General features: G+C 41.9%; 9 protein-coding genes and 2 long non-coding RNA genes across 22 annotated transcripts in view; 3 read left to right on the plus strand and 8 right to left on the minus strand.

The window, feature by feature from the left end:
• Positions 1-901: 901 nt before the first annotated feature.
• LOC139611897 (metal transporter CNNM4) lies at positions 902-22,348 on the minus strand. 3 transcript variants are annotated; one of them, XR_011686376.1, is made up of 9 exons: positions 20,822-22,348; positions 16,948-17,091; positions 16,051-16,185; positions 15,516-15,685; positions 12,882-12,978; positions 10,383-10,472; positions 8,071-8,246; positions 6,200-7,512; positions 902-6,154 (listed from the first exon to the last, which is right to left on the minus strand). XR_011686376.1 is itself a non-coding variant. In XM_071466923.1 (8 exons), exons 1-8 carry the CDS (start codon positions 22,290-22,292, stop codon positions 6,964-6,966), a joined length of 2,832 nt encoding a protein of 943 aa, XP_071323024.1. In that variant the 5' UTR covers positions 22,293-22,348; the 3' UTR covers positions 902-6,963. The 3 variants fall into 3 exon arrangements, 2 of the variants coding, with proteins under 2 accessions (XP_071323024.1, XP_071323025.1); XM_071466923.1 differs by having other exon boundaries at positions 902-7,512; XM_071466924.1 differs by lacking the exon at positions 10,383-10,472 and having other exon boundaries at positions 902-7,512; positions 20,822-22,307.
• Positions 22,349-23,987: 1,639 nt separating this feature from the next.
• Positions 23,988-35,493, minus strand: sec14l7 (SEC14-like lipid binding 7). The gene is made up of 12 exons (XM_071466927.1): positions 35,352-35,493; positions 33,779-33,854; positions 29,443-29,486; positions 28,839-28,901; positions 28,014-28,202; positions 27,067-27,162; positions 26,916-26,976; positions 26,749-26,832; positions 25,920-26,026; positions 25,614-25,753; positions 25,324-25,493; positions 23,988-25,026 (listed from the first exon to the last, which is right to left on the minus strand). Exons 1-12 carry the CDS (start codon positions 35,403-35,405, stop codon positions 24,896-24,898), a joined length of 1,215 nt encoding a protein of 404 aa, XP_071323028.1. The 5' UTR covers positions 35,406-35,493; the 3' UTR covers positions 23,988-24,895.
• Positions 35,494-41,590: 6,097 nt separating this feature from the next.
• Positions 41,591-61,452, minus strand: zfyve16 (zinc finger, FYVE domain containing 16). Its single transcript, XM_071465336.1, has 18 exons — positions 60,767-61,452; positions 56,374-56,482; positions 53,757-55,834; positions 52,773-52,869; positions 48,491-48,667; positions 48,253-48,392; positions 47,795-48,011; positions 47,395-47,517; positions 47,144-47,299; positions 46,835-47,059; positions 45,998-46,080; positions 45,071-45,175; positions 44,772-44,922; positions 44,546-44,626; positions 44,254-44,416; positions 43,551-43,656; positions 42,797-42,973; positions 41,591-42,705 (listed from the first exon to the last, which is right to left on the minus strand). The coding sequence occupies exons 2-18, from the start codon at positions 56,441-56,443 to the stop codon at positions 42,547-42,549; spliced, it is 4,308 nt and encodes a 1,435-aa protein (XP_071321437.1). The 5' UTR covers positions 56,444-56,482; positions 60,767-61,452; the 3' UTR covers positions 41,591-42,546.
• On the minus strand, positions 49,979-52,762 carry LOC139611067 (uncharacterized). The gene is made up of 2 exons (XR_011686245.1): positions 51,867-52,762; positions 49,979-51,654 (listed from the first exon to the last, which is right to left on the minus strand). It is a non-coding gene; the product is annotated as an uncharacterized lncRNA (long non-coding RNA).
• Positions 61,453-62,340: 888 nt separating the features above from the next.
• Positions 62,341-68,025, plus strand: ube2l3a (ubiquitin-conjugating enzyme E2L 3a). The gene is made up of 4 exons (XM_071465355.1): positions 62,341-62,497; positions 65,095-65,190; positions 65,611-65,797; positions 66,942-68,025. The coding sequence occupies exons 1-4, from the start codon at positions 62,471-62,473 to the stop codon at positions 67,094-67,096; spliced, it is 465 nt and encodes a 154-aa protein (XP_071321456.1). The 5' UTR covers positions 62,341-62,470; the 3' UTR covers positions 67,097-68,025.
• A 1,210-nt stretch (positions 68,026-69,235) lies between these two features.
• On the minus strand, positions 69,236-77,415 carry ckmt2a (creatine kinase, mitochondrial 2a (sarcomeric)). Of its 3 annotated transcripts, none has more exons than XM_071465354.1 (10): positions 77,379-77,415; positions 74,426-74,617; positions 73,734-73,932; positions 73,547-73,642; positions 73,232-73,453; positions 71,988-72,073; positions 70,943-71,066; positions 70,449-70,583; positions 70,081-70,206; positions 69,236-69,621 (listed from the first exon to the last, which is right to left on the minus strand). In XM_071465354.1, the coding sequence occupies exons 2-10, from the start codon at positions 74,572-74,574 to the stop codon at positions 69,505-69,507; spliced, it is 1,254 nt and encodes a 417-aa protein (XP_071321455.1). In that variant the 5' UTR covers positions 74,575-74,617; positions 77,379-77,415; the 3' UTR covers positions 69,236-69,504. The 3 variants fall into 3 exon arrangements, with proteins under 3 accessions (XP_071321455.1, XP_071321454.1, XP_071321453.1); XM_071465353.1 differs by lacking the exon at positions 71,988-72,073 and adding an exon at positions 71,457-71,542 and having other exon boundaries at positions 77,379-77,394; XM_071465352.1 differs by lacking the exons at positions 71,988-72,073; positions 77,379-77,415 and adding exons at positions 71,457-71,542; positions 75,567-76,381.
• LOC139611066 (uncharacterized) lies at positions 76,624-84,797 on the plus strand. The gene is made up of 5 exons (XR_011686244.1): positions 76,624-76,976; positions 81,843-81,938; positions 82,663-82,832; positions 84,458-84,568; positions 84,664-84,797. It is a non-coding gene; the product is annotated as an uncharacterized lncRNA (long non-coding RNA).
• Positions 78,408-121,571, minus strand: rasgrf2a (Ras protein-specific guanine nucleotide-releasing factor 2a). Of its 3 annotated transcripts, none has more exons than XM_071465340.1 (29): positions 121,326-121,571; positions 97,897-98,003; positions 96,708-96,855; positions 96,306-96,395; positions 95,962-96,215; positions 95,804-95,883; positions 95,119-95,312; positions 94,257-94,366; positions 94,044-94,162; positions 93,782-93,945; positions 92,561-92,627; positions 92,317-92,453; positions 92,135-92,217; positions 91,177-91,425; positions 90,899-90,991; positions 90,299-90,807; positions 88,514-88,639; positions 88,340-88,429; positions 88,117-88,223; positions 85,479-85,591; positions 84,637-84,697; positions 84,494-84,523; positions 84,179-84,282; positions 83,491-83,575; positions 83,151-83,348; positions 82,992-83,071; positions 82,761-82,878; positions 81,468-81,536; positions 78,408-81,361 (listed from the first exon to the last, which is right to left on the minus strand). In XM_071465340.1, the coding sequence occupies exons 3-29, from the start codon at positions 96,819-96,821 to the stop codon at positions 81,266-81,268; spliced, it is 3,540 nt and encodes a 1,179-aa protein (XP_071321441.1). In that variant the 5' UTR covers positions 96,822-96,855; positions 97,897-98,003; positions 121,326-121,571; the 3' UTR covers positions 78,408-81,265. The 3 variants fall into 3 exon arrangements, with proteins under 3 accessions (XP_071321441.1, XP_071321439.1, XP_071321440.1); XM_071465338.1 differs by lacking the exon at positions 121,326-121,571 and adding an exon at positions 111,628-112,292; XM_071465339.1 differs by lacking the exons at positions 84,494-84,523; positions 121,326-121,571 and adding an exon at positions 111,628-112,291.
• ankrd34ba (ankyrin repeat domain 34Ba) lies at positions 115,767-125,606 on the plus strand. Its single transcript, XM_071465348.1, has 2 exons — positions 115,767-119,799; positions 122,294-125,606. The coding sequence occupies exon 2, from the start codon at positions 122,342-122,344 to the stop codon at positions 123,956-123,958; it is 1,617 nt and encodes a 538-aa protein (XP_071321449.1). The 5' UTR covers positions 115,767-119,799; positions 122,294-122,341; the 3' UTR covers positions 123,959-125,606.
• Positions 125,517-132,415, minus strand: oclna (occludin a). Of its 2 annotated transcripts, none has more exons than XM_071465349.1 (9): positions 132,330-132,415; positions 131,581-131,668; positions 130,229-130,892; positions 129,933-130,100; positions 127,869-127,999; positions 126,847-127,032; positions 126,476-126,647; positions 126,268-126,309; positions 125,517-126,172 (listed from the first exon to the last, which is right to left on the minus strand). In XM_071465349.1, exons 2-9 carry the CDS (start codon positions 131,628-131,630, stop codon positions 126,074-126,076), a joined length of 1,512 nt encoding a protein of 503 aa, XP_071321450.1. In that variant the 5' UTR covers positions 131,631-131,668; positions 132,330-132,415; the 3' UTR covers positions 125,517-126,073. The 2 variants fall into 2 exon arrangements, with proteins under 2 accessions (XP_071321450.1, XP_071321451.1); XM_071465350.1 differs by having other exon boundaries at positions 132,229-132,356.
• A 1,330-nt stretch (positions 132,416-133,745) lies between these two features.
• Positions 133,746-141,568, minus strand: part of marveld2a (MARVEL domain containing 2a) — a 12,323-nt gene continuing 4,500 nt past the window's right edge. For all 5 annotated transcript variants that reach the window (XM_071465343.1, XM_071465344.1, XM_071465346.1 and 2 more), the window contains exons 3-9: positions 140,325-141,287; positions 138,897-139,117; positions 137,906-137,941; positions 137,611-137,768; positions 136,450-136,621; positions 135,816-135,866; positions 133,746-135,259 (exon numbers count right to left, since the gene is read on the minus strand). In XM_071465343.1, the coding sequence (XP_071321444.1) occupies positions 135,140-135,259; positions 135,816-135,866; positions 136,450-136,621; positions 137,611-137,768; positions 137,906-137,941; positions 138,897-139,117; positions 140,325-141,270 (1,704 nt within the window). In that variant the 5' untranslated portion in view covers positions 141,271-141,287 and the 3' untranslated portion in view covers positions 133,746-135,139. The remainder of the gene's footprint in view (positions 135,260-135,815; positions 135,867-136,449; positions 136,622-137,610; positions 137,769-137,905; positions 137,942-138,896; positions 139,118-140,324; positions 141,288-141,568) is intronic.

The raw sequence follows: 141,568 nt of genomic DNA on the forward strand, positions 1-141,568 counted from the left end.
AACCAGTATGAACTGATTACAGAGACAAGTGACTCTTTCAATGTGGGCATGTGATTACTGTCTTAAGACAGACTTGAAAAAATGTGACACTATCTTTTAAATTGAGCTTCAGCACAATGCAGCATGAAGTCATCAAACCAATCTATGGTGTGTATTCCCTGTTGTGTCTGCTTATAATAACAATAATAATAATAATAATAATAATAGTTTTCATTTGTGCAGTCTGTGAAGGAGAAGTGCTGCATTGGTACTGACAGAGATATAATAACCAGCTTCCTTTTGATAACAGAATTTGAGGATCCACCCACATGTCCTGTAAACATTTCTCACATCAGTGAATGTGAAACGAGTCAAGTTTCTGCAGCTGAATCAAAGAGACAGATTTTCTATAGAGAAATATATCTCAGGTTTATTAACCTCATAGATTTCTTCAAATGCCTTACAGGAGTTATATAAAATAGTATGTACACATTGCTTTAAGTTACACAGTCCATGTTTGGAGGTGCTCCTCCGTCTCTGCTCAACCACAGCAATAAAAGAACAAAAAACTTAAGTCAAACATATTGCAACAGTGTCTGAATATTAAAACCTGCCAAACAGGTATTCCACATCTGTATACACCCTGGAGAAATGAGTTTAGGAATCCTGCCTGGATTAGCAGTATTATTGTAGTGGTTACCCATCAGTATTTTTATATTTTTGTTCCTTTTATCACCTCAAATCTGCACGGCAGCTCTTAAAACCTGTAAAAAACTGATTCAATGTCTCTCATGTGCAAAGAAATCCTAACCTAAATATAGTTAAAGTGGATGATAATAGATGCAATGCACCGTTCTCCACATGCATGAAACCTCAGTTCACTTGTGAATGATACACAGTGTGGAAAAGTCACCGGCTTGAGAAACTCTGCAGCAGAAAATATTTAACCTTCGTACAGGTCTAATCATCACACCGCTGCCGGGCTAAAAACAACACGACAGGAACTGCTGATAAGCCCAGCTCCCCTGCTCCAGACCAAAAAAAAAAAAAAGGTCGAGCAATAAAAACGGCTTAGCAGATCTGTCCGGCAGTCAAAGGATTGAAGGAATTTCAATACTTTTGAGCGGCGGGAGTGGAGTCAAGATTAGGGCAGGATGAAAAATGAGATGAGGAAAAAGGAGTGAAAAGTGAGGAGGAAGCGTGGGAGGAGAGAAGAAAAAGGGGGGAGATACAGGATGGCAGAGGATGACAGGAAAGGGGAAGGATGGGAAGGATTTCAGTTCACTTCTAATGGGAAAAAGCTCCAGGAGATAGAGGAGGAGTAAATTAATCTTTGAGGTCAACTGTGTGCAGTGTTTATTGCTATGCGATGCCTTCCTAGTAAAACAATGGAAATCAAACTTAAAATAACACCATCTCTCGTTATAAATAGAGCTATTTTCAACATCTCTTCATGTACAGAGTATTTACAGAAGTAAAACACAAACAGCAATCAGAGAACTGAACACAGTGTTTCTGGGTAAAGACACCCACTAAAAAGCTGCATCTTACAGCTGGAAGCCCGTTTCACAGAACCACACCTTCAGGTGCACGTCTATAACAAAACAACAACAAAAAAAAACCAACAATAAATACAATGCTTACAATAAATACAACATTACTAAGTATAGAACAATTGTTTTCACATTTCCCAGTTCACAAACTGCCAGCCAGTGGCTTCACTGGAAACCAATTGCTACGAGACCTATATGAACCAGCAGGCAGGTCTAAATTCTCTTCACACACAGGGTAAGGCTATGTCGACTGTGTATTTGCATTTAATGAGCAGGTTTTCACCTCCTGCTGAATAAATTCTATGGTTTTCACAGAGTGACGATCTTCTCCTTGGCCGGATTTACCTCTTCAGGGGGCCCCAGGGTAAAAAGGAGCTGCTGGGGCCCCAGTAACTCCCCACTCCTATGCTGGCTCCAGGTTTGCTCTGCAGTCAGTTCATAAAGCACAAATCAATTTAGCAATGTGCAACATGTGGACACAAAACGTAAATAATCAAGTATTAAAATCAGATTTTAACAGTGTTATACTCTTCAAGAAAAGACCTTCAGTTAAGAAAATAAACCTTTGTGCCCATAACAGTTGATTTTGGGCTTCAGTGGTGCATTTCCCCAATCTATATTTAAATAAATCAAATGACCACAAACCAGCAGACACAGTGAACCTGGGGCTTTGCTCAGTTGGTAATCCAGCCTTGATCACGTCACTCCAGAAATCACCCCACAAAAGAAAAAAAAAAGCTTTGGAATATTCATGTTTTCAGACTTTATGCTACATAACTCACAAGTTTAAAGTGTTTTCAAATCAGTGCTAGCTTATACAACAAGTTTTTCATTTGTATCTTTTCAAATAAATATCTTCCACTATATCATCGACAAAATAATTTATCTTTACAGTCACTTCAATCGTTTCAGGGTCACTGCATACATAGGAAAGAATAGGTAGATTACATGCTAGCAGCTTTAACATCTCAGCTCAGCTCAGCTCGTCAGCCGCAGGGAGCGAGAGCGAGGCGTGAGCCGCTCCAGTCTTCACATTAATCCCTTTATCTCTGCGTCGTCGGTCCAACCAAACGTCCTCCACCTGCTCGTCTGCTCTAAACACAGGCTGAACAGGTGCAGTGTCATTCACACACACATCAAAACGTCCTTCACATGGTGTAAAGTGTCATGTATGTGAATGAATCCCTGGTTTGGAATGTCGGACACGGACACACACAAACACAACGTATGGAAATGTTGTGGAAGATGTTGTCCAGTTACAGAAAACAACACACAGGTTTCTCAGGTTACAGTTAGACCGGGTTCACATCACTGTGAAGACACGATGTGGAATGTTTGTTGTCCATTAAATCTCAACAAGTCATTGTGCTGTAAGTTTTCCCGAGATGTTAACCTGATGTTCAAGTGTCAATCCTTAACCCCGGGCTGACGGTTAGCTCAAAGGTTAATAAATACATGTGTGAGACAGGTTGAAAGAATCATCTGACAGTTTGGGAAATGCTCTTACTTTATACCACTGTCATGTCTGTCCATCAACCAAGTGGATTCAAGATTAATTAACACAATATATCTTGTGTTTAAGAGTAAAATGACCAGTTATGTAAGTAATCTTAAAGCTCCACACAGTCTAAAGGTAGATGTCCATGTGTTTGTGATTATAAAGCAGGTCTAGGTTCTATATTAATACTGTGAAAGTATCAAAGCCTCAGTCCACAGAGAAATGCACACAGCCTGTATTCAGACACTGAGCCTTAAAACCAGCCGTCAGGACTTCTGGAACTTTGTGATGTCACAACAAAGCAGCAGCCCAAACTCCGCCCACTTGGACCATCAGAAGAGAGGCTCAGAGCCTTTAAAGAAATCACTGCTCCCCCCCGAGGAAATTTAGTTCAGTCAGTCATGTCAAATTATGACATTATAAGGAATTAAACTTACTTGAAACAGTTCAACACTTGGGTAAACACACTGTCTTACTTTCTTGCCTCTGACAGGTGAGGAGACTCATGTCAGTGCAGTAAATATGAAGCTAGAGTCAGGAGACAATTAGCTTAGCTTAGCATAAAGACTGGAAGCAACACCTCCACATCCTCTTTGTTTACTCTGTACATAAATGGAGTGAATATATGTGAGGACAAGTTGGCCAAGTTCTATCAGATAACTCTCCATAAAACAAACATATTTGGGTTTTTAAACCAAAACCATCAAACAAGCTTTACAGCTTTTGTTCACCTTAGATAGAAACAGGCTAGCTGTTTCCTACTGTCTCCAGTCTTTATGCTAAGCTAAGCTAACTGCCTGCTGGCTACAGCTTTGGTAGCATCAATCTCCTAATCTAACTCTCAACAAGAAAGTGAATAAAATGTGTATTTCCAAAAATGTCAAACGACTGCTCTGTTAGATAAAACTATAGCAGAAAATGGAACTGAACCAAGAACTGTGAAAAATCTAAAATCCTGGCTACAGGCAACGCAGTCCAGAGCCTCTGAGACAAGGGTTTGTGTGACAGTATGTTATCAGACTCTTTAATAACGTCGTCTTGTGCAGAGAACATGCAGAAATCCCCTCATTAAACTTGCACAGCAGATGGCGTGGAACTGAAAAGCCAGCCAACTGTGCTGTGAACATACTCGCTACTGAAAACTGAGCATGAAACTACTTGTTGCTCTGGGTTATTTGGTCTTCATGTCACTTGTCCTCTCTTCTGTCAACTCAAACCTGTAGCTTAGACAAACACGAACTCAGTGGAAACAAATAAAAAAAAGTCCAGTGTAATTTCCAACCAAGAGTTTTTGACATCAGCCACGACCTCTGTGCGTCGTTTAAAGCAACGACTTCAGATCCAGTTTGGCCATTTGTGTCTTAACGATGTGAAGCTTTGAGCAGGAGCCGGCGTCGCACCGAGCTCCATTCACAGTGAGGAATATTTAGTGGAGATGTTGAGCGGAATCTGTTCGTAATAAATAGTGTTTGTGCAGTAAGTGTCATCTGATATATGCAGCTTGTCCTTCAGCTCAATCTGCAGAGTTTTCAAGAACCAAATGAAGCAAAAATAAATATAATCACTAAAATATAAAACAACAAACTGAATGTCAAATACATATAAATTAATATTACGCAAAATAAATATTTTAATTTCATATCCCTCTTAATTAAATAATTTAAAACATATTATCTTGGACAGGAGGTAGGCCAGAAAGACATCCACCTTCACAGCACTAATAGTGACTTAAAGGACCATACCAGTGGTTTTGCAAGTTTTAGCCTCTGAGCTACAGAATTGTGTGTAATTTATGTTGCTGTTGACTATTTACATTGCAATCTGCAGAATCTTAGAATTTTGTTTTTCCAATGCTTTTAAGGCAGCCATTGATTTCCATTTATTCCCTCTGAGGAATGGGCAGACTCTTTATGGAGTGTGCCACTGGAATAAAGCTTAAATATTATCAGTTAATGAATTGATACATTTAAAAAGTTATTTATACTTAATTTATTGAATTTGCATTTCAATTGTATGTCGGTGAACTTAAAGTATTTATCTGATAATTAATCAAATCTATGATATTTTTCTGTCTCGAAATTGAAATTTCAAAATGTAAAAGAAAAATTAATTTTAAAAAAATCTTAAATGCAAAACTGTATTTAGGTTATTCTATTTACTTATTAGTCTTCCAATTGTATTTCATCTCGCAATTTGTGTCAATTTTCATTTAAAGATTTTTAAAACCTGAAAATTACATCTGAAATTAAATCCAATCCTGCAGCTGGGCTTCAGATTTTTTTTGTTTAAATTAAAGGGACACTGAGAAATTTCTTTAAGTTATAGTGATGATGTTTGAGTTGTGTTAATGTCCGTTTTCATTTCTTTTTGTACCATGAAAATTGTGCAGTTATACAGTTTAGACACTGCACAATTACACCACTCAAGCAAGTTTCAATATAGAAATGAGGGGACATTTAAAAAAACTACAGCTTGGTTTGCAAAAATATTCAAGAATGACTCGAAGCGTCCAGAATGTGTATAAAATGGGCGAAAACGTGCAAATTCACTGGTACGATTGTTTAACTTTCCCTTCAGACTGCAGAAGCTGTTCAATACTGTGAATCTGGTCCATTTGCTGGTAGTTGAATTGACTCACTGACTGCTCAGCACAGACATAGACAAAGGCAGGAGACACAGATCAGTTCTTCACGCCTGTCACGACTCACCTCAACGAACACACTCAAACAGGTGATCAACAACAAGACGTACCAAAAAAAAAAAAAACACACACTTGGTGAAAATGAAACCTTGACTCTTAACTTTGTAGATTTTTTTAGCTTTATCGTTTCACTCTTTGGAAAAGTAAAATGAAAATTAAGAGGCTACATAAAAAGAACTTCTCTAAACAGTAACCTGTGTCGCAGGGTTGAGAATAAAGCACTGATCTGGACACGCCAGGTGGGAATGTACATCTTCTGTTAATGTCTTACCGGAGATGACTTCAAAGGTCCGTTCACACAAATTACAAAAAGAAATAATAATAAAAATTCCCACAGTTTCAGCTGCAACAAATGATGCAGCTTTTGTGCTGCTCTGAGGTGACCGAAGCACTGATTCCGTACCATTAACAATTCAAGAGTCACTCAGTACAATACACAGTGATTTGAATCACAACATGAAGTGACACAAGAAGTGTTCAAATCACAAGTGGGACTATTGCTGCGTCCATGACAGAGATGTGAAAGATTCCCACGTCAACGACTAATCTCGAGAGTTTGCCGTGTGAGAACTAAAATTCTATGCAGACGATAAAACAACATATCTATTACATTTCAAGTCAACAGGAATCCATATTAGTTTGGTTTTCACTGCCAACTGTTTTAGAGCTATTATTATTTCCTCTTAAAAAAAACTGTCGTAAGGAAAATTATTTCTGTGAGGAAAATGTTTCTGTTTAGTTTATAAAATTAAAATTTTCAACACTGTGAAAACCACAAATTAAATTTCATTCACCTTTACTGTATTAAGAACGAGCAGAAAACTTGAAACGTAAAATCTGGTCAAATGAAACCAAAACGCAGTAAAAAATGTGTCTTTTTGTAATTTGGGTGAACTGATCCTTTGAAAACAGACAACACACACACACTCACACACACTCACATACACGCACAAACACACACACACGCAACCCTGTCTACATGTCTAACAATACTCACTAGTGTTCCCTGTTCCTCCACCCTCTTTGTTTCTATTCTAGATTTTTTTTTAGTGTTGGGGGGGCATGCAGGAGGGGTGAAGGAGGATCTGTTTACAAAACACACATCATGTGCTGATCCTCAGTTTCCCTCAGACGTCTACACAAAAGTTCAGGAGACAACGAGCAAACAGGAAGAAGAAATAGTGCCAGTGTGTGAGTGCAAAGGTAGTTTGGTTTCCCCACAGGGACTTCAGTTAGATGGTGCTTTCAGTGTGTGCGTGACTGATGGTGTGAACGTGTGGGTGGTGGTGTGCCTGGGTGTGGCTGGGCCGGCGGGGGCCCACGCAGTTCTGCTGCTCACTGAGCAGAGTGGTGGTCTCTCCCGGCCCGTTCTCGGGGCCGGCAGAGGGCGGGGACGGCTGGGACTTGGATGACAGAGTTGGGTGGGGGTTGAGGGTGCACGGTACCGTACTCATGGAGGACGGGGGGGTGTGGGAGAGGGAGGTGTGGTTGCTCGGAGGGGGAGTGGCTTGGGGCAGAGACTGGCTTGGCCTGCGGCTGGAGGAGGAGGAGGAGGTGGTGTGGGGCAGACTGGTGCGGCTGCTCGGCGGCGTCGGCTGAGCATTAGATGGCGGGCGCTTTGCAGGGGGCGTGGCCAGCGGCAATGGAGTGCGAGTCCCCGGTGGTGTCACGGGGGGCAAAGAGACAGACGTGTCCAGACGAGTGTGGCTGCCTTCTGGAGACTGCGGCGTGCTGTCCAGCCTGGACGCCAGGAGACCGTTCTGGTACTGAGCACGAGTGACCTGAGGGGCCGACACACCAACAATAAGACACACAGCAATGGAAAAGGCGGCGTGAGAGAACAGTGTTGTGTCTTTTTGTATTTGTGTTGTGGCTTTTTGCATTTGTGTTGTGATTTTGTGTTGTGACCAATGACCATGATTAAAACCACAGATATAAGAATTGATGGAAAGATTCGGGGTAATGTAAGTACACAACTGAACAATATACACAACATAGGTCTAGTTGTTTTTAGACATTTTAATGTGGGAAAATTATATATTATAACGTTAAATAAAAAGTATCTGGCACCACTGCTCATTAAATTAATGGCATGAAATTCTGAGAAAAAAATCTATGTGTGCTGGTTAGTAAATCAGTTAGATGAATAGACACTAAATTCAGATTTATCTGCACCTCAATAAACAGTATAAAAACAATACCTCATGTCCCAAAGAAAAAAAAAAAACAGTATTAAAAAAAAGGAATTTCATAATTAATATTTTGCATAAAATGACAGGAAATTGCACACAGCTGCTGTTCTTCATTAACTGACCTGGCATCAGTTAAAAGAGAGTTACCTTGACAAACTGCAGGTCCGTGAGAGCACGTACGCAGAAATCTGGTATGTACTGGAAGGGGGTGCCTGGGATCTGAGTGTTGCTCCCACTGACAGAGCCGCTCTCCGGAGCGCGCTCAGTGCAGCTCAGAGACGCCGAGCGGTTGAGGTTGCCCCCGTGTGACGGAGAACGGAACTCTGGGATTGACAGAGAGAGAGTGAGCAAGAGGGTGAGGATGAAAAAAAAAGCAATTGAGATCACACACACACACACACACACCCACACACCCACACACACACAAACACACACAAACACACACACACATTTAAACATTAACAAAAGCAGAAAACACATCAAGAAACAACAGAGAAAAATGATGTGAAAACAAGATGATGGTGTCAGAAAACAGGGAAAATGAAGTGAACCCACTGATGTCGACAGTGTGGAGGTGTAGGCGCGATGAACACACTGCAACACATCACACAAATACACATTAAATACACAAATACACATTAAACACATTGAAACACACGACTGAGTGATGGTGTGAAGAATGCGACAAACATGCCATGCGACGAGGCAAAGTGCATCGTTTGAGCATTTTATGGCTACAGCAGGACTGTCTGAGGTCAGAGGAGGAACCTCTCTCATTGGCTGGTTTTAGTGATGTCATGGAGGTGGTGACGTAGGGGCAGGAAGGCATCCCTGTAGTCTGTCTTGGAGGGTTGTGTTAGAGGAGGGAGACGCCAGTGATGATCAGAGAACGTCAGTTTAATGTCGGACAGAGGAGATCAAGTGGGAGGTACGGAAGAACATTAGTGCCAAAAAGAATAGTTTGACATTTTGAGAATTGTGTTTATTTGTCTTCTTGCTGAGAGTTAGATGAAAAGATTGATATTACCTTCATGTCTTAGCGGCTTTGCAAGCTACAGCCAGAAGTTAATTAGCTTAGCTTAGCATAAACCCTACAAATAGGGGAAACAAACACAACAAAACCCACCTACTAGCACTAATTAACACTTTTTGTAGGAATAAACTTTAAAGGTACTGGAAGGTGGATTTTGTTTTGTTTTTGTTTGACAGAAACAGGCTAGCTGTTTTCACTCTTTATGCTAAGCTAAGCTAAACTTAGCTTGGTATTTTCTGCACAGATATGAAAGTAGTTTTGTTTTTCTCACCCAACTCTCAGAAAGAAAGAAAGAAAACAAGCTTCTATCTCAAAATGACAAACTATTCCTTTAACCACAGGTCTGCGGTCAGATTACTCTGCTCCTCTTGTCGACATCACATCACAGGAGCCATGAATAATATCTGACCGTAGATCAGCGGTTAAAGAGGGGGAGGTGGTGACAGGGTTACAAATTAAGAGCATCAGGAGCCCCATCCAGCAAGACTGTCTGACTCTCCTCGCAGTGCTAAGGTAACACCTGCTGACTTCAGCAGTGACCACCTACCTGCAGGCCCGTCACACCTGTCTCCATCCTCACCTGTGAGGGGGAGCCTGGTAAACTGACCTGAGCCTCTGCAAAGACTATGTCAACTAAATATTAAATTCATTACAGACTAATCTATTGTAGTGATGATTAATCAGTTCGGAGCGTGGCTGAGGGCGGTGACTGCTTTGTTGTGACATCACAAAGTTCCAGAAGTCCTGACGGCTGGTTTTAAGGCTCAGTTTCTGAATACAGGCTGTGTGCATTTCTCTGTGGACTGAGGCTTTGATACTTTCACAGTATTAATATAGAACCTAGACCTGCTTTATAATCACAAACACATGGACATCTACCTTTAGACTGGATGGAGCTTTAAAAATCTTTTTTTAACTGTCACCTTGGACTGTGGGAAATTTTGTGGGTATTTTTTAAAACTTTCTGATGTTTTATGAACCATGTGATGAATGAACAGATTAGATAATGACAACAATTACTCATTTTTTATATCAACACTACATAGAAACAAGAAAATTACTTTTTCGGTTTTATTAACCCAAAATATTAAATTTTTCAAAGTAAGGCAACAAGTAATGATACCCGGCACTACAAACCATATAACTATCACACAGCCCCCAGCTATTACTTTAATTCTGAATGAGGTCAAAGGTGACGCAAAACAACCAGTGGCTGCTCAAAAAAGCAGAAAAAAGGGTAAAAGCCAAATTGATAATGAAAAATGTGAAATGTGTTTACTTCTTGCCATCTGTCTGTCTTTACTACGAGCCTGTACTTGCTGGATCAGGGCTCTGAAGATGATGAAAAAAAGGAAATGGAGAGATCGTATTAAAAGAGGAACCCCTCCCTCCCTCCCTCCCTCCTCTGGCCCATGCGAGTGTTTACCTGGGAAACGAGAGAACAGAGAAAACCTCTTAAGAGAGAGGCGTCGTGGAGGGGGGGACGCCACTGACGGGGAGAGAGGAGGGGTGACGGCTGAGAGAGAGGGGGGGGGAGGAAGGGGCAGAGAGAGAGAGGTGAGCTGGTTTATTTGTGTAAGATCACATCCCTGCTTGAGGTCCACCGCAGCGCTTCAGGTGGAGTCATTTTGAGGAGGTTTTTATTTCTACTCGGAGGACGCAGCAGCCGACTCCTCTGATCGTCTTCCTCGTTCAAAGAGTGAAAACTAATCTGCTCATTCGCTGCATTTGTGGCGTGTTTGCAGCGAAGCTCACTGAACGTTTCCACAGCTCTACGCCTGAATCAAAAAACAGTCCTGATAAAAGATGGAGAAGTGACTGATGGTCTGATGATATGCAACTCTGGCTCTACTGCCATCAGCTGATTCTGTGTGTCACTCTTTGTTTTTGGTGCCGCTGCTGTTTTACTGGCTCATTAACACCATGTCATTCTGCTTACATTAAAGGTCCCATATTTTAACTTCTCCTGTGTTTTATCTGAAGTGTTGATCTCCATCAGAAGATATATTTGTGGTTTTAAGAACCAAAAACCATCTCAGTGTAGTTTTACATCTCCTCTCTCAGGCTTCTCTCTGGAGCTCTAGTAACAACAGGTCAGTGGGTCAGAAACCAAATCCTGCAAGGTTGGATGGTGGGTCCAGGTGGGCGGGGCTTGGGGCATGGCTGAGGGCGGTGACTGCTTTGTTGTGACATCACAAAGTTCCAGAGGTCCTGACGGCTGGTTTTAAGGCTCAGTTTCTGAATACAGGCTGTGTGCATTTCTCTGTGGACTGAGGCTTTGATACTTTCACAGTATTAATATAGAACCTAGACCTGCTTTATAATCACAAACACAGAAATCTCACGTTCAGTGCTGTTCAACGGGCAGAGCAGTGGTGGAGGATGTACTAAGCACCAACACCACAGTGAAAAAGCCTGTGTTTCAGTCATGCATTAAAAATCTTACTGACGTAAAAGTACAAAGGTATTAGCATCAAAATATATTCAAAGTACCAAAAGTACTCTTTCCCCCATTTGGCAGTTTGTAGTAACTAAAGTAAAAGCTTCAGACGTTCAACTGTAAATAATTAAAAGCTGTTATAAGAGAAAACCTCTGGAAGAACCTGTCTGTAAAATGGTGATGAAACATACTGAAAATTATTATTATTATTATTATTGTTTTTGTTGGTTTGAAATGTGCACAAGGCTCATGAAGCCATTTGCATTAATACTGATATTATGTCAAATGTTAATTGTGAAATAAAAGCTTTTCCAAGTTAAAAAAAAAAAAGAATACCAAGAGTAAAAAAACAACTCATTCTGCAGAATAATGTTTGTAATATTACTGGATTATAAATATTGATCCATTCATGTGTGAAGGTGGGATTATTTAAATTTCTTTATATACTGCTGGGTATGTTGTGAAATTCCCCCGAGGGATTAATAAAGTTTTATTTTACCTTGACCTATAATAACACATCAGGATTTATTTGTTGATTAAAATTTAAACACCTCAGATAACATGTCTCTGAACATTTCTCTTCTGATTAGTGCCACATTGCTCAGGCCCATCAGGTATAATTTAGGAAATTATGAGGAAAGTTTCCAGGACTCGTTTTTTTTCTAACAGAGGAGGTTAAGTTAAAAATACAGGCTGGGAGTTTAGGATGAGACATGATCAAGTGTTTGACAGATCTGAAGCTGCACATGCACAGACACGGAGCTGCATAATGTGCACAAGAAGCACAGACACCAGTTTATCCAGCACAGAGAGAAAAACAGAACGAAGAAGAGGAAGAAGAAGAAGAGAAACTGAGGAGAAACATTTTATCAGCTGTTCTGACGCTGAGCCACCAGGAGGCGCCAGTGTTACGACTTCACCAACCAAACATGATGCTGCCTGAGCCCTGACACCGTGGCCTCCTCAGACAGGCTTACATCATCCAACACCTGCCACCTACAACACACACACACACACACACACACACACACACACACACACACACACACACACACACACACACACACACACCCTCCACCTGTCAGGTAAAAACCTGCATCACTGTGTGTTAACTCTGCACAATCACAGACGTGGAAACAGCCTCTTATGTAACTGTGTCTGTTTGTTGTCTTTTAACTGTCGTCACAGCTCCTGAAAACCACCAACACCGCCATCTTTACCCATCATGCAACAGAGGCCTGAGAACGGTGAGGTGGCTCTACTCTAATCAAACTGGAAGTCAGTCCTTTCAAAATAAAACACAGCAAGCGTCAATGTGTCTCATCTGATGAGTTGGTAGAAAAAACTGTGGAGGTGTTGCTAATTTTTTTGTATTATTTGTGTTATATATATATATATATATATATATATATATATATATATATATATATATATATATATATATATTGTGTCTGTGTGTGTGTGTGCGTGTGTGTACTGTCTTACCCAGTGATGGTGTACTTAGAGCCATGACTCCATAATAGGAGAACGGGCCGGTTTCAAACTTCATGTTTTCATTTCCAGCTTCCACCTCCACTCGGCCCTGAAACACACACACACACAAACATTTTGTTTCATTTTTATCTGACAGTGTAAATGACATTTGTGTGTGTGTGTCTCAGTCAGGAGGTTCTGCTGTGCAAAGTCGTCTCCTGTGACAGTAACACAAACACTTTGACATCCCATAAATATTACATTCTGCCAGGGGTCCAGTGTCTCTTCACCACTCACACACACACACACACACACACACACACACACACACACACTGGTGGAAGAGGAGCAGCTGTGCTCAGGTTGCGTCCTGAGTGTCTGCAGTCACCTTATCCACACCTCAGGTGTCAACAACAAAGTCTCCGTGTACTGACACACACATTCAAACACAACGATACACAAACATTTACACACACTGAGCCAAAAGAAACTGTGTGTCTGTGTGTGACACAACCCAATGTTTCTACTGTTTATTGCTTTATCTGTTCAGAATTGTTTGCTTTGCTGTATAAATAAAGGTTTGACTGAATTCATGTTTTTCATTTCATTTGATCAAATCTCATTTTTTATTGATGGATTCTTTTCTTTCAGCTGCATCTGTTTGAAAGAAAGAAATAAGAAATAAATAAAGCTGCGACACCTCGTGTACTGATACTGTACGTGTGTGTGTGTGTGTGTGTGTGTGCTGCCTCTTTGTCTCCTCTTCCTGGTGCAGAGGAGGGATTTACTGACTGACAGTGTCTCCTCTTCTCCTCCCTCCTACACTCCTCCTCTAACTCCTCTCCGCTCTTTATTTCTCACTCCATATGCTCGGCTGCTCGGCGCTCGCTGCTTCTCATCTGCTTTCCTCCTCCTCCGTCCTCCTTAACCCCTCAATCCCCTCGACTTATGTAAGAGGATGTATATTAGTGAAGGTCGAGCAGCGTGAGGAGCCGCCCCCTCCGACACCCCCCCGACCATCAGAGCCAGACTGACACAAAGACGACTAATTATAATCAGAGGTCTGGATCAGTCGTCTTATATCATAATAGATGTTTATTCACAGATAAACATTTGTCCAAGGACGTTTTACTCTGCAGCTTTTCTGCGGAACACTGGAGACAAACTCAAATTCAGATCCTTTACTTAAAGAGGGGAAACCACTGACTAACACCTCCACCCTCCAAATACTAATCACCTGTTTGTGCCAGATGTGAGGAAATTCCCTCCAGATGTTCCTGAGATTTCGCATTCACAATAAATGGGACAGACAGCGACCTTGACCTTTGACCTTTGACCACCAAATTCTCATCAGTTCATCCTCGAGCCTGAGTGAACGTTTGTATAAAATCTGAAGAAATTCCCTGGAGGCGTTCACGTCTTCTGTGGTCCTTCCTGCTTCCTCACCACTTCTCCTCGACCTCCATGGAAAACGTCACAAGGTCGAGGAAAGAGAAGAACCCGACTGCACTTTAACTTTATTTATAACCCATGGAGGATAAATCCTTCTTCCCTGACCACAAACTCAAAACAAACAGGACTGAAATGCTGAAATAAGAATAAGGGCATCTACAGCGGGGCGTCGTTTTAAATGCTGCTGCAACGAGGAATTGTGGGAGAATCAGACCAGCTCTTATCATGGCTGCCACTGAGAGACGTCCGGGTCGTTTCACTCAGTGAGGAAACTTTATCAGGAAATATTGTCAGCATTTGACCAACTGAGCCACAGTTTCTCTGAAAGTGACGTAAACTCAGAAAAAGAACGAAGGGATCCAGGTAAAATTAAGAGACGTCAACCCGACGCAAAACAAAGCACAACTGTGTTTTTCCATATCTTTGATGTGTCTATTTTATTTTATTGCAAAAGTAGTTTATTTGGATTTTTTTTGAAAATAATGAAAATTTAAGATTCTACCAAAGTGGCAGCGTCTGTTTTTTTCACATTTATAATCATCAGCAAACCTGGACTGTACGTCCACAGGCAGACGAAGAAGAAATTCACCTGAATATACCTGAGTATTCTGAAAATACATACCCTTAAAGATACACTCAATATGGGCAGATAATTAGAAATATAAACTATATCTATATATATGTGGTTAACAATCACCACAAAATGGAATTTACAGACAAATCAGTGTTGGTTTTTTGTTTTTTTATTTTTTAAACAAACTGTTTAATTACCTTAAGTGAGGCGAGTCTTAAGAGGCGGACGTGTTTAGCATGTACCGCCTCCAGACTGACGTGGTGACCTGGAATAAACCTGTTTGTCACCAGTTTAACAGGTCAACCTGTGTTATCCAATCTGACGTCATTATGACCCTTCGACAGCCGCTCTGCTCCGACGCGACAGTGAAGGAAACAGAGCAAAGAATCATCTCAGTTTATCTTAAAATATGATCAGATCTTCGTTATAGTGATGAACAAACACAGTTATTCTGAACTGAGAACAGACGCTATTGTGTTTGTCTTGTGGATCTGCAGAAAGCTGCGAGAGTCTCAGAGAGTCTCCATCAAACCAGCTTGTGCATGACTGTAACATCTCTCCTGTGTGTGTGTGTGTCTGTGTGTGTGTGTGTGTGTGTGTGTGTGTGAATGTGTGTTCACCTGCAGGATGAGGATGAAATAGTCGACAGGTTTACCCCTCTGGTACAGGAAGTGCTGCGGCGAGCGTTTGTCGTTTTCGTTGAACTTGATTTCCTGGATGACGTCCGGGTGTCTGAGGATCCTCAGTAAGACTTTCTCTGTGATCTGGAACGGGCTGAACAGGCTCACCTCTTCATGGGGGGTGGGGGGGGGGGCAGTCAGGAAAACACAGAGACCTCAGTTTGGTATTTTTAAATTTTTTAAGCTCTTTTTTTTCTGAACTGGATTTAAGGTCAAGTCTTAATCCAAACACAACTGATCTGACGTCTGCATCTTAGAGACGACTGAACCTCGGTACAAAATGATAAGCCCCCCCTCTCTTTTAGATATTGACTTAAAAACTTTATTTTAATGCAGTGGTCAGATACTGAGCTAAAACTACAGATCATAAAATAAAGAAAAATGCTCCATTGATGCAGATTGTTGTGTTCTATCTGGTGTAAATGAGATACGACACAGATCAGTTGAGATTAGCCGCTGCCCCCTCAGAGCTCACCTGTGGCCAGGAAACGATGAGCTGCCAACATGAGCTGAGGAGAGATCTTCACCTTACTGTCGCCCTCGTGCTTGAAGGCTGAGAAGTCCCGTTTGTTCTTGTTGGGATCCACCTTCTTCCTGTTTCTGTTGTCAGCTGCAGAAAGAAAGATGATCCACAACAACGTCTCAAGTCAAGATACAGTCCGGACCATGACCCCCCCCTCTAAAACCACAACCTGTCATTTTTAAACAAACAAGATACAACATGTTAGTTCATGAGCTCTAGAGGAGCAGACTCTGTTCCAGGCTAGCTGTTTCCACCTGTTTCTAGTCTTTATGCTAAGCTAAGCTAACTACCTGTAGCCTGCAGCTTCCTCATCTGAAAACTGGGGGGGTCTCAGACTTTGAAGACCCCCCCCAGTCTACAGGCCCCTCGACTTTGGAGCGACCAGATGAGGCAGAATCAGAGACGTCTTTTAAATCAATTCTTAAAACCAATTTTTATAGACCTGCTTTTATGTGATGTCGTCTTTTTATCGTCTCTTTATTGTCTTTTTATTGCTTTTATTTTGTGTGTGTGTGTGTGTGTGTGTGTGTGTGTGTGTGTGTGTTTGTTTTTCTTGCTTTTATATGACATCTACTCTAGTCGTCCTCATTTATATTGAAGTATATTGTTTGTCTCCCTCTTGAACTTCACCTTATCTCTGTCCTGCTTCTGTTTTTATGTCGTCTCCTGAGCCTCTTGTCTATCAAAGCTTTTGCTTCAATTGTTTTAAAGGTGCTATATGAATAAAGTTATTATTATTATTATTATTATTATTGTTAAACCACATCCGTGTTTTTACATTGTGTGTGTGTTTTGTGCTGATGCATCAGAATCTGTGTCACGGCCGACGACCTGCAGCCGCTGACTCACTGTAAAGATCAGATTCATCCAGGATCTCTGACTTGATGATCTCCTCGATGACGTCCTCCAAGGTGACCAATCCCAGCACCTCGTAGAAAGGATCCCCCTCCCCCTCGTTGTTCACTTTCTGGACGATGGCCAGGTGGGATTTACCTGGAGAGGAGAGAGAGAGAGAGAGAGAGAGAGAGAGAGAGAGAGAGAGAGAGAGAGAGAGAGAGAGAGAGAGAGAGAGAGAGAGAGAGAACCAACCAGCCATGAGTGCACCGCTGAGAGCGTACATCGAAATTTGATGATTTTATGCCCCACACGTTCTCTAGGCTGTGAAGAAATCAACTGCCAGGAAAGTAGGGCAGCATCAAACACGGGGGGGGTGAGTTTCACTGCAGCTGCTGCCTCCTAAACTTCAGCAGCTGCCCTTCAAACGCACTCATGAAAACATCCTTTCTTGTTTTTCTGTCTGGGAGGCGGTGTGGCGTCACGCTGCCGTTCGATCCATCAGTGGATTTATTGTTCCTGCTGGGAGGACAGCCTGAGGCCTTAATATAGCCCAGACTGCACTAAGAGCTTTGGAGGGAAGAGAGCGGGAGGAAATGCCAAAACCAGATAAAGAGGGGAGGATGGAGGGAGAGGAGGAAGAGAGCAAAGGGGGATGTGGCAGAGGAAAAGAGAGACAACAGATTAATCCACTCCTGGCTCCGCTCTGAGCTCCCCTCATTACAACACACATAAAACCTTTGGATGGTTCTCAGGCTGAGTGTGGACGTACACACACACACACACACACACACACCTGACATGATGTGCACACTGATGGCTGCCAGTGAGAAACACCACCAGGTCGACAGGAATTCAGGCCTGTGCACCGATGCTGCCCAGTCTACACGTGTGTTGTGTGTTGTGTTATATGTGCCTCAGTCTCCAAACATGTCCCAGTGAATCTGAGACCAACTCTCTGCTCAGGCTGATCTGAACGACTCGTGTCAGTAAATGAATCATTCTCCACAAATAAAAATAATAAACTTGATGAAAACCTGCAGTGAGACATGAAGCAGTGAGGCATCTAGTTCATATTAAAGCTCCATATTTTAACTTCTCCTGTGTTTTATCTGAACCATCTCAGTGTAGTTTTACATCTCCTCTCTCAGGCTTCTCTCTGGAGCTCTAGTAACAACAGGTCAGTCAGCCAATCAGAAGAGAGGATCTGAGCCTCTCTGATGTGATAGATTCAGTGCAACCTTCACTGTCCATAAACCAACCCAGAAAATCACAGCAAAAGCTCTTTACAGCTACAGAACCTGCCTGAGATTCTTTGCATCTTCAACTTTTCCTCAGTGTCACAGTCGTCCGGTGACAGTTGTCTGTACATCCACAGAAACATCACAAACAGGAGCCGATCATACACCATTCGGCATACTTTTACTTTACTTTTACTTTACTTTTACTTTACTTTTACTTTACTTTTACTTTAAACTGGGACGACTGTCATTGTTTGACCCAGAAAAACAAAGTAGCCAACAGCAACTGAATAAAGTTTTTGAATGATGTTGGTGAGAGTGAGGTTCTTTTAGTGTTGACATCAGGTGTTCTGCTATCAGAGTAACTGATGATGATGATGATGATGATGCTGCCTGATGCTGTCTGAGACTGTGTTCGACGTTAGCCTCCCTCCCCTCTGCCCACACGCCACAGGGAGGTCAGAGGTCACAGTCAGCGACCCTGCTGCAGGTTCAGATCAGAGCTGGAACGAGTCCTGCTCCAACAACCAGTGAGCTGATCAACAGGAAGTGAATCAGCTGCTGTTTTTATAATCAGTTCATGATTTTTCAACCTAAGATGCCAAAGATTTTCTGTTTCCAGCTTCTAAAATGTGAGTTTATGCTCTTCTCTGTCTCGTGTGACAGTGAACTGAATCTCTCTGGGCTCTTTTCATCACAGATAAATTCAACAGAGCTGTTTGAATCTGCTCATCTCTGCTCTTTTACTGCTCGACTGCATCTTAAAATAGCCTCACTGTCCTCATAATCAGCTTTAATTCACTGCAGGTGCGACGCTGTTACGATGATTATGTTATGACACCCGCTTTGTATTCAAGGTGTGGATATCAGCGCTGAGATTTCCGGCACTAATCCTGTGCACCTGAACGTGCAGAGTTTCATCCCATTACACGGCGGCTGATTTCCCTGACGCGTTCCTGCTCTGACTGAAGATGATCAGCAGCGAAATCCAGATTATATCCAACACTGATCTGTGGCTGATGAATGAAAACGCACATCGTGTTTCCTCCCGTCACATGTATGACACTCAAACACGACACAGACCTGAGCCCACCGTGAGGAGGGCGACGCTGGAGACGAGGCTGAAACTGGAACTAACCTTTTTAAACAAAAGCTTCTCAAATGTCAATGTTCTGGTTTTCTCTAAACTGAATATTTGTGTATTTTCATGTCTTTATTTTTTGATTGAGTGACAGGAAATGGGACAGAGAGAAGGGGAGTGACATGCAGCAAAGAGTCCGACCAGCCGGGGGTCGAACCGGGGGCCCGCCTGCTCAGAGAATGTACACCCGCGTGGTACGACGCCCTGCACACTCAGCTATCAGGTCGCCCCTGTGTGTGTGTTTTTGACTGTGGGTCAGACAGAATGAGGTTTGGCTGCAGCGCCGTCAGTCTGAGGGACTTCTGGTTCTGTCAGATACTCAAACAACAGGCGGCAGCTGCTGCGAGAGACTTGTGCAAAGAGCCAACGTCACTCATTAAACTCTCACCTTTAAACACAGATTTCTGTTCAGGCAAAGTGCAAAACACTAAATCACAGAATACAGAGTCCAGCTCATTACTAAAGCTGCAGAGTTCACAGGCTTTTCTCCTTATCTTAACATCATTTCCTGACAAGCAGCACAGAAACAGAGCCACAGATTTAAACTGTGAGATAGTGGCAAAAACAAAAAGTTGCCTCAGTTGCTTCTGAGTTTGGTGCCTTCAGTAAAAACAGATCTGTAGTAAACAGATCCACCTCTGCTCTCGGGTAGTTTGAGGGTGGTTGTGTTGTGTTGTATTTTTGGACTCTTCATCTTCATCTGTTGTTTTTTTTAATCATGAATTGTGTTATTATGTTTTTTTTTTAATGTGCATTCAGTTCTCTCTTGAAAATGAGATTCCTGCCTCAGTGGGACGCACCTGAATGAATAAATGTTAATAAAATACATAAATGACGATAAATCATCAGAAAACAGTCAAATGATGTCATTAAATGTCTCGTTTCATCCAAACAACAATTAAAAACCCAAAGATATTAAATTTACGATCATCATCTCTCTCATCTGAGAACACTGGTTGAATAATGACTTGATGACGCTGCAGGGTCATCTGCACAAGACAGGAGGAAGAAAAATATTTGACTCAATATGAAATTGTGAGGATGAATTATTTCTCTTTTTGTCCCCACGACACCTCCAGGGCGCCGCACGTTTTCAGATCAGGTGTGTTGAGGTTGAGGCCAGAGCCTCGGCCTCTGTCCAGGAAACGTGGCTGCGCTCTGCATCACTTCTGATTTGCTGCTCAGATGTGGGCTGGGATGTTCCACTCATCAATAGTGCTGATCAACACAGACAGAGCCTGCAGGCGGGGGGGGTGGGGGGGTGGGGGGGTGGGGGGGGGGGGCAGGGTGTGTGTGTGTGTGTGTGTGTGTGTGTGTGTGTGTGTGTGTGTGGAGGCAGTGATGGCTGCAGGTTTTCATTCCACAACAAACCAAACAGCAGCTGATTTCACTGCAGGAGAAACCAGCTGCTGAAGGGCTATGGTGATGATGATGAAGATGTTGATGATGCACACACACACACACACACACACACACACACACACACACACACACTCTGCTGACACACCTTTCTTGAACTCCTCCAGCATGGCGTCCAGCTTGGTGTCGTGGAACACGAAGTGCACCGGGTGGTTGTAGAACTTGGTGATGGTCTTCAGGGTGGTGCAGTCGTCCGGGTCCACGAACGCCAGGTCCTTCACGTACAGGATGTCCACGATGTTGGACCTCTCGTCGTCGTACACGGGGATACGAGTGTAGCCGCTCTCCATGATCTCCGACATGGTGTTGAAGTCCAGCACGGCGTCCGCCTGGATCATGAAGCAGTTCGCCAGGGGCGTCATCACATCCTCTACGGTTTTGGTGCGGAGCTCCAGGGCGCCCTGGATCATGTTGAGCTCCTCTTTGACCAGGTCGTTGTACGGCTCCGTCACCTTCAGCATCTCCACCAGCTTCTCCCTGTTGTACACGGTGCCGATCTCCTGGCCCAGCAGGACGTCCAGCAGCTTGCTGACGGGGAAGGACAGCGGGAAGGTGAGGAACATGAAGAGCTTGGTCACCGAGATGGTGTTGGCGCCCACGGCCAGCCCGTGGCGAGAGCACAGCGCCTGGGGGACGATCTCACCAAAGATGACGATCCCAATGGTGGAGGCGACCACTGCGCCCAAGCCCGATCCGATCAGGTCGTCCAGGAGGATGGTGAGGGTGGTGTTCACCAAGACGTTGCCCAGGAGAAGCGAGCAGAGCAGGTAGTTCCCTTTGCTGCGGATGGGCTCGATCTTGCGGGCGTACTTCTTCTCCTTGTCGGTGCCGCAGCTCTGGACGATGCGCAGCTCCATGGGGTCCAGCGCCATCAGGCCCAGGTTCAGGCCGCTGAACATCCCGGACAGCACCAGCAGGCAGGAGATGAGGATGGCCTGCAGCCACACGGGCAGCAGGGACTTCTTCTCCTCCACCACCAGCACCCTGCCATCACTGTCCCCCAGCAGCACCCACCGGCTGCCGTCCGCGCTCAGGGCGCACAGGGCGTACTCCTTGTGCGGCTCGCTCTTGCGCAGCGGCTTGATGTGCACGGTGAGCAGCCCCGACGTGCCGCGGCTGCTGACGTTCATGAAGGTCCCGACGTTGATGTCCTTCGTGAAATCGGCACAAGTCCTGTCCGGCGCGTCCGTCATGCCGCTGCCGCTCCTCGCCGCCGCCGCGTCCTCCGCCTCCTCCTCGTCCCCGCCGCCGCCGTCCGTGAGCTCCGTGAAGCGGATCTGCGTCCAGGCGCCCGAGTGGAGCTGCACCCCGTAGAACCGGAGCTGCACGGTGCTCTCCTCGGTCACCTGGATGACACCGTCGTCATTGGTGCTGGCGGGCTTGTCGCTCCTCTCCAGCCGCATGCCGAGCACCTGACTCCCGCAGCCGCCTCTGCCGCCGGTCCCCGCCGCCGCAGCCGCCGCCGCCGCCGCCGTCCCCGTGCGGCCGCCCACGGCGCTCCACAGGCAGATCACGACGGTGAGGACGCAGCCCTGCTGCCCGCTCCATTCTGCCGCCATGTTTGTTTCTCTGCTCGGCGACCTGGGAGTGACGTCATTTACTCATGTCCGAGCGGCCCCGCCCCCCCCGTCATCAGCGCCTACCGGACAGGGACAGGTAGAGCTAATAAACAAACACACACTCCCCCTTCCCTGCGCCCCGCCCCCTGCACCCCCCCCCCCCCCCCCCCCCCACAGGCCGTGATTACACGCTTTATTTCTGATGATGCTCCTACATGCCCCAAAATATGTTTTTACCCCTTTTACCCTCCACTCACTTACCCCCCCCCCACCACACACACACACATACACACACACACACACACACACTCACACACACACACACACACACACACACTCACACACACACACACACACACACACACACACACACACACACACACACACACACACACACCCCCCCCCCCCCCCCCTTGTTATTCTCCCTGACAGGCTCTGGGCAATGCGGCACACAGCGGAGGGATGCTGCCGCTGCCGCTGCCGCCGCCGCTGCCGCTGCCGCCGCCGCCGCCGCTGCCGCTGCCTCCGCCGCTGCCGCTGCTGCTGTCCAGCGGTTTCTCATCCTATTGTATCCGAAGTCAGCTGCTGTTATGTAAACGCACATGGCATCTGTGGACCCCCCCCCCCCCCACATCCTGCAGCATCCCTCTGGCACCGAGCCCGGTCCTGGATGCTGGATGCAGAGACACTCAGCGTTTTCTGCAGAGCCTCTCTGCAGCTGGGATCTGCTCTGTCTGTGTAATAATAATAATATTAATAATGATACAAACTATCTCTACTATAAATCTGAATCTATAAAAATGCATTTTACTATTAATTAAATCAGAGCTGTGTCACAAAGGAAAGACTTCATATCTTTTTAGTGTCTGACCATCATTTCTCTGTGTTAAAATCTTGATATTTTCCTGTTAACTCGACCTGTGAACTGTTTATTAACCATCTTTATTTATTATTAGGTCCTAATATTCAGTGACTGACGGTTATGTAATCCAGCCTGTGGCGCTGCCCTCTGTCCAGGCCTACAGCGCCACCTCCTGGTCAAACAGCTGAAAGTTGAAATCTGATAAAAATGACTGCAGTTTCCTCAGTGATGCAGTGGTGGAATATAACAGTTACTCATGTACTGCACATGTTTGAGGTACTTGTACTTTACTTGTCTATGTATTATTTTTTTACTCCGCCATGTTTCAGAGGAGAACCTGCAGCAGGACACAGGATCAATGATCTGATATCAGAAAATAATATTTAGTCCATTAACCGATTCAAAGAAAATAAATCATCAAACAGTTTAACGATATTTTCATTATCTAATTCACATTTTATGCAAAGTAAACTGAATATATCTGGGTGTTGACTGTTTGTCAGTAATTTAAACATCTATTTGTACTAATTTGACATTTTAGGACATTTTAAGGACCAAAGACGATAATAAATAGATTAACTCATAAGGAAATAATCATTATTTGCATCAATTATTTCATAAGTTGGACTTTGCAGCTGTTCATCCAGTCTCATGTACCTCAAATAGCAAATATGCTCCTATACAATATTTACGTAATATAGTTTTTTTTATTGCACTAAAATTATGTCTCATACATATAGTTTCTTTAATGTGTACAGTCAGTTTTTCTTCATGTGTACAGTTTGTCTTGCACTGGCTGTGAGTTCTTTTTGTGAGTGTTTATTGATGTAGACTCTGGGGACAAATAAAGTTTATTGAATTGAATGAATGTTTGACATTGTTGTGTAAGCACTGAGTGTGAAGCAATAAAAACAACAGTAATTGTTGTGTATATATGGTTACACAATTTCTGCCTTTATTACAAGTACTAAAAACTAAATGAACAAGTTTCCATAAATTAAAAAATAATTATTTAGTTTGACATTATTTTGTGTTTAGATACAGAAGCACATATCAGATTATTATCACATTATAGTACAACAGACTGTAATGAAGTCCAGGTCGCATGGTGTGAGCATCGCAGTCTGATACACAACCTCAGAGTAACTTTGCTCCTTTGGTTGCCTCACTGTGTGTGTGTTTGGGTGTGTGTGTGTGTGTTTTGTCCTTCTTAGTGTTTTAGCTTCTATAAAAGTCAAACACACAAACTTCAGTAAAGCAGCTGTGACGACAGCAGAACTCGAGCGTCTCCTGTATCAAACAGTAAAAGTGGATCTGGGCTGAAATACCCGTCAAAGTTATGACATGAGAGACACATTTCTTTCTCTGCCACAGTTAAAATAGAAATAAAAAAAAAATTCAAAATAAAGGTTGAGGACAGAGGAGAAATCAAAGTGATGCTCCACAGGTGCAACATCCGTCAGTGATGTCACTGATGGTGGGTGTGGTCTCTGGTGAAACCGTCCGTCAGAGAGGGCAGTGAAATGCTGCTTTTCATCTTCTTCTCTTGGAGTTCAGTTACTATTTAATCAAGTAATTGCTGATCAATAATCACAAACTAACACATTCTCAATGCACAGAGTGGGGGAAATGAGGCGTTAATGTTCCACTGCTCATTTTAATCCAGGCTTGATGCAGAAGCATTGATTTCACCGTCAGTAACAACAGGTAACAGGTAACAGGGACCAGGGTCGTGACTCCATCACTGCAGCCTCCTGTCTCCTCTGCTGCGCTGACTCTGCGTCTGTGCGTCTGCAGGAGGAAGAACCTCGAGTCTGTAGCTCACCCTCTTCGACTGAAAGATGCTGTAGCTGTTGTCGAAACACAGCACGTCTGCACAACATGAGGGACACAGTGACATATAATAATAATAACAATAATAACAATAATAACAATAATAATAATAACAACAACAATAATAATAATAATAACAACAACAATAATAATAATAACAACAATAATAATAATCTTTTTTTCAAAGAGAAGAGGCTGAAGAAGAAGAATCACTCTCGTGTCTGTATGAGCTCAGTATGAAGCTACAACCAGCAGATTCACAGGAAATGATGTAATCCAGTGAGGAGTGATCCTGTGACGACCCTGACGTACGTTAGCGTGTGGTTGGTTACTCACAGACTCCAGGCTCGGCGCAGGTGACACAGCTGTCTTCAGGGACCAGGTGAGCGTTGTAGCGTTGGCTGGGCAGGACCTGCAGCATGTCGGCCACCTTCTGACCGCCGTGCTCTTTGGTCCGTCTGAACACGCCGAACCCGATGTCTGCGCCATCGCTGGCAAACTGCCACCTGGGTAAGAAGGAGGGGTCAGAGTTCATCAGGCCAGATTATCACTCAGAAAACAGTCAGCCAATCAGAAGAGAGGCTCAGATCCTCTCTTCTGATTGGCTCTAAGATGCTGTCGTGTACCTCAGGAGGCTGCCGGGTGCAGTGACATCACAGTCCAGCTGGAAGACGGAGCCGCGGCTGATGGTCACACTGTTGTCGTACTCAACCTTCACCGAGTCCTGAACGTAGTACGACCTGGGCACCGTGCCGCCATACTTGATCTGCAACCACAGCAAAGCACCATCATCACCATCATCACCATCATCGTCATCATCGTCATCATCGTCATCGTCATCGTCATCATCATCATCATCATCATCATCATCATCATCATCATCATCATCATCATCATCATCGTCACCTAGGAGACAGCCTCTCTGCTCTCACCATGGTTCTGCAGCGAGGGTCTCCGTCAGGGTCGGTCAGCGTTCCTCCGTACACCACAGGAAGCTGCTCCGGGTCAATGTGCGCACGTAGCACTTCCTGCCAGTTACCTGCCGACAGAGACGTGTCCCGTTAGATCAGGTGAACAGTCACACAGGTGTTTTCACAGGTGAGCCCCGAGTCCTTTCTGACGCTGATCAGTTTCCTCTCTTCTTCTCCTCTCATTTCCTGTCCTTTCCTCTCCTCTCCCCTTACATCCTCTTTCCTCTTGGTTTATCGTCTCCTTTTCTTTCCTCTATTATTTCCTCCTCTCCTCTCTTCTTTTCCTTTCCCCCTTTTTCATCCTCTTCTTTCCACCTGTTCTGCCCTCTCTTTTAATTTCCTTTTCCTTGTTTCCTTTCTTTTCCTCTTGTCTTCCTTGTTTATTCCCCTACCCCCTCTTATTTCATTCAGTCCTGTCTTCCTTTCCCCCTTTTCCATCCTTTCCTCTCCACTCTTGTTTCCTCATCTATTTTTCTTCCCTTCCCTTCTTTGTTCCCTTCTCTTCTTATCCTCTCCTCCTCACTTCTCTTCTTTCTTCCTCCTTTCCTTCTCACTTCCTTGTTTCCTCCTCTTTCTTCCTCTTATTATTTTTCTTGTTTCCTCATATCCTCTTTCCTCCTCTCATTTCCTCCTTTCTCCCCATGTTTCCTCCTCTCACTTATTTCCTCCTGTCATCTCCTTACAGGAAGTAAATGTTAGCATGCTAACATTAGCATTTAGCTCCCAGCCTCCCAGATCTGCTAGCATGACTCTTTGCTCCTGTCTGAGTTAAAAAGAGAAGTTGTCTTACTTCCTAAGACGATGATCTTGCGCCGCGTCTCCTCACACAGGAAGTGTTTGATTAGGTTGTAGGCCATAGGAAACATCCTGGGAGCTGCAGGAGACAAACACAACCAGGAAACAATTAAAGGAAACACAAACACCTGCAGACGAAGAGCTGCAGATCTGCTGAGGTACCTTTGATAAGAAACACCCTCTTCAGCCCCTCTGGGTAGTTCTCTTCAAACATGGTGAGGATCTGCAGGAGAGGAAGACAGCGATGAAGAGCTGCAGCAGTTTAATGTGAATCAGTGGAAACACAAAGCATCAGTGTGAGGAGGCGACAGACCTCTCCATACGCCTCAATGGCTGGTTTCCATACGTGCTTCAGTCCCAGTCCTTCACAGTCGTAGATCAGAGTGATGGATTCAATGTTCTTCCCCAACTGGGAGAGAGAGAGAGAGAAAGAGAGAGAGAGAGAGCAGAGAGGTGGACAAGTTCAAGAGGAGGAGGAGGAGAGGAGGAAACAAACAAGGAAAGGAGAGGAGGGGAAACCAGAAGAAATGAGAGAAGAAGACACAAAGAGAAGTGGAGAGGAGAGGAATCAAGAAGGGAAACAAGAGGAGAGAGGAGGAGAAGAAAAGAAAGGAGGAAACAAATGAAAGAAGAGAAGGAGACTAAGTAGGAAACAAGAGGAGAGGAGAGATCAAATAAGTGATAAAAACAAGAAATAAGAGGAGACAAGAAAAGGAGGAGACAATAAAGGAGGAGAGGAGAGGAAAGGAGAGGAGAGGAGAGGAGAGGAGAGGAGAGGAGAGGAGAGGAGAGGAGAGGAGAGGAGAGGAGAGGACAGGAGATAAAACAAGTGATAAAAGAAGAAATAAGAGGAAACAAGAAAAGGAGAGAGGGGGAGACAAGAAAGGAGGAGAGGAGAGGAAGAGAGGAGGAGAGGAGGAAACAAACAAGGAAAGGAGAGGAGGGGAAACCAGAAGAAATGAGAGAAAAAGACACAAAGAGATTAAAAGAGGGGACAGAACAAGTGGAAAGGAGAGGAATCAAGAAGGGAAACAAGAGGAGACAGGAGGAGATAGGAGGAGAAGAAAAGCAAGGAGGAAACAAATGAAAAAAGAGAAGGAGACTAAGTAGGAAACAAGAGGAGAGGAGAGATAAAACAAGTGATAACAACAAGAAAAGGAGAGAGGAGGAGACAAGAAAGGAGGAGACAAGGAGGAGAGGAAGAGGAGAGGGGAGGAGAGGAGACGAGGAGGAGAGGAAGAGGAGGAGGAGAACCCTGACCTTCTCAGACTGCCTCTGACACTCCCGCCGCAGCATCTCCGTGTGTCGGATCTTGGTCTTCAGGAAGTCCTGCTTGGTGGCCGACAGCAGCAGACCTTTAGGATCCAGGGGACCAATCACGTCGTACCAGATGGGACTTCCCTCTCTGTCGTAGCCGCACATCCCTCCGGACACGTACTTCTCGATCACCTGCCCAGAGTAAAGGTGAGACCAGCACCTGACATCAAACTGCTTATTTAACCCTTTAATTTAAAAACACTTTTCAAATTATGAGCCTTGACTAAGCAGTAGAGCTGTCCTTTCACAGTAAAAGTACCCTTTCATAAAATCATTCTTTATAGTCACACATCTTTTATTGTGGATTCTTTTTAATGCATAAAAATAAACAATATGACCTCAGGTAATGTTTCACCCTGTATTCATCTTCACTGTGTTAGTAGCTGCACTGTCACTGGAAACATCTTAGATCAGATTAAATTAGATTAAAGGACGTCTGAAAAATGGCACCGATTTATTAGAAATAACATCTTAGCTCCATGAAACAACCAAAGTGAAACAGAAAACTTAATCTTAACATTGTGTCATAATTAATTCATAATCATTTTTTAAAATCTTAAAATAAATTACATATTTAACTTTATTTTATTTATTTATATGTTGTTTTGTTTTTCCTTATTTTATTACTTTATTTTCTTCCTTAGTTTCAAAAGAAAGAAATAATAAGTTGAAAAGTCCAAAAAAAGCAACAAGATAAAAATCATATTTATTGTATTGTCACAACTCAAACAGCTTAGAGTTTTTAACGTGATATTAACTGTGACAAACCTCTGGAGGTTTCCAGTCCGAGATGATGGAGTCGACTCTCATCTGCTTCCTGAACTCCACATGCTGAGAGAGAGAGAGAGCGAGAGAGCAAGAGAGAGAGAGAGAGAGAGAGAGACAGAGAGAGAGAGAGAGAGAGAGAGAGAGAGAGGTTTGAAGATGTCATATCTGGAAAACAAAATTAGACATTTCTCCCAATTTTTTTTTCACATTCACATTTCACAAAGATAAATTGAATAATTGAAAATATAAACGGCAGATTAATCAATAATGACAATAATCAATCACTGCAGCCTCTTGTCTCCTGTACGGAAGCTTCTATATTCGTTTGTTTTTCCTTTCATTTGACATTTGACCAGTGTCCTCGAACGTGAACTGACACAGATTTAATGTAAATCATCACAAGTCGAAAATGTTGTGAAACGTTGGTTTAACCTTCAACAATATGACGTATAATTAGTTTCTTCATGTAAAATAAAATCTCAGTCTGAAAACTTGGAGTTAAAGTGACTCTGTGAAACAACAGTGGTGTAAAATGGAAAATTCACGGTGATTAAGTTGATCAGTCGTCACTCAGACAACAGGAAACAAGCTGAGCTCAACTCACCTTCCTGATCATGGCCTCAGCTTTCTGAACATTGAAGCTACGAGCTGGAAAAAGAAAAGATTATCAATTAATAACCTGTTAATTAAAACATGTCAGATGTTTATGAAGACAGAACATAAAGAACATTTCCTCTGCTAATTATTAATTAACCCTGATCACGTCTGATAACGTTCAACAGAAACTCTGACATAGTTGGTTCGTTTTCAGGAAACTGCCCAAGGTTAACGATCAGAGCTAATATTGAACGACAGAGTCCCCCATCGATCCAGCCTCCCTGACCTATGACCCCCTGCGTGAAGAGTCAACACACACACATTCTGCATCTGGAGGGGGGACGTCCTGTACTTTGGACTCACAACATTGTGCATTGACACCTGTAGCTGTGCTTTCCCTGCTCCCTCCTCCTAGCCCTGTCTCATCATCATCATCATCATCGTCATCATCATCATCATCACTGGACTGACTCAGCTCTGAGCCCATGATGCTACCTCCACATCTGGACCAACCCTGGAGGAGAAGAGCTGGGATCTATACAGATGTGGAGGTAGAAGGGCCAAACTCTGTGTTCTGGGCCAGAAGCTTCATTTTTCTGTGGCTGAAAAAAAAAAACAATGAAAAAAAAAAAAAGCCGTAACAGTAAAAACATTAAATAGTGATGAACCAGCTGCGACGCACCCGAAGTTAAAAGCATCGAACAGGTGCACCCCAGCCGGGTTCATCACTTTTTAATGTCCCCTGGAAACACTTCTGTTGTGTTGTGTTTTTGCAGCACATGTGTTGTCCAGTTTTTTCATGTTTCTTTCATGTTTTTCGAATTAGTTTGTTTTGTCTGTTTGCTTGTGTTGTGCAGATAAGTGATATTAGTTGTTAGTGTTTTTATCCTGTTTTGTTTTAATTTCATGCAAGAAACTTGTTTTTATTGGATTGTGTGTAAGTTGTTTGTGACAGAAAAGGATTCAAATCTAAATCTAATGAGAGACGCTGCGCTGACTTGACTCGGCTCAGGTTGGGTTTGACAGGTATCGACCTGCACATCATGTATTTTATCTCACATCATCTGTAGTTTTTAAACAATGGTGAAAAGTACGTCAACTTAAATCTCTGCAGCTTTACAGGAGTCTAATTGTCTGCAGCGTAAATCAAACATTTACTGACCGCTGAGGGGACGTGGCTCTAACCTGAGTAAACACCATATGTTTTCACGGCCACAAGGTTCAGAGGAATGAAGATTATAGGAGGGAAATTACTGATTAACCAAGAGACGGCTGGAAAATTCATCAATTATCTGATCAAACAGCCTTAAAATGAGATTATGTAACTTTTGAAAGGATGAAAAGCTGAATTCATAAGAAGTAAAACTTGTTAACCAGGTGTTTGACGACCTCCAGCTGACGTGGTGAATGTTTAAACTTCAGACAGAAAATCCTGCGTCACTGATATTCAGAGTCAGTTCATTGATTTTTGTGATTTTTGTGTGTTTTTGTGTTCATTGATTTTTTTGTGAATAAGGGAACTTTATTCTGTGTCCTCTTTACTGTGTATCTCTTTACTGCCCTTTGTATAAAAACACACGGTTTAGAGAAGCTGTTAAACCAAAGCGGGCAGAGCACATTCATATGGATTAACATTTCACTAGTCAGAAACCAAATAAAAAACAGGCTCTGAATAAAAAGAAGGACACAGCATCCAGGAGTGAGTGTGGAGCTGGATGTTATTAGTGAATTTATGCAGAATTTAGGGTGTTTACGGCTTTTCTCCTGTGAATTCAGTGTTTTTTAATTTATTTTTTTCCTCTTTGTGCTCACACAGTAGTAACTAACCCACCATGAACCTGTGGAGGTAGAAAACAAAGGCTCTGTGCAGAGGACGCACTGACTCGTGATGCATCATTAAAAAGATGCTGTGGTGATGAGATCTGTTCGACCTTCAGTATCAAACTTCTCCTCGGAGATAAATCACAGCAGATTCATCAGCTGGTGAGTTTGGACTCTAACTAAACACAGTTTCCTCTGTGAGTGTTTCAGCTTCACTCTCTGTCTAACAAACCATTAGCACCTCCTCTGTCAGTCCCGCTGGTTTTATGGAGACACGCCTCGCTCCCTTTACTGATGCTAATTATGAGCTGACACTTCCAGTATCACTGAAGCTGTGAAGAGTTAAAGTGAGGACAGGTGAGGTTTAGATAAAATGTCAGGTAAGAGCAGAGGCTGATGGAGCTGCAGGGGAGTTTGTATGACGACGTTTTAACGGCTGCTTTACGCAGACAGAGAAAAGTTCAGGCTCCTGAAGCGACAGGAGCTGATTTATAACCACAGACAGTTTCCACACTCAACCACACAAACGGTGGAACTGTTAAAACCTTTAAATCACATCAGGGAATTAACTTTTATACAGTTTGAACAGGTAGAAAATTCAACTTTTGGATGAAACTCTGACATTAACGCTGACATTAGCCTGAGTGTTGGAAAACAACAGAGTGTTTTCTGCCAATAAGAACAGAGCTGCAACAACTGGAGAAATAAAAGTATGAAGCATCTGTTTTCTTGAGCTCTTGAAAACTCTGAGAAATGTACCAGTGGTGGAAAGTATTTAAACAGTACTTAAGTAGGAGTTTGAGGTAATTGTACTTCTACTCTACCACATTTTAGAGGCAAATATTGTAGTTTTTCTTCCACATTTTATCTGATAGCCATTGTTATTTTTCATATTTGGATTTTAGACACTGTCAGTTGTTTCCAACCTATTTGACTTCAAAAGTCTCGGATCCACTTCCACATTAAAGAGGAAAATTATTCCAATAATCCAATATTTTATGGAGAAAAGTCCAAGAAACTATCTTTCACCTCTTTGTGCCTCTAAAGCTGCTCGTGTAAAACAAGCAAAATGAAATTAGTTGTTGGTTTAAACGGTTCAAACTGAGTGAAGCTGAGCAGACACGGACGCCGGCGTGACGGACTCTGACAGGTGTCGATACCAGAGCCTCCAGCTCAGGTATTTCCACTCAGTCAGTCGTCCAGTGAAACCGGCTGCAGCGTCCTGTAAAAACATGGGAACTGGTTTGTGTGCGACGATTCAGAGAGCGAGCGCCGCCTCAGGCATCTGAGCAGCAACGGCCAATACACAGCAGGTTTCTATTGGTCACGCACAGGAAGTGGAGGGAGAAGAGCTCTGACCCTTTACTGAGGTAAACACGCAGGATGTAAACATGTTCCTTTACAAATAAAAGTCCTGCTGTCTACTGAAATAAAAGATGTAGAGGAATTATAAATAAAATATACTTAAAGTATCAAAATAAAAGCCCCTGTCACTGACCATTAATGCTTCAGCAGCATTTTACTGTTGTAGCTGTTCCCAACCTATGGGTCGGGCCCCTCCAGAGGGTCACCAGATCAATCTGAAGGGTCATGTGATGATTCACGGGAGAGGAAAGAAAAAAAACAACATTCCTGTACATAAATTTGTTTTTAACTGTTGGTCGTTTCTCCAATTGGATAATTTTTCTTCTTTGAAATTTCTCCTTCAACATGAAAAGGGTCCCCAAAAAGACGCTGCTTTTCTGTCAGGGGCCACAGAAGAAGATGGGAGACACTGGTTTAATCTGTGTGGTATTTTATAGACTTTTCCTATTTTATTATCTTAATTTGAAAAGTAACTATAGCTGTTCAATGAATGTGATGGATAAAATGAAATGAAACTGTGTTGCAGTAGAAGTATGAAGCAGAATAAACCTTCAGGGTTTGAAACCACTGCTTTAACTCAACACTGTTGTGTTGTATGAGATTATCTCATGTTTTTTATGTTAAATCTTAATCTGGAAAAGTAACAATAACTGTTTATGTAAAGGAGTAAAAAAAATACTCTTTGTCCCTCTGAAAAGTACAAGAAACTCAAACCTTTAGTACCTGAGTAAAAGTACTTCGCTACCTCCCACCTGTGATATTGGAAAACTGATTTTAAATGTGTTGATCTAAAAGCCTCTGGTGCCTCCACAGTGTCATCATTTTTATCTTTTCTGTCTAACCTGTTTCTCTCTGGGGGGGTGGGGGAGGGGGCTGTTTCTACTGTGGATCAAAGAAGTCACCTTGTACCTGAACAGGTGAGTGAGGGTTGTTTTACCAGCATTGTGCTCACACTGAGAAAACACCAAATAATGAGTGTGTGTGTGTGTGTGTGTGTGTGTGTGTGTGTGTGTGTGTGTGTGTGTGTGTGTGTGTGTGTGTGAGTGTGTGTGTGTGTGTGTGTGTGAGTGTGTGTGTGTGTGCGTGTGTGTGTGTGAGTGTGTGTGCGTGTGTGTGTGTGAGTGTGTGTGTGTGTGTGTGTGTGTGTGGTCTCTCACCTCTGAGCCAGCGGAGGAGGTAGTGGTCGTGCTGTGCAGGCAGGTCGGGGAGGATGTCCTGGATTCTCCCCCGAAACTGGAGCAGGAGAATCACAAGGATCAGAAAGTTCATGTAAAGAAACTTTTTAAAGAAGCAGATGTTTTTTGTTGTTGTTGTTGTTATTTTTATTTTTTATTTTTTGCTGTTTCTGTTTTATTCTGCACATTAGCTTAGCTTAGCATAAAGACTGGAAACAGGGGGAAACAGCTAGCCTGGCTCTGTCCAAAGGGAACAAGTCCACCTAGCAGCTCCTCTAAAGCTCAGTAATTAACGTGTTGTTTATTTAATCTGTATGAAACTGAATAACTGACTGAAAAAACTGTACAAAAAAAAAAAATAAAAAAACAAACAGCTAGAAACAGCTAATTATCATTCTTACACTTAAAAGAGTTAATCAATGAGTTTTAGAGTGACCACTGTACACAGCCAGGCTAGCTGTTTCCTTCTGTTTATGCTAAGCTAAGCTAACTGTCAGACGTGAGTGGTATTGATTGTCTCATTGACGTTTCATTAACAGAGTGAAATAACGTATTTACCTAAATGTCGACTGTTCTCGTCAAAGTTTTGCCTTCACAGACCAAGTGACTGAATAATTCATGAAGACAATAACTGGAACATTAACTGATAATTAAAGTAATTGTGGCACATTCCACACAACAGATAATAACAAGGCCTAATATGTTGTTGTTACTGTGACCAACCATAAGTCTTTAAAAGTACAAACACAACAATCTCACATTCAAAATTAAAACTATTCACAAAATGTTCTTAAAGTATCACAAGTGCAAAATGACAAATTTCAGATTCTTAACTGATTCTCAACATTAGATGATCAATAAAACCACAGGAGCATTTTTTTGGAGCCAATTTTAACGACTTTTTACACAACTGCAAAGTTTTAATTCAAACAAATGAGTCAAATTTGATCAAATTCTCACATGTTTTGTATGAAAATGTTAAAATGAAAAGTATAAACTATAGTTACAGTAGTTGTACAGTGAATGTAGTGGAGTTAACAGTTTTAATTATTCTGGATTTTTCTCAGTATTGTATAAAAATATCGAGCTCTTTGGACATGACAAGGGGCCCCAGCTAGATACAGTAAGAAAAAAGTCTGGGAGCCACTCGTTTAATCTTTAATCTGTATTTTATAGTTTGTAGCTTATTATATAAATATAAATATAGTGGAGGAAAAAGTACAATAGAGTAGAAAGTGGCATAAAATGTAAAGGATATTAGTAAACTCAAATTAATCTTCAAACCTGTAATTCACTAAATGTATTTAATAAATGTATTTTCCACCACTGGAGATAAAAGCAAGAAAACTGAACTTTAAATAAAAACCATGTCACTATAAACACTCAACAGTCAGCTGAAGTTACCCCAGGGGCATCGTGAGGGTTACCACAACTAAAGCAACCAGTAGTCTTAGAGACCAGCACAACAAAGTCAATCTGCTCTCACACAGCACAACAACAGGCTCAGTCCAGAGACAGAATCACACTGGACTGATATTGATTATTAATTTCGTACCTCGGTTAAGATTTCTGCCTGTTTGGGGCTCAAGTCTCCGACTCGTCCGCTCATGTCTCAGCTGCTGTGATGCTCTGACAGAGGCTGCGTCTGCGAATGAGCTGCACCAGAGGGAAACAGAGGTAGAGTAGTAAACACCACGCCCCCTGCACACACACACACACACACACACACACACACACACACACACACACACACACAGGTGGACTTTCATCCTGTAGCTGAAGGCTCTTTATTACGACACAGACACTCTGTCACCCTGTGAATCGTGTGTCAAACAAAGCAGCAAAGATTTACTTATAAGAAGTGCACAGACACAAGCAGCCAGCCCGGCCCCTGTGGGCCCCTGTGGGCCCCTGTGGGCCCTGCACCCAGCCACTAAGCCCGTGAACTAGCCCCCAACTTAACCCCCCCTCACCCTGTATAGGCTCAAATTGGGATCAAAATGACTTTGAGCTTGTAAAGTAATGTTGACAAATAATTCCAACGTTTGCAGTTGTAAATCAACCTTTGTTAAGATGTAAATTAAATCTGCAGGAGAAATTCAAGTTTGTTAAAAAAGAAAACCTGTGAATCAAAGCTGAGCAAATGATCAGTGGTGAAGCTGAACAAAGACACTGAGTGAAGTAATGTGTGTTTCCAGATACAGAAAGTAAAACTCAACAGGCAACATTCCCAGTGTGACACTGATAAGTACACGTTTTGATTCTTGTAACTTCAGTGACTCACACTGTGTGCGAACCTTTGAGCATCACAGTTTTTCTTCTCTGTAATTAAACTCTCATTAGACTTTCTTAGAGGGTAATTTGTGACACAGTACAACAGAAGTGAAATCCATCATCATATTGTAGTTTTTAGAGTTGTGTAGTTTTGGTGAATAAAGTGATACAGCAGTTGTTACTGGGTCGTTCCTCATTATTAAATCATTATATCACAATAAGTTCCTCAACAACAAATCAGCTTCTATGTTTAAGATGAGTTAAAATAATCTGTTTAAAACACTTCACTAATGCATCAGACAATAACGTGGCTGTGATTATTTATATAAATGTGGCTTGAATATGATTAAAAGACTTGTTTGGAAACGTGCTGCATCTGATTTGTTGTTAAGGAACTCATTATGATATAATGAGGAAGTAATGAGGAAGTACTCAAACAACTCTGATTCACTTTACTGATCAAAGCTCTGCAACTGTGACAACAACCTCAACATGATGATGGGTTTCACTTCAGCTTACCAGACACTTCACTTTCAATGCGACACAAATTACACTCTAAGAAAATCTAATAAGAGTCTAACAGTGGGAGATAAAGATGCAGCGTCCTGGCAGCTTAGCCTGGTGTTTGCTGGGTGTAGAAACTGTCAGGAAAAGTGTTTGGAGACGAGATGATTTTGACTTTGAGTGCAGCCTTATTCGGCCCGGTGACCTCTTCTGGCTCAAAGTGTCGACTACACACGGGTATGGTGAGATATTATTGAGTTATATTTACAATCCAGCTTTTTCGTTGTTGGTCGTCAGAGGGTAAAGTGTGAAAACTAATGGAAGAGTTGACTTTCACTGAGCTCATGGAGCTCAGATGTAATTCCCTCATGACGCTGAAATTTAAACATCTTTTTCATATTTTCATTTAATCTCTTATCCAGACTGTGACAAATCCTGGACCTCACTAATTATCTAACCATGAAAAGATATATATCTAATATGGATCTTTAGAAAGCTTACAGCTAAGCTAACTCGCTAATTTGAAGATGCTGCTCAAAGTGACCCGGAAGTTTACATACTGGCTTATATGTTTGCGGAAGTGCTTCATAACGGTCCGTGCATATAACATGGATGTATTATAAGAAGGTCTTATAATACATCCATGGCATATAACGAATTCTCCTCAGAAGATTCTCATTATCTTTAGGACAGATTACCCACAACTACTCAAATCATTTCAGAGGTTGTAAATCAGTTAAATAAATCTTCACGAGAAATTTAAGTTTGTACATTTGCAAAAATTCTGTAAAAAAAAAAAAGTCACCTATCCTCTAATTGGACTCTGCGCTGTGATTGGACAGGCATTGTCCAACCAGATTCAGGTTTAAACAAAGGTCGAAATTTGTGCTTGTCTCTTCAGGGTCACACATTGTGTGGGAACTTTGAGCGCTGAGTTTGACATAGTTTTCTGCTCGGTATCCGTTGACAGACACTGTTGAGTTGGCTCCGCCGTCCACACTCGTTTATTTACCGCTCATCTTTTTTTTTTTTTTACAACTTCCTTCAAGCCTTCAGAATAAAAGTTCCATTACGGAAGTCGCCCAGAAATATCAAAAATAAAACACGAAAATGAAACAGTAACAAATATATTTGGTTGAGGTTATATTGCAGAACCTCATTAGATTCATTCAACAAAAATCACTTTTGAGGGCTTCAGTTACAACAAATATTCAGTTCGATCTATTCTGCGTTCACCTGAGGTAAGATTTAAAGAATTTTAAATGTATTACAATAAAAGATAAGATGCTAAGAGACAGGAGTCTGGTGGTTATTCTGATCCCAGCTCACAGAAGAGATTAAATTGTATGAGACCTCTCTGAATTGCTGCTATCATTTATAAATACAAAATCTACAATAATTTTATTGTTTATTTTTCAGTATTTTCCAGCATCGAGCAAACCATGTTTCTTTGTGAAAGCCAGATTCAAAATGGCTGAATTACTGTCTCCACTCTGTCATACAACTGTCAGTTGATTGATAACAAGATATTGAGACATATATGGACATCGCTTGGTGATCAATAAAGTCTTATTTTAATCTATAACAGCAAATCATTTACTTGTTGATTATGCTTTATTGTGAGGTAATCGAATAAATTTAAGATTTGTGCTGAAGTACAGAAAAATTATGTTTCTTTGTACTTTTTTTTAGAATAGAAAAGTAAAAATGTAGCTGAATTAAATCAATGGATGACGTGTATTTGTGGAATAGAAGGACTACAGACATTTTTCATAAAACTCATTTTATTCTTTAAATACACAAGCTCTTCAGAAACTGATCAGGACCCAGATACCAGGTTCACCAAAATAAAGCTGGTGCTTATGAATAAATAGATGATTTACACATAACAACACTTCAAAAACAATCATAAAGCATAAAAGTACGTCTCATTCTGACTTAGTGGAAAGTTTTTTTTAATCACCCTAGAAAGATAATAATAATAATTTACCTTCCAAAGTACGACTGCCCTGACAGAAAATGACGAGAAAAAAAAAAAAAAAAAAAAATCAACCCTTGGGAACTTTTTTTTTTTTTTTTTTTAACTTAATCATCCTGTTTCCAGCGCTCCAAAGTTCACATAGTGAAGACAAAGTGGTGTGTACTTTGTCAAGATCAATCAGCCCTCCAGAAACCATTTATGCAGGTTAGAGGTTATTTGCACAGCAGGTGAAACATGTTAACTCTCCCCTTCAAACAGGCCTCGGTCTTCACTCGGGTCCCTCAAAAAAAAACAAAAAAAAACTGTCCCACAACTGTTCAGATATTTCAGTCTGGAGGGAAGTGGTCAGGCAACCAGCACGGTCCTCCCTGCAGCCGCGGCGTTAACGCAACTACAACTCAAAACAGAAGTTAAGACGGTCGGTCTTCTGTTTACTAAACATATCTAATGTGGTGGCAGGTGAACTCGGCCGACCTAAAAACATCTACTCAACATTTACTGAGATGAAAATAAAACTCAGTCACAAACTGGAAAACATCAAACAAGATTACTTTTTTTTTCTTAAGACAAACCTACTGATGACACAGAACATTTAGCTTCTTAAGTCAGACCATCTGCACGACATCTCACTGCAATTAACAATTTGTTAAATGAGCCACTTAATGCCTAAATGTGGAGGTTTACGAGTCGGAAAAACAGCTGGGTGAGCAGCCACATTCACGTGTGTTATATGGAGAAAAGATGAAAATGACAAATCAGTCTGTGGATTATTTTAATGAGCAGTCTGAGCATTAAGATGTGAATGTTTTGGCTACTGAGGGTAAAAATAACTAGAGCTGCAGAGCAGGTCGAAGCTGACATCTGGTGTACAGCGGCTTTTATTTTGTTTTGAATCTTTTACATCTTTACCGACATATTCATCTCAACCTAAAGCACTTTATGTTGCATTTTAGGATTAAATATTTTCCACCTTATCACAAAACAATATATCAGATTAGTTTAAAAGTCTAGTGTTTTTTTCCCCCTCAGTGCTCAAGGAACTTGCTACACAAACTACGAAATGAACGTGGCCCACGTCCTATCAAAAATATTCCGTCTTTTTAAAACATTTATAACTTTCCAAAAAATTTATTTCAAAAATAACTCTTCAATATTTAAAAAGAAAAAGAAATCTTTGATACAATCTCCATGTATACAGTATCTTATATATAATGGGAAAAAGGCGACTGAGCGAGACGCTGGGACGAGACGTGAAAACGGAGACCTGACTTCAGATAATGGGGACAAAGCTACTTCAAACGGTGCATGCTAACCTGGTTGCATTTTCTTTTTTCTTTTTTTACAGTGATGGAAAACCTCTCTGCGCCTGTATATTCTGACTTTTACTGACCACAACACCCTCCGGTCACCACAGCACTTGTATGAGAGAGCTTTACATTTAGTGGATGAGATGAGAAGCTGGTGAAGAAAGAAGGGCCACCGACTTAAAAACCTCCACATGACAATTCCTGTGCGCCGTCTCCTGCTTTAAAGTGCCTTAAAGCTGCTGTGAATTCATCTAAAACATGAAACCAGTCTGAAGCTTTTCACTATTCCTGCTCCAACCAGGTCCTGACAATCGACACCACTCTCATGTCTGTGACCTCAGTGTGAGGCCACAACCAAGAGATGGTTAGCTTAGCTTAGCATTAAGACAGGAAACAAGAGGAAACTGATAGTCTGGCTCCAAAGGTGAAAAAATCCACCTAACAGCACCTTTAAAGCTCATTAATTAACACATCATAGCTTCATTTGTTTAGTTCAGTTTAGCTGGTACCTTTTTGTTACCTCTGGACAGAGCCAGGCTAACAGTTCCCCCCGTTTCCAGTCTTTATGCTAAGCTAAGCTAACCAGCCTCCTGCCTGTAGCTTCATTTTTACAGTACAAACAGGAGAGTAGCATCAATCCTCTCCTCTAACTCTTGGTAGCAAAGTACTTAATCATATTTCCCAAAATGTTCAATTAAAAAGCTGCATATTTATATCATTTCTAAATCTTTAAAGTTAAAAAAAAATGTGAGATGACTTGCAAAAAGCTTGAACAGCCAGAAAATGTGCAAAATCTGATCATTTAACAGAGACTGAAACCCTGAACAACACATGTAAAATCTCCTGAAGTAAAGAAAATCATTGGTATTTGAGTCTGAATACTGGTCAACACTGAAAGGACGCTGCTGCTCATTCAACAAGTAGGAACACAAAAGGTAATGAAGCTCTAGTTTTAAATTGATTCAAGTTTCATCCTGGACACGACAGGATCTGTCATCGGACCATCAGAATGACTGAAACTCTGAAACAAACCAGTCACATTCAGTTTTTAGCAAAATAACTTGTGGATGAAGTGGAAGCTCCAAATGGCTGAGAACCAACTTGTCGGTCACACTTAGTCTCTGGTGAGGAGCCGGTGGTAAACCCCAGAACCAGAACTACACCTGAACACAAAACCTGTTACTGACACACACTGGGCCTCATGCAGGAACCGCTCACATCAACAGATTTGTTCTGAAGCAGCATGTACGAGTAATGCACCCGTATATTCTGACTTTTACTGACCACAACACTCTAATTTTCTCCTAGTTACAATGGAAATGCACAGTTTTCATTAAGAATTATAAATATCTCGATGAATGAATGAATTTGAAGTCTAAATAAGTCACTGATACAAACTAAAATAAATTTCATGCTGAGTTATTAATTATTCTTTTGACCATATTACTGTCACGGCTGCCAATTTATTGACAGGTTTGACAACAAGGAGAGCGTCCTCTGTTCTGACACCTGACAGAATGAAATCACCTGATGTATAAACAGCCACATCACGTCCCACTGACCTCCTCCCAACTTAATCACAGACTGTTCTTTTAGCATCTAGCTTCATGTCAGAAGATTTCTGTCACAGACAACAGGTGACTGGCAGCTGTATCAGTATTTTCTAGTCGCTCTGGGTTTTCCAATATGGCTGCTGATTTCCTTACAGACTTAAAACCATGCAGTGGGAACTTCTTTCTTTTTACTGTTGGATGTTAATTTTGAGAATCAAACTTGCCCACAGGCCCCTCGTTCATCTGAATGAGAGTGGCAGGAAAATTCAACAGAAGAGATAAATCTGCCTAAAACTTTTCTGCATTGGTCAAATTCCTGGTAGAAGACTTTGTACTGTAGAAGAGTTAAAATGATTGCTGCCTGATGACTGTCCAGACTGTTCCAAACAGCTGTGCAAAGCTCGACATCTGATAAACCTTCTGACTTGAACACTCGTACGAGCAAACCTCAGTAGAAAAAAAATCTGAAGTTTAGGGTAAGAATAGAAAAAGGTTTTTGCATGAGGCCCATTGTTACCTGTGCAGCAGGTGAGCTCAGGTCACAGCATCTCGAGATGACAGGAGATGCACTTTGTTTTCATTCCTGTAATGCACATTATTTTAGAACGGACCAGCTACGCATGGAACAGTAGCACCTGATCGTATGAGTCACATCTCGAGTGCTGAATACTGCAGTCAGTAATTTCAACCAATAAGCTCATATTAAAATATAATAAATACATCCACATGAGAGACATTTCCATAGAGTGTCCTTGGGAAACATTCACTGAGGCGCTCCGAGCCGACGGGGGCCAGCGGGGAGCCTGGAAGGCAGAGCCGAGGAAAACGCTTTCAAGAGTTTGCTTGTATTTGGTCGTGTTGTCATGTTCCTTGTTTAGTGTTTGGCTTCTTGTATTAAAGCAACTTTGGTGAGCACGAAACGCACAAACATACGCCGGTTCCATATCAGTTCACATCTCTGACCTCAGAGTGGGAATGTTGTGCCAGCGGCGATGTGTCCTCCGTGCAAGTCCGACAGCGCACCGTTAGCTGTTGCATTAGCACGTCCTGCTGCGATCAACAGCTTCCCTCTCTGTGCTCAACCGCCATCTGTTAAGTAATACTTCGAGTGTGACGTGGTCTGCATGTGCGTTACATAGTGTGTGTGATGTAGAAGATGAACTCCATGTCCATGGCAGTCTGTGGTACACTGGCGCTACCTCCATGGATGACGGGGATCAGAGCGCTGTCCAGCTCGTTCATGTAGCGCTGAGGGAGGAGTCTGCCTCCAGAGCCAGCCTGGTACTCCACCTGAGAGCAAGCAAACAGATTCTCACACCTTATTTTAACAGAACAGAAGATACTTCAAACACTGTTCTGTGCTACAAACGTTGTTTTGTACCATATCAGCCTGTGTGGAGATGCGGAGAGTGATGCAGTTGATGCCACTGGAGGTGAGAACGACGAGGTGAGGAGTCAGAGCGCTGCAGGCGGCCAAAGCCATCTCCTTCTGAAACATGCTGCAGGACGACAGCACCGACGCGAGGCTGCAGTCAGGACTCTTCAGCTGATAGAACACCTGGGGGAGACATTCAGGTGAGGTCACACACCTGGGCCTCGTTCTTCATACCTGGATAACCCAGTCATCCAGATTATAATGTCCAATGATATTTTTTTGTTCTTCAAAGCTGGTTTAACTGTTGTCAGACAATTAGCTGGATCATGACCAACACATTTTTTAGTGCTGATATAATTATGATTTCAGATGACAGTATGCAGGTTGTTGAGGAATCATTATGATTTGTTATTTGATCATAATTTTATAGACATAAGTTACAATAAAATAAAAGTTTTTACACTAAAAAAGAACCAAACCAAATGTAGTTTGAGATAAATTCATATTCAACATTTTTATTTTACATTAAAATAGGAATTTGTCACCTGAACACTAAAATTTATTAAACTCAGACTACTACAGAATTCACTTACTTCATTAAAATCTGCTTTTCTCCCTCTACCAACCTGTGCAAAACCTGAGGTCCTCAGACAGAACCTGCTGTTTTTGGTATCATTTCAAAACCTCAGGCTGGAAACTTGACCCCTGCCTGGTGCACAGAGGGGGTGAGACAGGAGAGAAAACTGTAAATGAAATTCACCTCAGTGCATCTGATGGTGCGACCGTCTGACTCGAACTCTGCGTCCTGCTGCATCCTCACACTGCAGACTCCATCCAGTGGTCTCGCATCAACTCCACTAGCTTTGCTGCAGAGGAACAAAATGACATTACAGATAATGTAAATTCTCAAATTAAAAACTGGTATTCAAACAAGAGTCTGGGCCTGCTCAGGATTTATTTTATCTGTCCTATTATGTCCTAATTTATCAGCACAACCACAGAGTGATGTCACACTCTCAACTTTGCTGCTCCAAGTTTCTCTTTTCAACACAAATACTGTTTCCTTCACAAATTCTGATCACTTCTGCAGTTTTTTTTGCATCAATTTTAAGTTAGATTAAGTCAGTCAAACTGAACACTTCCTGCAAATGTTTCAAAATAAAATCCTAACAGACATACAGGTAAGGAAGAGATTATGCTCTTTGAGCCACAGGAAAGCTTTTAATGTGAAATCTATGTGCAGTGCCTTAAGGTTAAAAAAAAATAAAATAAAAACAATATTTCTGTTTGAGAAGAGAAAGCTGCTCCTGCTCTTTGACAAACTCAAGAAAATAAATTCTACCACTACAGACAATTACTGTGTGCCGTGATAGTTGTGAGTCAGCGGTGGACAGATTACACAACAGTGTGTAAACAGTTGTGTGTGTGTGTGTGTGTGTGTGTACTGAGTGCAGTGCCGTTACCCTGTGTTGACGGGTGAACTCCAGTCAACCCAGCGGACAGTGACGTTTTCTCGGAGCTCCCCTCCGTCGTTCCTGCCGCAGGGGATGTGGAAGTCTGTCTGCTCCCTCAGGGCGGAGCGCAGAGACTCCATGGTCTCTGGAGGGATTTGAATCATCAACCCGTCTGACACACAAAGACAAAGTCCCATTATTGTCCAACAACAGTCAAGTGTTGTACAACATGTATTAGACAGGTCATTATATACAAGCTTCTTTCACAGCTTTGATACAATGACATGAGACTCAGTGTTACCTTCGACAATGCTGGACTTAGCGATGAAGCCTGACGATGCCTTCAGTGCTCCATTGAAAACCACAAAACTGGCCCCGGTCACTGCAACACAACACAGACCAGTACAAGTTAACTATCTACGCAACATAAACAGGATCTCAACATTGATATTGTGCTAACTCGTCCCTTTTTTATTTTGATACAAACAGGAGACGGAGGAGTAAGCAGCATTTATAAAGACTCTCACCTGTGCGGGTCTTCCCAGGCATGCTGTTCGCCTGCGTCTGATAGTTTCCCTCCTCATTCTGGAAACACACCAGGTGAGAGTCGGCCTCCGAGCTGAAACTTGCTCCGATGCTGATGACGTGCTCATTGGACGCATTCACCACCTTCTGCATCTGTGGAACAGAGAAAACTCCACATTGTTGTGTCTGCCAGGGTCTTGTTTTATTTCTTCTGTAAAGACATGTTAAACTGAAGTCTTCTTTCTTGTCCCTGTTAGATGAGGATGGTGCTGATCGTCACATCCAGCCTTTTCTTACTTACCTCATTGAAGCTACTTTTGGGAATGTTGATGTAACTGTGGCCCATCTCCATGTGGATCCTCAGCCCCTCCACGACTGACAGACTGTACTGGTAGTTCCTCAGGTCCTGTGGGAAAAACAGTTCAGAGCCACTGAATCACATCTGAAAAGTAAAAATCCAACAGTTTTCATGTCTGCATGCAACAGCCAACAACGTGCATCTGCTGCTGTTACTGCTGGAACTCAAAACTGATCCTTGAAGCAATCACAGAATCCACAAAACCTCATCTGTGGAGCCAGCTGATCACTTTGACAGTCCTCTGTGCCATTTGGGAAATAACCTGATTTAAGGGAATGATTAACAGCAGACAGGACCACCTCAGTAACTTAATTTAAAAAATGTGGTGCCAAATGGATTAAGAACAGTTGTCCTCAGTGAGGTTTACATTCAAATGTTGTGCAAAATTTAACAGAATTAACACAAAACAACAACAAAAAAAGAACAGTTATGTTCTTTTCCATCTGTGAATATTAGGAATTGGGAGCATCGAGATAAACAGCTGCTGGAGCTGATTCTACAGTCGCTGCCATTAAACTACTACAGAAGAAGACGACACGAGAGGACGTCATTTAAAGAGCTGCAGACAGTAAAACTTAAAATAAATGGAAACATGATTTAAATCTGACATTTCTATTTGTTTCTGTTTGTGTTACTGTGAGGAAGGTTCCAGCCTCCTCATCATCACTCCACACACATCTGCTTTTTTCCTCAGTGAACGTTACATTCTTCTTCTATTTTATTAGTCACCGTTTTCATTGGACTTGGTCACATTTTGCTTCTATTGATGACTCTTCACTGACGTTTTTTATGTGCAAACAGGTGGATAGAAACACTACTACTGACAACAACAAAGGCGTCTACTGCATCTGGTTGTGTTGTCATACTTACAGCCAGTAAATTCATAATGGTGTGTCCTGTCTCTCGATACACAGAGTCCCGAAAACGGACACTGGTCAATGTAGTGGGATACACTGAGAAAGAGAGAAGATTTAGTAAGTTATCACTACATAAACCATAGAACACTGCATCAACCTGCAGCCTACAAACAACATAATGACTTATTTAAATACAATAATTTACAAGGTTTGCTTCAAAGACACAATCCATAAAACAGAAACAAGAAAAATACTTTTAGCATTGACAGATTACGTTTCTCTTAAAATCATTTTTAGACCTGCGACCTGCTCAATTTGGCGTCTTTAAAATGCTTTCATTTTTCCGACCAACAGTTCAAACCTAAAGATGATTCAGTTTATTATCACATAACATGATGTTTAGCATTTTAACCTGGAAAATTACTTAATCAATAACTGCTACTGTTCAATGCTACTGCTATCATTATTTTAACTTATTATTGTCACTGATCAGTTGTGATCAACTTCCTTCCTTTTTGCAAAATACTGTTGATGTTGTTGTTGAACTGTAGTTTTAATGTTTTGTTGTTAATACCTTTAAATGTACTGCATTGTAATATATAAAAGAATTGAAAATACTTTTATAAATATAAAGATTAGAAGTAGGAATATAAAGTTGTTGTCGTTAGTTTTTTCCATGTGATAGGAAAATCCAGTTCTGCTGTATAACATGTCCAACTATGTGCTTGTTCAAAATAAAGATGAAAACTGAAATTGACAAAGAACAATTTCTTAATCAACTCATCGTCTCAGCTTTAATAAGTTCAGACAAACAGTTGATACAGACATTAAACCACAGAGAGCTACACACCACTGTATTCAGCTCCAAGCCGAAGAAGCAGCCGCAGTGGAAAGACTTTGGCCCAGGGCACCTCCAGTTTCTGGATGAGGAGGCCAAACAGGAAGGACTGAGGAGGGAGAGTGAGGCCATCTAGAGGCTGACAGGTGGGAGAGAAGAAGAGCATCCCAGCGTGATCCTTACTTCCCAGGAAACTGCTGGTGAACGTCACGTTATCCAGCTCCTCCAAAAACTTCCCTGTAACAGAATAATGATTCTTTCATTAGTATAAAATTCTGCTATTGAGGGAAATAAATGGTCTGTATGGTACGTGCTGTTTACCTTTCTGGGCATCTTGGTAAATGGTGAGATAGAGAGTGAAGAGGTCTTTTGGAAGAGTTTTTTCCTCTGGCAAACACTCCAACAAAAACACCACCTCTCTCTGCCCCAGAGCCTGCAGACCATTAGAACCAAAGCACCAGCACTGCCGCCCGGAGTCTGATAGATAAAACAAACGCACAGTTCATCAGGGCTGGGTCTGTATGTTTAACACATCTGAAGAAAACCCAAGATCTGAGATATATTCTACTCACATGTCACCAGTTTGACGTTGATTAGCAGGTTTGCGTTCAGAACAAATGTCAGCGGTCGGGGTCCTCCTTCCTCTAATAAGTGCAGAATCTGGCAGGGGGCGGGACTTTCCTCAACCAAAACATCTGAACAGGAAAGAGCAGACAGGGTACATGTCCGGTTACATGTTTATATAGTGTTAGACTTAACTTTGTGCTGTGGCCTTTACTTTAATGTGACATTAAATTCAGACGGTGCTGAAAGCGTCAGAAATGTCACAGGTCTGTTGTTGTATTGTCTGGGATGCTTATTCAGACATGAGACCAACATGTTCAACGGTCAACACATTACAGAAAGAGATGCTTGTCTGAAAGTGGTGTTTAACCACTGAAATCATGCAAATACACTCGAGTAGACACACACCTCCTCCGTCATCCTCGCCGGTGGTGATGAGCAGGGGCGGGAGCTCATCCTCGTTGTCGGGCAGCAGACTGGGGACCCTCTTAACTGAGGAGCCGATTCCAGAGAGCAGGGCGTAATCCCAGGGTCCAGACACCGGAGGTCGAACCACCTCTGCAGCTCCACAAACTTCGGGGGTTGGGGAACCACCAACTCCAACCTCTGACCCTGCTGGGTCAGGCTGAAATGAGAGGGTCAGTCACTGTGCTACCATCCCTATTAAACTCCAATGGACAGAGTCACTTTTACTGCTCACAGTACTGAAATATTTATAATCTATAACCATATTATGGCCACTGTGACTCATCCCCACTAAGGTCTCTAGCTAGATATAAACAGTGGCTTAAACTCATGGATTTGATGTGTACTGGAGTCTACTGTTTCCCTGTAGCTTGGCTGAGTGGACAGTAAACACGTCTTACTGTTGTTTGGTCTGGAGTGACACCACTGAACTCCTGGGAGCTCCTGCGGCTCGTCACCGACAGCTTGGTTGTGTCTGCCACCTCTCCGTTGGGCAAGATGCCATCAGCGAACCACACGCGCTTCTGTTCGCGAGGACAACCTGACAACACACGGACAACGGCCTTTTCAAGGACACTGTGCAGGAAAACAAACTAAACAACAAAGTGCAGACTGTACAGTATGTAAGAGTGATCGTACTGTCGTTGTTTGGGTTTTTGAGAACGGACACAGGCACCATGACGGTGGGTGGAGGTGAGTTTAGCGTTCCGGCAGCACGAGCCTGCTGCAAAGGGGGGATGGTGCTGCAGTACTCAGATGGGACGTTGGGGTTTGGGCTGGGACCCGTAGGACTCATCATCCGCTCCAGGGCCTGGGCTACAAGGAGAGAGATGTCATTAGAGGTGTGTTCATTTTAATCTGACTCAGATATCAGTCGCAGTGGTGGTGCTCTCCACTTCACTGATTTTTAGCAGCCACGCTTGTGGAATGGGTCTCAGGATAATGTGAGCTGATCACTCAGAGGACATTCAAGGAGCTTAGATGATGAAGCCTAATGACTTTTACTCTAGTGCCAGCATGAGGTTGACATTTCTGTTTTAGTAAAATATCTCAATAACTATTGGAGAAATTGCCATAAAATTTGGTTCAGATATTCATCCACCAACTGGTCAATGTGTTCACTCATCATGTAAATTATCTCTACTGGTTGGACAGGCACAAAACTGTGTACAGACATTGATGGTTTCCAGATGATGTATCCTGCTGATCTCTATCCTCCGACTTCTCCTTTCCTGTCAGTTGAGGCTGACACTTGTGAGTTACCACAATATTTACTTCACACATTCATTCAGGATGAACTGTAACAGCTTTAGTCATCATCAAAATCAAAATTTGTTCAACACTTTGGTTTATGACTGAACAACTGCCAAATAAATAAAGTTTTAAAAAAGCTTAAAAAACTCAAATAATGACCAGCTCTGTAGTTACAGATGGGTTTCTGTAGTTTTGTTGCTCTGCCTCTCCTGCTGTTCTAAAACCATGTGCAGCAGCTCTAAGTTTAGACAGTCCAGTCTTACACTGTGCAACAGGTGGGGAGATAAACTCCCCACATCCTGCCGGATGTGTATGAAACACAGTAGTGTTTGCTGACATGTTAGCCGTAAACAACTTGAAAAATTGTTGTAGCAGCTGTTGTTTTAAAATCTATATCCTACCCTCTAGTGGTGAAATAAGCTTAATGCAGCATAGTAGTATGAGTGATACTACAGTACTGTTTTTATGTAGGCTACAGGCTTTACCCTCAAACAGAGAGCTCAGTTCTTTAGAGACCCAGGACAATTATTATATCTTATTCCTCAGACCTTCCTTCTATTGACTATTAAAATTATTTGTTTTTAAAAGTTCTCTGGTGTCAACTTTACAACATTGTTGAAAATCACAGTTCTTCTAACGCCTTCATGTTCGTAGGTATGAAGGTATGAAGAGTGTTTTTGGCATTAGAAATTAGACAATTATATTAGAAATTAGCACAGACAATGATAAAGATGTGTGTTTATGTTTCTGCTTTTTGATATTGGAGGGTTTTGATGACAGAAACTCTGAGTGCCGAAGGTGCGTCTGAGGCAGCTGATGATGAGGATTATATTGTAATATCAGCTCAGACAGAAACAAGCAGGAACATGAGTGTGACAATAACAGCTCAACAGTGCACACCGCTGTGTTACAATGAGAGCTGCAATTCACTGTCACAGATTTAGAAAAGAAGCAATTATCTCAGATCAAATCAGAGACAATTAACATTTTAATTAACGTCTGTGTAGAAGCTTGTTGAAAACTGACATTAGTGCAGATGAATGAAAGTTACTGCAAACAGAACAGACATGAGCGGTTACTTCCAGGAAAGCTGGTTACGACTGGAAGGCTTTTCCACTTGCATTCCCAGAAAATGCTGATGTGGCACACGTCTACATTATATTGATTAAGCATCATAGGCTTTTATTGATCTGGTGTGCACTGACAACAACCACAATGTGGCTTACAGAAGCACAGGAGCACAACCACATCAGGAGGAAAGAAGCCCACCGCAAAGACATTACAAGTATTCAGACCCTTGTTAATGGAAAAAAAGTCCCTTGTCAGTCACACAGCGTCACCATGAGAAGAGCTGTTTCACCTTGTTTTGCTAGGAAAGGATGACAAGGCACAAAAAGTCATCCAGGGCTTGAGGCAAATTACTTCAAGTACAAGTAAAAATACATTAGTGACCTCATTTTACATGTCACACTAACAGACACAAATACTCCTCTTTAAAATCGGTCAAAATGGTGAATCACATGTTCTGCATTGACTATAAACACTACAACAAACTAGCAAAACATTAGCAGTACACAATCGCAACACAATAACAACAGCCTACTTATCAGGAAGTCAATGCATCTTACCTCATCCTCATCATCCCCTCTGCTAAAACTCAACCAGTCCAAATCACCATGAGTCTGAGTCTGACTTTAGACACTCGCATCACGGCTCCTCGCTTATCTCCATGAGTCTATGTCTGTTGTTAGCCATGATAGCCTGTTAGCTCTAGGCTGGGGTGCGTACGGTGAGCCTCACATGCAGCTCACCATACTGATATGAGAGATGGAGAGCAAAGAGGAGAGAGGGAGGGAAGGAAAGGAGGAGGTGACGGAGAGGAGAGAAGGATCGCATCACGCTGCTCGAGCATCCGTCGGCCACTAAAAGTGGATCACCTCTTTCTTCTTAATTTAGACAGAGTGTGAGCATCACATGTCTACTGCGTTAGGCGGCTCCTGTATCACACACACAATCAAGGACAAATGCCAGTGTCCTGCTATAACTCTCCTCCCTCTCCTCCTGCCCTCTCCTTCCACCTCCCCCCTCCTGTCTCCCTCTCCGTGTCCATGCTGCAGTCTTTAACTATAAAAAGGTGCCTCTCATGCCTTTTGTCATCAAGGCAGAGACTTAAACTAAAGAAACAGAAACAAGACATCTGATTTTACATTATTTTAAACATAATGTTCTTGAAGTGAGAAGACAATTTTTTATATGAATGTTTAAATTTTTAATAATGTTCAGAGGGACATGAGAGTGAAAGCCCCTGAGCCATTTTGTACAGAACATTTTTTGTTTTACGCCTTAAATATTCATCAACTGCACGATGAAAATGTTAGTGTGAAGTTATGTTAAGTTTTAATGACAACTAGTGAATTAGTTTGATACTGAACTCACTGTGTTGTAGGTAAGTAAACAGCTGTTAATTCTAACATCAGCTATGTAGCAATAGCTAAACATACAAATAGCTACTTTAAGTTTTAATGGTGACTTGAAGGTTTTGTCTGTTCCTGAGAGGGAATGAAAAGCTCAAACTAATAGCATCCTGTTAAACTGAACCACCATACGGAAACAGTACAACCTAGACAAGTGTGAAATATTAAAGCTGCTATAACTATAATTTTTTGGCTACTTGGGAGAATTGAATCCACACTATAAACACAACATTGATATAGCATCAGCTTCTAAAGTTGTTACAACAAATGTATTAGCATTTGTTAACACTAATTTGGAGTCTCATTTGTATCCACCTTTTGTCCTCACAAACTGCTGTTTGGTGCTGGACTAGTGGTTTTAACAGAGCTGTTTTTGCAGGAAGCAGCTGCTGCTGCAAACAACGTTGACGAGAGCAGTGAAACTGAACCAAAACTGTAAAATTACAGACTGTGAAATCAAATAGTCGAGTGAAGTTTGGTGACAAATCTCTGTAGCTCAGTAAAATCAACACCTTTCACTTTACAGTTTAATTTGATCTGTTGATATGAAAATAGTGATTACTGCAGCTTTAAAATGTCATTATATAGATTAAGCGCATGTTCTCAATCAATTAGGTTCAACAAAAACGCTTTCAGTCATGTAACCCAAGGTTTTGTATATACACTGACAAGAACTTTATTTACTGATCTACCGGATCTTCCACCTCAAAAACTGTGTTTCTTCCTTCTGTTTACACACTAGTGATCCTCTATTAGTGAGCAAAACACTCCAGAAAAGGAGGAACATGCTGTGTGTTTACAATGGAGGCAAATCATTGAAATTCTGTGACTATTTTAATCCAAATATAAAAAATAATAATAAATCACAGCCTTCTAATGCCATGTGTCCCACAGAGATTTAGAAACTGAGCATACACAACAGAGTTGTCCCATTTCAGGGGTTTATCAATAGTATACAACTGATCAGAACTCAGAAAAAAGCTTTTTCTCTTGAAATGATCATCAACCATCAGGCAACCCCTGAATGACAACGCCCTTCTGTCAACAATCATACTGTGATTCACTGTGATTTTCCTTGTAAGATGCTGAGATCATATCTGGGTATCGATTAGGAACTAGTTTTTTCTCTTGTATATGAAGTGAAACTTCTGTGGCTGAACCAGATCTCCAGTCAGAGAGAACTAGGGCCTTACCTCGGTGTATGGTATCAAAGCAGATGACACACACGCGAGCCTCTTTCTCCAGGTACTTGAGCTTACACTTCCTGGTGCAGCACACAGCGCAGTAAACCTGCCACAGAGGAGAGAGGATGAAAGAGACATGGACAGTAAATCCTCATAACTAGGACCAAAGGTACAGGAATGCACGGTACATCTAAGCATGTTTATCTAGTTGTTTAAGTAGCAGCAGTCGTGCTGTGAACAATAACACATCCTTAACAGTCCCCTCTAATGCTGCTTTAATCACTGGCCTTTAAAGGACTTAGCGCTAGCTTTAGGACACATGGCTCAGTGGAGATCTATAGAGGAGCTGGAAAAAGAACTGCTGACTCACGCTCTTCGCTTCCATGGATCCACTATGCTATATTTGGTACTGGGAGGTAATCTGTTTTATTTAACCATCTCTGAAACACGAAGGTTCATGAGAACGTCCGCTTTAATTTCCTAATGGAAATCGTTTATTCAATCTCTTAAAGTAACAACATTAAGGCTCCTAAAAATTACTGCAAATGCTTCAGCCAGAAGATTAATCAATTGGTCAATTGACATGATTGATTAACAACTATTTTGATAACTGACTTGTTTCATTTCAGTCATTTTTTGAGCAACAAGGCCAAATCATCTTTATTTACAGCCTCTTAAATACGAGGATTTTCTGCTTTTCTTGCTTCTTTTCTTGAACAGAATATTTTGAGGTTTTAGACTATTGGTCCCGTCTCATGTATCGTAATGGGCATTATCACTGTTTTCAACATATTCAGATAACTAACATCTTCATTTTGTGTTAACAGTTCCCCTTGAAGCTTTGTTTCTGCTACTAGTATTTTAGAACAAGGATTAGTCAGTCAACTAGTGAGTTGATCAACACAAAATTAATTACCAATAACTCTGATAATCAAGCCAAAATGCCAGAAATATATCTGTTCCAGCTTCTCATGTCTAGGCTGTTTAACATACCTTCCCACACGCTCGACAGTGATGCCGCCTCTTGGTAAAGGTGAACCTCTGGTAGCAGTTCATACAGTTGGGGGCTTCAGAGTCTGGCACCCAGGCAGGCTGCCTGCTCCCCAGCTCCTCCGCTCCCTCTCTCTTCCAATTCACTGGCCTGGCACCATCTGTGGGTGACTCCCCAGGGTAAGGTGGGGGCTCTGAGAGTTCATCATACTCCACACTATAATCCTGGTGCTCCTGAGTGGCGTATATAGGGCTTGAATCCCTAATGTTGGAATGCTCCTCTGTAAGACTCTGGCTTATGGGTGAACTCTCTTCATCCTCTGCTGAACTTGGCCCTTTGGAAAAACCACTGACAGTCTGAGGCTGCTCCCCTTCTTCTTCTTCTTCTTCCCCTGCTGGTGGAGATCTTGCAGTTTGGCAGTGAAGCTGTTTAGGTCTTGCACCTCCATAGGAGGGCTGCTGATCAGGGCTACTGCTGTGCTGGGACTGGGGAGTGTTGCTGGTCAGAGAATGGCTTACACCAGAGGAGAGTTCTGGCTCATCTTGGCAAGGTCTGCAAGAGTCGTGTGATTGTTGTGGAGCACCAGGGTTGAAACTTCCCTCCACAGACACACACATTGTTCTGTCACTTTCTGGAGAAGCCAGACCCTCTAGCTCTTCCCGTCTACCTCGACCACAGCTTCTCAGTTCCTCTTCCACAAGCCTGTGCTCTATTTCCCCATTTGAGTCTGAGAGACTTTTAGGTTGAGTACAATCTCCAGAACTGCTGCAATAAGAGACACTTCTGCCTTGCTCTGCCTCTGTGTGAGCCTGCAGGAATGCATCTAACTCTTCATCAGTAACCAGCAGCTCAGCCTGGTCACTCTCAGGCAGATACTCAAAGCCAAACTCAGGAGGATCAACAGGGCTGGGTTCTGAGCGATCAGAGGAGGTGTGGTCCGCAGAAGGAACGGCAGAAGCAGGTTCAAGGGACACATGCTGCCCCTCTGGTGACAGCCTGCCCTCTGCGGCCTGCTGGGACACAGACACTGTCGGGTAAACAGGTTCCTTTGAACAGGACCCATCCTCCCTGGACTCCAGTGCTGACAGGGAGTCTGCCTCTGTGCTCTCAGACACATCTGCCTCATCACATTGTTCTGAAGCTTGTCCTGACTCATCTGTGCTCTTTGGTTTCACCAGAGCTCCACACATGGACACGGCTATGGGCAGGCATGATAAGCCCACCGGGTCACCAGCAGGAGACTCTGCCTCACCTTTATCTGAGGCTTCTCGTGACTCGTCCTCTTTATTCACTGAGGTGGCTGTTGTTGATTCTTTAATGCTCTCAGCAGGGAGGGTGTCCTCTGGTTCACAGAGGTCTAAAGAGTTATCCACCACTCGGTTTGTACAAGCCACCTCCTCACAGTCCCTCTCCTCTGTGTCAGCTGACTCAGCAGTCCTTGGTGATGGTGAATCATCTGTAGACTCACAGCCCCTCTCCACTGCTGCAGGCAGAATGACGTCCAGCAGACTGAGTGAGGCCGAGTATCCGCCACCCTGCTCAAGGGAATCAAGACTCAGCAGCTCGTCTTTCCCTGCAGAGGCTTGCTCCTCCTTAGTGCCCCCACTGCCATCACCTTGGCTTAGCCCCCCTTGCTCCTCCGTGACCACGGGGCCGTCAAAGTCCACAAGCAGGGTCTCCTCCTCCTGCATTTGCTTCTCCACCATGTCCAGCTCGCTGAAAGCATCGTGGCTGTTGGCCCTGACCAGGATGGCAGAGCTCGTGTCATTCACAAGGTCACACACTGGCTTCAGCGCTCGATCGGGGCAGGGGGGCGCAGAACTTTTAGCTGGCCCGCGATCCACCGAAGAGAGAAGGTCCACTCCGGTGAGAGGCTGACCTTTGACCTCTCTGTCATCGGTGCTGCGGTTGTGACTGCTGGAGCGGTCGGGACAGCTGGTGGCAGAACCATAATGAAGAGAGTTGAGGTCAGGGAGGCTCGGTGGGACGGTGGACGCCTCGGACGATAAACACTGAGAGCCCAGGGAGGAGAAGGGGTACACAGAGGGCTTCAGGAAAACGGACGTGGAATCAAGTTCCTCTGGAATCAAAAAAAGAACAAAATAAGTTAAGCTCAGATACACAAAGATCATAGAGATATCACACTATGCTTCCACTTTTAAGTAATTAACTACTACCGAACTACCAAATTTCTATTTCTTTTTCACAATGATTTAAACAACTTCACAAAAAATTAGAGAGGGAAAAAAAACAACACAAAACCAGCTTATGCATAAAAAGTGATGGATCAGACATTAATCCAATCTGACTGTGAATCATCTTGTTGAGCTGGAACAATTAGTGAATTTATGGTTGAGTAGTCGATTGATAAAACAAAACAAAACAAAACAAAACAAAAAAAAAATCAGACAACCATTTTGATAATAATTGTGTATGTCAATTTTTATATGTCAAGCATTTACCATTCCCAGATTCTCATAAATTATTTGATGGATATCTACAGATCCTGCTATCGAGTGTGTTGATTGTGGGGAAAATCAATTACATCGAGAAAATAATAAAAAGGTAAATCATTAATAAAAAATAATCACTGGCATTGGTTGCAGCCTGAGAACTTACCTGTATTGAGCTCAAAGTCATCAAGCAGTTTGTCTAGATCACATACAGCTGCCTTGAAGAAGCTGTCCATGCTGGGTTAAAGCAAAGGGCCTTTAATCCCCTTCAATTCCTACACAGAAAAAAAAAAAGATGCGTTGTAATCCTGCAAAAAGAAAGTATCATTGCAAACACCATAAGCTTACAGTCTCTTATCTTTGCTTTTTAAGGCGGTACTGTAAAAATTATCTTTAGGAGCAAGAATCTAGGTCACTTGTTGACACATTAACTCACTGTGACTTTCTTGTTTACTCACAAGCAGCAGAGCATAACAGCTTTAAGGGTTAATGCAAACAATAACACTAAGTCAAACATTACAAATTATAGCAACACTGAAGCAGCAAATACATGAATGTGACAACAACAAATCATTCAGATTTAGTTACTAAAGCAGGAGGTCGTGGCAGTGGTTTTGTTTTTTTACAGCAGAGCAAGGCACCAACCACACCTTAAAACTGTCTAAACATTTACTGTGTTGCGTTAGGAGTAGTTTGAAAATGACACAGAGGCTCCTAAGAGACTTAACATAACATCTTCTCCGGGTTTGATTTTAGGCCAGATATTAAAGTTCATCAAACCCTGTGTTTCTCCTACAAGTAAACAATGACGTCAGATCACGCATGGACATATTTTTGGGATGGTTGTAGGTACTTTTAGAGGATGTGATGTTTATGATGGAGCTGAAATAATTAGTCCACAGGAAAACAACCGGCAACTATTTTGGTAATCCATCAAAAAGTTTAGTAAAACATGCCAGACGTTCTCTGATTCCTACTTCTCAGGTGAGAGGGTCTGCTACCTTTCTTTGTTGTTTGTTGTAAATTGAATATCTTTGGTTTTGGTTGAATATAACAAAGACTTCGCCTTAGGCTCTGCAAAGCTGCAACAAGCATTTTTTCCACAAACTAAACATTTAATTGAAAATATAATTGTCAAATTAATTGATAATGAAAATAACTCTTAACAAACTTATCTTATGCAAAACAAAACTGTGCTTCAACAGTCAATGCTAATGTGGACATGTGGAGGCTTTCATGTCAACCAGCTGGAACTGTACAAGCCCAGAAAATGATAGTATCTACCTGATACGTAACCTTTTAGGCCAGGAAAATACTTTCAAACTACATCATGATACTGTGTTATGCTAGCTGATACAGACAGTATCTAGTGTCATGTAATAGACACTATACTGATATATCACCCTGCTCTTGACAGGAAAAAGAATCTAACTTTATAACTTTGCAAAACATCCTTCGGCATGCACAGAAGTCTACCATCAGAACAAGCCCTACTGCTTAATTTATATACATTAACAGACTATTCAGAAATTTAAAAGCTGACAAAACAATACAATTTGAAAAACACAAGCTCTCTGGTTTTAAATAAGAGTATATAACCTGCGCAGAGAAGGGACCATCACCATTTTCCTCACACAGACCAGTTTCACAGCAAACAAGCCGTGTTGCATCATGTGATTTTCTTCTATCACCACTCAACACATACATTAGTGATCAGTGTCAACACCAACTAATTCAGTTTTTCTGCTTGGTAGGAAAACGGCTCATATTTTGATTATTAACCTTTAACTTGGAAATTGTTTAATTCTGTATAATCTGCAGCACAAACTCAACTGAGTCTCTGTTTTCAAAAAGTTGAGGGTTTTTCCACTGAGGCTTGAACACTACCACCTGGGGGCAATGTCATGACTTTCCTTCTCCATGTTGCACAGGAGACACACTGTCCAATTTCAGATGGCCTGCAGCTGTTTGGCTGAGCCAGCTACAGAAAGCTCAGAACTACTGAGAATCAACTTTTACCAGAGGGAAATATTAATATCTATGTTATGTCACCTCATGACTGGGAGAACAATGTGATACGTAAGTCATGGATGTCCTAAACTCAACCTCTATGCAACAGCAAAAGGAAGAAGCCTGCATGAGCGACTCACAAAAAGGGAGAAGTGTGTATTGTGGGTCGCTGGCTGCAATAATGCACTGTGCCAACACAATAACAACACTCATATTGCTTCAAGTGTGTGGAAGTGTAGTCTGATAATTGCATCACTCCCATTAGGTTCAGCCTCAATCACTAGCAAACACAGGAGCCCCCCATCCTACAGTACTTTTGCATGATACTGATCATCCCACAATGAGACATGTTAAATCAAATTGTTTCCTCTAACTCTGTCGCCCTTCTTCACTCCTAAAGTTAAGCTCCATGGATCAAATAAACTGTCAACACCTTTACAAAAAATCTAAACCAGATTTATGGAGCAGGAAATCAGAAATCAGTTAATATTACTGAGAATGAAAACAGGTCAAATTCCAAGAAAGCAAATCTCAAGTATGGCTGAAAATAACTGAGGGCAAACATCAAATACTTTCTAAAAATGAAGTGCTTGAAAAAGGAAGAGAACAACACCCTCCTCTCCAAAAATGATCAGCAGTTTAATTTAAAACCTTTAAATGTGGATTCAACATCGTTTGAGTATTGCCATGGAAAGTATTTTGTAGTAACCTCAGGGACAAAATGGGATTATGTCAGATTACTTTTAAAGTGTCCAGCATTTTAATCAGATGCCTGATGGCACTCTTTGTTTTCCTGCAATCAATGTAATCAAAACAACTCGTACAAATGCTTGTTTCTTTTATCACTTTGTCCACTACATTACTGAGTAGGAATAGGAGGAAGTACTGTCGACTTCCAGGCAGACATCAGCTGATGTAGACCCCCACAAGAGTGATAACAAAGACAAAGCATATTGTAGTGACTCCACAACACAAAGGACACTAAAGGCAGCTAAAGACGCCTCCTTTTTCCACAAGTTAGTGTGTCAGTGATGTGTAAATTTAGCAAACAAATTCTTTCCTACTTCCCTCAGAAACCCTCTACTGTGTCAAACAATAACTGGTAACTATGTAGGCTAAATGTGGATGGGAATGAGGAAGTCAGTCACTTAAACATCACAGTAAAAATATGCACTTCCATGGATCAGGACTTACCAGTTGTTAATAACAGCCATCTGCCATTTCTGTTATATCTGGAATTAAGAGGTGTCTCTAACATCATCTATTATTTTTCTTTGAGCCCAACATTTTTATTTAATTTTCCCATTTTACTGATGAGTGCACAGATGAAACTGCCTTCACACAAAAGTCATAGACTGCATTAATGAAATCTGAAAAACAGTCTCTGGAAAAAGGCAAAATGTGTATCAAAATCTGTGCTTTAGGTCTGTGTAATACTGAAGAAACCAGTAATACTCCACATCAGTACCATTCTGCTGCAGATAATAGAGCAGAAAAAAACAAGAGTTACACAAAAACCACTGGCACAGCTGCCCTAGATTCACACCATGTAGCACTCAGCAGTTGTCTACCGCAGCTGAGGGTCTTCCTAAAATTACATCTTCGATTTTAATTATCCATCCCACAACCTATAGACAAAGCTCTTCTTAAGTTAAGATAGGGCCAACTCATCATGTAGTAGTAACATTTGAGGAAGACAGGGTCCATAACTATTTTGTCAGACAGGATGGAAACACAAGCACAATTTTGAGCATTCCCACCTTGTTTTTCTCTGACTTTAATAAACAAAACTACACTACTATAACCTGGGGTTCAGTGACAGGTAGGAGTATATATTTATAGGAGAGAGAAAGCTGTGAGGCCACTAAACTAACTGGAAAAAAGATTAAATATTGAGATGAGGTGTTGTGGTTCTAAGTTGACAGTTTTATCACTCGCCACATCTATCAAAATGTGTGAACTTATTTAAATATTATGAGGTCAGGTTATCGACAGTATGAACAGCCAGTGTAATCTGGTGTCTGTTTACCGCTGCAGTCTCAGGACCTGACAGGGCACAGATTTCACTGGCAACCGCACCAACGCAGAGCTGTGTATTAATCTGTGTCCATAACATTAACACATTTTTCCGTCATGGAAAGAGCGTTTTTACCTAACGTTCACATTACACAAAAATCCCCACATCACAAAAAGGGCAGCTTGGCGGATATTCTTGGGCATGAAGGTGAAGTGTTATCCACTCTGTGCCGTTTTAAAACCTTTACGAAATTAGCAAACAAGCTAACTAACCTGGATAGCCCGACGATAAGCTAATAATACACATGAAAGCGTTGACGTTAGCGAGCAACGTTAGCAGCTAACATTTCACCATAAGAAACACATTTAGCTCGACCAACTGTCAACAACACAGACCGCTGTTTGTCGCCGTGTATGAACGTAATAAACCTGTAGCAGGTGTAGCTAAAGTTAGCCTGTTAGTTATTATTAATCGCCGGCTAATGCAGCTAGCAGACTGTGGGTTAACCTGGTTTTCTTTCTGAATTCCTTACCAGCACCGTTTTACTCCATAGCTCCGACGTCGTCTTCAACAATAACGCCGGTCCACCGACAAACGTGGCCGGTACCGCGGACTCATTCTCGGAGAAGACCGTGAAAGTTGCCGGGGTAGCTGGCTGTCGGACTCGCTCCTCCGGAGACTCAGGCGGCCATCTTGAGCTGCGCCGTCGGGAGGTCGCAGGCTCTCACCGTCTGTCGCGTCGTTATTCTGCACAAACGCGGCAGTGAGTCGGGATTACAGGGTAGAAAAGTGACAGAAATTCACTCATTTTATGTTAAGTTTTACACACATTACACAGACATTTCTTCAAAGGTTTATGATATTATATGCATGACTTTTGAATTAGTTTTTTTAATGCTGCAAAGTTTGGCTGCAGATTACGTTTTGTAAGAAGTAAATAAAACCCTTTTTCAAATGTAAATGCACAAATTAAAAAAGTTAAAACAGTAATGGCATGTGTAAAAGTCAGTACTACTAAATCTTCTCATTTTGTGGCACCTCGGCCCAAAGAAGTGAGTTGGGAGCCACTGGACCAAACTATCTAACGGTGTATTAGAGTCAAAACTATCTCCACTTGGTCAGATATAATAATATATCAGTCACAGAGGACGTTTTTCTACAGAATAAGTGCCTTTTTACTTTTAATACTTGAAGTACCAGTACATTTTGCTCATAATACTTGTGATCTCTTACTTAAATTGGATTTTAGATAAATTTCTTTTGCTTGTGGAGTATTTTAACAGTAATGTAGTGGTACTTTTACTTAGATAAATGATAAATGATCTTGTACTTGTAATACTTGTGCACTTTTCTTAACCCCAGTACCTCTGTGTGTGAATGGTAGTCACACTCTTCTAAGGGCAAGAGCAAATTTACTTATTCAGTATAGCACAGTTCATACACTGCAGGCATTGTCATAGTGCTTTAGGTTTATTTAAAAGTAGAGTTTCAAAGAGCGACTCTGTGAGAAAATGTAAACATTTGTAGGAAATATGCTCGACAATAATGAGGAAGATAAATATATAAATAAGCAAATGTTTTAACATTAGAGGGCAGCAGAGGATCATGGGGTTTGAAGGCTGCTCTTCAAGGCACAGGTTCACACCAGTCTTCATTTATGGGTCATGGCTTCTCTCAGGTACAGTCATTAGTGTTTTCATTTAATGTGTGGCATTCAGATTTACATTCAGTTCTATAAATACAGCATAATTTAAATTAAACTATTATAATCAAGTTCTTTTATTTATTTGTATCAAGTTCTTCTTATTTATTTGTGTCATATGAGGGCACTCTAAGCTCTATTCTTATGTATATTCTTCATTGATTTAATGACATCAGTTCATTTCACAGAGTAGAAATTGCAGAAACATTTTTCTTTTTTCTGTTTTTATACTGTAAACCCACGCATGCATTTGCAACAGTAGGTTAAATGGTAAAGTCTTTACTTTCTAGGTAAACATCTGTATTCTGTGACTTTTTTTAAAATTAAATTTAAAGGACTTTCCACTGCTGGAGCAAACAAACCAGCTCCAAGCCTCGTCTCCCTGCAGTTCTGGGTCCGGCCGTGCGCCTCCGGCCCGCCAGGCGGCGGCACAGCGCCGGGGCGCGGCTGCCGGCCTTTCGAAAACAACATTAAAAGAAGACGAAGAGCAACGGAAAGAAACAGGAAGAAGAAGAAGACGAGATCGGTTCCACAATGACTTCGACCAGGAGACTAGGCAAGGTAAAAATATCCTAAATTATTCTATTTAGTCCACTTTGAGGCGGGTTGAACTACTTGTTTGAGCTCAGAGCGTGAAGCTGCAGACCCGCGGCCCCAGAGAAAACCTCCAAGTGTTTGTCGGTCGTGTGTCCGACAAAATGAAAGGATAATGACGTCCGACAGACGGTTACTGAGACTAACTAGTTGGTTAGTTTGAGCCGCCGGCGGAGCGTGATTCAGCACGAACACACTACGATCAAACACCACAACGAGTCGATCGACGTGTCTGTGTTTGAGACGGGAGCCGGTGACCGTGTGTTCACGGCTGGTTCACGGCTGGTTCACGGCTGGTTCGACGGGCTGTCACCGACTGAAGGCAGCAGCTGAGTCAGAAACATGGAGACTGGGGCTGGGGCGTGACGGTCGACCTCCGCTGGGCCATCCAGCATCCTTAAAAACAACTAATAAGGCAACGATTAGTCGATTAATCGGTCGGCAGAAGTTTAATTGGTAATCAAGCAAAAAAATGTAGCTTTAACCTAACATCAGGGGTGTGAACAATTATTATTATTTTTACCATTGATTCAGTTATCAGCAGATTAATTTTGCTGATTAGTTGTGTAATCGATGAAATGTGGTAAAATTGTGAAATAGACCTTTGTCTATTTTTTTTTAAGTGAAAGGAAGTAAATATAACGGTACATCCATTAAGACATTAAAACATGTTTTCAAATATTAATGCAGTGTCCGTTTTTATATGTTGAACTTTAAAAAAGTAAACAGAAAATGTGACATGAAAAAGTTTTGATACCCAAGTCTTGGTAACCCCCCACCCCCCCACCCCCCAGAAGCCTGTAAACACTTTGTGTAGCAGCTCAGACTCTTTCTGTTCTTGACTGACACATTTTCAGCCTCTTCACCTCAGGTTCTCAGATTTGTTTATATCTGTCCGGTTCACGCTGCAGGTTGATGATGATGCTCAGCTTCGGCTTGTTTTTCTTGGAGTAGTTCATGGTGGATTTTTTCGAGGTCTGCTTTGGATCGTGGTCCTGTTGTAGAAGCCTGCTGTGTTTCACTTTCACTTTTTTGAAGTTGCTGATATTTAATGGAGTCTGTTCTTCCCTTCTGGTAAAGCAGACAGGAGCTCACAAACTACAGCATCATGACTGATAAATAAAAAATGCGAAAAGTGCAACAGTCTGATTCATGGGGCAAGAATGTGAATAGTTTACTGCAGCATCATAGCTAATACATAACACAAGCCACTATTTGGTGAAATCCTTACAGCCTCTTCCCTTGTTTCATTTCTGTGACTGATTCCAGATAGCTTGACCTTTTCAAACCACAAAATGCTTGTTTTATGGAGAAAGTCACCTGCTATCAGCTCGTCTGATATGACGTCTGCTGTATGACAGTGTGTAATGACTTTCTGTGGCTGCTCAGCTCTACAGTCTCATACTTACAGTTTCACTTCGGCATAAATGGATTCAGTGTGTTAGGAATTCCCCCACATGAAACCAACAGTTAAGTATCTTATTACCACTTCCTGAATTCCCCTTACAGTCCGGTTTTCTTTACAGGTAAATTACAGTACAGTGAGGGGAAGTAGAACAGTTTGTACAGATTTACTCCTTCCTGACTGTAATTATTGGAAACTAGAACAAATTCTCTTGTTTCTCTGTAGTTCATACAAATGATCAGGGCAGGTTTTGTTTTTTGTTTTCTCTCCCAACCTTAGTCATCATGGATTCTGGGAAATTGTGACGGGAGGTAATGATTCATCAGTTAATGAAGGAAATAATCTGTATTTTAATGATAATAATCATTAGTTGCTGCCATGTAAGCATCACAGCAGAGCAACAATACAAGTTAGAGAATATTAACATCAGTAAAGACGTCACACAGGACGTCATTGTGCTGCTCCGTTAGAGGCACACAACACTCAACCTGCACAAACTGAACCATGTAACGCAAAGGTACCAACAACATGGTGGTGTTGATGTGAAAACTATAGGAGGAGGATGAACAGTGAAGCAGAGTGGATCTGACTCACTGTGGAGAGAGTGATGTAACTGTTTACCGTCTGATTGGATTCACTCCATCAGGGCCACGCTACACAGCTCCTCACCTGGCAGCGTTTATTCCCCCTGCTGCCTGTCTGAAGTATTAACATTATTACATGCAGTACACACAGTGGTCACTTCTTTAGGTACACCTGTACAGTCTGTTGCAACTCAGTGCAACAGCTCAGCCATGATATCGACCTGTGATGTTCAGCTTTAGTGTATTTATTATCGAGGTCATAGTTAAAGGTGGTTTTAAACATTATATTGAGGTATCTCTCTTTTTTTTTTATCCTTCTGATTTACACACACAAGAAGGGCTGAATATTAGGAACACCTGAATAAAATGAAATCCAGTACAACATCCCCACTGTGACCTCGACGCTAAAATGTAGAAAATAAGAACATTATAGGGACCATTACAGTAGATGTTATGGCAGAACAGGTGTACCCAATAAAGTGGCCACTGAGAGTGAGTCTCCATGAGGGAGCGAGGTCTCAGTGTTCTTATGATTTTATCCTGTTTTAAATGAAGTCTGTTATGTTTTCTTTCAGGAGCTTGATGACATCCGCAAATCTGGGATGAAGCATTTCCGCAACATTCAAGTGGATGAAGCAAATATCTTGACCTGGCAAGGCCTCATTGTTCCTGTGAGTGCTCCGCTTGGACTTGGTTAAAATCCAACAGAAATCATGATTTATTTCTTTTCTGCTACAGCATTAATTACACATCCTGTGTTCTCCTTTGAGTTATCAGAATCGATGGAAAATCAAATGCACATTTAAGACCCATTTTCAGGGTTTTAGTTTTAAAATGAGACGGCTTGAAATATTAAAATGTCAGAGAGACAGAGGGTGTTTTCACCTGACTCATGGATCTAATGTTAGAGCTGCTGTCAGTCAGACACAGAAACACACCTCTCCAGCTGCTGAGAGGAAGAGGATCATTTCTGTTATTTCCCCAGGCTGTTTTATTCCTTTTTAATAATAATAAAACACTGTTGATGAAAATGTCAGACATCAATAAAAAACTTTTTGTCTCCCCATCTACAAACTCTTATTTTCTCCAAGGATTGTGCTCCGTATGACAAAGGAGCATTTCGGATTGAGATCATCTTCCCCGCCGAGTACCCCTTCAAGCCCCCCAAGATCACCTTCAAGACAAAAATCTACCACCCCAACATTGACGAGAAGGGTCAGGTCTGCCTGCCCATCATCAGCGTGGAGAACTGGAAGCCAGCCACGAGGACCTGCCAAGGTGAGGCGGGGGAGGGGCAGGACTGTCGAGCACTGGCTCATTAATCTGGCCTTTTTTTTTTTTTTTCAGAATGCTAATTTTTACCCTGTAAGCTATACAGTATATTAGGGTTTTCCCTGAACTCCTCTCCTGATCAGTGACTGTCATGGTTCAATCACAGTTTAATAAACATAAAGACAGCAGACCTGTCGAGGATTTCTCTGTGCACGGAGCTGCAGAAGGACTCACACACAGTTTGGAGAGTGTTGTCATTTTTTAGCTTTTGCAAAACCAAAACTGCAGAAGCAAAAGTGAAAGGAATGGATGAAATGGCAAATATTAGCATGTCCAGCTAGCTAGCTAACTAATTACCTACTAATCAATAAGTCAACAGACGGAAAATTTAAAAACAACTATTTTAATCCTTTGAGTCATTTTTCAAACAAAAGTTTCTTTTTTTTCTCCATTTTATATCAATACAATCTGAACATCTGTGGGTTGTGGACTTGAAGACGTTACCTTGGTGAACATTTTCTGATAGTTTACAGACCAATTGATTAATCAAGAAAATAATTGGTAGATTTATTAAAGAACATAATAAGTGGTAGTAACCAGCATGACTTCAAAGGCCAAGTAGTGTTTCATATGACATCAGTGTTTGCTCTTTATCCCAGAGAGGGCATCACGTTTACCAAACACATCTGTTAGTCCTCATCCTAAAGGATTTTCTCCTGTAACATTAAAAGTGAAAATACATCAACCAGTATCTCAGCTAATCAGCCAAACTGGGTTTTCCACCACCACCACCAGAAACATCCACTGTCCACCACCTGCTCAGCAGCAAACAGCAGATGGACTCAGAGCAGCTGGTGAACACAGAGGAGCATTTAGCAGCTAAAGAGCTGGTGGAGAACAAACACGGGGCTAAAAGAGAGGGAATAGTGAAGTTAGATTAATCAGATGGACACAAACACCACAACACACGAACCATCATGTTGCTCTGTAACTGCTGGATGTGTAGAAATATGGTCCACAGCTTGTTTCTGCTGCCACCAAGGAGCCAAAACATTGTTATCGCAGTTTTAAAGGATGGTAAAAAAAAAAAAAAAGTTCCACAAATATGAAAATGGTGAATCACACACATTTTTTCTTCTCTCTCCTCCAGTGATTCAGTGTCTCATTTCTCTGGTGAATATCCCTCAGCCAGAGCACCCGCTCAGGGCAGACCTGGCAGAGGAATACACTAAAGACCGCGCAAAATTCATGAAGAACGCCGAAGAGTTTACAAAGAAACACAGTGAAAAGCGACCTGTGGACTGACGACACAACACTGACACTCACGGCTGTTGGCCTCCTTTCTGTTCCCTGTTCAAAGAGCTCACCCTGACTGTCTGTTCTTATCTCTAAACCACACAGAGATGCCCTGTTCTCGCATACCTGCATTGTTTTAGCACTCTCCAACCACTCCTGAATAGAGGCTTGTGTTTGTTTCACTTTGCCAAAAAAAAAGCAGGACTTTTTGGTGAATAGGCAGGCTCTGGCCTCTAGGTGTCACCTTATGGTTTGTCAATGACTTCTTTCTACTGATTTCTTTTTAGAAAAAAATAAGAAAATTGTCAGAGGTGGCATCCTGGAAAGAAAATTGTCAGAAATAATGAAAAGTGCTGTTCTGCTTACTTCAATGTTGAATGTTTTCTCAGATTAATCGTTAGCTTATGCAGACCTGTTTACAGATTTTTAAGCTTTGTTTTCAAAAGTTAAAAATTGCTCAGCATCTGATGCTGTTGTTTATATCTGTTGTCTCTTTATTTACCTTTTGTTTCTGTTTCCCCTCAGATGCACTGTACTCTGTGAAATCACTTGTCGCAGTACGTGAAAATTACATTTTCTTAATGATGCAGAACCACACACGTTAAAAGGAAATTTATGACAACGTTCATGTGTCCTTTGAAATGTCTTTGTATTTTGAGATGTTGTTAAAAAAAATCCCTTATAATTAAAATCCTTCCACCTCTGTTGGCCTCCCAGGAAAGTGCATACTGTCAGTGAGCATTATATTCATTTTTTTATGCAGATGGGACATTGGATGTTTTTGTTTTGTTGACCTAACTACTGGATGTCTGGATGTCAGACAGACTTCTGTGGCACTTAGCAATTTGTTTTGTTCTTAAATTTTGTGAATTTTTCTCTTGTTCACAGAGGAAATGAGACAAATCTTGGCTTTAAAATGATTAAAAACATACAGGGTTGCTCTTCGTCTGCTCTCTTATTTAATTTGACCCCTGCTGGCAATATTTTCATACTAAGAACAAGATACACAAGGCGCTGACGTGTTTTCAACTTGCAGTTAAACAGCTTCTCTCATCAATAAACACAATGACGGTCAATATTTCCTGATAGCTGACGAATCCTGGCACATCCAGTATAAAGGCAATAAATCCAACTGCAGGTGCAGGACAGAGGGTCACTCATGAATAAAGATTTGTGATGGATGCTTAATCAAACCTGTATCGTTGTTGTTTATTATCTTCTGTAGTCTTTGTATAACAAAAATACAAGAAAGAAAAAACCTGAATAAAACAGCAAATAAACATGAAAGCGGCTGCTTCCTTACAGAAAAGCTCAATGAGTGGTTTGATGAGTATGAAAATCACAGTCACCAGTTCAGCCGATCAATACAGGAGATTTTGGAGTGACGTCTTTTTAAGTTTCAGATAAATACTTCATTTATCCCCTCAGGGAAATTCACTAATATTTTATATATATATCCACTGTACCAATATAACAATATAATATAATAAATAAGAATAAACTAAATCAGAGTAAACTATTTTTTTCAGTACTGGGTACTTATAGCTAAGGATAAATAGTGTTAATAACCTTCTTATTCTTATTGTGTAATTAAAGTGTAAAAAGGAAAATCAGCCACATTACATTACAGCTGCATATCTTATTCTTACTGTGTAATTAAAAGACGTAAAATAATCATTAGGTTCCTCGTTAAACATTAAAGTTTAGCTATGTTTGATCCACCTACAGCTACAGATCATATTAATATGTGATTTTATTATGTTAGTTTCTATTTTCTTCTACATGTCAGAGTAACGTTTATTATTGAGTGAAACTACAACAGGTATTTTATAATACACAGTAAGATTAATGTGTCCTGTAAAATAACATGCGTTTGTCTCCCCTTTTTACTCTTTAATTACACAAGAAAAAGTTATGGAGACAAAAAGAATGTAGAAAAAAGTTTAAAATGCCAGTTTTTCTTCCACTGTACCTACATTTAAGCGCCAGTGGGAACCAGTAAGTATTCTACTGGTTCATACAGGGAGGCTGTACTGTAAATCCTGGGCTCTATTAAAGTGTTACCAACAACCATTTAACACAGGATCAGATGTAATTGATGTGAATGAAGGTTTTTGTGAGTCAGGGTGAAATAAAAGATAAAATATAAATGTTTAACACTGTCGGTTTTATTGAAGTCAGGGTTACAGTGAGGACCTTAACTTGAGGTAGAATTTCCCCCTAACAGCAGATCATGTCTAAGTTTAGGCTACCCTAAAGATTTGAAATCTTTGTGAAGGAGGTGTAAAGAAGCAGCCTCCTCTGTGGCAGTGGACGGACGTCGTTCTGAGGCTTCTCCACAGGCTCAGTTTGGGAGGCAGCGACCGAGCAGAGCGCTGACCTCCTGCCAGCACCCATGACATGACGAGTCCAGCTTTTTACTTCCTGAACTGAGCGATGGGAGCTGGGATCTTGATGTCCTGTCCTTTCTCCAGCCTCTTCTCACACTCAATCAGATAGTTGACCCCATCGACCACCAACTGCACCAGCTCCACCTAAAAACACACACACACAAACCAAAGCTTATTTCTGCAATATAACAGCGGCTCTGATTGGCTCTAACATTTAACATGAACAAATAAACAACAATCAGCAGGAACAAGACGAGACACTTCTTAAAGCTCCTGTGTTGATCTCCTTCAGAAGATATATCTGTGTTTTTAAGAACCAAAAACCATTTCAGTGTAGTTTTACATCTCCTCTCTCAGGCTTCTCTCTGGAGCTCTAGTAACAGCAGGTCAGTCAGCCAATCAGAAGAGAGGATCTGAGCCTACGGCTGGTTTTAAGGCTCAGTTTCTGAATACAGGCTGTGTGCATTTCTCTGTGGACTGAGGCTTGGATACTTTCACAGTATTAATATAGAACCTACACCTGCTTTATAAGCACAAACACATGGACATCTACCGTTATACTGTATGAGACCTTTAAAGGCAATACGATTGATTGATCGTCACCTCAGATTTGCCGAGACGGTCGTTGTTGGAAATGTCAAAGGTGTCTCCAGTAGCAGCTGTGTCCACTCCTCCTGTGCCTCTCTTCTGCAGCCGCAGGTTGTCGAGGATTTTGGAGAAACGTGGGTCCTGCAGAGTGTTTTCAGTCATTTGTAACAAGGTATAAAAACTACAGTGTAAAAAAACAAAACACAGTTTTCCACGAGCAGAAATGCAAAAGTTAATATTGATTTAAATTCATTACAGGATAGTTATTTGAACATTTTAGGCTTAATCATGATTCAAAGTTCATTCTTGATCTTGTACACCATAGTTGACAACACAAGGTTTGAATGTGTGTGTGTGTGTGTGTGTGTGTGTGTGTGTGTTACCTTGCTGAGTTTTGGCAGGCGGACATGGACGCCCGCCCTGAGGCCAGTGCCCAAGTTGGAGGGGCATGTGAGGATGTAGCCCAGATGCTTGTTCCACATGAACTCCCAGCCTCTCTCCTGGATCAGATGCTCCACCTACAGGAGATGAGGAGTTGAGCAGTCAGAGAAAATTCCCCCAGATCTTATTTTACACACCAGTGTAGCTTTAATCAGAGGACTGAGAATCTGCAGCCATGCTAGCAGTGGCTCGAGCTAAATGCTAATGTCAGCAAGATACTCTGTGGATGAATCAAAGCATTGACCGAGTGTAATTTTTGACCTGATGGTGGCGCTACATGAAAAGTGACTGTGAACGTCTGTACAGAATTTCATAGTGATCCATCCTACAGTTGTTGAGATATTTCAGCCTGGAGCAAAGCGGCGGCTCCACAGAGACGTTCTCCTCAGAACGACCTGTTTGTGTCACTCTCATTATCTCTCAGCCCCCACTCTACCTGTTTGAGTCCTCTGCAGAATCTCTCAAACACCCTCTTCATGTTGCCTCCCTTCTCCATGGAGATGACTCTGGTGTGGTCCTCCTCGTTCACCCAGATCAGGAAGGTCTTCTCATTGTTGTGCCTGAAGAGAAGCAGCTCCAGAGCTAAATAAAGAGCTCTCCAGGTAAAACACTTCACGCTTTCATTACTGGAGATGACTCAACAGCCACGAAGGACCTGGTCTCATACACACTTTGATAATGAATCTGTTCGTCTGTGTAGAATTCATTTGTGCAACAGTGCTATGAGGGACACATGCATTTGAAACAGACAACACACACACACAAACACACAAACACAAAAACACACTTCTTGTCGCCTGAAAGTATTTTTCCACCAACATGCATCAAAAGCAAAAACTGAATGCTTCTATTCACAGACGATATTTAAACATTAAATATGTGGATCAGCATGTGGAGGTTAGAGTCAGAGGTCACAGCGCAGACATGCAGCAGAGCTGAAGAGACCCTACCAGATGCCCCGGGCGTCTGGCCAGTCTCTGGCCATAAAGGCACATGTCAACAATGGAGAGACAGGCTTGTCAAACAAGAAGTGGTCCTGAGGGTGGGAGGGGTGCAGGGAGGCAGGGACAGGATGAAGAGAACAGAGGTGGGAGGGGGGGTTAAAGAGGAGCAGAAGGAATTGTCTATAATGTGGTGAAGAAATCAGTGGTGGAAAGTGACTACAGACGTTTGGCTGAGGTTAGAGTTGTGAGAAGCTCTGCTGGGATTCACCGGAGCTCCTGAAAGCTCTTTTTTTAATCGTGTTTAATGAGATAAGAGCCTGCAGGTTTGAAATTGTGACAGAGAAATTTTATAATGTGCCACTGCTGCTTTTCTGTATGTAAAGAATCTGAGTGCTTCTTCCACCACTGCAGGAAACTACAGCCTCCACCCAAATGTGAGGACTTCACAGATCAGGACTCTACAGCAGGAAAGGGTGTGGGTCAGACACGTTGGCTCTGAACTGCATTTCCTTTCTTCACTTGGGATTTCGGCCTTACCAGATCCCCCTGGAGTCAGGCCAGTCCCGGGCCATGAAGGCCGAGGTGAGTAATGGAGACACGGGCTTGTCAAACAGGAAGTGATCCTTATGTGGCGCAGCATGAAATGGTCAGAGCAGAGAGGTCAACGAAAGTGAACCTACATAGCTCTGGGACTGACAGGGACTTACACAACAACTGGACTGTGAGGACGTGTTCTGAAACTCACTGACCTAACATTTTTTATGTTTTAAGAAATGCACTCAGACAATTTAAAAAATGATGCAGCAGATGTAAGTTATCATGACCAAGAGAAAAAATTATTAACATTTATATAATGATTTTTAGTCCTTAGTGTGGGTCATGACTCCAAAACTGCTGGAGCTTCTCTACCTGGTAAACACCCCCATCTTTATACTCCTCACTCCAGTTTGTAATGCAGACTTTCTGTGTCACACACTTTGGGAAATGCAGTCATTTGCTTTCTCACAGAGAGTTTAATTTAGACTGGAAAAAGAGAAACAGCTAATTTGACTCCATAATCCACCCACCAACACCTCTAAAGTTCAGTCATTCACATTTTATGTTTCATTAATTTAATCAAAAAGCCAAAGTGTAAAAATGTCCAATCATGGTTTTATAGGGAAAGACTTCGGGCTGGGAGCACAAAAAAACAATTTACATCAAAGTCTCTGCATAAACAAACGAGATAAGACGTGTTAATTAATTAAGCTTTAGAGGTAGTAGTAGGTGCATTTTGTCACACTTGCACAGAGCTATGCTAACTGCTTCCTGCTGCTTCCAGACACAACGTCTGGAGACCTGTCTAGAGACTTGATTTAAAATCTCATTTTACTTTTTTTCTGGTGAAATACTGAATAATTTCATTTAATTTTCATCTCTTCAGGCTTGTTTGAGAAGGAAAAATGTTTCTTTGCTTGAACTTACATGGACTTCACATAAAGTCTACGTAACCTGTGATGAACAGTCAGACATAGACAACCTTCATCTCAAAGGATCACAAGCCAAAAAGGGTCGAGACCACTGATTAGAAATAAACCAAAAAGCTGCTCCATCAACTGAAATGTGCAGCAGGACGTTGGGTTAATACTGTTTGTAGCTGAGATCAGTGCAGTAAACCCAAAGGAAAATTTACGATTCCCTTAGTTAAGTTTTTCTTCACACCAGGGATGACAGGTCGAAGGTCACAGGAAGATGGGGAACACATTATTTCGTGTTCCTGTATGAGCCAAGATGAAACTCACGTCAATGAGCTGCTGCTGCTCCTTCTCTGTCATGTCTCCCAGGCTGTAATAACGTCCAGCCAGGTCTCCCTTCAGGCCGGCCAGGGCCGTCACAACCACCCGCTCCACCTCACGACGCTCGGCCCTCGAACAGGCCGGGGGGAGGCTCAGCCCGCGGATGCTGCGGCCGGTTCGGACACGGGACGAGAGAACGTAATTCTCATCAAACACGCCGTGGGTCAGCTGGCGAGAGGGACAGAAAAGATAGTTTTATAGGTGCAGGTACAGTGTGGATGGAGGGATGATGGAGGGATGGGGGCGTTATGGTGCTAACACCTTGGAGGCGTCCAGGTCAGTGGGGTGTGTCATGGTCCTGGGGTCGTAGCCGTTGTGCCTGTCCTTGATGACGGGGTCAAAGAGCTCAGCAAACACCTGCAGGGAACAGTAAAGAAAGTCAGGGGTGTGGGTTTGGTTTCAGAAGTGGGGGGTAACAATAACGTCTGTGACCTTTGACCTCTCTTACCTCATAGCTCTCCTCGTCACCAGCCACACAGCCCACCGTCTTGATGAAAGGGTGTCCGGGGTTGTCGACTCCGGTTTGGATGCACTGGTCCAGGGTCCAGTTGTTGGGGGTCAACTTGTCCCTCAGTTTGGCATAAATGGCTGGAGTCAGAGCCGTGGCCATGCAGTTGTTGTGTTTCCTCAGGTCAGGGAAGTCAGAGCTGCAGGAGAGGAAGTAGGCCGAAAGATTTGTTAAAGTTTCTGCACCCAGTCTCATAAAGCTGCTTGATTTAAGTCACAAAACTTAGGATTTGAGATTTGAATTGAGACTTGACTCCTTAAAAACTGGACTTGACTCAAAGCCAAACATTCAGCTGTAACGTTGGTCCAAGATTCAAGAGTTTTAAACCTTTCAAACCACAGAGATCAGTGCAGCTGTTCCAGAGTCCAGAGAGAGTGAGCCAAAGGTAAAGCAGCTGAAACCTGAGAGTGTGAGTGATACTGCAGGACGGGGCCAGCGCTCGCCTGTGACCTCCTCATACTCTCAGATATTCCCTCGCACCAGGCTGAAGCTACACTCACATTCACACTGACCCTCAGTGTGTGTTCACTGATGCTTTTTTGTGCGACGCTTTCACTTTTAAACACGAATGAGATCGTAAACACATCTTCGTCTTCCTCCACATCTGTGGTGTGCGTGTTACCCCGTCTCACCTGGGAGGATAAAGCTTCTTCTTCGCCTCAGCGACCAGGGAGCTGTTTTCGCTCAACAGGAAGCCGGTCGCCATCGTTCCCGCGCCCAAGCTGGCCAACATCACAGCCGTGTTGCGGCCAGAGATCAAACGTGTGAAGGAGCTCGCCATCTTTCTGCTCGTTGGGTAACTCTGTCGGTAGCAAATGAGCTGGCTGAAAAAAATCAACAGAGTGAACATATAGTTTTGTCAACTTGTGTTTGAAATATGATACAGTACAAGGTACAAAACACACTGGAGGATCGTTTCATTCATGCTTCACAATCCTCGGTCGTACCTGCAAAACTAAAGGCCAACCAGTCTCGTCCAATCATAGTCATGCAGGTGTACAGCACCGCCTTTGACTACTGTGGCCATGTCACACCAGCAATTAAAGCAGCAAATTTTCACAGCAAATTAAATTAATCTCATTGGAATCGTTCTGACTAGTAATTGATTGGAAATCTAGTAAAGTTTTCACATCACATTCAACTTTGATGAACTTTCACACGCAAGTTTGTGCCGTTGACAGATGTCAGGACAATGCCGACCTGTGACGGAGCAGAGCCAGCGTCCGGTTTTATTTAAACTCCTCTGTGAGTAAAAACTGCTGCACTGAGGAGGAAGCTTTAATGTTATGAGGCAGAATTCTGAATAAACTGTGTGAACCAGCTAGCTTTGCTAAATGATAGCTGTAGCAAGCTAGGAGAGCATTTCCCGCCTCTTCAATAACTCTACTGAAATGATGTACAGTACTGAGAAGAAAATGGTGGCTGGGGAAGATGCAGACAAAACAGATTTGTCTTAACACCAACACCAATTCTTCTTCACTGCTCTAAAACAGTGGCCTACACAGGAAGTGACGCTTCTGTCCTAGAGCCTCAAGGAAGAATTGATTTCAGATGCATAGTGTAACGTTAGCTGTTAGCGAAATGTCTGCAATTTGGCATCAAGTTACACTGGAAAGTCCCACCGGTAAAAAGGCAACATGTACAGTATGTAAGGCTTTAATTTCCAAGGGTGGCACTGGTGTCAGGACGACTACTGTAGGAAGCTTTATATTTATTTTCTTTAATTAGATAGTAAAAGACAGATTCTCTGGCATGTATCTGTTCATGTTTTACCTGAGCCATACGGCAATGACAGCAATCATATCACATCCATGCAGAGTTTGTGGTGGACAGATGGTAAAAAGATTTTTTTAGTGCAATGGTATCAGGTCAATGCTCCGTATCACAGGTTCACAAAAAGGTTTTGGAACATCCTGAGACATTTCTGCCGCAGCTCCTTCCACCACCCAACCTTCACATAGTTCCTGGTGTCACTGATTCACGTCGGAGGGGTTGGATAAGATCTTCCATCCTTGATGCTGCCCTGACTCTTTGAGAGCTTCCTTAAAACAGCAGCTTTTCCAACTAACTAATCTAAGTGTTCAGTCCCTTGGTACAAGTCTCAGTACAGTAACTCAGAGCTGCTGCTTTGACGACCCCCCACAGGTTTTTGTTCAATACAGTAACGAGATTAGGGGAGGCAGGGCCGTGGCAGATGCTCTTAGCCTCTTAGTGTTATCACAGTCTCCCACCCACAGAACAGTAGGTTTCATCCGACCACTCAGGCTTAAGTAATGAACAGTTCCCCAGAGAAGTCTGGCTTAAGCTCAGGGAGAAAGGAGCGGTGGGGCGTGCAGGTAGGAATCAGATTGCAGTTGCCACTTGAGACCATCAAAAGTGATTTAAAATGCAAATTTTAATACTTAAATTAATTTATTGTAAGTGGAACTGTTGTATGTGGAAGGTCATTTTCCGGCTCGTCCTTCACACAGAGCGGGTACAGACCATGCGACTGTGTCTTAATATAGAGGGAAGCTGCGAGGACATCATTACTCCTGTTAATCCTGGTCAGAGGTGAAACGTGGCCGATCAGTGCCCCCGCACCGCCCTGACTGAGGAGTAACACATTCACCCAGTTATCACATGATTTTTATCTACTACATTCACCCCACTGACTTTTTTCCATTCACTCAGTGGAGGGTAAAGACTGCAGACTCTTCAGGTCAGTGGTAGTATTATTTATAGATCACTGGAGGGCAGTTGCGCTGCCAGGATCCACTGCCAAGACCTGAGCCGTCTCTGGCTCACAACCCAGTGACATTCTGAACTGATCACAAGACCAGACCCTCATGAGGCCATGTCAGCTGGGCAGAGGGATGAAACGGGGACAGAGGTAGGTAAAGAACATGGAGCGGCAGAAATAGTGATGAAAAAAAATACATACAAGAGAATGATTTCTGGATAAAAAGCAGAAAGTTTAGATAAGACAAGAAACATCTTCCCTGGCTACATGGTGTAAAGCTTCTACTGCCAACTGGCGCCGTGGCTCACATGGTCTTGTGGTCAGGATTACACCAAAACCACGACAGACTCAGCCTCCCCTCCCCTGACCAGCGTGACCTTTTAACTCCGAGGGACTACGTGCAGGACGAAAGACCAGCTTCGTCCTCTCCAAAGGACACAGACGAATTAACACTGCCTCAGGTATTTAAAATAAAACAGTCAATGAAGAAAAAAAGTGATTTTCTTGTTAAAAGAGCTGCTTGAGGATATATTTGACTGCAATTCCGTCTTTTATTTCTCACTTCTCTTTAGGCCTTGTTGTACTTTGCTCAGCTACACATAAACTCATCATCACAGGCCTCTAGCTTTGACCCACAGCTCTGATTTTAAACAATTTGACTTTTGAAACATGCACTCACTGTTAAGATTAACTATAAATGTCAAAAGCATGGAAACAGATCAGATGAAATTGATCAATATAGCCTCCATCGTCTTTGATACATGCTCTAGAAATGGTTTTACAAACAACTTGAGATGAATTCATAGGTACTGGAGGCTAATGAAGGATTTCTGCAAGAGAAATAAGAAAAGAAGGTACAGTACCTGTGGAGAAGCTGCTCTGCTGAAGGTCTCTGGTTAAAGAGCTTTTCACTCTCCTCTCACAGGGAGCTCCACCCCCTCATGTGGGATTAGGAACTGGAGACCAATCATAAGTTCAGAAACACACCGTTATGAGCCAATAGAGGGCCATCGACATGAGCTACATCAGCACAGCCCGCTCATGTTGAGGCATGAGCCCGAAGGGTCCGATATCACTGACCAGTTTGACCTTGATATTTTCAACCGCAGCCACTAACACACACACACACACACACACACCTCCTCCTACTTCCCTGATTCTTACCGTCCTTGACCCTTTTCTCTCCAGCGTCCCTGAGAAAACTACACAACCAAACGCAGAAAACTTGACAAAACACAACTGAGTCACAAACAGAGTCAGTTTCCAGGGGGCATTTCGCCTGGTATGTGGCTCATGGAGTTGTCAACCCATTGATTGTATGATTCAGATATTATCACAGATATTTGCCAATCAACTAGCATTAGCCTTACTAGCCTCCATATTCATTGCTATAGCTCATCTTCCAAAATTCATAAATCAGCAATGAACTGAGCCTCAAACTTGTTAGTTTTCACTAAGTTTTTTGCGACACTTTGTAATTTAACTCAATTTTGTTCCGGGTTTCTCAATTTCCTTGTGTTATTTGAATTTGCTGTACAATTTTGTATTAAATTGTGTTTTTACCATTTGGTTGCACTTTCTGTGGCTGCGTTTTCTGTGTTTGGTTGCGTTATCTGTGTTAGTTGCATTTTCTGTGTTGATTGCGTTTTCTGTGTTGGTTGTGTTTTCTGTGTTGGTTGCATTTTCTATGTCAATTGCGTTTTCTATGTTTGGTTGCATTGTCTGTGGTTGGTTGCATCTTGTGCGTGTGGTTGCGTTTGCTGTCTTTAGTGGTGTTATTTTGGTTTTCTTGTATTTTTCTGTATTTAATGTTTGGTTGTGTTTTGATGTTTTCTCTGTTGGCAGCACACGTTGTCTTCAGCTTCCATTAACTGTTAACAACAACTTGAAAATGCATTATAATTTGTGTTTGCTTTTATTTTGAAGCCTGGAGTGTGTAAATATCTGTACATTACACAGAGAAATGATGGAAAAATACAACAGCAAACCTTGAATTTCAAATAATAAAGCAATGTAAGAAAGTAAGGGTCTTATACACTAATGCATTTAAGTATTAAAAGGTTCCTGACATGAGGTAGGGGCCAAAACAAATTTATAAACCTAATAAAACTCAGTATCAGTCACCAGGAAGAGTCATCTGGAGGATAGGGGGGGATCATGCTATAACCATGCTATAAACAAGTTTAGAGTCTACTGACTTTCTTTATAAATGAATAGTGCAAAGATATCACTATTGTACTAATACAGTCAACAATGTTTAAACGATTTAAAATATGATTAATGATCACATGGACAAGGAACTAATCATAATAATAACAACAGTAATACATGGAAAAGAAATTTGACTTGGTTTTGTAAGCGTGTAAGAAACTTTTTCGGCCAATTCTTTTTTTTTTTTAAGAGTGGACATGATGGCTTCTTAAAATCAGTAACTCTTTTTGTACAAAATGACAAATATTACAAAACTGTAAAGATGTGATGATTTGTAGCAGACATGCTTTTGATTGTCAAGATACGCAACAATATCTTATATTTGTGATAAGCGTGTTGTCGGAATGTTTGTAAGATTTTTGCTCTAACATGCAAATGCAATACAATAGAAACCGCAACAACATAAACCTCCTGCGTCAACAGATAAATAAAGATGTAAAAAAAGTTGAAGTGAAGCCGACACTTCCTGTAACTGTGAGCATCAACACCTACAAACAGACGAGTCAGTAAATATTAAGGTAGATTAAATATGTGAACTGCACCGTTTAGGAGTCCCAGCGTGTCGAAGGCTGGCTTACCAACTGGCCAACTCATCCGAGGACCAAAGATCCCCAAAAAAAACCCCAGGTTCAATGTGTGGCAGTTGTTTTGTGGTCATTTGAGTCATTGTCATTTTGTTAGGGAACAATGTAATAACTAAATGAGTCAAACTCAAGGGCTGGATGATGCTTCATTATCATTATGCATCATTATCTCTCCTGTTCTGAGCCATATTTTCACCTGGTGGCAACAACTGAAACTGCAGAAGATGCGCTGTGATTGGCTCAGAAAGATTTTTTAAAGTTTAGATTATTTCCACAGTAAAATAATGTATTGGCCCAAATACAAGATAATATTGTTGTCTGGAAATGAAAAAAATTGGTGGGTTGTGTTATATTCAATTATGTGTTCACAACATTTATACTATATATTGTATAAATAGTCTATATTGTCTTATTGTAGTCTTGTTGGTTTGCTTTCAGTCTTCAAGTATTTACAGTCAAGTCCAGTTGCTTGATTCAGCTTGTCACAGATACAAAGAGGAAATAAATTCATCAGCTCTGAAAACAAGCTCATAATGTCTCCCGACGTCTTCGCTGCAGGAATGAACCCGGGACAAAATCAAACAGCCAATAATTACAGCTGCCACAGATGAAGAACTAAAAAAATAAAAATAAAAACAAACAGATAAAAATACTGTCAGTCAGACAAGAGTCAGATGTATAATCAGGGCTGTCCTATATTTAGGCCAATGCGGTAATTTTTGTTGTATTGTCACAGCTGAGACAAGTATAAAGCCCAGTGTGAAGTATTTTAAAGCAGCAGTTTATGGTTTTTGGCCACCGGGGGGCAGCAGAAAACACTGTAAACACAACACTGACACAACATGTGAGTGGAAAACACAGAAAACACAGCAGTGTGTGTTTCCCCATAAATCATGTGCCACTCTGTCCCTCTCCTGATTAATGAGCACATGAATGACATGAATGCTGCAGCGATCATTGTTTTAATACTGACAGTGTTAGAGCGGTCACTCAGAGAACCATCAACCGACTCCTCGACATTTTTCAGCTGTTTGTTTTGGTTTTACAGCAGTAAAACGTCACTGTTTTGCTTCACTCAGTGCTCTTATCAAAGGCAGCTGACTTCAACATATAAAAGAGACCAGCTGGAGAACATAGTGGAACATTTAGCTACTAAAGACCCAGATAAATCTCTTAGGAGCTGTTGGAGACAAAAACAGAGTTAAATGATCAGTGAACATTTGATGTTCATCAGGTGAACACTAACACAGCTCCAGATAAATGATAATGTCGCTCTGTGTCTATTAAAACAGGCATCTTTATGCTAATGCCAACTTATATACCAACTTTATAATAGGTCAGTGTTGTGTTTACAGCTTGTTTTGCTGCCCCTCAGTTGCCAAAAAGCAGTTACTGCAGCTTTAATGTGCACGTTCTCTTTATACATCCTGTGCTCACGTGGTGCATCTTTGTAAATTAACAGGGCCTGTAATATTCCAGCATACAGATACTACACACAACGCACAACGACGGGGTGAGGAACGGGGGTTAACAGGGGCCCAGCGACTCATTTTTGTCCTTTAACAGGTTGTGATTGTACAAATAATACAAAACTCATCTGACAACGTCTATGTGCAAGACTACAGAGGCAGATTGTTTGGTATTTACAGTGTGATAGCAGCAACTGGTTACTTTCTAGTGTTAAGTAGCTAATGTGGTTGTTTCCACAGTCAGTTGTATGGCAAAGAGTTGTGTATGTTACAGTCCGTTCTGCTCACTAAATATATACATCAGATATTCATACAACAAGGCACATTTTCTCCTGAGTTTCCTAAACACAACAACTGTGGTGTTTTCATGTCACCACCCCTGCTTCACTAAGAATGACCCGCATGTTTCTTCATCTATTGTCTGCCTGTGTTTATACTGTAAATATATGTTAATGCATCATGTTTGTGTAAGAGATGAAGTTATCATTAGCCAGGTGGTACTCGGGGTTCAATCTTCAGCGACAGCTCGTAGAGTGTGTCTTCATCCATCACCAGTGTCTTATCCAGGAGGAACTGTGTCACCTGGGGGCAGGTACGATGGACAAGACTGTTAAATCTAATTACTTCAAACTGCACAAATAATTGAATCGTAAAGACAGGGGATTTAAAGGTGTTTGACCAGACACACCTTGGGCTGGTGCTCTATCCTGTAAGGTGCCTGCTGGAACTGACGAATCTCCCGGATGATGTGAGAAATCTGAGAAAGCAGAGGCAACGTAGGTTTACGACAAACCTGACGCCTGGTTAAAACTCACAGACTGGTCAAACCCCATGTAAAAACTGTTTCCATCAACTTACACAGATTGTTTTTAGTCTCTGACAGTCAGCAGAAACTGTACGACTCAGTAAACACACCAAACAACACACTGAACCACTGCTCAGTAACCTGTGGAGTTCAGGAGGTAGACGACCCCATAATTCTACACAGAACTCCATCAGTCACATGTTCTTGTACCAAAGCAAACGTGGATGACAACCTGCTGATTGCACTGTTTCTCTACAGAGACATTTCTGCTGAAAGGCCAAAAAAAAGATGGTGGGATCCTGGATGGAGCTGGAGGAACCTGGAGCTGAGTGAACTTCAGAAAACTTACTCCAGGTGAAACTGTTTATTATCTACCTGTATGTCTCCAAGTGACATCACTGGTCACCAATGTCAGGTGCAAATATAAAAAGATGTTTTAAAAAATCCTAATGAGATCAACTGGAGCTGAAGACCTTCCATGAGTCTTCACATATCTGTGTGATTTTACTGACCCAGACTGGAACAGACCTGGTCCAACTTGGTCCCATCAGCCATCAAACCCAAAATGTGTTCAAGTATCAGCTTCAAAGCCCTCGTGTGTGTCTACACGTTCAGCCCCAGCCCCCTCAGTTCCTGTCAGGCTCTTTGTTCTAACACATATTCAGTGACAATGAAAACTGTACCAAGTTGAGAGTCACAAATTTCAGACAGAGGCAGATAAAAGCAGCTTCCTGTTGACAACCTTTCATTTTTCCGTTGTTGCAGTCAGATTTGAACGCAGATCAACTATATCTTGCTAGCTGATTAAGATAACGCTATCGCTATTAAATTGATTGAAGACTCTGGCTGAATTTTTTATATTTCAGCTGACACATTTTAGAACAAAGATCCTGTAAAACTGCAGTGTAGATCTAGCTGATCCTATAAGTATCCTGGTGTCTTTCAGTCAGAGGACAGTGAGACGTTACTAACGACTGTAGTTTAGATTAAAGCAGATAAACACGCTGTTTAATCTATTCCTCACACTTTAATTACCCCTAAACTCTCTAAATAAACAGCGAGCGCCTCTTTTCTACAGCCCCATGGTCACCAGTTCAACATGAGCAGAAATCCAAAACTTGACGCTGAGCAAACAGTCAATTCGACCTCCTTAAGGATCACAGAGTGTGTCATTACCATCCTCATCTTGGAGAAGTTAACCAGACCCTCCTCAGTGAAGTTGGGTGTTCCTTCTTCAATGAAAGCCAGGTCAGTGAGGTACATGCCCAGGTACGGCACACATGGAGGGTTACAGCTACAAACACACACACACACACACACACACACAGGACAAAAATTAGATGGCCTCTAAAGACTGGATCAACACATTTATCCCTCTACTCTCCTCTGAGAATAAGCATTATTTACTTCTTCAGCGTCTCTCTGAGATTCTTGAACCTCCCCTCTGATGACACCGTCTTCTGCAGCCTGTCCATTAACGCCTTTGTCTAGAAAACAAACATTTTTACAAATTAGAAACACTTTTGTGGACGGGTTGAACTGTGCTCATAAAGGAGAGATCCCCACCTGTTTGCAGACTTTGGCCCAGGTCTTCTTCAGCCTGTAGATGGCACTGCGGTTGAGGGCGGAGGTGATCTCCAGCACTCCGTTGTAGTTGTTGAGGCAGCGACAGATGTCGGCCACAGCCAGCCACTTCTCTATGGAGCTGGCCCTGGAGCCCACGTCAGTGTGGGTCATTATCTGAGAGGCCACCAGGTTACTCATCTGTGGGGAGAGAGAGGGAAACTTCAGACAATATTTTATACTAACTACAGTTTATATTCTCCAGCCCAACAGACTGCCATGTTCAGTTTGACACACAGTCACTGTCAGTGGAGAGTATTGAAAATCAAAGGTTCAGTCTCACGTCGTTGAAGTGCTGGCTGGTCTTCATGATGTACGGAGTCCTCTCAGTTTTGTCGACCTTCATCCAGCCCTGACCCAGGAACTCCCTGCACCACAGGAAACACTCAGCGTCATGTTCTGGACTGAAGTTCTGGGGCATATCAGGATCTTAACCTGACACCTACTGAGTCTTCACTTTATTTAACTTCAGTTCATTCATTGTTGAAGTTTTACATTTGTAAAGTTTACATTACAGTGTGTTTGGTTTATGAAGTGTTGCATGCTCAGTTTAAATGCTGTGAACTGACTTAGAGGCTCTCTGGGTTTTACTACCAATTCATCTGTTTTATTACCAATATGTCTTATTTGTTGTTGTTTTTAAAATTATTATTATATTTATTGTTTATATTTTGTTTTTATTGGGTATTTTATTCTTGTATTATTTCTATTTGAATGATTTTAACTGATGTTTTGCAATTTTTTAATCCTGGTTCAACTATGTAAAACACTTTAACTTTGTTTGAAAACTGCTGAATAAATAGTTTATTATTGTCATTTTAAATCTAATACAGTATTATTATTTTCCCAATGATTAGTACCAAATTACACAGGTCTTTCTAGGAAGACCTTACAGAAAGTGATTCAATTACAGATGTGTAAAATAACTGTTAAAGTCTGAGCTCATGTGAGTGGAGCTGGGTCACACTCACTCGTAGGGGATGCTCCTGAACACGATGTGATCCAGCAGCGTGATCTGTTCGGCCAGTTCCATCGCTGACAGAGACTCGAAACACTCTGCTTTAGGACTGTCTGCCTGGAAACACACACGCAGACACACAAATGCTGCATCTGTACAGTTTGTATTTAAATGTGAAGAAAACGACAGGAAGATACTTCAAAGATCTACAATACAACACAAACACTAAACTAACTCCACAAACCACCTCCACCTGCACACACAGTAACTACAACCTGTGCTTTTCATTCAGGGAGGGACTTCTTCATAACAATGACAGTATTCTTACCACGATGAAGTGGAGCAGGGGGCAGCTTTTCTGTTCCACAACCAGGAGATACATTATTTCAACAACTGCTCAGAGGTTTGTTTAATAAGAGTAATGAAATCCCTTCTGTTATTCACTGTGCTGTAACAACAGGTGATACTGACCATCTGTAATATGTCCTCTATCTTCAGCTGAGCGTCGTCCTGTTCTTCTTGAGAAAGGGCACTGAAGAGCAAAGCACACGCTGTTACAGCCACAGGAAGTCAGCTTTTTTTCTACCACCAGAGTTACAAGGTGCTGCCAGAAATAAAACACGCTACAAGTGCTCTGTGTGTGTGTGTGTGTGTGTGTGTGTGTGTTATGCAGATTTACACATCATATACAGCACCAGTCAACATGAACTGTGTCCTGATAGAGGATTTATGATGCAATCAATATTGATATTTGAGAGTTTAAAAATTCTGATATATCTGATACATCAATCTGATACATTTTCTTTACAGAACCCACAATTTAAATGAACAATAAACATTGAATTTGTTGAGACCATTTTAGAGGTGAAAATTAAACTTTATTCTCTGCTGGAAAAACTGTAGATCGTCATTTATCGACTGACACATATGCTGATACTGATATATATATATATATATATATATATATATATATATACATACATATATATATTATAAACTCAACTCAACCAAATTTGATAAATGTTAATCAAACAGGGTTAATACTCAAATATTACATTCTTAAATATTAAATACTTAAGTTGTCTAACAAGTAACAATAAACAACAAATGAAAACAAAATGAAGATAATTCTCCAATAAACCTCATGAAGAGAATTAATCAGTTTAAAATGCAGAGTTTCTATTTTTATTTTCTACTGTTTCACTTAATCCACTGAGAACTTTATTTTATAAAAAGATGGATGAATAGATAAATGAACAAATGGCTTGATGGATGGATGGATGGATGAATGATGGATGGATGGGACTGTGTACCTTAGTATGTTTGTAGTTGCTTTCCTCTCTTGCTGCAGCAGGTCTGGATCTCGCAGCACCTCCTCCAACAGACTGATTACCCCCATCTTCAGCTCACCGTTCATGTCAAAGTCCTGATGCAAAAACGCATTAATACACTGAGGTGGAGCTGAGACTGAGGTGTTACACACTGACTCAAGCAGATTCAGGTCCCACAGTGTCCAGGTTTGTCCTTTTAAAGCCCGTGACAGGATTACTCAGAGACACTGTGATGCCCTCTACAGGACATTTACAGGTGGCTCATTTTCACTGCTGTAAATACTTTCAATCATGTTTTGTATGTGGTGTCCAAAAGTCTGAGACCCACTGTTTGTATGCAAGAATCTTTATTTGTACAGTAACAAATTACTACAGCTGTCAGATGAATGTGCTGGAAAAACTACAATATTTCCCTTTGAACTGTAGTGGAGCACAAGACTAAAGCTGCATGGGAAGAAAAGGACTCAATTAAAGTACAAGTACATCAGTAAATATTCATCCATCCATCAGCTACAACCACCTGTCCTTACAGGTGACGGAGGGGCTGCAGCCAATCCCACCAAAACACCTGACGTCTACCAGAACCCTGTTTATCAATACAACCAAATAATAAATGTTCACTTTTCAGGCAACAACATCCAGGTACAAAAATAGCTTCTTATATAATCTTAAATGAAAATAATGGTCCCCTCAGCTTCCCTGGGGAGGAGGCTGACCTTTCTGTAGACTGGGTGGGAGAAAAGACACGCAGAGCAAAAAGCAGCTCCACCAGGGACAAGACACACACACACACACACACACACACACACACACACACACACAGGGGGTGACACAACAACACACTCTTCCAGGTGGGCTGAAGGTGTCCTGCCTTGTCCAGGTTTGGGTCATCTGTAACAGAACTTGGAGACGAGCGTCTTTAATGAGTTGTAAGGAAACAGGGCTCATAGAAAAGTGGGATTACAGACAGATTTCCTGTTTTCAGCATCCACAATATTAAATACAACATTTTCACCATTTAAAAATAAAGCAGCTGCTGGAAACCTGTGACATTACTGATCAGAGCTGAATTCACATGCCTTTATTATTATTTTTTTTTTATATGAAACCACACAGCACCTTCTGATAGACATCAGGCAGGTAACTTGACAGACAGAAGCTAGTAGCAGTGGAAATGCTAAACACAGTTAGCTCCTCAGAGAGAAATGAGCCAACATCAGCTGACAGCACAGGTTAAACTTAAAAACACACCCGTCAGGCCAGTGTTCAGGGCTCACATGAGGATAAAAGCCTTGAGGAGTGAGTCCCAGGTTCGATTCCCAGCCGGGTGGACCACCTGTATTTACTGCAGGTCCTTCCTGTGCTAGCCCAAGTTCGTTAGCCGGTGTTTCACTAACACACAGTCGGCTCCTGTTCGCTGTATTGACCACGGCTCCATATTTTAATTATTATCCAACTATCAGTAATGAACCAACAAACATTTGAAACCTTTGCTCCACCAGTTGAATCGCAAACCTTAAAACTTTAGCTACAGGCAAAACAAGCTAGCAAGCGCATTAACGTTAGCCAAACATGCTAACACAGTTTAAAACAAGTTGAGAAGAAAACGTTCATTTATCAACCTGATAAAAACGACCATAGTTAGCAGCCAACGGTGACTTATCTATATTTAAAAGATAATGTCACTTACATTCTTCAGAGTTTCAAGTAATCCAACCTGCAGCAGGTGATGTGACTTCGTGGTGCGTTCACGGCATTGCCAAATAAAACCTTTAGCATTCAAAATACTGTCCTCCATAAACTGGCCTATGTCGACATGACCCTGAACATAACTAGAATGTTGGAATAATTTTCCAGGACAACACAATATGTTCCAGGACATTTTACTTTTCCCTCTTATTTTCCATGACTGGAAAACTAGCCAACTGTTTTCCAGGTTTTCCAGGATGTGTAGAAACCCTGTAGATTTACCTCCTCACAGTTTTAATCCCCTGTCAGTCCCTCCAGTGCAGTTACCTAATGTGTGAATTCAGTAGTTCTGTGGGCCAACATGTGTTTAGTCAGTCCGTTTATCCCTGAATCCAAGTGAATGTTTTTGCCAGATCTGAAGAAATTCCCTCAAGGCGTCACATTCATGAGGATGAGAGGGATGCACGACCTGAAAACATAAAGCCCGCGGCCTCAGCAGAGGCAAAAAAATACATTAAAATAAAAAAAACCAAAACAAAGCAGTGGCATGTTGCTTGCTGCTGCACGGTTTAGGAGAATTGTATAAAGCATGTATGAAAATCCTGCTCTCGAGATGTGCTACATTAATGCAGAAACTCAAATTACAACTGACTGTAATGCAAATTGACAAACTGTAACATAACATGACATGTTTTCCACATTTATTTTCACCAAACAGGCTTAAACACACAGTGACAGCGTGAACCCGTCTGTGTTACCAGGCAGCTTTCTTTCTTGGGATAATGAACATTTTCACTCATCACTTTTGTGATTTGTGCAGTTTCAGGCACAAAAACAACTTTTCAGTTCTCATCATCAGTCCTCAGCGAGTCTGCTGTTTTCTGCCCTCCCTCACTGATGACATCACTCGGACACCTGTAAACAGACTCACCTGGGAGTGCTTGGAAACCCAGTGCCGCAGCACGTTGAGGACTCTGTTGGTAGCAGCTCTGCGAATGATGAATTCTTTGTCACAGGCTTTTTCAGAGTTACTGAAACCTGGGAGAAAAAAAATGCAAAGATTAGAGTTTGATTTCTGGAAAAAACACACAACAAAACAACACTTCTCTCTCCGGGCTCTGTGTCTTTTGGCCTTCATGGCTTGCCGTGCTCACCCTGGGAGCTGCTGTGCCCGGCAGCAGCGGTGGCGATGGCGAACGCTGAGGCCGGCGACATCGTACAGCGAGAGTTCTCCCCTGATGTGACTGCGAGGAACCAGAGACATTAAGAACAGAGAGACGGCAGCACGTGTGTGTGTGTGTCTGTGTGTGTGTCTGTGTGTGTTGTACCTCCTGTCTGTCGGTAGCGGAGATGCCTCGGCGTGGAAGGCGAGCGACAGGGAGACATGTCGCCTGGTTCGCTGCTGGCAGGTGATTCAGGGATGAACTTGTCCAGAGATACGGACTCTAATACAGCTGTGAGGGGAAAACAGTCAGACCTCAAACATCATTATAATATAACAACATGGATACAATAACAAGACAAGCTGACATGATTTAAGTTCTGTAATCAACACATGAAGATTAATCAAACAGTCTCTAGATGGGGTGTCCGCAGAGAATTCTGGGAATTGGCTTTGCATCAAGTTAAATCTACAGGAGCAGAAGGATACGGTTGCATTAATAACTGAACTTCCAACTATATGTGGTGATATACTGGTAATGACAATATCGGTGATAAAAAAATATTTTAAAAAATAAATGTTGATAGTGTGTTAATAACACATGTGGTAACAGGTGATGGCAGACATCAGAGCCTGTGGATCTTTTGTTTATCAGTTCATCTGGTGCCTCTTCAAGTGCAACTTTTTCTGTAGTTTTCTGCAGTTATTGTTTCGCTCTTTCTCTCTCACCTCCCTACACTTGTGTTTGAGTCTAATTCATTTACCAAACTAGCGTCACCGCCTCGTGGTTGTATGTCTCCACCGACCAGCCAAGTTACAGGAAATACTGTTTGGTCAGTTATAGTGTTGAATAATAACCACAGGGGTTTTTGCAGAACATTATGATGTCACAGTGAAGTTGACCTTTGATCATCGCTTCATTTTATCCTCATAGACACTTGAGTTAAATTGTGTCATAATTAGTACATGGATTTTGTTAGTCTTTGGCAAAAAACATGGTTTGTGAGGTCAGTGACCTTTGACCTTTGACCACCAAAATCTGACACCCTGAAAACATAATGAGTCCAACTCTGAATATGATCTTTAAATCAATGTACATAGTAGGCTGTGGGTGTGTTTCCATTAACCTGTTTATTGCAGAATTTGAAATTGTGAATTTAAAAACGAGGGATGGAAACACATGAATTAAAAAAAAACTCAAATGTCGCAAAAACATTTATACCCTCACATGAGGTGGTTTTCCAGACTATTCCACAAGTTCCAACTGAGTGACGGATCCTAGAAATACGTCATCACGTTAAATGGCAATGATGTTCCGAGAGGAGAAAACTCAGCTGTATTCCAATAACATCACTCAGTGGAAACACAGAACATTTGCAATTGCTTCTATTTTGCACAGACCTGAAATGGTGTGTTGTTCGTGTATCTTTGAACTATTGGAGCTTCTCAGTTTCACCCATTCAATATGTCATTTTCCTCTCAGGAGCCACTCTGGCTGCCGGGTGACAGCTCTGTTTATCACTTCATTTTTCTTCTCTTCTCCAATTTGTTGTCAGACATTTTCTGACCTGGTGCTCCGCTGCTGTTTTCACAGTGAACAAGCTGTCAGCTGAAGCCAGATGGTGATCTAAGAGCACGATTATTCCTCTGTTGGGTAACCGTGACCCATTTATGTGTCTCACTCCTGAGCCTGTTCGGGCTGCCAGGCCACGATCAGAGATGTGTCAGATTCAAGAACAGAAGTAGAGATAAATAAATCATCTTCATGCAAACAGGACTTTTGCACTAATGTTCAAAAGTCAGAATTACATGAAAAAAAAAGATATTTAAACCTGTTTTTAAACCACAACTTCATAACAGAACAACAGTGTGTGTGTGTGCGTGTGTGTGTGTGTGTGTGCGCCCACACGTGCTGATGTTCACATGGGACTGACTGAGTGTGAACACGTACCCCTGCGGATGCTTCGCCTCAACTTCCCACAGAAGGCGTCGAGGCGAGGCAGCTCCACGCTGACGTCCTCCCCTGCAGCTGGGCTCAGCTCTGGGGAGCTGGGACCGCGGCTGAGGTCCAGCGGGGCCTTGGTGGAGATGGGGGGCGGCGAGGACACCCCAGAGGCCTGGGGGAGGCTGGGAGAGCGCGTGGCGGTGGGCGGTGGGGAGGAAAAGCCGGAGGGCGGCCTGGTGGAGCCGGGAGGAGGAGAGGAGATGGAGGGGCTGTGGCTGGAGGTGGGGGAGTTGGCTGCGGAGGAGGAGGGGGTGGTGGACAGGTCCAAGGCTCCTGCTTTCGCACTGATCGGGGAACTGAGGGAGAGCTTGCGGCTGTGGACAGGGGAGGAGGTGCGAGAGGGGATGGAGAGGGGAGGAGGGGAGGAAAACTTGCGGCAGAGCCTCGGGGATTTGTTGTTCAAGGGGTCCGCCCCCCACGCTCCCTGGTTGGTGGCGAAGAAGAGCTCCAGAGACCTGAGAGAGAAGAAGAAGAAGAAGAAGAGTTGATGTGCAGCTCCATCTCTGACACACGATGGTGAATCACAGTCCTACTGATGGTTTTTACTTGGACTGGTCCAGAGCGAGCTGCGTGATCTTCAGACTGTAGTCAGGACAGAGGGACATGATGGACAGACGATCACATGAATGCTGCTCAATCCTGGGACAGTGAGAGGAGGAGGAGGAGGAGGAGGAGGAGGAGAGTGATAGATGAAGAAAGGAAGTGAATAATGAGAGGAGGAGAAAATGTAGAAATGAAAAGATGGAGTGAATGATGAGATGTCCTGTATGAGAGGAGGGTGGAGGACAATCACAGTCCACTTCATGGACACCTGTGACGTGTACCTGACAGGTATGGAAGTAAACGGCTTCTTGTAGATGTCAGCCAGCTTGTCGATGACCACGGCGGCTGTGGTGAAGATCCTGTAGGTGTGGAGGAAGGTGTTGAGGAAGTCTATGGAGAGGAAGCGCAGGTCGGTGAGTCGCTCCAGGAGACGCTCCACGCTGGCGTATCGGATCTGTGGGACCTTGCAGGAGTTGAGCGTCTTGCTGAAGCAAATGTCGACGTCGTCTTTATGCAGCCGGGCGTCAGACCTTCAGGAGGAAAATACCAGGATCGGATTTATTCACCATGTTGAGTTACTGTCAACAAAACTCATGAAAAGACCAAAAAAACATTGAACATTACAAACACCTGGAAAAAATCTAGTTTCATCTTCATCTCTGTAGCAAACGTTACTCAGGAGGAAATAATGCATTTATGGGGAACTATTTTCAGCAGCGGATTAATCCATGTTTGGTCCTATTGTGAGTATTTGGTGGCAGCAGGACAGTGTGTGTGTGTGTGTGTGTGTGTGTGTGTGTGTTCATGGTGATGAAGGAACATGTCGCCTGGTGCAACAATGTGTTTTTAATCATTTCTGGAAACAGTGGAGCTCTATGGTCCAGAGCAATAAGATATATCAGGCTTTAATACACAGATTTATTGTTTTGGTCTTTTCATGGAATAAAAAAATGTTGAATAAAACAAAAAAACAGATGACTAAAAACATACACAATATTTTAATTATAATAAAATAAGATGTGATTTCTGTATTTATAGCATCTACTGTTATTTAAAAATATATATTTCTGTCACCTTTTGCATGTTTAACCATCAACCTTACTTAAAAGCCTTGTCAACAAAGTAAAGCCAAAATACCTTCAGCAAAGAAATACTTGATGAGACAAATGAGACAGAAATATAGAGATTATCAGATTATATAATCTCCACTGCTACAGTTTGAAATCTTCCTTTTCTTACTTGATCATGTGCGGCACAGAAACTTTGGAGTTCTCCTCAAACACGCTGGTCATCAGGCCATTACACCGGATATTATCGATGCACTGAGACACAGAAACATGAGACGCCGTCAGTTCTCTTTAATCCCACAGTTTAAATCCATCTTCATCCTAAACCACTGATCCAATAACAAACAGTCTAACCTGGCTGATATCGCTGGTCCACGCAGCTTTTTCCTGCCGAGAAGGAGCCAAGAGGACGACGGAGAAGGACTGACCATCAGGAGGCTCCACCACGATTTTAAACTCCAGATGGTTGAAGCCTTGACCTGCGGCGTTGTCTGCAAACACAAACACAAGGTGCCGCACAACACAGTGAAAACTGAAACTGGACAGGACCCAGAAACAGACACCAGGCTCAGACATGAGTAAGTGTGAAGACACTTACAGTCCTCATCACTGGCGTCCAGCTCTTCAATGAGAGTGCACTCGATCAGAGACAGCGCCCCTCCTTGCTGTTGGGGACGAAAAGAAAAGACACAGGGGAGATTTAACAGCTGAGAGAACGAGGTCACTGTTTTAATTATGGTCTTTACTGCAGGTGATTCTCATATTGTACAAGCTGAAACCAGGAAATGTTTCATATTCATGATTAAAAATTATTGATCGACTAAACTCTGAAACTCTACTCACGAAGAGGTTGTTTCAACTGTTATCTATGAGATCTGTATTGTTTATGAATGGCATCTTTACCCAACATGCATTGGACTGTGTGCTGAGTTGCATAGTCAGGAGGAGCACCTGGCAAATGCCTGGGGCCCCCAAGGGCAAAAGGGGCCTCTGACATTGTAATGACAACTATAAACCCCCTTAAACCCTCCATAAAAACACTATACAGTCCACTGCTGTTGCCCTAGAAACCCCCGAAGTGGGGCCCCTGATGAAGTGGTCTGGAGCTAGTGCCTATCTCGTCTGCATGTGAGGCGTTTGGGGGACATCTGGAAATCGCAGCATCTAATAATAGTCTGCATCTTTGTCTAGGGCCCATCAGAGTCCTGCATCACTGATTATGTGTCAGTGACCAATCAATATCAATATCAATAATCAGTAACTGAACTTTATACTGGGCCTTTGAGACTGATACCAATATTAATATTTTAGAGATTAAAAAAAAATCGGATGACGATAAAAAAATAACATTATATATTATTTGTGATGAGAAATAAATAACAACAGCCTTAAAATCTGAACTATAATGAACATTAATTAAGGTTGTGTGTGATGAAAACCTGTATTATTACCATTAAATACATCTTTATATACTAATTTATCTTTTATTTTCTGGAGTCTTTTTGTTTCTGTCAGTGTGATGCTACAAGAAAACTTTTTTTTAAGATGTATTTATATTTGAAGATTGAACTCCAATAAAAACTGCCTATAAAATATAATTTTCTATATTTCTGCGCTGCAGATTTGTTTTCATATCTGCTGATAAAATCAATAAATCAATAAATCTTCCTGTCTCAGTCTTTTCGTTCATGGTTTTTCACAAGCTGTCTCTAAATTTGTAAACAGTCGTGTAAATGAGTGATAGAAGATGAAGAACAGCTCTCTACAAATGTTTTATTTCCTGCAGCGTCATCAACATCTGTGGACAGGTGAGGCTGACCTTGAGCAGGTGAAGCTTTCCTCCAGATGTTCGGGTACAGATGAGGAAGTGCTTGGTGAACAGAAAGCACTGCCTCTCTCCCTCCTTCCTCAGAGAGAGGGAGCCCAGGCGGACCTTACTGAGCATGCCCCGCTCACTGCTGGACGGCAGCTGGATGAGAGAGCCTGGCCCCAGAGAGAGAGAGAGAGAGAGAGAGGCGGGAGTGAGTGAGGAGTGATGGAGGAGCGGGACAACATGATTGGTTGCTGTGGAGGAGGCTCACCTTGTCTGACGAAGGTCTGGCTCGTGTCTAACAGGATGTCACAGCCCTCTACAATCATCCTCTCTATGGCCAGATTCTTCCTGATGTTCTCCGTGTCACTCACTTCATCATGCATCATCCTGACAGCACAACCAATCATCATCATCATCATCATCATCATCATCATCATCATCATCATCACCTTCCGTATCTATGACCTGTGCTCACACTCACTTCGACAGCTCCTCCAGTTTGGATTTTGCAAACTCCAGGCTCTTACGCTCCACGTGCTCATGAGGTGTGTGAGCCAGCAGCTCGTGGAGAGTGATGATGTATCGCGGAATCTGAGCCGTCAACACATTTTCATACACAGACACACACAGACACACAAATACAAGTGTGTGCATTAGTGAGAAACAGGTGTCTGAATATATTTCATGAAAAAAAGATAAAATGAGGAATAAAAATCATCAGAATAAAGATTTAAAGACAATGTTTCTTTCAACACTAGATGATTTTTTTAAACGTGAGTGAAGGTGCAACAGGAAATAACAGCAGATTTAAAAGGTTCTTATTCTGAGGTAGCGGCAGTAAGATGTGGAGCTCCTCAGGGTAGATGTTTAGGACCATTCTGCTTTTGTTTTTTACAAAAAAATTGACTGATAATTTGATGAAAACCTGTCAGAAAGGAGTCGATACTGATGGCTGATTTAGTTACATGCAAAAGTTTGGGCAAGAAGTGAAATCCAGATACAGAGCTGTCATGTACAGTAGGTTGCTTTGCTCATCCACTAACCACAAGGTCGGTGGTTCGATCCCCGGCTCCTCCTCCGCACGTCTAAGTGTCCTTGGACAAGATGCTGAACCCAAATTGCCCCTGATGGCTGCTCCATCATTGAATGAACGTGTGTGTGAACGGGTGAATGTATTGTAAAGCTCTCTGAGTGGTTGAGAGGTGCAGCCCATTCTCCTACAGGTGATAACATTTGTACTTCAAAGGTCTCTGAGTTATTGTGTCTCAGTGTTTGTCATTAGTGTTGTTAATGCTGTTGTCGTGGTTACAGCAGCTAACGCAGCTCTACAACGTGTGTTCTACCTGGAACATGGGATAAGTGAGGAAGGTCTCCAGCATGCGTCCCTCACAGGCAGCGTTGGACTCGTACTGTTTCAGCAGCTTGTCGAAGTCCCTGTTCTGCTTGCAGTTTGCCAGCACCTGCAGACTGTACTGGTGGTTTCGCACAAACTCCTGGTAAATGTTCAGCATGGGCAACAGGATGTCAAACAGGTCGGCTGGGTGAGAGAAACAAAGTGGGTAATGTTTCCCTCCTTCTGGACAGAGTCTGGGTTTTAATTACACACCTGCCACAGTTGTATTTGTTGTATTTACTTGTGTATGTGCCTCTAGAATGTGAATATTTTCTCATGAACACCTGGTAAACACATCGATGTGATAGTGAAATTATGCAAAATAAAAAGTCAAATTCATTCGACTCTGATGAAGGTGCTGACAGGAATTTGACTCTTTCGGTGTTGTGTGAAATCAGAAAATCACATTTACCTACAAATCACATTTACTTTAATTGTGAAAAGTTAAAAAAAAAAAACTTTAAAAATTTGTTTTTACAGTTTTTAAATTGTTTCGCAGTCAATCTAAAATATAATATATATATAAAATGAAAATGTTTGCAGTAATGTGATGCACATTGTTGCATTGTAATTAAATGTAATTAAAACATGCAACTTTATGAAGAGAGATAACTGTAAACTCTGCAACTACTCACCCAGAACCAGTGTGGGCCAGTTGGCGATCCGGGCCTTTAGACCCTGGTGGAAGATCTCGTGCAGGAACATGATGGTCTCACTGGAGAGGCAGAACTGTGGATGAATATTTTATTTTGTAGGATTAAATATTTTCAAAATAAAAGGAGAATAAATGCACCTGTTGAGGAAGATGCTGCTGACGTCGTCGTGGCTGATGGGAGGTTTCTTGGAGCTGGCGGCCATGCGGAGCGGCCTGAGGAAACAGTTCACCAGGATGGACAGCTGGTGGACGTACTCCGTCTCTGCCTCCACCATGTTGAAGACGATCTGGTTCCTCTTCCTCATGCTCTCGGCGTGAGGGGAACAGATGTAATCCTGAACGATGATCTTCCACTTCCTTCGGCACAGCCAGCCCCGCATGAAGCTCTGTACCTGCACACAGCACAGCCAGGAGTGTCTCACTGTTCTTATTCGTTTCTCTGTTTATTATTACGAATTATTTATTATAAATCGACGACTCACCTTTTTGATCTTTTTAATATCCGGGTCTTCCTCCTCTTGGTTGTTCTGGTAAGGCTGCATCCTTTCCTTGGCTTTGTTCAACACCACAATCTGGCACAACAACAGTCTCCATGTGAATACACCGGCACACAAAGGGTAAAATATTCATGCCTCCACTTCAGAGGCTGAAAACAACAAATGTCATTGCATGATGAGGAAGGAACAGTCCTGGAGTCACTGGAGCCCTGCTGTGCTTTCATTTAAGAGAAACATGCGCTCTAAACTCGAGTGTTTTCCCATCATGCCAGATGCATTTGCATGCTTTGATCTGAGAGTGCATCTGAGTGCCTGTGCACGTGCACGCGTGCAATAGGTGGATTTATGTATGCACGCGCCCGCAGATGTGGACGCACTCATGCATACCTCAGCTTTCAGCCTCTCAATCTCAGTGTCCTGGTCCTCCAGCTGAGTGCGGAGCTGATTGGCTGCGATCTTCTCGGTCTCCATGATCTGGACCAGGTGGATGTACTTCTGCATCAGGATCTCACGCTCGATGATGACGTCAGAGTAACTAAAGGCAGCATGGGCGAGAGACAGGCACAGTGACTGAAGACATGTGGGTGCGGCATCGAATTTAACACACACACAGCTTCATCTGACAATTCTGACAGTTCAGTATGAGAAGCGACAACCTCACATTGTGTGGACACACAGGAATATGTCACGGTGCAAAAACAACCAGGAGGTTTGAGGTGCATAACTTTTACTTTTTTACTGAATTTGAAGATAAAAATAGGAAAAGAGCCTCAGAGAAGAGAGAGCCGAGAGTAACAGAGGTCGAGTGGCGAGATCAAGTCTGTGATGTAATCAGTGCAGCAATACAGCACCAGTGTGACCTAAATGTGAACCGCTGCGAGCAGAACACGTCCGTGTACACACACAAACAAACACACACACACAGACACAGATGCTAAACAAATATGAAATAACACAAATCAAATATGCATCAGCACAAAAAGCATGAAAGTAGAAAACTGTTATTTTTATTTTTTTAACAACCACCTTAAATTTCATGACGATAGAAAATATATTGTTTGTTATATATGCAGGAGACTGAACTGCAGGAGAGAAAACTAGGTGGGTAAATGAACAAAGATGAAATTAACAGTGGTGGAGGATATAGTCAGGTCCTTTACTGAAGTAAAAGCACAATTACCACAATGTAAAAGTCTCTATTACAAAGTAAAAGTCTGCTTTGGAAATACTGAGGTAAAGGTGCAGATGGATCATCAGTAAATGTGGTTGTTCTGCAGAAACATCAGTAGATTCTGATGCATCAGTGTGTGAGCTGCATCCTGTTATGGGAGAAGAAACATACACACAGGTAGACGACGGGTAGACATTGTTTGAGCCAAGAAGGTTAAGAACAACTGATCTAATCTTCTCAAATCAATGTATTTTAGATTTTATCATGTTTTTAAATCTTCACTGCAGCCGTCAGATAAAAGTAGTGGAATAAAAGGAGAATATTTCCCTCTAAAGTGTGGTGCAGTACAGTAAAAGTACATCAAACCTGTATTTAAGTACAGTACTGGAGAGGACGTAGTCCTACCTGGCCTGCTGGATGGACTCCACCCACTCATTACAGTCTGACTCTTCCTCCGTCCGCAGCTCCAGAGGTTTCTGTCCGTCATGGCCGAAGATGACCAGGAAGTAGTGCTGCATTAGAGAAAACACAAAATAATCAGAGGAGGATTTCATTTGATATGGTGTTTACACAGACTGCTCTTCATCCTCCTCCTCCTCCTCCTCCTCCTCTGGCTTTAGACACTACAGTATCTAAATAAATGTACTTGGTTAAATTCCATTAACTCACCAGCTACATTCAATTAAATATGACAAAAAAATAATTCTGTATAAGTAAATAGTCAAATTTCACAGAACTCCATCCATCTGTCAGTATGTGTGATATATATGTGTGATATTGTCATATTGTGTTTATCTTTGACCACACGCTGTGAGATCAACTCTTTATTATGTCACCTGACCTGGAAAACTAACAAGATATAATTAAACCATTCACAGTTTTCAAGCTAAATTCCTGGTTCCAGTTTCTAAAAATTAAGATTTATTGGGTTTTTTTTCTTTGTCATATTTGATAGAAACTGAACATCTGAAGGTCATTTTTTCATGATTTTTCATGAGCTTCTGTGTAGAGCTGATAACTGGGAGAGTTCAGTGACTGTTCACCAGTCACTGCAAAAGCTGAGAACAAGACAAACCTCTGTCACTGACAACTAATGTATCGATACCATAGCAGCAATTAATACAAAATGTTTTAATTACCAGTCACACATTTTAAAAACACTGTAGATACTGAGACGAGGACAAACTCAGCTGGTTTATTAAAGAGAGAATGAAGGTGAGAGCAAACTCAACAGAGCCACATCTGTCATTTTCATCTCTTAAACATCTGCAGGACCAACATCAACACCAACATCTGGATCATTAACTTCAAACCTGGAGAAAAACTGCTGAACACAGCTGGGCCGACCTGCAGACACTGCAAGGATCAGTAACTTCTGCCGTTAAGTGTCTCTCAATCAACAACAACAAAAGACGCTGTTTTAATGTAGAAAAGTTAAATGTTATAACTTGAGAGTGTCTGCAGGCTGGTGAACAGTGAACTGGAACAGTTGTAGTGATGAATGTGTGACTTACAGAGCTGAACTGCTGCTGAACTGCAGCTCTGTGAAAGGGTCATGTCATCCATGAGCTCCGTGCCTGCTCTGGGCTCTAACCTGGATGACCGGCCTGTCTTCACAGCACTGAGTCCTGCCACTCCGTGAAAACACATCAACAGCGACGAGCCAACGTGTCACAGCACATTAGAACCCCCCCAGCGTCGCCAGACCAAACATCAATGATCTAATTAAGTGATTTACTGTACATGAGCGGGTCTGACATGTCGGTTTGGTTTGTTCTCTTTGACATTTCAAGGTAGAGGAATGCATGAATATGGTGAGTTCTAGTTCTTGCATAACACGCTGCAACAAAAAGCACCAAGATAATCTGGGAGTTTAAGGTCAGAGACTTGTTTTCTGGCAGAATTGTAACCTGACAGACTGAAAATAGAATAAAGAGAAAATTAAAGATTTCTAAATTTATGTCTGCGAGACAGAGGACAGATCTCAGTGAGCAGAGTTCAAAAGTGTTTTATATTTGGGCCTCGGATGACGTAAAGTTTCACAAATCCCTACTATGAAACTTCAGTAAGACAAAAACTCTGTTGTAGTCCCAACAGGAACAAGGTCATGAGTCTCTTACATAAAATTAATTGTCAATGACAGATTAAAGCTGACATTTGCACACAGCCTGTATTCAGAAACTGAGCCTTAAAACCAGCCGTCAGGACTTCTGGAACTTTGTGATGTCACAACAAAGCAGTCACCACCCTCAGCTATGCCCAAAGCCCCGCCCACCTGGACCCACCATCCAACCTTACAGGATTTGGTTTCTCTGAGTGTTTACCAGGAATCTGATGTATTTTTATTCAATCACTCAGAAAACAGTCAGTGAGCCAATCAGAAGAGAGGCTCAGATCCTGTCTTCTGATTGGCTGACTGACCTGTTGTTACTAAAGCTCCAGAGAGAAGCCTGAGAGAGGAGATGTAAAACTACACTGAGATGGTTTTTGGTTCTTAAAACCACAGATATATCTTCTGATGGAGATCAACACTTCAGATAAAACACTGGAGAAGTTTAAAACTAAAACTTTTCATATGATGCTAAATTACTTGAGCAAAACATTTTACCAGTTGTGAGAGTGACACTTTAATGATTTCTTAAAAACAAAGAAGACAAATAATTAATGTCACCTGCTGCAATATTTAGACTTCAGTCATTTTAATCATCCATACATCTACTTTCTATACCCACTCCTCCTGTTCAGGGTTACTGGGACATTATAATCAGCATATGCATAATTTAGACAGTACATGTATGCAGATGTAAACCCTCTGCACACAGAGTTGATTTCCATGTGTTTATGCATGAACACATTCCTCAGGCAGAGGCAAAAACAATGTCACATTCTTCTTATGCAGACTCGTGTTTTCAGCCGAGTTTCATGTTTGGTTCATTTTCAGAATTCATTAATTCTGACAGCAGCATGAATTAAAGCGAAGCCTGTCGTCCGCATACAAAGAGTTTGGAGGGTGGAGTCTGTGTAGCCATGTCAAAATAAAAGACACCAGAGTAAACTGAAAGGAACTGATTACAAAGAACAGTGTTTGTCTGCTTTAACGTGAACTGTCTCAAGAGACGGTTTACTATAAGATTATAGTAGAAACATTGTGCAACTTCCAAGACCAATGAAATGTTATGTAATTGTTTTTAAATCACCAGAATCTCATGAGACAAGTAAACAACTGAGATTTTGTAAACATATCAAAAAAATATTGAGCTTAAACTGGAAAATTAAAACTACACTGATCTGATTATGACATTTATTTAAAGGAATATGGAGCTGCAAAGATTAGTCTGTTAATTAATTAATTTATAAAGTAAAAAAACAATTATTATTATATTACAATAATAATTATTTTTATAGTCATTGCTGTTTTTTATTTGATGTTTCCAGCTTCTCAAACATGAGGATTTGATGTTTTTCTTTGTCACATTATTAAAGTGAATATCGATCTAAAGTCGTGTGAAGACGTCACCTTGAACTCTGGGAAATTATTGGAAATATTTTCCACTAATTTTGCACATTACACAGACCAAACGATTAACTGAGAAAATAAGAGACAGATGAATAATGACAATGATAATATCCCTGATATCTCACACATTTCACAGTCTGACATCTGAAGAGATGAGTCTAATAATGGAAATGAGCACAGACAGAATTAGTAACATTAGAAACATATTATGTAATATTTGCTCTAAATAACAGACCCACTTCACTGCAGACTGAAGAGCAAACAGAGGATAAACAACAATTAGTCTTTCAACGTTTTAACTGCACTGATCTAAATATGATGTTTATTTTTCTTTAAAAAAAAAAAGCAATATTGATGACAAATATACTTCATGTTAAATGTTGACAGAAAGTTATCACCTCTACCTTTTTATCTGCTGATGAATAAAAGTTTTTGCTTATTAAAGTTACACCACAGTTTATTTTTACATTATATTACAACATCTGACAATACACTTTACTGTGACTCCGCCACAGGGAGAAAAGTCGGCCTGTATAGTAATGATGTAACGATAAGCGGGTGAGAGACACTTTCCTAGCGTGTGCCGGCCGTGGACCAGAGAGAGGCTTAAGGGCTTGTTTGTGTGTCTGTGTGTCTTTGTGTGTGTGTGTGTGTGTGTGTGTGTGTGTGTGTGTGTGTGTGTATGTAGGGGGGAGGGAGAGTTTACATAACCATCAAGGCTTGTACAGCTCCTTGCATTGCTAATGCGGCTTCCCCGGCCACAAGCCTGCTTTAAGCTAGAGGATAACATAACAATGAGAGAGAGACAGACGGGCAGACAGACAGGCAGGCAGACAGACAGGCAGACAGACAGGCAGGCAGACAGACAGAGGGAGCTTCAAGCTTTGCCCTGCACCCAGCATCGCTGCGTCCAGGCACAGACATCAGTTCATCTGTCTGGCATGCACAGACACAAATGAGAGCGCTCCTGTTTGCAGCCAGCTGTCAGAGTTTAATCACCTACAACATCAAACGACCTGCAGGACCACAGTTCTGTGTTCTCTGGGAGAACAGAGAACAACTGACGTCCCGGGACTGAACAAACTCACTCCGCTGTCCTACTGTGAAGCCACACTGTAGTTATATTTTGTTGGTATTACCACTATTATTTTAACGGATTCTCACCCATTTTTTTCTGAGTTTAAATGATCAGTTTCCTTCAATTTATCTGCATTAAACTCGGCTGAAATGTTGAAAATTAAAAAGCAAACCTGAATTTTCACAGAGATTGTTTTTACGCTTGAATGAGGTAAAAATGTTGGTGTATCAATAAAAGCAAAATGCAACAAAGAGCGATGGAAACAGATTCAGAGAATAAATGATCATGTGACCGTAACATCACTTCTCACTTCCAGTGAAGAGACAAAAACATCAGATCTGTGTGAAGCAGTGAGGAGAAACAAACAGAAACCTCACATTTCCATCATGTTCTCAACATTTATTTGGAGTTTTTCTTTTAAAATCATCTCATTGCGTCTTCCTCTTAATAACTGTTAATCTCAATGAACCCAAGATGCTCCAGGTTCAATATCTACAAACTTAAAACACGCAGATCTCCAACTGAACCGTGGAGAAATGTTTACACTGATGTGCACAAACTGCTCCAAGGTCAAAAATGAACTTTGAACCTGAAAGCTGAGGTCAACTGTCTGACCTGGAGGGTGGCCTGAAAAGTACATGAAGAATATTCCAGGTATAGTATTAGTGTTAAGTACATTTACTCCTACAAAGTACAAGTTCTTTTGCAGATTCTCTTAAAATTCAGTTAAATCTTGGATGGAAGTCTGGCTTATGTTTAGTTTATGTTTCCAACATTATTCTGCAGCACATATAGTGGTGTGGACCACTTTGGTTCAGACTGAATTTTCTCAGCAATCACTGGATGTTTCCTTTTGATATTCGTGGTCCTGCTCTGACTTCACCAGCAGGTCAGACCTTTCACTTACACTGAGCGGTATCTCAACAGTTACTGGATGGATGAGCACAGATTTTTGCACAGACATCCATGATGCCCAGGTGAATTAAAATAACTTTGGTTGAGAAAACAGACGTCATTCCTTCTTTCTTCTCTGGTCTCTTTAGTCAAACTCACTGCTTCTCATCTCAGGAGTGTCTCTCTCTGCAGACAGAGCTCGGTAAAAAGGCTTTCAAATGTTTTGCTCCACTTCAGCAGAATTTGAAGATGGATCATCTAATTTCCACCACTGACTATTCATGTACCTGCAGTGATTACATAGGAGTGAACTGCATATCCTTTGTTGCCCGTTTTTATCCTTTCACCATTTTATCTACATCTTTTATTTGCAGTTTTGTAAGTTTTCATGTTTGTCTAATTGCTTAGATTTTTGCTTTTACTGTCCTTTGCTCATGAGAAAGAGATCAGCTGTCACTGAACCACTCTGTGTCCAGACTTATGACCATTTAGCTTTGGCTGTGAAGGCGTTTTATTCCTTGTGTTATTCTTACGTAACTCGACAGGACAGTAATCTACGTGAGCTGCTTCATGATGCTTTTTCACCTGATCATTTATGTTTCTTATTTCAACTATTCACACGACAATGTTAACACCACTTCTGTGAAGTCACTCATGCACGAACAAACACATCCACAGAATTTAAAATATCCATTCGGCTTCGGGACATTTCAGGAGCTCAACCATCATCACTCCTGACACACAGCTCAGAGACAGAAGAGATGAAATGATTTGGCTCGATGCACCGAGAGAAAGACGAGCAAGAGACAGACAAATAGACCGGGCCACTCAGAGTACAGTAAAAGGTGGGCTACAAATAGCACAGGTACCAGCAGTGTGTAGTAGAGTGTGTGCGCGAGGTGCAGTTGTGTTGACTTGGTATTCAGACAGCGACTGCAGGCAAAAGGACCAGCAAGGATGCTATTCTTAGTCGAGCACAGCAGCATCCCAGAGCACCGCCACATGTGAGATACAAACTCCCCAACACAAAACACAGACGGCAGCATCACATGTTCCCAGAGTCCAGCTAACTGCAACAAGAAGCTTCCTCATTCTCATGTCTGTCTTTCTACAGCTGTAAATCACCTGAACATGGGAGGAGGCTCTCATACAATGTTCACATTCACACATTCATTATAATGATCATCTTCCTCTTCCTCTTCATCACTGACCGCCGCTGCTGCTTCTGTCCGGCTGTACACAAACACAATCTCTCCCCTCACTTCACATCTCTGTGTCTCCACCACGTCCAACTTACTGCATGTGTCACAGTACATAAGCCTCTTCAACTATCAACCCCCGTCACCATGGAAACACATCAGTCAGGTGGTGCATGGGTGAGTAGCCTATGGTGGGCAGTAACATTAGCATAAAGCAACGGTGGGCAGGGGGGGAAGGAAAAAATAAAATAAAAAAATCACCACATCTGACCCAACCCTTCAAAATAAAGGAACCAGTTCAGATTAATGTAGAGCAGGCTCGCAATAATTTGAATTTCAATAAAGTTTTTTCACTTAAATATTTTTATAAATGCGAAAGGCGTCAATTATCAGTTTAGCTTCGGCTCCACAGAGGACTTTTAGCATCTTTCAGCTCATTGTTATAAAGGTAGAAGTCCATGTGTTTGTGATTATAAAGCAGGTCTAGGTTCTATATTAATACTGTGAAAGTATCAAAGCCTCAGTCCACAGAGAAATGCACACAGCCTGTATTCAGACACTGAGCCTTAAAACCAGCCGTCAGGACTTCTGGAACTTTGTGATGTCATAACAAAGCAGTCACCACCCTCAGCCATGCCCCAAGCCCCGCCCACCTGGACCCACCATCCAACCTTTCAGGATTTGAGTGTTTACCTGAAGTCTGCTGTATTTTTATTGGATCACTTCACATCACTTCTTCAAATCACAATTATATCTTCTTATGGATATAAACTCTTCAAATAAAACTCAGGAGAAGTGTAAAATATGGGACCTTTAATGTTTAGGTTCACTCTCATCAACCCTCTCAGATACGGCAACAAACAGCAGACAGACAAAACTAGCGACTGGCTGGTGAACACGGTGGAACATTTAGCAGCCAGATCAAGAGTCAGATATTATTTTCTCCACAGGGCAAACCAAAGGCGAAAAGAAGAGTCAATATTAGTGAAGTGAAGTAAACTCTGATGTCGTTAGTGTCAGCTGGGTGTGTAAACATGTGACTGTTTGCTCACACGTTCACCAGACACATTTCTGGAGGTGATAATGTGTCGACTGTTAGTTTACAGCTCGTCTCGTGGCTCACTAGTGTCTGAAAAACAAGACAAATTAGACTTCTGACATTTAAACAGCTCACAGTCATGTCGCTTGACAAAATGGGATTTAATCTTCAAATTGGTCATAAAGAATTACTGACACCATCAGATTAACTGTGCTGCTTTTAAGGTGTGCACAGCAGAAAGCCTCAAGCAGCTCTGAACAACAATGTAACAGTAAATTTACCCTCAGCATCGTTGACATGTCACCAGACTGGAAAAGAGCGTTTTGAGTCTAACAGTGTAAACAAAGTGTGAATTTCAGTTCCTCTTGTAAGCTACAGAACAGAGTTGTCACTCAGAATGAAACAGATTAGTGCACAAAAACAAAGATCGCAGGGCTGTCCCGGGCTTTCAGCCTGGCTCACACAGTTTCCAGCTCATTAGACAGTAATCACAACATTGGAGTCCGCTGCAGCTCTCTGTTTCCATTCAGCCGCCCGTTCACATCATCTCAGACTAATCCAGTTGAGGCCGACGATACAAACATCATGCTCACTGGGTAAACACTATTGTCCAGGTAGGTCTGTCACCACGGAGCAGAACTGAGAACAACAGAGAAGCTTCTGGAGAATAATAACATCTGCATGGTTCTGTGACATGACTGTGTATTGGTTAATTATGTCATTACCTGCGTGATTAACTAATAAAGACACCAAAAATATTGCTGCAGTGGTGAAAGAATAAGAATAAGAATAATATACTTCTTGCATATATCAACATAATGTAAACAAAGACTACTGACAAACAAAGACACAACTCAAATCATCCGACCGAGAAAACTCAAATTACAGACATCTTCAGTCTCATCTACATCACGAACAAACAATATTTCTACCACTAAGCCTGCAGCCTGTATGTTCTACCTGAGTGTGATAAAAGGTAGCAGGACAGTTATAGACTTTAAAACTTCAACCTCCATTAAAATGTAATACTGATCACATTTAGAGCTGTTAAAAACTAAACTTAAACAGCTGCACACACAGATTTAGGGGAACCTGGTTTGCTGAATCAGCCATTAGCAGCTCTGTTTGCAGTGTCACTGTGATGCTGAAGGAAACATAAAAACCTGACGATTCTTAGGCAAGTATTGCAGTTGTGAAGAGTTCATGAAGACGTTTATTTGCAATGGCATTGTGAGCTCAGATGTGACACAAATAGACCAAAGACAAACTATATTTACTCACTTCCTGTTGCTTTCAGGACACCTGTTCCTATCACCTCTCGCAGCATCTTTGCCTCGCGCCTCTCCCTCCTGCGGGAGTCACACCTCAGCTTTAAACCAGGTGCTTCTGTTTCTATTCATGTTTTTACAGTTTCAAAATTAGAAGCAAAGACCGGTGACCGCCCAGAAATTTCTATTTTCATCCCATGAGGTGTCACCTTAGCTAAATGAAACATCTGGCACAAACAAAAGCAAATATATCCACAAGCAGTGACACTGAGGTGAGTAAAAATCAGACGCTGTACCTCACTGAAGCATGACGACTATAAAACTGAACACTGATCCGGAAGCAGATGATAATTTGAATGAATGAATTTATAGCTTTTACAAATCCAACCAATACCAACTCAACTGGAGCAGCTACAGTTTTTATTTTACTTGAAATTTTAGATCAATTTAAGAATATTTCAAACATGTTCAGCTGGAAAAGAAGAAGAACTAAAACAACAAACAGTGAGTTGAGATGGTAATTTTCAAAGTAAAGCTTTAAATCATTGAAATTTCAGTAGAGGTCAAAGTTCAGTATTAGGTGATCAGTTTTATTCGATTCAGATCATCACGGCTCATATTTGCTTCCTCTCATTCACTCTTTGGACGAGCAGTGAAGCTGAGAAAGTTAACAAATCATATATTTACTACACTGAGCTCAATGAACAGGACTATTGTGACCAGGTGAGTGAATAAATACTGCTGCCACCAGAGTATATGTGACAGTGGGCATCAGAGGAGCAGAGTTGTCTGTTGTACATCTTGGCTTTGATGTTCTCTGATGTTTTGTGTGACTTTAATGTTGCTCCATGAAAAACCTCGGCCTCAGACTCAGCAGCCTTCATTAGGTGGAGATCAGACAGCGACGGTTTGTGTTTGTGGATCTTGTTACGTTCAGTCTGGACGTCTGATGCGCCTCCTCTCAGCTGACACAAAGTCGCTGGCACTGATCTAAACCGTGGAGGCTGTTACAGCTTTATTTTCTACAGCGCCACTTAAAATGTGTCACGTAGAGCAGCGACAACTGAAAAATGTATCTACTGTTATTTTGATAAATAATCATTTCACAATTTTTACAAGTAAAAATGGAAAAAACATTTGTGTTGAAATCCATCAGAAGATATATTTGTGGTTTTAAGTTTTACATCTCCTCTCTCAGGCTTCTCTATGGAGATCTAGTAACAACAGGTCAGTCAGCCAATCAGAAGAGAGGCTGTGAGTCTCTTTTCTGATTGGCTGGCTGTTTTCTGAGTGATCTGCTTTGTTGTGACATCACAAAGTTCCAGAAGTCCTGATGGCTGGTTTTAAGGCTCAGTTTCTGAATACAGGCTGTGTGCATTTCTCTGTGGACTGAGGCTTTGATCCTTTCACAGTATTAATATAGAACCAGCTGTGGACGATCATTTCTACTTCCTAAAACTGACATTTCAACATTTACAGCGCCATTTTTTTCATTTTAGTCATTAGTCATTTTTTCACGTGAATCTGAAAATGTGGGCTATATTTACATTTTTTTTAAAAAATCTCATATCACTTCTCTCTCTGTGGTGGCTCCATCTTTGACTGTGGCCACTGAGAACCGCTGTGACACTGCAGCCTTCTGATGAACCCTGGTGACACGTCATCTGAACTAGCCCGACCTCTGTGTTGTTAACTGACTGCTTCAGGGGTGTTGAACGCAGCTCGGCTGTACTGTCCGGTCTAGTTTCCCGGCTGACTCTGACAGTAGCTTCAGTCCAAACAGACAGACAGCCCCCCCCTCCCGAGGCTGCTACCAGACTGTCACACTGCAGTTTAACAGCACTGTCCCCTCTCAGCCAACTGTGTGTGTGTGTGTGTGTGTGTGTGTGTGTGTGTGTGACAGAGAGATAAACAACGAGAGACAGAGTTTGTTGGTCAAGAAAAAATGTTGTGGCCTCAGTCCATCAAACTGTGTCTGCATGAAACAGCTGGTTTCAGGTTTCAGTCAGTGTCTTCTCTGAGTCTGTGCGTGGTCCTGGAGACACCTTCTGTGGAAGGTACTACCACAGAGGTGGTGCTGAGCCCAGGTGTGTCTGTCTGTGGACACAACCTGCAAGATCCAGTCACAAAGCTTTACAGGTGTAGTCGAGATCGGTTCAAGAGCTGAGCTACACGTGGAAATGAAATGAACGTATAAAAAGGACGAATCAGCTGAGATCACATGAGCCTGCAACACAAGACCGGCAGGGATGCCTGGTCCACAGGTGACACCGTGGTGACAAATATCTCCCACAAGCTGAAGGTGCAACTGTCATATTATCACATCACATCCTCAGGGATCATTTCTCTGAAGTTGTAAACCACAGCAGGAACAAACGGCTCTGTTTAAGTGTGAATGTGTAAATAAGAGATTACAGAGTGTCTCCTCCTCTGCATCCTGCAGCCAGCACCTGTGTAAATGACGGGATTCACAGCACAGGTGAGGTGTCAGGTAAACATCCAACGACACAACACAGTGTCTGTCCTCTGGTATATGAGGAGACTGCAGTTTACAGGCCTGTAACTGTAGAATTAAATCTCTGTTTTGCATGAAAGGCAGGTTGCTGCTTAGTAACAAAAATGCTCAGAAATACTATGATTTGGTTTGGTTTTTGGAGTAAAGGCCGCCCTCCTGGTCCTTTCACCCTTCAAGGAAAATAACTGAAAACTCTGTTATCTGCAGATGTGCAAAGTGGGTGTTTCTCTGCAGGAGAGCAGATTTATCCAGGGTTACACAGCCTCTTATTTTGTCCGGTAAGAGTCACAACAGAAACAGATTTAAATCTGCCTGTGAACAAACTGACAATCTGAGCTCCACCGCAGCTGCGAACAGCCTCCAACATATCCGCCCCTCCGTCCCCTGTAAACACAGCATGTGAAGTCATGACTGGGTCAGGGTGTCACCGGCGGCGTGCGTCCAGCGAGGCGTGACAGATTACCTGAGCGGCGATGAGACAATTAGATTTAACTCATATAATCCAGCTTGAATCTAAAAATCGAAACTAACTGCGTCCAAACAGGAACACGAGGCCGAGTGTGGGGAAGAAAATGAACATTTTTTTTCCCAGAGAACCCAAATGAATTAAATAATAATCTACATTATCCCAGCTGCTGATGGGAGGAAAAACATCTTCATATCCCGCAGCAGCAAAAACACAAATATGGGTCATTTAAAATTAGCATTAGCTCTCCCAGAACAAATATTTTCATCAGACTAATTCTGTTTACAGTGAAATTATCAATAGTTCCAGGCTCTTTATGCCATCCTCACTAAAGAGGACGTGTTATTTTCCACACATCACAAAGTCTATGATATTACAGAGGAGCAGATAATAGCACATGTGCAGCAAATGTTCCTGTTAATATCTTCTACTGTGAAACATGGAAGTGCTTCAGAGACGGTGAAGCTTCTCTGCTAATTTCAACAAAATCAGCACACATTAATTCAGGGCTGCAAATAATGATTATTTTCATTATTTATCAATTAGTTAATTGGTCAATAAAAGCCTAAAGATTCAGTTTGCAAAATACATTAGAGAAAAAGTGAACAGGAGAATTTCTGTTTGGAAAATGACTTATTAACGATTATTAAAATAGTTGCCAATTGATTTTCTGTTGGTCGACTCATCGTTTCAGCTCTACATTAATCAGCATCTCATTCAGGCAGAGGGGGGGGCAGATGAAGACTGTGAGATGCTGTTGAAAGCTCCTGACAAGTGGACCTTGAGTTTAGAGCTGAAACATTATCAGAACAATCAATGGACAGAAAACTGATTGATAATCGTTCATGATATTTTTAATTTGCTTGTTCCAGCTTCTGAAATGTGAATATTTTCAGATTTTCTTCATCTTCTGTGGCAGTGAACTGAAGGTTTTGGTATTTATTCATATTTAAACATCACACTGGACTGTGGGAACTTGTGTTGCTCATATTTCACTATTTTCAAACATTTTAAAGCCCAAACGATTAATAATCTGCAGGTTAATTGACAAAGAAAATAACTGTTAGTTGCAGATACTTGAGTGTAGATTATTCTGTCACACATCGTCGTATCAGTTTAATCTTTACTATCGTGGTTCGAGACCAGACTCAGGTCAGGTTAAAACAATTATGTATATAAAACTTCCACATATGAATATTGGACGTGCTTTATTTATAGTAACATAACTTTATTTATATGTCATGTAGAGGCAAGCTGAGAAAGCTGGCACAAAGAAGAGCAGGGATAAAATGACTTCATGTGTAAATAAACTGTATTATAGTTTTATGTCTTATTTTTTCTGCATGTTTTTTTTGTAGAAGTAGTGAAAAAAATATTTTTACAACATTAACTGTTCTATAATAAGATTTTGAGTCATCATCACTACAGATTTGCACATTTTTATGGAAGTTTGTGTCATTTTTCTTCTATTTCGGTTCCTTGCAGGTTTTATATTTTGAATTAAATTGACAAAATTGTCAGACTGATACTGTTTGTGCTGAAAAAAGGAAACCATACATGTGAGATAAAAAGCCCTTTAAAAAAACATCAATGTGAAGGAAAGTCTGCAAATGAACCAAAATGAAGCTGAACTCCAGGGAGTTAAACTGTTATTTCTTTCATAAAAATGCTAAAAACATGGCTTCATTTCTTTTTCCAATGCTCTCAAACAGTAAACCTTTAACCGGGTTAACTGGTTTGTCTCTGCTGCCCCAGGTCTACTTTTTATTTTTCTATCCTGCATTTCAGTGGAAAATATTCCTGCTTTTCACTTCACTGCAGGTTTTTTTTGTCACTGTGATTCTGCAGATCAAGATTTTACTTTCAAACCATGTAAACAGTTTGACTTCAGTGCACACAATCTGTTTATTGTGTAATATTAGAGTAGCCTAGTGTTTAATGCCTTTTTTTTAAAAAGTGACAAAATCGTGTTTTTATTGCACTGAACTTTTTCTGCCTCATTTTTTCTATATAAAGAAAAATATAAATATATGTATGTGTGAAATAAAACACAACCAAATAAGCTTTTTTTTCATACTCAGTATATTTTGCAGATGATCCTTGTGCTGAAGTACTCTGACAGTGTGGTGCCCCCCTCCAGGGAGCCGAAGCCGGACTCACCTGCTGTTTCTCCGGGGGCTCCTTGCTGATGGCGGAGACCTTGGGCGCCGGTGCCCGCTCGCAGGTGCATCCCTCCAGCAGGTAAATCCCGGAGGGCCTCGTACTCTGGTCGTTCTCGAAGTAGAAGAGCACATTCTGGTAGAGGGCGAAGTACTTCTCGGTCCAGCGGCTGTTCTCCGTGGTCTTCTTGCTCAGGAAGCCGCGCTTGGTGCCCTCTTTACGCGCCACCACCGACAGATACAGAGCGTGGCCCTCATTGTACCGGACGCTCTTCTGCATGTTGTGTTTTATTTCGGTGCCAACTTCCAACTTCACATCACATCTGCAGTTATCTCTAGCGGGGGGACACCGGGGAGACAGCGGGTAGTGCCTCAGTTCGCAGGAAAAGGTAATCCGGGTTTACCATGGTAGAAAAAGTTGGAGCGGCGCAGCAAAAGCTACCGCGCGTCCACCGCGTCCCTGTGCGCCAAACTTTAACGGGGAGCTCCGGGCGCTGCAGCGTTTCTGTCCAAAGATTAAAAAAAAAAAAAACAAGCATGAGAAGGAGAGAGCTTCTCTACCGGCAGCGGCGCTGAGCAGAAATAGACTCAGGGAACAGACGGCGAAGGCAGAATCACGACGGAGATCAGCGGTAATCGGCTTTGACACCAACTTAAAGAGACAGGTCGCTGCGGCCAGCGGCGCTCATCAGTGTTTGCTGTGCCCCCCCCCCCCCCCGGTCCTTTAAACAGGACCAGTTCTCTCTGTCCTTCAGGTGCTGGGCAGGTAGAAGAACCTGCCTCAGCTCTGACTCCATGAGTGTCCGGGCTCAGTGGCACTGATGGTGTTGTGTGATGGAGGAGAATCTAAAGTGAGTAAGTGATGGGGGATGAACTCCACAGTCCTTGTTCTGAGCAAAGATGCGTTTCACAGTGAGGCCGCGGTGATCTGGGTCACACAGATCAGGTGGGTGTCTCACAAAGTCACAGTCTATTCAGTGCAGATCTACGCTTTGCTGTGGCTCAGCAACCAACACCAAGAGTTCTGCACCAACAAGTGTGTAACTCTGCAAAACATCTACTGGATTTGCACACACACACATACAGCCACATTATAACATCCAACTCACACACACACACACACACACACACACACACACACACTTGTGCTAATATAATGTTGCCTCTTACCCTAACCTCAACCAACAGCCCCTAACCTAACTCTGACCTGAACCCTTAGAACAAGTCTGGGGACCGGCCCTTAATGTTCTTACTCCCAACTAAACCTCTAAAACTCACAGTGGTCCTCATAGAGATGGCCATACAGGTGCACACACATGCACACACACACACACACACACACACACACACACACGCTTGAGAGGTGGACAAAAGCAGAAGTTTCTATTTCTGTAAATTGGTGATATGCTTCAGAAGATGGGTGTTTGTTTTGAAAGCCATTCGGCCTGAAAGCACAAACAGATGTTGTAGTGCTTTAGTTGACAGCGTGTGTGTGTGTAAATGCATGTAGACAGATGTTGTGTGTGCGTGTGTGTGTGTGTGTGTGTGCATATATTTGTGTGTGCTTTTGTGCTAAGCTGCCACAGATTTTGTCTTTCACTTCTGTACACGTACTGTACTGCACATAATGTGGTGTAAACCCTCAGAGTCTTCGTTTGAGGTCCACCCCTGCACCAAAACCACCACCACCACCACCACCCTACAGTCTCAGGGTCAGGTCAAGGTTTGGTTGTGGTCCTGGTCGGAAACGTGCAACACTTTAACAGCCTCTGAACATCATGTAACAGATAACACACACTCTCACACTTCCTCAGCGACGAGCAGCATCAAAAGACACAATATAACACACAGACGATGCCAGTCTAATCTGTTAGGCAGCTTAGTGTCAGTTTACTGTGATGAAGTCTAACCCTGCTCCGCTCTGCAGTGACCTGTTGAGATTTTATTTTATAGTGTGATAATGTGACAAGGACACGCACACACACTGTGTTAAAACAAAGCACACACACACTTGGAGTTCAGGCCCGAGTGCTTCTTTCCCAGTGCAGCAGATGCGGTGCCACCCACATCAGCAGGGCTGACGGAGAATAACCAAACCCACGCTGGTGCAGCTCCGTGCCCACTGGGATGTTAAAACAGGGCTGACCACATGTCAGCGCCCACCCCACCTCGATCCTGAAACCCTTCTGCACAAACGCACATTCAGACGCACGTGAAGCGCCACAGAGAGACAGTGTGTTTGACCCAGAACAAAATGAAGTCTTTGTAGATTTTAAGATGTATGAAAAAACTTCTTTCTGATTTCAATGGTCCGATCACATTTTGAATTGTTTCTTCAAGTATTCTGTTGCTTTTGTCTACAAAATATCAGAAAATAATCACAATTTTGTTATTGGCTGTTGTAAAATTGTCCAGCCAGGGGTCCAAAACCCCCAAATACTCATTTGAAAATAATTAGGTCTGTCAAACGTTATATTTTTTCTTAATCGCTGAAATTAAATAGTTAATTGTGATTAATCGCATGTTTTATCACATGATTAAAATTCTCTTATTTTGCATTTCAGAACAGTTTTCTCTTGCGTGACAACACATAACCGTCAGTCTGTCTGAACTAGAAGCTAACGTTAGCACGTCTGACGTGTAATTATGAAGATGTCTGATAATTCATTTATCCATAGACGAGCTCTGGGTAAGTTACATTTTTATTTTCCAACTCATTCGATCTTCACAAACGACGATTCAGACATTGGATTCAAACACTTTAGGTCTCACGCCCCTTTACGCAGACCGTCAGCATGATAACCTACTCACAAAAACAGTGCTAACATGGTAAAAATTAGCTGGTATAATGTGTATGTTCATCATCGTAGTTTGCTAACATGCTAATCAGCAATAAACACAATGTTTTTCTTTTGATTAACTGTAACCATGATCTAACTTAACCAAGTTGTTATATCTGAAGCACAGTTTATTTGCTATAACCATAAAATGTAAATAAAATATTGTAGGTACATGTATGTAATCCAGCATTTTGTAGGTGAACAGGCTCCTATAAAGTTTTGATGAGCCAACTCTTAGAGATTGACCTCATCCTGTCACATCTTATCAGCTCCAAGGCATTAAAAGCCATATCTGACCCCTCCACAGGCAAACAGTGGCAATGCTGACAAATGAAAAAGTCTCATTGCAGCTTAATATCATGAGCAGGGCTTCATGGGGAGGAGCACAGACAGAAACAATCCCTCCGAGGTTAAAGGAGAGGGCAAGGACACGCACACGTTGCATCACAGCCGGGCATCAGACTCACGCTGCTCAGTTTCAACAGCCTGGGGGGGAGTTCAGCACAGAGCGGGGCAGTTTGAGAATCTGTACACTAACAAAGCAGCACAATCGTTCCACCAACTGTCATAGAAATGCACCACACACCACAGCTGCCTCAGCTCAGAGGTGCACCATCATGGGGAAGTGGTACCTCACTTGATCATTTGTACTTCAAGCTTCAGTACTTTTATTCTTTTCCACTTTTATTCTGTAAATTTCAGAGGGAATTGTCATTTAAAACATGGGATAAATTCATCTGGTGCGTTATAATACAAACTACGGTAGCCTACATGGCTACAAACTAAACACCATCAACGGCGGCTTTTACTTGTGCACAAATAAAAGTTATGTTTGCATTCAGTGTGTCTTATAAAAATGGATTGTGTTTATCCTTGTTGAGTGTATTTCCCACCTCCTAAAATATGAGAAAAGCCGAATGTTTTGAATATTTAAAATCATGCAAGAATGCATATCACATCTCATAGCTAACGTGTTAGCTGTAACAATTCATCATCCGGTACAGTCATGGTTTTTGCTGCCTGACAAATGCACATAAAAACAACTGAAAACAGTGCTAATGCTAATGAGAACAGTGAGAAAACCAAAACATTAAAGTTAAACGCCATAAAACCAAAACAATGAGCTGAAAGAGGCTAAAACATCTCAAGGGGAACTGAGAGGAACTGCAGAATTGCTGGTGATTCTTTTTATAAAAATAATATCAAAATATATTATATATATATATATATATATATATATATATATATATATATATATATATATATATATATATACATAATAGCTTGAAGGAGGAGTGTAGATAATGTTCATTTTACTAAAGCTGTGTACTTGCAGAGTCACTCGCTGCAGTTTTTTCCCAGATTTCAATTTAATTTGAAGCTATTTCCATAGTTCACCTTTTTTATTTACAGTTTATAATTTGTTTTTTTTTTTTAAATATTATTTTCAACACATTCAAGTATTTTATTTTAACAACAAATTACTACTTTATATTAAAAATTGAAAAGAGGGGGAAAAAAGCAATGAATTAATAAATAAAATGCACAAAAACAAAGAAATGAAGGGAAAAGGTGAAAAGTAAATAAATACATAAAAAACACAAAGGAACAGTTTTTAGAGGAGACCGAGTAAAATACAGGACTATAAGTAAAAAAAAGCAAAAACTGTTTGCAGTTACATCATTAAATAAATAAATGAGATAGAAGAAAAAGTTGCATTTTTAGATTTTCTATTCAAATCTGTTGGAGCAGGAGCATGAACATTTTATTTGATAATGAAGAAGCGACAGTGCGTGGTGGGTGGTCCTGGGTGGGGGCATAAGGGGCTTTAATAACAGTGCTCTCATCTGTAGATATAACCAGCAAAGGATTATAGAGGATTACCATTACTGTGCGCCTGCCACTATGACTGCCACACACAAATCACCAAACATTACTGATCATGATCTACTTTGTCTATGACAGCGAATCAACACTCCTTTCCTCTGAAATACAGTTTATATCAGACCATCAGTGAATCTCTGTGCAGGCTTTAGTAAATGCAGCTGCTTCTGTATCTGAGACATGTGATGTGAACTGATGCTTGGTTGTGTTATTTTGGGAGAGCAACTATGTGGAACTGAAAAGATGGCAGAGGAGACCCACAGCTCGTCCACAACACCGCAGTGCTTCAGTCCTGCGGTCTGCAGATAGAGTTGTGGTTATTTCTGTGGTCTATTTTTGTGCTGCATAACAGAGATGTGTCTCTGAGCAGCACTCACTTTGTTTTCCTGTGTTTTGTCTGTGAAATCTGTTAAAGCAGCAGCTTTAAAACAAAACATAAAATATTAAATTGACTAAAAGTGTTGAAGAGTAAATACATGCACATTCAAATAGATTAGTTTGTCATTTCTATCATCATCATCAAAGCAGCAAGAATCAGTGTTTTAATACAAAAAATAAATTAAATTGTAGCTGAAAGGCGTAACTTGTGATGAATCCACAGTGAATTATCAGCTCAGCTTTATGCAGCATTTTAGCAACTTTCAGCTCATTGTTTTGGTTTTTAAACCTCAACCATTCTGGTTCACTCTCATAGTGCCGTTTTCTGCTGCAGCAGACAGATGTTTTCAGAGAAACATCTGTAAAAAGCCACTGTCCTCGACCTGCTCAGCAGCAAACAGCAGACAGACTCAGTCAGAGAGCAGCTGGTGAGCATTTAGCAGCTAAAGAGCTGGAGGAGCCCAAACACAGAGCTAACAGAGGAAATGCTGGACTGAGATTCATCAGGTGGATGGATGTGGAAATAAGCAACTGTTTGCCAACAAGTTCAACATATCAACTTTGTTGGAAATTTGTTTAAATGTTAAAGATGAGAATTTAAATTTTAAAGTCTCCAAATAAATTATCTAGAAGAAATTGTAAAATAATCCATCATTCCCTGTAAAGCCTAAGTCTGCACCTAAGTGCAATATTAAGCACAATATCTTTGTTTAAGGTGTTTGTCAGCAACTCAAGGTAAAGAAGTTTGTAGCTTCACCAGTGGATGTTTAGCTCCTTAGAGGATAAATCAGAATCTGTAAAATATGCTTATATATGTCTACAATATAAATATACATACATAAACATACGTATTTGTAGGAGCTGATATATATGTCAATATATGAAATCATTCCAATTTCTAATAGGTTTCATATATAATTTTTACATTTACATATGTTTTTATTTTACATGTACAGTATATACATTTCATATAAGGAAATTCAAAACATAAATTTTAGACCTGTAATTCATTTCACTTGAAGATCGTTATCTACAAACAAATACCTCCAGATGAAAAACTCAGAAGTGGGTTCTCTCTCTAAGAGGGCGATCAAGCAGGTGCCTGGTTAGTCATGATGGCTAAACATACAGTCCCGTGGGTGTCTCCCGTTTCCAGCTGAGAGTACTTATTCACAGTGGTGGCAGGGAAAGTACAGGTAATGGCTGCCTGCTTTACTGCTGTACATCACATTCAGGACTCAAACACTGTACTGGGTTGAACTGGGCATCAGTTTGTGTTTTTAATACCACAGAGGTTTAACTTGACAATGTTAGGCTCCAAACAATCCAAAGTAGCTTCTTCAAAAAAAAAAAAAAAAAAACTTGAATATTAAATAAAATAAAACCTTAAATGACCATGACTTCCACTCAACTTTTCACTCAGAAGTTAGGATAAAATTTGTTTGTCTCAACTTGATTCATATTCCCTATGTGCACTTCAAATAAACCAACATGAACAAAAAACTGTTGAAATGTTTCTGCAGGGTTGGATGGTTGGTCCAGGTGGGCGGGGCTTGAGGCATGGCTGATTGCTTTGTTGTGACATCACAAAGTTCCAGAAGTCCTGACGGCTGGTTTTAAGGCTCAGTGTCTGAATACAGGCTGTGTACATTTCTCTGTGGACTGAGGCTTTGATACTTTCACAGTATTGATATAGAACCTAGAGCTGCTTTATAATCACAAACACATGGACATCTACCTTTAGACTATGTGGGACCTTTAAATCAAAACTGTATTTAAATTTAAGGTTTATTTAAATTTGATTTAATTGGTTTTAAGTCTCTCCAAAAGATGCTAGCGTAAGTACAGAGAAAGTGGGAGATAGTTTCCTTATACAGTCAACAAAAACTTGTCCTGTAATCCATGATCAATACATTTGATCAGTAAATTTCTATGAAAGGCATCCTCTTGACCTTGTTTGTAAAGGAGTTCTTATCACAAATTTTCCACTGCAGAGAATGACATCATAGTTTGTTGTCTCCTCAGTCCAAACCAGCAGATATGAAGGTGAAAGAATATAGGCAGATGCTGACATCTTGTGGTGGAGTCACAAACTGTGCTGTGAATTCACAGGTGTTTCTATGGCTACAGCAAATGATGGAGACCCTGTACCATAGTCTGGACAATCAGCAGCTGGGTTAGTAATGGTCTGAGCAGAGGATACTCCTGCTGTTTAACAAGGACTCTTTAAAAATCATATTTCATATTAAACACATTCACATATGTTAATTTTTGTTATGTTTGTAATGTAGCAACAAACTGGAATCAGTGTTTCTTCTTCTTCTCTTCTTAACTTGTCTTTGGTCACACAATGAATCAGTCAGTCTAAGAGTCACCCTCCCATCCTCATGCTTTTTATATTACATTATGAGCAATATCTTGTGCATGCAAAGTATATGCACAGACTCTTATTCTTGCACAGGTGCGCACACACTCCCACGCAGACACAAAGAACAGTTCCTCTAGCACAATTACAACATGTGCCGTCACTCGGCCTCCTTGATGGTTGTCATGGAGATGTCATTGATAAGGTGGACAAAATAATTTTCCTTTCTTGCACATAACTAAAGAAAGTGCTGTGAGGCGGTTTCGCCATTAATGGGCTTTTTGCTCCTTTAATGAAGAGACAAATCAGACATGCTGTGGCGCTGGGTTGCCATAGCGCTTCACCTTGCGTGTTCATTTCTGTCAACCTTTCCTGTTCTCCCTCTCAGTAACTCTCTCCTGAGCTCTGCTGCTGCTGATGCTGCTGCCGCTGCGATGGTTTAACCATTTCTGAGACATTTCCTGACAACAAACCTGTGTCCCCCTCCCTCTCTCATCATACACTTTGTCTGAGGAGCAAACACTGTGAGAAACCTTGACTGCTGCAGCTCCTGTCTCCTCTGACTTGCTTACACACACACACACACACATACACACACACACACATACATCAACTCAGCACTGCCTGGTCACAGAGGACGTCAGTCGCAGATCTGCTACGAGAGAGTGAATGTCTGTGAGAGAGGACTGATCCTGACTGAAGGCTGGTAGGTTATTATTATCATTACAATAATTTTTAAGCATAATTATCAACAATTCTTCGCAAAGTTTGCAACTTAATTTTACCACATTACAAGCTCTTGAGAGAACCTGGTTGATAACAGAAGGAAACTGCACGTACAGATGATGTTAAGCTTTGTGGTGGTTGAAGATATAATAATTGACCATGTTGCGTAATGCAGTATTAGATCATTTCTGACTAAAACATGTCATTTCTTATTGAGCTCTTTATGCGCTTTTAGAGCAGCTCTAACATGTGCACCATGAACACATGCTGGCAATGCGAATATGTCCACACGCACACACACACACACACACACACACAAACACACAGTGATCATTAGTGGGCTCTTGTAAAAGATGAGTGTTGAGGTAAGCCTGTTCAGGTGAAGTGGAGTTTTATATCCGCTATCTGCAGAACAGTCTGCAGGCAGGGTGGAAGGAAAACCCAGCAATATACACATGTAGTGTAGATACAGTGCAGTTGTTGAGCATTAGGACACTGGTTTGAGGGGAAACAGTGCACACTTTCAGTTTCAGCCTACTTTCAGTGGTCCAAACCCAAGTACAGCTGGATGATTGGCTGCACAAAGGATTATTGGAGAGTCATGTTTTCTGTCATCATTACTTCATGCACAAAAGAGCTGTAACAGAAAGGTCCAGTGTTGATTATAGGTGTGACATTTGCACTGAGGTCTGCTGTTGTTTCCCAACATGACGACCAAAGAAATGTCAAATATCAGTGAAGCTAAAAAAAAAATCCAAGTGAATCCATCAGAGCCAAAATATATAAGTGATGAAATCAGAGGTGGAAAGGAAGAAAATACAATTCAAGAGATACATGTACTTTACTTTCATAATTTAACTTCATTAAGAGGGAAATATTGTCGTGCTCACTGCGTTGTATTTATCAGACAGATTCTGGCTGATATCTAATGACTTTGTTAACCCCCTGACCTTTCCAGTTGCGCCACCACGAGATTGAAATCTGTGGCTTTTAGTGTAATATGTTGACCGCTGTTGGATGAATTGCTGTGATATTTGCTTCAGACGTTCATGTTCCCCTGAGGGTGAATTGTTGTTATTATGGTGATTCTCTGACTTTACCTCTGGCTCCATCATCAGGTTAACATTTCATTTTGTCCAATACTTTGGTTTGTGACCAAACACCAGTAAAACTAACAACATTACCATCAGCCTCAGCTGTACTGCACTGTCTTTAATGCTAAGCAGCACATGCTAGCATGCTAACACACTAAACTAAGATAAGTGAATATGGAAAACATTACACCTGCTGAACTGCAGCATGTTAGCTTTGTCAATGTGAGCATGCTAGCACGCTAATGTTAGTTCAAAACACTACTACCATATATTAACTACCAGAGACATACAGTATGTGATGCATTGAAACATGCATAGTTTTAAAGCTCACCTGGTTTATTTGTGTAATTAGCACCAACTGGACACTGATTGTTGCCATTATTTTTTAGTCATATTGTATTTTTCTACCTACCTGACATTTCTTTTCCTCACAGTGAGATGAACAATTTCAAAAACTTTCCCAAAAAGACTTTTCATGTCAGACTTGGACTAAAACAAAAGCTCTTTCTCACTTTTCTTAAGCTGTTCAGTCTGTCAACCACAGTCACCACAGCTTCCTTATAGTTTAACATCCATGGACCCGAACACACACACTGTACATCACTGTTGCTCCTTCATCCCATGCAAATACAAAATAATGTCTTTGTTTTATAGATGTAAATCCTTGCAGTGTTTCAGTTTTGCTCTGTGACTCATGCAGGAAAATGTTATGTTACTGTCTGAGACGTTGGTAGCTGCCACCTTATCTGCTCTAGTGGAGAGAACCAAGGACAAACAGTACAAAGGCTGATAGAAAGTGGCTGGTGCTGCACAGGATGAGTGCATGTAAAACAACTGTTAAAAGGATCTGCAAGAAAAAAAGACAATAACTTAACATGTTCTGCCTTTGCAAACTCCGGAATACATGTTTCACATGTTGGAAAAGAAAATGGAGAATATCTCATCAGATTTAAAGGAGGTCTTGAGTAATTTGTTTATTTATTCTATTGTAGTGAAGCAGAAGACAATAACAGGTGATTTAACATAGATAAACATGCATACAATGACACAAGCTTTACATTAAGAAGACTCGGAAAGAGGATGAGGCATAAGTTCAAGGTGGGGGTGTTACAATGCAGAAATTCATGCATGGGTGTGGTGCATGTAAACAATATAAATAATAACTACAAAACTATAACAAATAAATAAATAAGAGGAAAAAAGAACATAGATAAAGAAGTGGAGAAATGGAAAAGAGGACGGGTACCTGGGAGGAATGGCTGTTAGGACGTGAGGCCGGTTTCAGAAATTTCACAGCCTCAAATTGTCTCTGAAAATAGTTTGTGTGCAATTGATTTACTTCTGCATGATTCTCTAAAAGTGTTTTGTTGTTATCCACAGAAACCTGTCGTAGTACGTCTCTAAATCCACCTGTTGGGACCAAGAGGGATGGAGGGAGAAGGCTGTAATTCTGGGGTAGCGATGGACTCAGGTAACCCCTTACTAAAGGCAGTCTTCCTCCGTCGCCTGCGACTGACACGGCTGCTTCTGGAGGGGGGCGCTTACATCAATGAGAGCGACAGCCAAGGCCAGACACCCCTGATGGTGGCCTGCAGGACCCAGCATACTGACGCCCAGAGCGCCAGCAGGGTCAAACTGGTCCAGTTTCTACTGGAGAAAGGCGCGGACCCCAACATCCAGGATAAGGAAGGTCGCTCTGCTCTGATGCATGCCTGCCAGGAGCAGGCCGGCCCTGAGGTGGTGTCTCTGCTCCTGGCCAGTGGAGCAGACATTAGCCTGGAGGATCAGTCCGGGACGTCAGCATTGGTCTACGCAGTCATGGCTGGAGACTGGAAGGTCCTGAAGCTGCTGCTTGACACTTGCAAGGCCAAGGGGAAGGAGGTGATCATCATAAACACTGACAAATTCCCATGTGGGAAACTGCAAGCCAAGCAGTACCTCAGCATGCCTCCCATTGGTCCTCTTGATCGGACGGACAAAATGACATCAGCAGCTCCTGCATCTCCCTCAGATATTCAGCTCATCACCTCCCCCCAGGGCACCTCCACTTCCTTATGTCCCCCAAAGCCTGTTTTCTCCTTTAAAGAAGGCCAGTCCTGTGGCGTAAGCTCCCACCCATGTTCCCCATCACGGTTGCGAGGGCTCAGCCAAGCAGCAGCAAACGGACTGCAGCAGCCCCTGCTGAGGTTGAACTCTGAGCCCTGGCTGAAGATCCCGTCCTCTCTGCTCAGCCAGCAGCCTCATGCAGCCTCGTCTTCACAAAATGGCCAAGACTTTCACCAAACTGAGGACCTATCTCTTAGGGTTCCCAAACTGGACGGCTTCAAATGGTATGAAGGAAGACTGGTAAAGGATAAAGGAGGAGAAGGAGATGGCAAGAATGACTGTGCCCAACATGCAGGACAAAAGATATCTTTACCAGGTCTCCTATCGTCCCACTCCGTCTCCCATCCTAACCTCCACTCTGAAAACCTTGGAACAGATTCAGTCGCCTCCTCCTCCTCCTCCCTGCCTGGTGGCAAAAACCATGGCACTCCACTTTACAGCATGGCCTCGTCAAGCCTTCATAGCATCATCCAGAGGCGCAAGCTGGGTGCAGACATCTACAGCTCTGACCCCCAGCTCGCTGTAAACATTCAGACCCTCCCTGAAGAGCAGAGAGCAAGAGACCCAACAGACGGCAAGAAGCTGGCCCCCTTACGTTGCTCCAGCACGATGGGCTCCAGGGAGTCGTCGTCAACCTCGGGCCCGAGCAGGAGAGTGCTGTCTGGGTACGAGCGCAGAGGGTCCGGTGCCTTCTTGTTAGACCACAGCTCCCAGGCCAGACCCAGGTCTCTGCCACCTCTGACCCTCAACTCCACCAACGCCCCAATCCTTAATGCTTACACCTTTAGCTCCAGCGCTGGAGGTGGTTTCTCTGAGAAAGAGTCTGGTCTAAAACATTTCCTTCCCTCTGCTCCTCCTGGGCATCCCAAAGAGCTGACCAGGAGGATGCTGCTGAGGAGACACTCGATGCAGACTGAACAGTTCAAAACCACAGCCTGAGATTCACCTGGAACAAGAAGCTCATCAGTGCGTTTTAATGTGAAATGTGTTGCCATGTGATGTTGTCTGTGTAGTGAAACTCAACGAGGGAAACCAAAGAGTTAAGAAAAACAAAAAAAATCCCGACGGATGTAACAACATGCAGTAGCCTTCATACTGTAGTTACCTTCCTCCGCTTCAGTGGTGTGTGTCGTCGTGCACGTAGCTTCAGTTTTCAGAGAGCGGAACAAACTGAAAACACATCTGAACACATATTTCCACCTTAAAAAGTTGCTATTGTGAACGTCTTAGCAAACATCTGCCACAAAGCACAGACTCAGTGCAATATCTGCATCACCTCGGTGTTGTGTTTCCAGCCACTTGACGCATGTAAATCTGATATTCACTCGGTCATTTTAGCTCAGTTTGGATCTCTGCTGACTCCTGGGAAAAAGATCTGGATCTTTAGCTGCTAAATGCTCCACAGCTGGTCGCTTACGGTGTCTGTCCTCTGTTTAGTGCTGAATAAGAAGCATACATTAGGTTTTTTTTTCTGGAAAACAGGACTGAAGAAAGTGAAATTTGCAGATTCTAAACCAAAACAATGAGCTGAAAGAGGTTAAACAATAACATAGAAACTAGTCTGGAGTTACTGTGAGGTTACACTCATAGGTTTACGAGTAAACTTGTGTCTTATCTTGCTCTGTGTTTTATCTTCTGCTACCAGCAGCACTTTGTCATGTTACAGCTGAATAAATAGATTTACAATTTCAATGTAACATCCAGTAAAATTACACAAAAGAACTTTAAGTCTGCAAAATAATGAATGAGTGGGTGACACAGCATGAAATGTAAAAATGAAATGTGATGTTTTCACTCATTGACTCCAGCTCAGTTTTTTAAGACACATGTACAATGTCACACATGAATATTTTTGGCTCCACTGGATTAAATGGAGGCTTATTTACCTGTTGCCATGGTGAATCTTTATTTACCTGTTGCCATGGTGAATTGTAGTAAAGAGCTCCATTGATGATGGTTTATTTTCAGTCGCCACACACACACTTAACTCAGAGTGAACACACTCGGAGATGACTGGGCTGACTCTGATCAGCTGCTCTGAGCTCTCAGGTTGAATAAACTCTGGATCAGGCTCCTGTGCAGTTTTCATGTCAACAAACAAGTTTCTGTTTAGTTTGTGTGAATCCTGGAGGCCTGACAAGCTTTTTTTCTGTTTGCAAGTTTATTTCGCTAACGTCCATGAACGCTCGCAGTCTTCTCCTTCTTCTTCACTGCTTTTTCTGGTGCTTTACTGCCACCTCTAGATTGGAGGAACAGAGTGAAACTACTGGCAGGAACGTACATTGTGTCACACGTGTACAAGCTCAGTTTGATGAATTTCGAGTTAACATTTGATCACATTCCTCTGTCAACATCCACACCTGTGAAGGTGCTGGAAAATGTCTCGAAAAACAGAAAAATATTGTCAAATTATTGTCAAATAATTTTAAAAAAAGTCTCTGTAGTTAGTGTTTAGAAACTATGCGAGTACAAATGTTCACTGTGTAACAACACCAACAAAATGTTTAATAAATGAATTTATTCTGATAAAAACATCACAAATCATTGTCAAAGTACATCACTATGCATTAAACATACGTAATCATTAGTCTGTCTGAAACACGTGTGAACTTTCTTCCTTAAAATGCTAGAAACATTAAAAACATGAGCGTTTCCCACATATTTACATGTTTACACTGCTGATAAAAAAGGAGAAGAATTAAAATTGTGGATTAAAAGACAGTAAGAGCTATTAAAAACAAATAAGGATCATGTATTTACTCCACAATCTAGGAGCAGGACTCTTCCACGAGACCATGACAGATCACATCAGGTCAAGTAAATGCATCGACCAGTATCTACGTCAGGTGATGCTCATAATACAAACAACAGCTTTACAAAATGTCACCGGCTCTCAGCTCAGACTGTGGCGGCTTCTGTGCTCGACGTAGACCAGCGCAGCTCCGTCCTCTACGCTCCAACACCCCTCCTGCCCCCCACCTCCCCAACACTGGCACCCCAGGCCTAGTCCTCTCTGTCCCGTCCTGGACAGGCGTTTAATCCTCACAGCTTTGTTCAGGCTCTGTGGTCGTAGTCGCTCACCATCTTCTTGATGTGGTTCAGTTTGGACTTCAGGTATTTGCACCTGCGCTTCTTCATCTGATAATCTGCAGACTGTGGGGGCGACGCAGGTACGTTAGAAATAATGCCACATAACAGTGTTGGTATTATTAAGTTTCAATTTTAGATCAATTTATGACCAAACTCACCTTTTTAATGCTCTTTATCCTGTTGTACTCATCCAAGGCATCCTGTTAAAGAGTACGACAACAATGCATCAGACCCACACTTCAACACAATCTCAACACAAGCTTCTGTCTCTTCTTCCTTCTTAAAGGTCTCATATTGTACAAAGTGAGATTTCCATGTCTCTTTTGGTTATAAAGCAAGTTCAGCTGGTTCCTGTGAAGCTCTCACCAGGTACTGTGGGCTTCCGTCCTCCAGCTCGTCCAGCTCCCTGTCGACCTCCGACAGATTCTTGTTGATGGCGTCCAGCTCCGCCTGCAGGTCTTTGTACTCCTGGTGGTCGCGGTCGAATTCTCGCTTGTAGTCGTTGCGCTGCTGCTCGTTTGCAATCGGAGGAAATTCACTGAAGGGGGAAGGAGAGAGAAGAATTACAGAAAAAAAAAGAACATGTTGAAGTTGTTTTCTGTAGATTTTTTCACATTTACTCGTCCTTGGTATTTTCACGCTTTGATACTTTAGTAAAGGGTCTGAACATTTCCACCTCTGTGAGTCACACTCATCTACGTCAGCAGCAGACGTTTGTGTCTTCATTATCTTTGTACCTGTCGAAGTCGTTGTCGTCCAGCTCGTCTCCTGAGGAGTAGTAGTCGGTGTCGTAGTCCTGTCCGTCGGCGCGTCGAGGGCGACCCGCGCGTCTCTTTTTGGGGCGTCCTGCCGAGCTGGCCACCTCCGAGTTACTGCTGTAGGGAACGCTGTTGTGCAAAGGCGCGTCATTTTCCACCAGAGGCCTGTGGGACAAAGGATAAGTAATTATTTATTTTTTTTAATTTTTATTTCAGTTTCCTTTATTTAATCAATAATATGTCATTGAGACGACAACAAGACAAAGTTACAGAAAATACAGAACACAGTCATATTAAATTGGTATTATTCAGTTATAATAATTAATTAAGTAAAATAAGGAAATTACTAACCCTAACCCTGGAGGAGTAAAAAAAAAAATGACAACACTGGTCCTTGAGAAACTAAAACTCCCTCAGTTTAAAGCTGAAGGTTTTCTTTAACCAGTGGGAGATGATCTTAAATCCAGTGACACAGCGTCTCTGCTCTTCAGTAACTTTCCTCTGACGAAGGAGGAAGTAGAACACACCCTGATTAACTGTCAGTTACACTTGGATGAGTCAACAGGTGAGCGACTTCCTGTTCCCCTCAGGTTTTCTTCTCTCTCTCGTTTCCGTATCAGCACAAACATATTTCACATGTTTCACATAGTTTCAGTTTTGCAGAGGATGTGATTCATGAAGCTGGATGAACGTAAACAGCTGTTGTTCAGTTTAGAGATGAAACCAATAGTTGATGAACCGATAGTCTGCAGTTTTTTAAGATGAATAGTTCAAGTTTCTCAGTTGAGACAATTTGCTGCTTCGCTTTCGACTGTCGGAAAATGGTAATTAACATTTCAGCAGAGTGTCTCTGTGGCCCAGTGGTCTGAGACTTCTATGATGTAACATAAACAGCCTCAGTTCGATTATGGACGACCCAGTGTTCTCCTCAAATTCCCACTCTCTCACACACACACACACACACACACACACACACACACACACACACACACTGTACTCACTGGGGGGTGTAGCTGTAGGGGGGTTTGTCATAGTTGGTGCTGTCGTCGTCCAGGTAAGTCCTGGAGCCTCTCAGCTTCTCAGGGTAGTCTGACATCGGGAGCTCCTCAGGGGCCACGGACACGTTGTTCACCTTCAGAGAACAACAATCACTCACATTAGCAACACACATTAAAACATACATATCTATATTATAATATGACAGAACTTAAAGGTCCCATATTGTATAAAAGTAGATGTCCATGTGTTTTTTGATTATAAAGCAGGTCTACAGATCTAAATAAATCTTCTTATTAATATCAACACTTCAAATAAAACACAGGAGAAGTTAAACTATGGACCTTTAAATGTATCAGCTGCAAGGATCAGCTAATTTATCAATCAGCAAAACATTTATTAACTTTTTTTTTAAGCAACAGCAACAATAACTGATATTTTTCACTATATTCTGACATTTTAAGGACCAGACATGATTCATAATTAATGAAATGAACCATTAGCTGCAGCTCTAGAATGTGTGACTTTCATTATTTGTTTCACCACAGCAGAAATATGGACTTTATGCTGCAACCAAATCAAACCACTGCAAATAATCTGCAGTGAAAACGACACTGTTGTTTCAGTAATGATCCTGTGACATTTGGTCTCCTCCTACAAACACATTGGATCTCTACCAGCTCTGGTATGACGAGCCTGCATGGACTTGTCCTCTGAATACAGTTCAGCTACACCCTGCTGCACTCCTCCATAACAGCAGTTTACATGTATGTGCTGCAGGCTGCTCCAGCCGCACTGCCTCAGCACTTTCAGACGGGTTCCCACAGGCTCCAGTGCAGAAAACGCCTCTGGTTCCCAGTGTCACGTTGCTGTGGTGGTGTTAGATGTCTGCTAACTGGTGGGCTGCGAGGTTCAGGTACCTGTCTGACCTGTTCTTCCTCTGCATCTCCATCTGCTGAATGTCATCATGACTTCAGACAACATGACTCACCTTCTCATCTCTACTCACTAGGGGATGTCGAATGTGAGAGCTGTTGCGAAACACGCTCTGGAAATAGCTTCGAACGGAATGATTCATGCACATTCTGAATCTTAAACACCTGAACGCACACTGACGGCCGCGACTCCGCGTTTTTATTGCCGGACTTCTTCCCCCTCTGTGACATGTCAGCATGAGATTGAAACTGTCACCTGTGCACATGCCACACCTTGAAACCAGGCACAGGAGACAGAAGGATCCTGTTGCACCACACCTCCCCTCCCCCGCTGACAAACAAGGGACTTCTACCAAACTGGTTGTACAACTCCAGCTGACACACACACACACACACACACACACACACACACACACACACACACACACACACACACACACACACACACACACACACCTGAGACAAGCTTCTGGGATCAGCTATGAAAACTTCTTGTGGTTATTTGTGTACTATTTTGATAATGAACTAACTCATTTAACGGCTTCAGGTAAAATGCCAGATAATAGTGAAAAGTAAATTCGTCCTCAAATGTCTCGTTTAGTCTGACTGACAGTCTGAAACCCAACGATTCACTTCACTGTGACAAATCCTCACATTTAAGAAGCTGGAAACAGCAAATGTCTGGCAATTTGTTTAAAAAATTATCATGCAATTATAAAACTTGTGGCTGATGAATTTCTTTCAGTCGACTAATCAGTTAATTGACTAATTATTGCAGCTGCACAAACCCTTCAAGTCAACAATCAACTAATGCTTTTTTATATCACTTCAGTCTGTTATTCAACACAAAATGTTAAAGAAAATATAAACAAAAAGTTGTAACAATATATATTTCATGACTGAAATGGAGCAGGGTCAAGAAAATCCCTGTATGACCTGCTCCCTTCAGAACAAACACCACGCTGCTTTTTTAACATCATAATGAAATGAATCTCTTTGAGCTTTAGACTGTTGGTTGGACAAAAGCTCAGGGTAAAGTCTTCAAAGGTCTCCTTGTGTCCAAATTCCAACACTATTCAGTTTAAATAATATAAAACTGGAAGAAGCAGAAAATCCTAACAGCACGTCACTCACCCACGCCTCCACGTCCTGAGGTGGCGCCTCCTCTTCGATAACCTTCACTCTCCTCCACAAAATGTTGCTCTTGCCGTAGCTTCGGATTTTCTGGCGAGTCTTCAGAGCAAAGACGAGCATGATGATCAGAGCGATGGCGACCAGGAACCCAAACACCACGGCGATGGCCTGAAATGAGACACAACACTCCGGGTTACAGACAGAAGAAATCCTCCTCACGAGAGAAGGAGTCAGACGTGAGTGTGTGTGTGTGTGTGTGTATGTGTATGTGTGTGTGTGTGTGTGTGTGTGTTCACCTCTTGTGGCTCCACCACACAGTAGTGGTACAGGTACTGGTTGACAAACACTCCTGAGGGCTGCGGTTGTTGGTACTGGGCGCACAGGCCAGCGATCTGGTTGGAATAGGCCGACCCGGAGGACTGGGCCATGGGGTTCACCGCCATCAGGTACACTATGGAGGCTATTAGCATTAGCAGCGCTAGGATGGCACAGATGATCACCACTGCGAGGTAGAACCTCCTGCTCTCTGATAGGCTCTGGTGGGACACAACGATGATGAAGATGGCCAGGCAGGTGATGAAGATGATGGCTGCCATGGCAATGATAAAGCCTTTGCCTGATCGTGGGTCATTGTAGTTCCCCCCGATTCCACCGTAGCCATAGTTGTTTCCTGCTCCATAGGCACCGCCTCCAAAGCTGCCGTACCCACCGCCGTACCCACCGCCATACCCACCGCCGTACCCACCGCCGTACACACCGCCCCCAATACCCCCAAAGCCAGACATGGCTCCCTGAGAGTCCCACGCCAGAGTGGAGGCAACACAAGCAAATATGGCGACACACAGCACGATGACTATGATGGCCATGATTTTGAGGATGCCTGGTGGAGAGGTCCAGCGGTAGAAATGCTGGAACTCATCATCTGGGTAGTAAGAGTAGGCCGGCTGGGGCGGGGCGTTACTGGAAATTAAAAAAAAAACAACATACATTTATTACCTGATTTGCATAGTAAAAGCATGACAGCGGCCTGAGAGCTATATAAACATATATAACCATAAAGATTTGAATCATGTAAGCAAACAAATACCTAATGTTGAAATTAAAGAAAATACTACTGAATCTACAGCATTGAAATATTTTATGTTGAAACCAAACGAGTTCCTGGAGATAATTTCAAGTTGTGCAAAGACTCAATTTCACAGTAAGTTGGTTCATTTCAAAATTAAAAAAAAGAATTCAAGGTTAAAAAATTTAGACTGTTGCACTGTTGCACAACTGGACTTGTGTCTAAATTGCATCTATCAGATCTGTTCTATCAGATTATGTTCTGCCCATCACAAAATTTCAGAAAAGTTCATATGAGCAACTGGAAACTTGAAACCAAACAAAAGGAAATCCAACTTTTTGAAATTGCAAAACTGGGAATAAACCACATAAATTCACGAAGATGTTTTTCAAAGCAAAATGTTTTAAATTCATTCTCAACATTAGATATTTAATAATTGTTCAACTTCACATTTCAACAAAATTCAAATGATTTTGGCCTTTCTTTGCTTCCGTATATAGGAAGGTCATTAACTGGCTGAATACTGGAGGCGTATTTACTGATAAACAACAGGTTAACTGTGCATCACTGAAAGAGACTCACTATCCGTCTGACTCGTAGGGAGGCGGACTCCCATTGGGCCTGGAGGACATTACTGCTGGATCCACTGGGTGCTGCCTGTGAGAAGAATCTGCAGGGACATTTTTATTATTAGGACACATTTATATCATAAAACACAACATAAACATTGCTGTAACCAATGATTCATTTTCAATATCAACTAATCTGTTGGTTATTTTCTTTATTAATCATTCGGTTTGTACAATATCAGTAAAATAGGCACAAATTCCTGAGATTCTCATGAATGTTTTGTCTAACAACACAAGCAATTTCTCCCATTTGAGAAGCTTGAGCAGCAAACTACGGATTTCTTTTGGCATTTTTGCTTCAAATATGATGATTACTGCTGATCATTTTTCTGTTATAAGCTTTATTTTGAAATTATACAACAATAAGAAAGTATTGTGTGAGTTTAGCAGATATGAGTCTGAAACATCAAACAACTTCGTATTTTGATCAATAAAACTACAAAACTACAAATGTTTCTGTGACAGTGAACGTATGAAAGCACCTGTAGCTGTTTAATCTTTCATAATTCTGCACATTTCAGCATGAATTGTCCTCAGTATCTAAACACACAGCAGAGATGCTGCTGAGGAGATCACTGATTTAAAGCCGGAACCAACACACCTCCTGTCGCAGCTACAGGTAACGAGTCATCACAGGTTTAAATCCACGTAAACCGAAGACTTTCTGCTTTTACCCCCACGAACGGGCGTCGACACACTCACCTGTCGCTCGGTGGCTGCGCCGCGTCTCACCTGAAGCGTCTCAGCTGAAACTGCGGCCGCTGATAGAAACAGTCCAGGCCACACCCAGCGAAGCCCCGCCCCCCGCACAGGTGTCACATTACCCAATAACACAAGACCGGAAGTCCTGGCTGCGTCAGCCTCCATGGAAATACCTGGAAATGCTCCAGTAGTTTGGCAGATGAGAGTCTGGATTCAAACACTGACAAACAGATGGTTATCAGACAAGTCAAATATAAAAATGAATGCATAAATAAATAATCGTATTGGTTAAATTACTATAATGCAGTGTAACTGTAAGTTTTATTTACCACCAAGTTGTTGTTTAAATACATTCAAACCTATTTCATTATTTAAAATTTGAACCTAATAACTCTACATTTCAATTTATCTTCTACTTGCTCATTTTATTTTTGTTTTGTCTCCTGGGTTTTGGAAAAAATAGATAAATGATAAAAATTTCAAAAAGGGAAAATGAAAGATTTAAAACAAATGCTTTACACAGCACAATCAAAAATAAAACATTTTACATTTACTCAGGCCATTTTAAGTCCAGATAATGAAGTTTAGAGAAATATCTAATAATAAAATGATAAAGAATAAAAGAAAGGGTGAAGAACGACAAAAGTTAAAGCCTATTACAAATAAAAAAATCAAACTGGTGACATTAATAAAAAGATAGAATCGAAAAGTTAAATTAGTTTTAATTTATTTAATCAACTGATTAGTGTTTGAAGGAGAAAGGAAAATTACAGAACTATACTGCATTTCATTTAAGATCCATTTTAAGAATATAATTTATTGATGATTTATGATGCTATGTTTTTGATTTGTCTGACAACCTTTTACATTTCATCACTTTTAGGACTCCATACATGAACAGATAAACAAAATAATGTAAATTACTTAAAAAGAAGAGGCTCTTAAACATCAAACACTACAATGGTCAAATTAGGTTGAATGTTATTATTTTATAATTAATGACTTTAAGGTGGCGACTCATGATTATCTTTTTCTCTGTTTAATTACTATTATTTTTAGTTTGTTTTGTGCATAAAATGAGAGAAAAGAGTGAAAAATGCTGACCACAAGTTCCCAAAATTCAAAGTGACTTTAAAATTGTTCTTGTTCGATCAAAAGTGTAAAACTCAGAGATACTCAGATTAAATCCCAGAGAAGCAGCAAATTTTAACATTTCCATGACTAGCAACTGAATTTTTAGCATTTTTGCATGAAAACTTTCTGTCAGTCAACTACAGATGAATTGATCCTTTCAGCTCTAACTTAGTTTTCTTTCAACTTTATTTTGCTGAATTTGACAAAGTACCCTGGTTGGTATTTCTTCTTCCTGTTTCCAGTGAAAGAACCTGATGGAGGGAAAATAAAGAGACCACAGACTCAGTGGATAAGCAGAAGTGTAATCTGAGGGCAGAAAGCACCAAATGATCACTTAAATTATGAAAGTAAGTGGACATTTACAGCAAAATATTTACAGTTATAGTTGCTAACATGAGAGAAATACAGACTTTATGACAGTATTTCCATTCAACCAAGAAGATAAAATGACATTAAGGCACTGAAGATGTTTAAAAGTACAAAATGTTTAATCTATGAAATGAGGGACTTACTAAAGGACATGTATAATTCCAGATTCAGATTTTTGTCTGTTGCATAGAAAAAAAGACATAATGCAATTAAAACAATCCAAACATTCATCACAGCAGTTCAGACGGGGCTCAAGCAGTGGTTTACATTCAGGCTGGGAGGTCGTGAAATTTATGTAGACGTCTGGCAAATATGAGGACTGAGAGAAAGGGAGGCGGACTGAGAGAGGAGGTAAACCTGGACAGAATAACGCAGAATATTTTATATTTCTTCTCTTCTTCCATCTGACATCACCGGGTTCATGCAAACATTCACGTCGGAGTCCAGTCATTGAGGAGATGAAGTGGTTAGCCTCTGCTACAATTAGAGTCACAGTATCATGCACGCACACACACGCGCACAGACGCGCACACGCGCACACACACACACACACACACACACACACACACACACACACACACACACACACACACACACACACACACATCATTATATATACACACAGTGGGATCCCCAAGTCTGAGACCACTTTCCCATTCACTTGACTGGGAAAAGTGGACCAGTGCATTAGATGAGAACATCAGTGCCACTCTCATATCTCTCTGCAGGAGACTGTTAGCTTAGTTTAGCAATAAAGGCTGTAAACCAGGGGAAACAACCAGGCTCTGTCCAACAATTATAAAGTCCGTCTACAGTCACCTGTAAAGCTCAGTATCACATTGTTTGCACAAAAGCAGAAGTTTTACAGAGGATTATAAAGAAAGTAACCCTGCACATTAAGCCCTGTGAAAGGCTGTCATTTTTACACTAGAACAACATACTAATATAATATAATATAATATAATATAATAGCTTTAGAGGTGCGTGTAGGCGGCTTTGTAGTCTTTGCAGTGAGCTAAGCTAACTGGCTCCTGGACATAGTTTTATATTGAACTACAGATGTGGGAGTGATACTGATTTGCTGAAGGTCAAACCCTTTTGTTTCTACTCATGGGCTTGGACAAAGAGACAAACAAAACTGCAGATAAATGTTTGCTCCCAGACGAAGCGCCCGCTCCTCCTGTGGTCTGGACTCGGTTCCACTTTCCTGTTAAAATGTTATTTTCACCGCCAGCAGCTGCTCAGCCGTCAGCATTAGTTCTGTGTTTGTGTCCGGTGGTGACCCGAGGTGGAGACGCCTCAGAGGTTTAGCTGTATCCGTCGTTCCACTCCATGACTTTGTCGTATTCCTGGATCTTCTGTTTGATGTGAGACAGTTTGCTCTTCAGGTACTCGCAGCGCTCCTTCTTCTCCAGGAAGGTCGGGTCCTGGGTCGGTGGAGCAGAGACACACACAGGATTAAAAATCCAGTTCAGGTTTTATTTTCAGACAAACCAGAGACTGTTAAGGAGCCGTTACTTATATGACTGATATTATACATTACAGATAACACTGTGATAATGAATGAATTGATCCTACTAATATATAACTTGCATACATCCAAAGCCTGATGGACTTTGCCATAGAACTGAAAATAGTTCCCAACCAAAGCCGTTTCCTCCTCTTTGAGTGATGTTTATTAAAAAACTACAATGTCCAGCTGCTTTAGGAAATGACTTTTTAACAAGAGATATGTGGATGGCCTCATGTCCCTCCACGTATGCTCAAAAAGCGCCTGCCTTTCTTTAATCTGTCACTTTATTAAGGTTCTGTCTTCTCTGATGGACACAATTCATCTGCTGCTGTCAGTGTTTGAAGAGATAATACTGAACCCGGAAAAGCAGCGAGTCAGATAAGCCTCTGTGATGAAACCCAACAGGGACGGCAGGAAAAAAAAACACTGCTATATGAATGTGGGAAAGATTGACATGATAATCAGCTCACATTTTTCTTCCTCTGGTATTCCTGAAGGATTCTGTTAATGCGATCAACCTCCTACAAAAAGAGGAAGAGAGATTGTGTTAAACTTCTGTCACACGACCCTTAAACGAGTTTGAAAAGTAGGTGCTGTAAAGTCAGAGCTCTGGATGGAGCGCAGAAGGAATTTGAGGGTGGAGGGGAAGTAGCGTGGGAACAGGAAGTGCGAGCAGAGGAAGTTACAGGATGGGGAAATGAGGCACAACAAAAAGACTGGGTGCAGTATTTCAGACACGCAATCAGTCTCTTTCCAAAATGCTTCCTCAGCGCTCACATAAAACCAGACACTGTCCAGTGTGGTTCACTGATGCACACAATCAGACTGAGAGGGCGACGCCTCTGTGTGTCAGGGCTCAGGCTGGAGCTCTGATCAGTATCCGTGTGGACGCAGACACACTTCTGATGAGGTCTTATGTGAACATGAGTTTAGAGAGATTCAGCCTGTTTTTCTCTGAGCTCTCTTCACTGGTATTTCTGCGCACCAATCAGGATTCAACAGCATTAAAAAAAAGATGTAAAGGTGAATGTGTGTAGAAACGTTCATGGGAATCCTTTCAGTCATGTGATGTAACATCACTGAGTGACGTGTGTGACCAATCACCATCTGGCTGGTGGGGTTGTGGGGCAGACTGCGCATCATGGCGTCCATCTCATCGAACTTCTTGAGGGTAGCCTGCACCTCCGAGTGGATCTCTTTGTACTCTGCATACTGGTCGTTGAACACAGCTCGGTACTGGTCCCGCTCCTCGTCGGACCGTATGGTCGGGTACTTACTGCGGGGTGGAGGGACAGAAGCACACTTTAACATTACAGGTGTGAACTGTGGTTTCTTTATAGTTTACTGAAGCAGTAAAAGCCATATTTGGTCATAATATAGCAGGTGTCTTTGTACTGAGGAGAGGCTACAGGTAAAATCAGAGAGTTGAGTCTAACCTTTCTTTTAAGGCTGCGGTGAAAAAGGTTTGAAACTGGTTTAAAATCAGTTTTGCTAATTTTAGATTCCAGATTCAACAAAGGCAGCTGAGATGTGCATCCATTTAATGTTTACTTCCAATGTTACTTACTGTTTAACAACCTGGTCTCATGTTAGCGACACAGCTCTCGAACCAAACAAACACTTAAAATCCTTGTGGAGAAATCGACATATTAAATAAAACATGCTGAGCTGGAAAAACCTGATTAAATATGTAAATGTCTTATGTACAAGATCATTCATGGTTTATCTCCCCCTCTGCTGAGACACAAGAGCGACTGCACACCAGTTTACAACAGCGTGCATTAACTCAGTCTCTCTCAGAGCTGCAACTATTAGTCAATTAATCAATAAGTCGATCAGGTTTTGAGTCATTCATAATCATCTGGTTCCAGCTCCTCAGATATGTTTTTCTTCTTTTCAGTTTTGAACTATTTAGCCTTTTTTTTCACCAGTTTCTAACATTTTATGGACAAATAACTGATTAATTAATTAAGAAAATAATCAGCAGATTTATCAATAATAAATAATAAATAATCTTCACCTGCAGCCCTAGTTCCATTTTCATTTAAAGCTGCACAAGAAGAACAGAATCTATCTTGTCTGTTTGTCAACAGTCCGTCTTTATCTACCTGCATCGTTTACTGTGCTGGAGCGATTGTGTATTTTATGAACATTGTGTAGCTGCTGGTTGAGCTTTGTAACTCTGGATTTCAACGTGGGCTGTGGGGAAATGTGATCGGCTATTGATAAAGACAATAATCATTTGTTTTTGTTAGCATCACTTACGCAATGTAGTCTGGCACCACTACAGGTTTGGGAATGTGTCCTGAGGGTATGGCTCCCTGCAGAATCTTTGCTGGGACCGCTTTAGGAACAACGTGCACTGGAACGACTGAGGAGCCCTCGACCTGGTCTGGAATTTTAGGAGCAGGATCTGGAAAATCCTGCAGAAAAAACAGGAAAAAAACCAAAATACAACTATGTCAAAATAATTGTTGAGCTACTGAATACAGAGGAAAGAGCTGCAGCTTTTATGTTTTCATCATCATGTTTTCATCAGTGTCTACATTAGGATTCTTACCATTGAATGTGCAGCTCGCATCTCAGGCGGCTGCATCTGTGCACGAAAGACAAACAAACACATTAACCACTGACACATAACTAATAATTAGAATTTACTATTAAAGTAATAGTTTGGCAATTTAGGAAACAACTTGTGCTCTTTTTCTCCTGAGTTGACTTAAGTTTCACGAGGAGATCGACGCCACAAACATGCAGCGACACCCTGAAGACTGTTAGCTTAGCATCTTAGCATAAACACTAAGATAGGCTAAGATAAGCTAACCATCTAGGCTTTAGGTCTCTTAAAGGAATAGTTCACCATTTTGAAAAATATACTATTTGCATTGCAAAGTTATTCTGGCTCAATATACACCTGGTTCCTTGGTCCAAGTCCAGCCCACATACTGCATGATGGTCAGGTGATCTGGACCAATTCTGGGGAACACACAGAAAATCTTCCTGGAGGATAACAGCCAGAATCTGCCCAGATGTGGAAGTATATGGGCCAGATTTGGGCCGAGGTTCCGGAAGAAAAAGCTGGCTAACTGTTAGCCAAACTAGCCGTTTCCCCCTGTTTCCAGTCTTAATGCTAAGCTAAGCTGTAGCCGATCAAGAAAGCAAACAAGCATATTTCTCAAAATAGTGAACTTTTCCTTTAAGAGGCCAAAACACAGACCAACAAGTCTGACAAGGTGCAGTGACACAAACTAGACTGTGTGTACACCTCATTTCCCTCCTCACTACACCACAGCTGTAAGCCTGTGTGCAAATTATATGGCCTCTGTTGCATTGCAGTCTGTGTGTGTGTGTGTGTGTGTCTGCGTGTGTGTGTGGGTGGAGACATTTGTAACAACAGCTTGTTTCCCCTACTCATCTAAATTGCAGACAGTGTTGGAACAATCCTCACAGCTTCAGAAGAATTCCTGAGTTAAGTCGAGGAATCCAAGACCCAACCCCATAAACACAACACAACACAACACAACACAACACAGAGCAGTCTGAGATCTTACCTCCTGGCCGTACCTCTCCCGGTATCTGCGAGCAGCTTCATGCCTCCACAGCTTGAGACACACGATGGCTCCAATCAGATAAACGACCATAGTGACAAACAGGAAGATAATGGCAGCGGTCTGGCCTGCCTCTGTCCTGCAGAACGCCCCGTTGATGCCATTGTTGAAGACCGGGTAGGAGCAGAGCCCTCCGCGAGTTGTGTCACGGACATAGACAATACCTGGTGAACAAACAGCAAACATGGCAGAATAGATGAAAAAACAGCAGCTTCTCTTTCCTGTAGTGGTGGGAGAAACACTGAAGTATTAATACCACAGAGCGTTGAATGCACTGAAGTTTAACACCAAAATACACTAAAACTGATCAAAAAGTTGTGATTATACAAAATGGTGTTTGAATATTGGCAAGATATCTTTTCCTCAAGAACCACACCACACCCCTCTATTGTTGACATTTTCATAAAGGGTGAAAAGACTGATGTAGTAACTTGATTTAAAGGGCAGGTCCACAACTTTTTAAGTGTCTTAAAACAACAGTCAGGTGTCCATATGAACACTGCCACAGGTTTTTATCGCTGTAATCATCCCTCTTGCTCATACTGACCCTGAAGAGACACAATCCCAGATCAGTTTCAATAGAAGAAGCTGACGAGGCTGCAGCAGCTGTCAGACAAAATCAAGTAGGTCTCTTGCAAAGTTTCTCTCTTTTTTTATAGCAGAGTCCTCTTTGTGTAACTGATACCTCAGCCCCATAAAAAGAAATTCACTGGGAACTATTTTGATTGTCTAAAAATCATTTTAGTTGTTAGTTAGCAGATGAAAACTGATTGATACTCATACAGAAGTAAAGCAGCAATGTGCCAGAACAACTGTGAGACTATCTAAAACTTTTCTAACTTTATCAACTGAAGGAAGTGACAGACATGGACAAATGGGGGATCGTTGGAAAATGCTGATTCTCTAGTTTAAGGTGAAAAAATGGCAGGTCCCTCGCTCCAACCATTGTGGAGTAATGATGCTTTAAAGACAACATGATACCTGAGAGCTTTAACGCTCCTGTGGGGTTCAGATTATGCAAAACTGGCAAAAATCTGCAGAAGGTGGACCTGCTGGTTTCTCCTGTTTCATATCCTGTTGATCAGTCACCTTGTGTGCTGTGGGATATTATAACTTTAAATATAAGGGGACAGAACTCCAATGTCAAACATCATACACCAGACTTCAGAGAAAAAAAGTCAAATTTCCAGTGAATGATCTGGATCTGCCTCAAAATCTAATGGCTTCTTCCCTGGCCCACGTCTCACTTCCCACCAAGTGAACTGGTTTAGTATTTTTTTGTGTAATCCTGCAGAGGAAATGACAATAACCTGCAAATGTAAAAGTAATGGCCTGTGTGTTTGAGGTTTGGCTGTGCAGATCTGCTCCCACCTGCAGCCATGTAGAGCACTGCCAGAGCCAGGTTTATGGTGAACTCTGTCAGAGGCCACCAGGAGGAGTCCAGCAGGATGGTGCGGTAGTACATGGTCATCCCCAGCACCAACATGATCACAGTCACCAGCCAGGCCAGCCCCGCCACCACCAACACAAACGGGGTCTTGGGGCCCGTGTAGTAGCTTCCGCCTAAGCCGCCGCCGTACAGACCTCCTCCGAACGCTCCTCCAGGAGGCGAGTATCCAAACATGTTGAACCACTCGTTGTCTTTGTGGATGTACGCGCAGACGCAGGCAAACACGGCCGCTCCCAGCAGGAGCTCCACACATCCCAGAATCCTCAGCAGCCCCGCCCAGGACTTCATGTAGCCGTAGCGCTGATGATACTCCTCCACCCGCTCGCTGTAGGTCAGACCTGTGCGGTAGGTGTGCCCCGACACGGACTCAGGGCCTTCCAGAAGCTCCTTTCTGGAGTTGTAGCTGCTGCCTGAGCCCCCATAGGGGTCGCGGTATGACCCAGGGACAGAGGGGGAGTGCGGAGGGGAGCAGCGCACCCCCTCGGTGGTGCTGTTGTTGTTGTTACAGGAGGAGGCGGGCATGGACCACGGCTTGTTACTGCTGCGGTTGCTTCCTCTGAAGAAGTTCTTCCAGGAGTCGGGGATGAAGCGGTGGACCGGTTTGATGTCGATGGCGGGGTCGGGGTCTGGGTCCGTGTTGTCCTCGCTGCCGCTGGGATCGAACTCGGGGCCCACAGGGGGCTGGTCGGGCAGAGGTGGAGGCGGGAGGGGGTCGGCGCTGTGGGCGAGATGCGGCGCTCTCTGCTCCCTCAGCGGCTGTAGATCGTAGGAGTCTTCCCGGGACAAGGAGCCCTGTGGTACCTGGTCATAGTGGGGCGCCTGGCGGACACGCTCAGTGCGTCCGTAAAAGCCTCCTCCATAGGACATGAGGATAGTGATGGTCCCTGAGAACACACACACACACACACACACAGTATTGTTAGTTACTTACAATAAAAGCATTACAGTACAGCTGCAACTGATGATTTCATATTGTTCACATAATTAATCATTTAAGTCATTTAAAAAAAAATAAAAAATATCTGCTGGTTTCAGCTTCTTATGTTTTTTTTTATTACATAAAACAATAAACTGGAAAAAAAATAAACATAAACTCAAAAGCCTGGCTTTTACTTGAGCGTAGTTTTTAGTCAATAGTCAATTTTATTGTATCTTTGCTGTAACT

Source organism: Trachinotus anak, unplaced genomic scaffold (genome assembly GCF_046630095.1).
Source record: "Trachinotus anak isolate AG129_WGS33_773 ecotype Australia unplaced genomic scaffold, CSIRO_AGI_Tana_v1 ptg000028l, whole genome shotgun sequence".
NCBI lineage: Eukaryota > Metazoa > Chordata > Actinopteri > Carangiformes > Carangidae > Trachinotus > Trachinotus anak.

Coding starts and splice junctions, on each gene's coding strand:
- oclna (XM_071465349.1), bottom strand. CDS start 131,630: ATGTCCTCCAGGCCCAATGGGAGTCCGCCTCCCTACGAGTCAGACGGA. Junction 128,000..129,932: donor CTCAGGACGTGGAGGCGTGG/GTGAGTGACGTG, acceptor TGTTCTCTGAAG/GTGAACAACGTGTCCGTGGC. Junction 126,648..126,846: donor GACGACAACGACTTCGACAG/GTACAAAGATAA, acceptor TTCCCCCTTCAG/TGAATTTCCTCCGATTGCAA.
- ube2l3a (XM_071465355.1), top strand. CDS start 62,471: ATGACTTCGACCAGGAGACTAGGCAAG. Junction 65,191..65,610: donor GGCAAGGCCTCATTGTTCCT/GTGAGTGCTCCG, acceptor ATTTTCTCCAAG/GATTGTGCTCCGTATGACAA. Junction 65,798..66,941: donor AGCCACGAGGACCTGCCAAG/GTGAGGCGGGGG, acceptor TCTCTCCTCCAG/TGATTCAGTGTCTCATTTCT.
- rasgrf2a (XM_071465338.1), bottom strand. CDS start 111,906: ATGCAGAAGAGCGTCCGGTACAATGAGGGCCACGCTCTGTATCTGTCG. Junction 92,218..92,316: donor GGACCAGCGATATCAGCCAG/GTTAGACTGTTT, acceptor TCTGTGTCTCAG/TGCATCGATAATATCCGGTG. Junction 90,808..90,898: donor CTCGCTCTGGACCAGTCCAA/GTAAAAACCATC, acceptor CTTCTCTCTCAG/GTCTCTGGAGCTCTTCTTCG.
- LOC139611897 (XM_071466923.1), bottom strand. CDS start 22,292: ATGGCGGCAGAATGGAGCGGGCAGCAGGGCTGCGTCCTCACCGTCGTG. Junction 16,186..16,947: donor GGATGAATCTGATCTTTACA/GTGAGTCAGCGG, acceptor TTCTTTCTGCAG/CTGACAACAGAAACAGGAAG. Junction 7,513..8,070: donor CGGACCTGCAGTTTGTCAAG/GTAACTCTCTTT, acceptor TCGGCCCCTCAG/GTCACTCGTGCTCAGTACCA.
- ankrd34ba (XM_071465348.1), top strand. CDS start 122,342: ATGGAGGGAGAAGGCTGTAATTCTGGGGTAGCGATGGACTCAGGTAAC.
- zfyve16 (XM_071465336.1), bottom strand. CDS start 56,443: ATGGACAGCTTCTTCAAGGCAGCTGTATGTGATCTAGACAAACTGCTT. Junction 47,060..47,143: donor TTACCAAGATGCCCAGAAAG/GTAAACAGCACG, acceptor ATTCTGTTACAG/GGAAGTTTTTGGAGGAGCTG. Junction 45,176..45,997: donor CCATTATGAATTTACTGGCT/GTAAGTATGACA, acceptor TTTTTCCCACAG/GACCTGAGGAACTACCAGTA.
- sec14l7 (XM_071466927.1), bottom strand. CDS start 35,405: ATGAGCGGACGAGTCGGAGACTTGAGCCCCAAACAGGCAGAAATCTTA. Junction 27,163..28,013: donor GTCAGAGGCAGTCTGAGAAG/GTCAGGGTTCTC, acceptor TCTCTCTCCCAG/TTGGGGAAGAACATTGAATC. Junction 26,977..27,066: donor CCATTGAGGCGTATGGAGAG/GTCTGTCGCCTC, acceptor CCTCTCCTGCAG/ATCCTCACCATGTTTGAAGA.
- ckmt2a (XM_071465352.1), bottom strand. CDS start 75,595: ATGATTGCTGTCATTGCCGTATGGCTCAG. Junction 74,618..75,566: donor GTCATTGCCGTATGGCTCAG/GTAAAACATGAA, acceptor GATTTTTTTCAG/CCAGCTCATTTGCTACCGAC. Junction 73,643..73,733: donor GTGACGAGGAGAGCTATGAG/GTAAGAGAGGTC, acceptor TGTTCCCTGCAG/GTGTTTGCTGAGCTCTTTGA.